General features: G+C 42.5%; 6 protein-coding genes across 11 annotated transcripts; 2 read left to right on the top strand and 4 right to left on the bottom strand.

Annotated features, from left to right (window-relative positions):
- Positions 1–308: 308 nt before the first annotated feature.
- Positions 309–20,209, top strand: LOC139373318 (histone-lysine N-methyltransferase SETDB1-B-like). Of its 2 annotated transcripts, none has more exons than XM_071113705.1 (20): positions 309–689; positions 1,429–1,683; positions 7,374–7,537; positions 7,650–7,708; positions 7,804–8,308; positions 8,458–8,637; positions 8,906–9,107; positions 9,509–9,582; positions 9,917–10,107; positions 10,304–10,421; positions 10,572–10,731; positions 13,371–13,584; positions 14,018–14,370; positions 14,838–14,954; positions 15,169–15,338; positions 18,039–18,167; positions 18,381–18,635; positions 18,886–19,055; positions 19,713–19,801; positions 19,985–20,209. In XM_071113705.1, exons 2-20 carry the CDS (start codon positions 1,499–1,501, stop codon positions 20,097–20,099), a joined length of 3,450 nt encoding a protein of 1,149 aa, XP_070969806.1. In that variant the 5' UTR covers positions 309–689; positions 1,429–1,498; the 3' UTR covers positions 20,100–20,209. The 2 variants fall into 2 exon arrangements, with proteins under 2 accessions (XP_070969806.1, XP_070969807.1); XM_071113706.1 differs by having other exon boundaries at positions 311–342.
- A 356-nt stretch (positions 20,210–20,565) lies between these two features.
- Positions 20,566–33,218, top strand: LOC139373319 (dual specificity protein kinase CLK2-like). Of its 4 annotated transcripts, XM_071113707.1 has the most exons (14): positions 20,566–20,718; positions 22,129–22,794; positions 23,729–23,928; positions 24,153–24,441; positions 25,273–25,363; positions 26,471–26,537; positions 27,280–27,396; positions 28,024–28,190; positions 28,743–28,837; positions 29,329–29,458; positions 30,737–30,819; positions 31,316–31,395; positions 31,685–31,775; positions 31,971–33,218. In XM_071113707.1, exons 2-14 carry the CDS (start codon positions 22,621–22,623, stop codon positions 32,157–32,159), a joined length of 1,773 nt encoding a protein of 590 aa, XP_070969808.1. In that variant the 5' UTR covers positions 20,566–20,718; positions 22,129–22,620; the 3' UTR covers positions 32,160–33,218. The 4 variants fall into 4 exon arrangements, with proteins under 4 accessions (XP_070969808.1, XP_070969809.1, XP_070969811.1 ...); XM_071113708.1 differs by lacking the exon at positions 22,129–22,794 and having other exon boundaries at positions 20,588–20,718; XM_071113711.1 differs by lacking the exon at positions 25,273–25,363 and having other exon boundaries at positions 20,615–20,718; positions 22,118–22,794.
- Positions 33,219–37,686: 4,468 nt separating this feature from the next.
- On the bottom strand, positions 37,687–44,879 carry LOC139373320 (dnaJ homolog subfamily C member 8-like). The gene is made up of 9 exons (XM_071113712.1): positions 44,778–44,879; positions 43,494–43,595; positions 42,980–43,036; positions 42,144–42,210; positions 41,955–42,049; positions 41,645–41,716; positions 41,456–41,547; positions 39,896–39,971; positions 37,687–39,440 (listed from the first exon to the last, which is right to left on the bottom strand). Exons 1-9 carry the CDS (start codon positions 44,862–44,864, stop codon positions 39,315–39,317), a joined length of 774 nt encoding a protein of 257 aa, XP_070969813.1. The 5' UTR covers positions 44,865–44,879; the 3' UTR covers positions 37,687–39,314.
- Positions 44,880–49,470: 4,591 nt separating this feature from the next.
- LOC139373321 (heterogeneous nuclear ribonucleoprotein R-like) lies at positions 49,471–68,362 on the bottom strand. Of its 2 annotated transcripts, none has more exons than XM_071113713.1 (11): positions 68,212–68,362; positions 67,347–67,512; positions 67,106–67,224; positions 66,852–66,959; positions 52,541–52,654; positions 52,147–52,323; positions 51,743–51,878; positions 51,429–51,634; positions 51,160–51,309; positions 50,942–51,063; positions 49,471–50,832 (listed from the first exon to the last, which is right to left on the bottom strand). In XM_071113713.1, exons 2-11 carry the CDS (start codon positions 67,507–67,509, stop codon positions 50,229–50,231), a joined length of 1,899 nt encoding a protein of 632 aa, XP_070969814.1. In that variant the 5' UTR covers positions 67,510–67,512; positions 68,212–68,362; the 3' UTR covers positions 49,471–50,228. The 2 variants fall into 2 exon arrangements, with proteins under 2 accessions (XP_070969814.1, XP_070969815.1); XM_071113714.1 differs by having other exon boundaries at positions 67,347–67,539; positions 68,212–68,349.
- A 462-nt stretch (positions 68,363–68,824) lies between these two features.
- LOC139373322 (ATP synthase inhibitory factor subunit 1a) lies at positions 68,825–70,352 on the bottom strand. Its single transcript, XM_071113715.1, has 3 exons — positions 70,173–70,352; positions 69,537–69,649; positions 68,825–69,089 (listed from the first exon to the last, which is right to left on the bottom strand). Exons 1-3 carry the CDS (start codon positions 70,242–70,244, stop codon positions 68,948–68,950), a joined length of 327 nt encoding a protein of 108 aa, XP_070969816.1. The 5' UTR covers positions 70,245–70,352; the 3' UTR covers positions 68,825–68,947.
- A 30,448-nt stretch (positions 70,353–100,800) lies between these two features.
- LOC139372568 (adhesion G protein-coupled receptor B1-like) lies at positions 100,801–121,798 on the bottom strand. Its single transcript, XM_071112311.1, has 29 exons — positions 121,081–121,798; positions 120,039–120,188; positions 119,818–119,916; positions 119,436–119,606; positions 118,997–119,161; positions 117,002–117,166; positions 116,678–116,842; positions 116,424–116,525; positions 116,170–116,276; positions 115,704–115,898; positions 115,453–115,521; positions 113,506–113,614; positions 112,474–112,617; positions 112,163–112,232; positions 111,765–111,867; positions 111,368–111,411; positions 108,490–108,616; positions 104,932–105,035; positions 104,712–104,814; positions 104,412–104,562; positions 104,078–104,147; positions 103,885–103,951; positions 103,414–103,671; positions 103,196–103,294; positions 103,036–103,072; positions 102,071–102,735; positions 101,710–101,817; positions 101,336–101,386; positions 100,801–100,998 (listed from the first exon to the last, which is right to left on the bottom strand). Exons 1-29 carry the CDS (start codon positions 121,796–121,798, stop codon positions 100,801–100,803), a joined length of 4,614 nt encoding a protein of 1,537 aa, XP_070968412.1.
- Between the last annotated feature and the right edge of the window lie 22,381 nt (positions 121,799–144,179).

The following is a 144,179-nucleotide window of genomic DNA, read 5'->3' on the forward strand; positions in this document are numbered from 1 at the left end:
GTGTGTGAACGAATGTGTGCTTGAGCATTTAGGCCTATATTATTTTATTTCCTTTGTCGTTATTTGAATTAGTTAATTCTACTCATTTAAATCTTTTGATTATTAATATCTTAATGATTTTATATTTTTATAAATAGATTCGGCTCTTCTGATATGCGAGCCATCTCTTATCACTATTAACTCGATACATTTAAGCAAATATATTACATTAGATCTTTGCTCTAGCATTGCATTCTACACTCTGTCTGCAGTGCACATGTATATCCATCGTAGGAGACCACACCGGGGATAACGTTACCACCCACTGCCCAGTTTGCAAGCGTCTTCCAATTCATCATGGCGGTGGGTGTAGTAATAGTTAGTTAGCCTGCACACCCTGGTGCTTTTACTTCGACCAAAGAGTATGCATGGGAAATTGGACAAAGCTAACGTTATATACTACCTGCGTTTAAAACACAAAGGTCTAAGAACTGCAGCATGTTGAAAAAAATTGGGTAAAACGGAACACTGTGACATACCCTCCCCCTTGCCTTGGTTGCTAAAATTAACGTTAATTTAGCTAGCTGACTGGCTAAAGCTAACGTTCACTTGGCTAGCTGACTGGCTAAAGCTAACGTTCATTTAGCTGGCTGACTGGGCTAACGTCGTCCGCGGAAGTGGACAGTGAATGTTTTTGCGGGAAGCTTCAGGTGAGAAAATACATGTTTTTTTGCAACACAATTTGGTTAACCGAAGAAATTGAGTTATTCAGCCATAGTTAGCTAGATATGTAGCTAGCTAGCTATACTAGTTTATAGTTACCATTAAGACATTTGGATTAGCTAGCATAGTACTCGTAATACTAACGCTAGCTAAATATCGAATTGGGTTTAATTTAGCTAATTCTAGCTAGCGTTACTAACTGTCGCATTAGATCCGCCAACTTCAATCTGATTAATCAGGCAAGATACGTTAGCGTTTATCTGATTAATCAGGCTGTAATACACACTTCGCGTTAATTGGTATACAAATAATAGATTATTTCAGAGCCTGCTTAATCAGACTACGCTAACGTTAGCTCGCTAACGTTACCTCATAACATTCACTTTCTCTAACGTTACCTCAACATTCAATTTCTTCGACGTCGTTGTGCAGTATGGACCTTTTCATTACAGTAAAATAAGAATTAGTTTGTTAAAAGCTTACACTTAATACCTCTTTGAACTAATGAAAGGCGTTGTGGTGTTTTATCAACAACCGTGTAACAGTTCACGTGCCAATTGTGTTGATTTGTTGGGCGATTGACGATTTGTTGTTAAGTCAAATGGCTCAATGTCTACATTACAACGCCAATTTTAATATCTAAACAAATAATGAAAACATTTAACTGCAGGCCATGCTATGAGCTCTTAGAAAAGCGGAAGGAAATTGTCAATGTTTTGTCAACAGGACCAGAACACAGACCTACTGTTGAAAACCTGAGGGCACCCATTAGATAGGTGTCACAGTCTCCCAAGTGATGGAGAGTGGGGATGATGAGATGGAGATGACCGTGGGGGAGCTTCAGGGCTGGATACAGGAGGAGGTGGAGAATCAAGACTTGGTGAAACTCAGGAGGACCCAGCTGGCCCAGATGCAGAATCTAGTGCAGCGGAAGGAGAAGCAGGCCCTCTGCACCCGCACCCTTTTCAACACTGCCTGCGAGTGAGTGTTTTTCAGCCTGTTGGCTTAAGTGTTTTAGCCTGGTCCCAGATCTGCTGTCATGTCGACTTCTTGTCAGTTTCTCATGCCATATAGAATTGTTTGGCTTGACCGTGAGAAGTGGCATTGGTAAGAGCACAAACAGATCTGGGATCAGCCTATAAGTTTTGTTTTGTTGGTCTGCAATGCTTGCATCTTATTTTTTATTGCAGCTTATTGGATGACTGTCATTCATATTCCATTAACCCAGCTCAATGTAACATTGAAAGGTTTAGGCTACTACATGATACTCTAGTTTTCCCTATACCCATCATGAGGTTACTACAACCTAGCCTACGAATGAAAGTTTATAACGTAGGTGCACAGGTCAGAGAGAGAGACAAATTGGAGTAATAAAGGTGACAGACAGTGACATTCAATACCGCTATGCACACTCTTTCGTACATCTAGCTGATCTAGGGTGTAATCATTAGACAAAACAGCTGCAAACGAGAGTTTCTATTGGATTTAAAAAAAAAAATATCTGCAGATTGAATACTAGGGGTGTGCCGAGTACTCGGACAAAACAAGTATTGTAACGGTGTTGTAATTATCTGTGATAGGAATAATTCATTCACTCGCATTCAGTCACTCGCCTTCTCCAAACATCATGTATGAATCAGAATCCGTAGCTGGTCGTTGTTGTTCAATATACCTATTTTCTGTCTACTTTGCTGGGGCGATATGGTTGATTTTGTCTGTCTACTTGGCATCGTTTAGTAGGCCTACTTTGTCTGTTTGTGTATAATTATTCCGTTGCTAACGACGTCTGTCGTCATGCTGTGATCCAAGCCCATGCTTCCTTGCTATTATTTATTTTCGCCCAGGCATGTTTACAGAGCGACAGATCAAAATTACAAATGTAGATATTTTATTTTTATTGTACAAATGTTGTGGCATAAGGGTCAGAAGAGAAGTTTTGCTCCTCTCGAAAGTTACATGAGGAAGAGGCGCCACTACAGTCTCTGGTTCGAATCCAGGATGTATCACATCCGGCTGTGATTGGGAGTCCCATAGGGTGGCGCACAATTGGCCCAGTGTCGTCCACGTTTGACCGGGGTAGGCCGCCATTGTAAATAAGAATTTGTTCTTAACTGAATTGCCTAGTTAATTAAAGGTTATATATATATATATATATATATTAAGGTACTTGGTTCCACTTTCTTAAAGCATTGAACAAACAAGAACAGGTTCTCACCAGTTCTCACAGTCTATGGGTCTAAGGGGAGTGATAAGATCTTTAGAGCCTCAACAGATGGAACAAGAATTCAGCCTGGCTGGGTCTTTAGGAGCCAGTAATAAATCACTCCTTTGTGTGGTGTGTGAGGAGGGTACTGGACAGTTGTGGAAAATTACCAGTGCCATAGTACTATAAAACCAAAAGCTTACCTTGACTCAGTTTGTGTTGGATAGCCTTAGCCAGCTAGCCAACATAAATATCATTCCTCTCTGTTTGAGTAGGCTAAATTAGCTAGCTGCATTAGCTAGTAAGTGAAAGAAAATAATAAATAAATGATTTTGTTATCCTGTTAAACTATTGGCTAGTCAACTACTCACCACATTTTATGCACTGCAGTGCTAGCTAGCTGTAGCTTATGCTTTCAGTACAAGGTTCATTCTCTGATCCTTTGATTTGGTTGACAACATATCAGTTCGTGCTGCAAGAGCTCTAATAGGTTGGAGGACGTCCTTCGGAAGTCCTTAGGAGGCTCATGGAAGAACCATGGACTTCTCTTGAAAAAAAAGGAGGATGGAAAATAGTTGTCCTGCAGCTGTTAAGGCCCAATTTCGTGGTTTCCAATTGGTAGTTTACAGTCTAGTCCCATCGCTGCAACTCCCATACAGACTCGGGAGAGGCGACGGTCGAGAGCCGTGCGTCCTCTGAAACACAACCCAGCCAAGCTGCACTGCTTCTTGACGCAATGCCCGCTAGACCCGGAAGCCAACCGCACCAATGTGTCAGAGGAAACACTGCAGAGCATTTCAGTGTGTATTGCGCCCGGCCCGCCACAGGAGTCGCTAGTGCGCGATGGCACAAGAACATCCCTGCTGGCCAAACCCTGCTCTAACCTGGACGATGCTGGGCCAATTGTGCGCCACCCCATGGGTCTCCCGGTCGCGGCCGGCTGCGACATAGCCTGGACTCGAACCAATATCTCTAGTGCCTTAGACCACTGTGCCACTCGGGAGATAAGTGTTTGTTACTGTAATTTCATAATTCCAATATGTTTTCTTTAATTGAATTCACTTAGTCTATTTTATGAGAATTTGTAAGATTCTTATTTGCATAAAATAGACAGAGACCAGTCTTATCAAAAATAGATAATAGTATTTATTCTCGGAGCGCGCTGCCATGTAACCACGAACAACAGTTTATATACAAAATATGACGTCATAGGTTATAAAATATTCTTTCTCCCAACAGTTCAGAAGTTAATTTGAGATAAACCTTCTGAAGTTTTCATTCATCACCATTCAGCAGACAGTTCCAGCTAATGGAAAACCTAAGGAAACACACTGCCTTATCTAAACATCCCAGAGCTAAGTTGAGTCGGTTCAGCCATAGGTTAATGACCCTTTCTGCCTACTTAAAAACCCCCACTTCCAATCTTCTCCAACCTGGCTGGAATGGTATTTATTTAATTTAATTACCCCCTTTTTCAGGCTCCACAATCCCTCACTTATGAATTCATATTGTTAATCAGATATAATAAAACAGAGTATAAGTTTACTTAGTTACAGTTCTATTTAAAATGGGGATATTGTTTAGTCATTATTCCTAACAGTGTTTCAATCAGTTATTTGATGACGTGAATATATTTAGTATAGTTTTATCTAAAAAGGATACCTTTTTAATATTTCACTTTTCATTTTTCAGAAATTCACTGAGTAGGATGATCCTCCCTTTACTCCTCTGAGGAGCCTCCACTGTAGCATATACATGTGAGACTGTTGTCTGCAGCAGTGCTATTGGACTCGTGGCTGTGGATTTGTTGTGCACTGATTTGACTGTTGACATTCCAAAGGCTGCAGTTCCGAATTCTTCGGAAGCCTCTTCCCGGTAGCTAAAGATCCTAAGCTTCTGTGCATGTGTAGGATTCTCTACTTTATGCACAGTCTCTGCTCTACTCGTTCGGCTGCCCAGAGAACAGGCTACTCTGACAATAAAAAAATAAAAAAAAGATCAAATCTGAATCAATGTCTGCAAGATCACATAATGATCGATTCTACACAGAACCGACTATAATAGCATAGTATAACGTTACTGTAAGACAAAAACAACCTCACTTCCCTCATGCGGACAACTCAACAGCACTAAGCACTAGGCAAAATATGTGCTTTGATTGAAACAACACAGGTATGCTACAGTTTGTTAACCTTTCTAGCGCAGGGGAACCCCTCGACAACATTCTACTGAAAAGGCAGCGCCCGAAATACAAAAATATGTTTTAGAAATATGTAACTTTCACACATTAACAAGTCCAATACAGCAAATGAAAGATAAACATCTTGTTAATCTACCCATCATGTCCGATTTAAAAAAAAAAAACAGCGAAAGCACCACATATGATTGTTAGGTCATAGACAAGTCGAAAAAACACAGCCATTTTTCCAGCCAAAGATAGGAGTCACATGTAATACATGTATGTTTTGTTCGATAATGTGCATATTTATATCCAGAAATCTCAGTTTACATTGGCGCCTTACGTGCAGTAATGTTTTGATTCCAAAACATCCGGTGATTTTTGCAGAAACACTCATAATAAACATTGATAAAAGATACAAGTGTTATTCACAGAATTAAAGAGACTTCTCCTTAATGCAACAGCTGTGTCAGATTTTAAAAAAACTTTACGGAAAAAGCATAATCTGAGAACGGCGCTCAGAACCCAAAACAGCCATTTTGGACTCAACAAAGTTAGAAACAACACCATAAATATTCACTTACCTTTGATGATCTTCATCAGAAGGCACTCCCAGGAGTCCCAGGTCGACAATAAATGACCGATTTGTTCCATAAAGTCCGTCATTTATGTCCAAATAGCCACTTGTTGTTAGCGTGTTCAGCCCAGTAATCCATCTTCATGAGACAAAAACTCAAAGTTCCGTTACATCGTTTGACATGTTTCTAAAGGACTGTATGGAATCAATCTTTAGGATGTTTTTAACATAAAACATCAATAATGTTCCAACCGGAGAATTCCTTTGTCTTCAGAAAAGCACTGGAACGAGAGGTAACTCTGTCGGGAGCGCGCGTCATGAGACCAAGGCACTCTGCCAGACCACTGGCTCAGAGGTCTCATGAACCCCTCCTTTACAGTAGAATCTTCATTCAAGTTTCTAAAGACGGTTGACATCTAGTGGAAGCCGTAGGAAGTGCAACTTTATCCATATCTCAATGTGTATTTGGTAGGCCAAGCTTTGAAAAACTTCAAACCTCAGATGTCCCACTTCCTGTTTGAATTTTTCTCAGGTTTTTGCCTGCCGTATGAGTTCTGTTATACTCACACACATCATACAAACAGTTTTAGAAACTTCAGAGTGTTTTCTATCCAATACTAATAATAATATGCATCTATTAGCATCTAGGACAGAGTAGGAGGCAGTTCACTCTGGGCACGCTATTCCTCCACAAATGAAAATGCTGACCCCTACCCCAAAAAGGCTACAGCCCTCTGCTCTAAAATTAGCTCACTGTACATAATAATTCTAAACAATACTGTACTTCAAAACAACACTACTTAACTCAGGAAGATCTAAGTGTATATTTCCATGAAACTGATTTGAGATCAAATGGTTGACATGTGTCGTGGAAATTTCCTGTATTACCAAATCATGAGGGCAAACCACACACAGGTCAAACGTCCATCTTTAATTATATGAGCTTCACCATAGCCTTGTGACTCTCAGATCAATTCAGTGTCTATAAATGAATTCTCTGAGAGTGCTTACAAAAGTCCTTAGTATCATTTATAGCCAAGACACACCCATCAAAACTCACAACGAATAACAGGTCTTAGGAACATTATACAAAGAACATTTTACCAGAAAAAAGAGTATCCCATAATTTATAGCATTAGCTATAAATTATCGTTCAGTTTGGTCTCCTAAACCGAAGCTCTTATCTTGTTCTTGGTACCACTTAGAACCAAACATTACCTCATCCAATGGCATATATCAATTACACCCCCTCCTGGACAAGCTTACAGAGAGACGTGACTGGCACACAGCCATTGTGGAGCCAACCTAACTGGTTCCCCATTAATCACACCATCCCTTCACATGGTTTAGGAATAGTTAGACACATTCACAGATAAGACTAACCTGACCTCTCCCCTCTCTGGGCCCAAGTAACTTTACCCACATAAGCATGCTTATAAAAAATTAATAAAACATCTTATTTATAAATATTACCTAAAGGATTCTGATTCTGCCGCGACACATGCAGATGCTGCGTGGATGTTTCACCAGTAAAACTTTAAGAATTATAATTCATGATTGAGTGAGAAATGTGAAGGCAGGGTGACCATAAAAATATGTGCGAAGAGGTAAAGAAACGTGCGGCAGAATGTGGGGAAGAAGCTTCCAGGGAGGGTGGGAACAGGGCTGTTACCTTCGGGACCGCAACCTCTGCCTTGACTGTTTCTCCACAGGTCTGTGGTGGAGTGTGAGACCGTTATGAAGGCGCTGTACAGCAAACTGGGCATGGAGTACAGAGACACAGACTCTGAAGATGAAGGAGTGGGCCAGCAAAGCATCATTGAGATCGATGATGGGGACGCTGACAGAAACGACAACACCATGGCCACAGACGGAGGTAAGGGATTGAGGGAGATGTTGTTTCAATGGGAACAGAGGGGATGGGATGTGATCCTCAATCTCAATACGTTATGCTTTATTGTTTAATCTCCGTTCTATCGTTTTCTCAGTTGCTGCTTCCGATTCGTCTCCTGGAGAAGTCCCAGCTACAGACAGTGACACAGAAAATGTGAGAACTTAGCCAGATAGGATGTAAATGCACACACTTCTACGTGTGTGGTCTCGGCCATGCTCCTGACATGCTTTTCTCTCATTCTTCCTTAGTACAATGACATGGCAGATGACATGGAGAGCATGCCATCCTCTCCAGCTGTGACCACCCCTTTTGTGACTGTAACTGTTGCCCCAAATGAAGCATCAAACTCTAATGATACCCCAGCAACTCCCCTTGCTGAGTCTGAGTCTGAACCACCAAGTCCACAAGAAGACAGCGGCGATGAGTATACTCCATCAAAATCAAAAAAGATCTCAACAAAACGTCCAGAGTCCAGCAAACGTGGACGGCCAAGAAAAGGTGGAAAAGGTGAAAGGAAGAGAAGAGAATCTGTCCGAACCAAGCATCAACTTGTGTCTTACAGGGAAGACTCACCTCCTGCCCCAACAAATCCTTCTGTGCCATCGAAATCACAAAAGCCCAGAGCAGGTGACTGCTCTGCGTCGACAAAACAGCAGAACTCAAGCAAAAGTGGCACAGCTTCCCCACCAAAATTACAGGAGGCCAGCAAAAGTGGTTCCACTGTCCCATTAAAACAACAAGAGGCCAGAAAAGGTGACTTCTGCTTTGCATTTTGGACTTCAAATGTCTGACCTTGTTTTGTATTATTGGTCTTCTCTAAATTGCTTTCAACTTGATGTCAGTGATATATCTTTAATGACAATCTTTAGTTCTCATGGTGGTCTTCTCGCTCTCTCTGACAGAAACGTCCACTCCATTTGTGGTGACCAGCGTGTCGCAAGCTCCGACACATGCACCAAACCCTGCCACTCAGCCACCTCCCGGCCTCACAGAGGAGGAGATTAAGACTGATATGAAGGTCCTGGCTAGGAGGAGGACCAAGACCTGGCACTCAGGAAGGATTACAGAAATCAAACCATCAGGTAAGAACACACACAACCATTGATTTATTTATATTCTCATTGTATTTGTTTGTAATGGTATAGATATGTCCATTCGTCTATGCTTGATGTATTGTAATGTATGCACAGAGCTGCAAACAAAATGTCCCCATGGGGACAATAATCTTTTCTTATCTCAAGTCACTTTGACATATCTAGTCATAAATCTGCTTTTATATCAGTTCATGTCCTTTACAGAATTCTTTGTTTTCTCCATGTTCTCTATATCTCAACCATTGACGCTCCACAGAGAATGGAAGCAGGTATAAGGTGGACTTTAGCGAGAAAGGGAGAAGCATGCTGTCAGGACACCACATAGCCTTTGACCAGACTGCTTCACTGGAGAGGCTGTACGTGGGTGTGCGCGTGGTGGCCAAGTTCAAGGACGCTGAGCAGTCCTGGTTCTACTCTGGCATTCTGGCTGAGCTCCCCAACCGAAAGAACCGCATGAGGTATGAGAGTGTGCGTGAGTGGCGTTCATTACATTTTCATGCAAATAATTGCCGGTCTCACAGTAATTGAGCATTAATTAACATAAACACGTTTAGCATCTCATGGCTTACATCATAACCTACAAGCCACTGATGTGGACCTTTGGAACATAAATCCATTTAATATAGCCTACACCCCTCAAACGCAACTCTGGACCTCGAAGCCAGTTCCTCTGCATTTTTTAAATTGTTCCCCTCTAATCAGGGACAGTGTACATTTATCAGGTAGGACAGCCGGCGTAGCAGCCATATGTGATAGTATTATGTGTGATTGGTTGGATGATGTTATATGTAAACATCATGCTGAATGTGATCCATCAATGTCTTAGTAAAGCTCTGTGGCGCTCCTTCTTGTGTTTCAGGTTCCTGGTCTTTTTTGATGACGGCACACCTTCCTATGTCGGTTTGCCGGATCTTCACATTGTTTGCAGACCACGTAAGAACAGCCTCAGACTTAAATAAAAAAATTAAAAAGTCTCTCTAATACTCAATACTTCTTGGCTCAATCTTGTTTGATCCTCCTACCAAATGTAGGATGTTTTATTCAGATCCAGCTGTAGTTGGGTGATTCCACCTGTGCAACAAGATATACCAAAGTAATTTGAGTTATCCATTTTTCAATTCATTGGCTTGTACGGAGCAGCAAAACTCATACGCGGGTTGTTGTCATGCTACAAGTTTAATCTGCAATGCAGGTGTTGGTGAGATTCTTGCAGATACCACACAGACTCACTCAAGCTAAGCCTCCTGTCTCTCTCTATCGACTGCAGTGCCGGAGGTGTGGGAGGACATAGAGGATGAGGCCAACAGGGAGTTCATCAAGGATTACATCAAGGTGTATCCCAACCCGCCTATGGCCCAGTACAGACCAGGCCAGCCCATCAACGTGGAGTTTGAGGGGATCCAGAGGAGGACAGAAGTAGAGCAGATTGACTGCAGCTTGTTGTGCGTCGTCTTCAAGGTGAGAAGCTACAACTACTTAGTCCGTAACCATGAATTAAATTGATAGTGATTGACTGCAAGTCAATCACTATCTGTGGTATTCTGGTTATGCTTACCTAACTGAAGTCTAATTATTCACTGACACACATAATGCCAAGCCTTTTTCCCCTGTATGTCTCACTGTGTGGTAAAGTGTGTCTGTGTGGTGTTCTCAGGATGACGAACATAAGGAATGGGTGTACCGAGGCTCTTTGCGTCTGGAGCATATGGCCAACATGAAGAAACGTGTTGAGGAGGCAAAGGATAAACCAACAGTGACACGGCCCAACAGTGGTAAGTGTCTGTCTTATCTCCTTTTTACTCTGTGCCCTGTTGATAAATAATGAACACATCTACAGCCTTGTGTTTGTCTGAATGAACATCTACATCAGCCATCTGGACAATGTGTTTAGTTAGCGAGCACACTCTTTGTCCATCACCCAGGGGGAGCAGTTTCGACTACTACTACAATCCACCAGACTAGCACGGCTGCTGCCAACAAACCTCACGTCAACCCCTCGTCAACAGTAATACCAGCGCAGGTCACTTCCAACAATGTCAGCCAGGGCCAGCCAGCTGCTGGTAAACAGTCAGCATCCGTAGGGTGAGTAGAATTTGTCTTGTGTTTATACTGTTTCTGTACTTTTTTCAAAAGGTGCGTCTTGCACGAATTTCTTGAATATGTATTTCCTGCATACATTATTTTTCAATTTTATTAGTGTGGAAGGTAGCCTAGCGGTTAGAGCAGGGGTGGGCAATTCCAGTCCTCGAGGGCCTGATTGCTGTCACAGTTTTACCCCAGCTAACACACCTGACTCCAATAATCACCTAATCATGATCTTCAGTTTAGAATGCAATTTGATTAATCAGCTGTGTTCACTAGGGATGGAGGAAAAAGTGTGCCACCAATTAGGTTCCCGAGGAATCGAGTTGCCCACCCCTGGGTTAGAGTGTTGGGCCAGTAACCCATGTGGCGGAAGAATCAGAATTAGTTGTGTAACAGATCATTAAGATGTCTTATCTGCATAATATGCATAGGTGATATACTTGTTATTAGAATGTATCCCTTCGGACTCAGTTGAACTTCTTCCCTCAGCTGGGGCTTGTCACAAGAATTTTCAATCCCAATGATGATAACTAAACAATTATTTAAGCTTTGACCAATCCCTGAGATTTGTAAGACCCTGGGTTTAATAATAATTAGGCAAAGACTCAGCTTCTGCAAAAGGTTCGTAAGCTTTATTGAGAGAACGTTCTAAAGTCAACCAAAATTTGAGCAGTCTTTATAACCCCGTCTACACACACACACACACACACACACACTTTTTTCACTTTAATACCAGCCTTGGCAGTTTCTCGCCGTTCTCTCCTCCCTAGGTTAGAGAGGCCTTGAAAGGGCCCTCCTGTTGTCAGCTTTTTCAGAGTTATCATGTGTAGTCTACCTGCCTCTGTTTTCTCAACCATACATTTCTCCCTCTTAACTTGTCCCTCACATACATTATTGGAATATAGTCTTATTATTCTAATACATTTCACATAGTCTTATACGTTTCTGGGTGGAATTCTTTAGTCATTACTTTAAACATATAAATTCCCTTATCAGGCTCAAGTCACCTGGGGCCCAGAGAGGGGAGAGGTCAGGCGTGTCTTTCACATGTCCCTGGTGCTATGCAATATATCAGAAAGGGAAGAGGACAGGAGGGAACGTTGTCTTCATATGTGAATGTGTCTATCTATTCTTAAACCATGTGAAGGGATGGTGTGATTAATGGGGAACCAATTACTTGTCTCCACAATGTTTGTGCGCCAGTCACTCCCTCCTTTGGCATTGGGGGATGTGTGTGGTAGTGTCTGGAACCATTGTAAGTCATCTCTGATGTTGCACTTATCCTGGGATAGTGTATGACCTAGAGGCTTACTCCCCTCAGTGAGCTTGTCCAGGAGTGGGGGCAAGAAGAGGTTTTACTTGAGATGGGAGTATCTGGAGTTGACAATTGATTTATGCCATTGGATGAGTTGGTGTTTATGTGCTATGAAGTACCAGGAACGAGATTGGAACCTCGTCTTATGAACCAAAATGAATGGTAATTTATAGCGAATGCTATCTGGCTACGGGATACTCCTTTCTCATTTAAAAAGTCTTACCTTGTGACCCGTTCAAAACATCTGTGGTTTGCTATGTCGAATAATTGATATGTTTTAAAGATACTGATTAAATAATTCTACCCTGAAACGTAACCATTAGGGAGTATATTTTATGTAGCATGTATAAGGAATTATTAAAGTATTAAACATAAGTCCAATTAGGTTGGACTGGGAGAGAGAGATGTGTGTGTGCCTAAGAAAATACCAAAAAAACAATTCAACTGTTTGAACCGACCTGGCTAGAACTCTGAGAAACTTATGAGGACAGGGAGTACTCAAGGTCTCCCTAATCTCGGGGGAATGGAACTGTCGGCTGGGCAGTGATACACAGTGGTGAAAACTATAAAGAGAAACTCACCTACTGTTTGGGTGGAAGTATGTGCGTAGGATACCTACTGTTTGGGTGGAAGTATGTGCGTAGGATACCTACTGTTTGTGTGGAAGTATGTGCGTAGGATACCTACTGTTTGTGTGGAAGTATGTGCGTAGGATACCTACTGTTTGTGTGGAAGTATGAGCGTAGGATACCTACTGTTTGTGTGGAAGTATGTGTGCAGCTATAAAATGGATGTCTTTGTATAATGGACTTTAGAACGTTCTCTGAATAAACTGCTATCTTTTTTTACTTTTTACTTGTACCTTTATTTAACTAGGCAAGTCAGTTAAGAACAAATTCTTATTTTCAATGACAGCCTAGGAACAGTGGGTTAACTGCCTGTTCAGGGGCAGAACGACAGATTGGTACCTTGTCAGCTCGGGGATTTGAACATGAAACCTTTTGGTTACTAGTCCAATGCTCTAGCCACTAGGCTACCCTGCCGCCCCAAAGGCGGCATTTTTTGCATATGCTGAGTCTTTGACTAATTTTTATTAAACCCATGGTCTTCCAGATCTCGGGGATTGGTCAGAGCTATTGATTGTCAGTTATTATCATTGGGATTGAAGATTCTCGTGACACACCATGACACACACACCGTGACACAGGTCCAATATAAGTACCCCTTATTTAACCTTTGGATCCTTGTTTCAGGCTTTCAACCTTTCCTCCCTCGTTCATTCTCCCTCAAACCTATGTCATCTTCTCCCTGGTCATGTCAGGAGGCCCTTTGGCCAGGATCGTACGACTGACAAGGAGTCGTCTGTCATCACAGCTAAAGGTTCGGTCACCTTCACTCCCCACCGTTGCTGCCCCGCCTGCCTGAACTGCATCCGGTCAAAGGTTGAGGCCAAGCACCGTGGACGCAACCCGCTGCTCATCCCCCTGCTCTGCGAGTTCCGCCGCATGAAGGGCCGCCACCGGGTCAATAACAAGGTGGGTGTAGGGTGAAGTTTGCCCTAGATGCTGATCATGGGTTAGTTGGGCATTTTCCCCTCTAATGGTTCAGGTTAGGATTGGGGGAGGTGAAGCTGATCCTAAGGGAAACTTCACCCCTGGTCAGTAACAAGGTGAGCACCTAGCTAACTGGACTGTCTGGAACATCATACTTCATGATACAGAACTCTGCCATTACCTATAGTGATTACTCAGCTCCAGGGGTGTTAGGTCATGCCTAATGCTGTGCTCTTCTTAACTGGAGAATTTGGAGCAGAGCAATTGCTACATTTCCATAGTAACATGAAAAATAATGTATAGTTTTGTTGTCATCCAAGATTCATACCTGTAGTTATTCAAAACTCTGGTATAGTTGTGCTCTTTTTTGGGGTTTTCTCACCTCCTTCCTCCTCCGGCCCTCTGTCTCTCTCAGACGTATTTCCACATATTTTACCGGTCGCCGTGTGGCCTCAGCCTGAGCAACATGACTGCTGTGCAGGACTACCTTCAACAGACACGCTGTGACTTCCTCTTCCTGGACATGTTCTGCCTAGACCCCTTTGTGTCTGTGACCACCACTCACCAGCCCCGGCCCTACAAGATCAACATCCCAGACCTGACGCTGGGCAGAGAGAACCAGCCGCTGTCCTGCATCAACGAGCTCAACAGCATCCGGCCACTCTCGGTGATCTACAACAAGCAGCGTGTCGCAGCCAGTGGGGTCTCCATCAACACCAGTTCAGACTTTCTGATGGGCTGCGACTGCACCGACGGCTGCAGGGACAGGTGTGTGTCACAGGGGTTAAAGTTCTCCATCACTGCAACTTATTTCCTTAACCTTTTTTTAAAGACTGGACAAGCAGTGTTTAATACATGTACAAAATATCCCTCTTTCCCTAAAAGCATGATGGTCATTATTTTTTGTGTTTACATGAAAAGGGAGGTTAACTTGACCCCTCAGACAATCGGCTTTAACACCTAGTGTGTCATCATGGTGCCATGTTTTTGATACTCCTTGATATCTGTAATGCAAAGTATGTACCAAGAGTTAAAGGTAGTAGCCAATGAAGAGGGGTGTAAATTCCCTAATGTGGCACATCTAAAAAATAAAAAAATAAAAAAACATGTCAAATTACAGCTCGTCTATATCCATTCACCCAATGGCGATGTCTTAATCGGATTATATTTAGGGGTATTTGGGGTATGTAGAGGTTGTTTTGACATTTATGGACATGTGTATTGTGTTGATGTAGGTCGGCATGCTCCTGTCACCAGCTGACCATCCAGGCCACAGCCCTGTTGCCAGCGGGCCCTGAGGACGTCAACGCTGGCTACACACACAAGAGGCTGGAGAAACGCCTCTCCACAGGGTGAGGCTGTTAATAGACAGATGGAAATGATCCATCAATCGCAATATCCATTTGACTGTTGGTCTCAGTTTTCTCCTTCCTCTCATGCTCTTTCTCTGCATTTGTTTTTGTGACATGCTTTGAGAGCAATGTCTGAAAAGCCCTTATTATTATTATTATTATTATTATTATTATTGTTATTATTTCTATATCAACCACCTCCCTCTGTCTGCAGTATATATGAGTGCAATGCACTGTGCCGCTGTGACCCACGGGTGTGCTCTAACCGGGTGGTGCAGCATGGCCTTCAGCTGCGGCTACAGCTCTTCATGACCGTGGGGAAGAGCTGGGGAATCCGCTGCCTGGATGACATTGCCAAGGGCACCTTCATCTGCACCTACACTGGTGAGTGAGCTAGTAATCTAACCTAATTTAACCCAACACAGACAGACTGCTGTTAAGTATGACTTCTGTTGATTACATACTAGAGCTGACCCCTGTTAGTCGACCAAGATTTCTTCAGTCGAGCAGTAGCAAAAATGCGCTTTCTCCCTCATTGGATAGCGGTCGCTGTCCACGGTTCTGAAACATATCAGTGCGCTGTTGAATTGGTGCCTTTTCCTTTACTATGTTGCTATGTGCATAATTGTCACGAGAATTTTCAATCACAATGATTGATAATAACTAACAATCAATAAACTTTGACTAATCCCCGAGGTTCGTAAGACCCTGGGTTTAATAATAATTTGGCAAAGACAAAGAGCTTATGCAAAAGGTTAGTACGGTTTATTCACGAGAACGTTCTGAAGTCCATAATACAAAGACATCCATTTTATAACTTGCTCCCTCCCCACTTATACCTCCACACAAACAGTAGATATCCTACGCACATACATACACGCGAACAGTAGGTGAGTTGTATCCTTCCCCAGAGTTCTCACCACTGTGTATCACTACCCAGCCAACAGCTCCATTTCCCCCGAGATTAGAGGAACCTTGAGAAGGACTCCCTGTCCTATCATAAGTTTCTCAGAGTTCTAGCCAGGTCGGGTCAAACACAGTTGAATTGTTCTCGGTATTTTATTAGGCACACACACTTCTCTCCCTCACAGGTCTCTTCTGAACCTTGTTGGACTTACGTTTAATACTTTAATTATTCATTATACATGTTACATAAACTAATAATTACTAATTATTTGTTTCAGGGTGGGGTTCTGTAATCATTACCTTTAAGCATATAATTCCCTTATCAATAATAGCAAAGTTAACCAGCATATTGGTGTTGAGAACAATGCCGTGGCGACAGCAGCAGAATGAGGAGATGAAAAAACAGCCCTTGCCTTAATTGTCTCAAGTGAGGAGAGGAAACCAACTTAATTAGGTCTATAGTCAATTAGGTCTGTAATCAATAGCCTAACTGTTAAATGTGCCTGGCTTTATAAATCATCAATATGACTACAGAAATAAATCCTGCTTCTGTTGCCTGTTTTTGTTTAATAGACTACTGATTCTGTGAGCACCAAGCCTCATGCAACAACATGTCAAGTAAACAATTTCACAAATTGATAAATGTTTTTAATCTTTGTTTTGCTGTAATAGACTTGACACTTTTTTGTGTTAGCACAGCCTCTCTGGTATTATTTTTAATTGATTTAGTGTTTACACCAAATATTTATAATAATAGCGCTCCTTTTTGATGATCTCCTTCCTTATGCTATTATTATTATAATAGTAATAATGTAATTAACATTAGTAGGCTTAGTATTGCAACCTTGAATAACCACCATCGAGCTGTAGGCCTAAAAGCACATCCTGTTTAGAAAACAAAAACAGTAACTGATTCGATAAATTGAACGAAGTGCTGCGCATAAGGGATATATGAATGGCCTACAAGTAGCCTATCAACTTTCAGTGAATGATTTTGTTTATATGTTTTGTGCGTATAAATTGTATATTGCCAAATGCATCAGTAAAAAGTATTGAGCCTATTTAATGCAACCCTTGCTGTTAATAGATGGCAAAGCAGCAGCATACAACTGACCTAAACGTTTGGAAATTATGAGTTAACTTTCTCATCCGTAGCCTTAAAATGCATCTCAAGTGCAATTGCACTGTTTAGCTGACTCTGAAGGCTTGAGGGCATTTAGGACATACTGCAGATCACTAAAATATCCTCATGATTATGATCACACTTCATCAATTCAAATATTATGGCGACACTAAAGGAAATATGGGAACCAAGCTCGAGTTATCAGTGTGGCCTAATCACCTGGACATGTTGAAATTCTGTATCTTCACGCCAAGAATAAAAACCTCCAGGTTTCCTTCATAACTGTCAATTTATTGGGGAAAAGAGAATTACTGGGGGCAGTTTGGGGGGGGGGGACAATCCCGTCCGAATCGTTATCTAGAATAAGGGACATTCTAGTAATGCTAGTCCCGTGCGAGTAGGTCTTTGGTCACGTGCATGCAATGCATACAAGGGTTGAGGGGGAATAGGTCATGTTTTTCCTAATCAAATTAGGGATTTTTGAACTTTTCAGTCACATGTTTAATTATCAGACAGTGCGATAAACACTTTGATGTTCTGTGGTGGTCGCTACAGCAGGGAGGAGAGAGACCACGGGTGCTAACTGTCTATTTTCTTACACAGTGCAGCAAGTCTGAGCCAGGCGGCACAATCAAATCAATTGCGGTCGGACTCCCTCTAGTAATTTGTGTGTCTTAATTATTTCATCAAACAGTTCGCCTAAAGCGTCAGACAAGCTCAGTGCATATAGTTGATTTGATTCAAACACATAGGCTGTCTATATGGAAAAAAACATGTTTATACATTTCTACCAATCAATTGGTCAAAAGAACAGACACCTCTTGGTCGACCAAGATTTGTTTTTGTCGGGGACAGCCCTATTACATACACTATTAGTCTTATTCTGCAATGCAATATATATATATATATATATATATATATATATATATATATATAATTTTAGTGCTCAATACAAGCCCTCTAGTAGTGCTGCCCTCTTCTCTCCTTCTACTCATTCTTCCTGTTATATTCCACACAATGCTCACAACTTTTTCCTTTGCCATCTCTCCCATTAGGGATAATCATGAACAAGAAGAGTTTGAGCACAGAGGGCAACATGTATATGGTCAACCTGAACCACATAGAGGGAGCTGAGAGCAAGGAGGGTTACGAGAGTGAGGCCCGCTGCTCCGACAATGAGTCAGGTACAGATATGCAGAGCCTCACCTGCAGCCATAGCATCAGATCTACCCTATCTGTGTATTATGTTTATATGAATGTGAAAAAGATACACTGGGTTTCCATGTCGATTCATGAACTGTAAATACACATACCCAGTGGGGACACAGAGATCACGGAGTGCAAAGAGAAACAGAACTGATCATCTCTGTAATGTTGCGGCCTCTGTTCTCCATCAGGTTCAGAAGAGCCCATAGAAGAAGACAACAGTGAACATGATGATGACTGTGATGAAGAGGGAAACCACGACAAAGAGCCGCTACGTATGAAGAACTTATATGATGAAGAACCCAGTGACTATGAGGACAGTTATGAGGACAAGGATTATGATGTCAGTGAAGATGATGGCGGCTCTGATGATGACTTCAGGCACAACGTCTCCTCTATGGAGAGGAGCTACGTCACCCGCAGGCATGCCAAAATACTACAGGAGGGTAAGAGGAAACAGTATATACAGAACAAACATGGAGGGAAACTAAAAAGTTTACTGAGGTTCAGTAGAGAATTCATTCTTATTTGGTTTGATAAATGTTGGTTTCTCAAAATACTGTAGGAAGGTAGAGGAAAGTAAAGCACAGACAAAAATCTAGACAGAAACATCTATGAATTCTCCACTATTTTGGGATTTTTAAAAATGTTAATTTTTTTGGTTCCCAGACTAATCAAATGACACTTATTTCATAGACCCAGCGAAGAAATCGGGCTCTGCCGCCAAATCTTCTGACCAGCAGGATGGTACAGCAGAGGGAAATGACAAGGAGGCCTCAAATGCCACTAGGCATTTCTTTGATGGGGAGGAGTCATGCTACGTCATCGACGCAAAGCTGGAGGGGAATGTGGGTCGTTACCTCAATGTGAGTCATGAGGAATATTCAGAGGGTATCGTGTGTTGGATAGTATGCCCTGACTATTTTACCTATATCCATACTTCTCAGAGATCTGCCAACTATACATCTGATAAGGGAATTTATATGTTTAAAGTAATGACTAAAGAAGTCCACCCTGAAATGTAATTATTAGACTAAAATCCAATAAGGTTTGGTTGAGACAAGTTAAGCGTGAGAATTGTGTGACTGAGAAAACATAGGACAATTGAACTATACATGACCTGACCTGGTTGAAACTCTGAAAAACTTATGACAGGAAAGAGGCCCTGTCAAGGTCACTCTAATCTAGGGAGGAAGGGAACGGCATGGAACTGCCAGCTTGGTAGAATAGTGATAAACGAGGAATGTGGACGTGGGGAAAGATACAGCCCACCTACTGTTTGTGCGCGTGTAAGTAGGTGGGGGTGGGAGTTATAAAGTTATTGTCTTTGCATTTTTGACTTTAGAACGTTCTCTGAATAAAGCTTACAAACCTTTTGCAGAAGCTCAGTCTTTGCCTAATTATTATTATTAAACCCAGGGTCTTACAAACCTCTGGGATTGGTCTAAGCTTAAATAGTTGTTTAGTTATTATTGGGATTGAAAATTCGTGACAACATCTGATCCTTTTTTTTCTCTCTACAGCATAGCTGCCAACCAAACCTGTTTGCGCAGAATGTTTTTGTGGACACACATGACCTTCGATTCCCCTGGGTGGCCTTCTTTGCCAGCAAGTTAGTGACCTTCTGTTATGATATTATCTATTGCTTGGTCTTTTGAGAATCCAAGCCAGGATTAATATGGGTTCTGCTCATGCCTTTGGCTCTATAATAAATGCCCATGCCCAGGTGGACTAAAGCATGTGTATTATAACATACACTTCAGTATATTCATCATATTGTCTTTTTATTTTTCAGGCGCATTAGAGCTGGTACAGAGCTGGCTTGGGATTATAAATGCGAGCTTGGTGTGAAAAGGTCGTCAAGAGTCCTGAATTGTCGCTGTGATCCAGAGTGCAGGGAAAAGTTATGAAAGCCCATACTATTACTTCCAGCTTCACCGCTGCAGTAAATGTACGAATATACTGTAATAGGTAGTCTTAACCTTTTTTCAATAAAAAAATGAACGTTTTTGTATTTTAATCATGCACTGAGTTTTTTTTGTTCATATTACAATTCTTAAATTGTGATTTAATAAATTAATTCAAGTATTTAAATGTACTTTATAGCATTCCTAATTTATTCTGCAAATGTGTGCTGCCAGAATATATTAGTAAACTATATTCACAAATGTTGAAGTTATTTCTGAAGAACTTACGGTATTAAACATTAGTAAAGGCACTAGCTCGCACCTGAAGAAGGGTCTGGCCGGAAAAAAACAGTAGCTCTGTGGTCTGGCTGCGGCTGGAAGAGTGTTTTAATTAGGGGGTGTTTACTTGTGGGGAGCAGTGCTCGTAGCTTCGAACTATCCTGTTCTCGCGAGCTTACATTGTTTCTCTAAAGCGGAACAATGTAAACTCGCGATATCAGGATGGTTTGTACGAGGTTAGAGCCCTAGCTAGCTGAACCAATAGTGAGAAGTGAAAACTAGGAATTGAAGCGCAAACACGGATTTCCTGTGGGATAAACGCACAGGCCTGGCTGATATAACGGTAAAATAATATGGAAATACACGTGTGCACTACATTGTATTCCGGTTTCAGTGATATGTTGATCCACGCGAGTCCAATTATAGTCAGCTAGCATCAAAGCTAACGAACGCGAGTAGCTAGGTAACGCTAGGTAAAATGGCGGTCAAATTAACTAGCTAGCCAATGTTATGCTAGCATTAGGGAGCTAGCTAGCCAACCGATCTAAATAACTATTAGCAAACGTTAGGTAAATATCAGAAATAGTTAACCAAACATTTATTTGAACAAAATGACAATTTATACAATTCTTCACGAAAGCAATTCGTGTGCCTGCATTTCTGCGAAAATGGCGTCGGCTAGCTAGTAACAACCTACGTTAAGCCAGCCAATTCGACAGAATGTCGTAGCTAGTAGTGTGCTAGCTAGTCTGAGTCAACAAATTGCCATTTATCAAGCTACTTAGTTTACTAGTTGTCGAACTACACATTTTTGGTAATCCCATGTCTTTACCTATCACACTTAGCTAAACTGGCACAGTGATTAACTCACGACATTACTTAGTTAACATTTAGCCAGGTGACATCAACTAACTAGGTACAGCACAGTACCTAGTTAGTTACAGTTGGTTGGTTTATTAGATAACGTTATAAGGCCACCCCCAACTTAATAACAGTGCCTTCAACTATTCACACTCCTTGACCTTTTCCACATTTTGTTGTTACACAGCCTGAATTTAAAGTTCCATTTAAATTTTTACCCAATCATGTCAAAGTGGAATTATGAAATTTGTACTAATTAATTAAAAATGAAAAGCTTAAATGTCTTGTTTGAACAAGTTACATCAGTTGCATGGCCTCACCTCTGTGAAATAAGTGTTTATTAGTGGTGTAAAAATATTTTAAAGTACTTAAGTCGTTTTTTTGGTTCTGTACTTTATATTTTTGACCACATTCCTAAAGAAAATAATGTACTTCTTACACCATACCTTTTTCCCTCACAACCAAAAGTATTTTGAATACTTAGTAGGACAGGAAATTGGTACAATTCACACAACTTATCAAGACCACATCCCTACTGCCACTTATCTGGCGGACTCACTAAACACAGGCTTCGTATGTAAATGATGTTGGAGTGTGCCCCTGGTTACCCGTAAAAAGGAAAATGGTGCAGTCTGGTTTGCTTAATATAAGGAATTTTAAATGATTTATACTTTTACTTTTGATACTTAAGTATATTTTAGCAGTTGCATTTACTTTTGATACTTAAGTACATTTAAAACCAAATAGTTTTAGACTTTTACTCCGGTAGTATTTTACTGGGTGACTCACTTTTACCTGAGTAATTTTCTACTAAGGTGTACTATTTGTGTACTTTTTCCACAACTGGTGTTTACCATGATTAAATGAGTACCTAATTTTAGTGTGTACTCAGCCCCCTCCTGTACTCCCTGTTGACCCATGACTCCGTGGCCACGGCACGCCTCCAACTCAGTTATCAAGTTTGCAGACGACACAACAGTGGTAGAACCTGATTACCAACAATGACAAGACAGCCTACAGGGATGAGGAGAAGGCCCTGGCAGAGTGGTGCCAGGAAAATAACTTCTCCCTCAACGTCAACAAAAGCTGATCGTGGACTTCAGGAGACAGAAGAGGGAGTACGCCCCTATCCACATCAACAGGACCGCAATGGAGAAGTTGAAAAGCTTCAAGTTCCTCAGCGTACACGTCACTGACAATCTGAAATGCACCCACACAGACAATGTGGTGAAGAAGGCACAACAGCGCCTCTTCAACCTCAGGAGGCTGAAGACATTCAGAAGAAATACTACTGCACTGTTGGAGCTAGGGACACAAGCATTTTACAGATGCACAATTGATAGCATCCTATCAGGCTGTATCACTGCCTGCTACAGCAACTGAAATGCCTTCAACCACAGGGCTCTCCAGAGGGTGGTGCGGTCTGCTCAACGCATCACTGGGGGCACACTGCCTGTCCTCCAGGACACCTACAGCACCCGATGTCACAGGAAGGCCAAAAAGATCAAGGTCATCAACCACCCAGCCACGACCTGTTCACCCCTCTATCATCCACAAGGTGAGGTCAGTACAGGTGCATCAAAGCTGGGACCGAGAGACTGAAAAACAGCTTCTATCTCAAGGGCATCAGACTGTTAAATAGCCATCACTAGCCGGCTACCACCCAGTTACTCAACCCTGCACCTTAGAGGCTGCTGCACTGTCTACATAGACATGGAATCACAGGTCACCTTAATAATGGAACACTAGTCACTTTAATGTTTACATACTGTTTTACTCAATTCATATGTATATATGGATTATACTGTATTTTAGTCAATGCCACTCCAACATTGCTTGTCCCAATATTTATATATTTCTTAATTCCATTTAACTTTTAGATTTGTGTGTATTGTTGTGAATTGTTTGATACTACTGCACTGTTGGAGCTAGGGACAAAAGCATTTTGCTACGCCTGCAATAACATCTGCTAAATATGTGTATGTGACCAATCAGATTTGATTTGATCTCTGTACCCCACACATACAATGTTGTTTAAGGTCCCTCAGTCAAGCAAATGAAACACAGATTCAACCACAAAGACAAGGGAGATTTTCCAATGCTTCACAAAGAAGGGCACCTGTTGCTAGATGGGTAAAAATAAAAAAGCAGACATTGAGTATCCCTTTGAGCATGGTGAAGTTATTAATTACACTTTGGATGGTGTATCAATACACCCAGTCACTACAAAGATACAGGCGTCCTTCCTAACTCCGTTTCTGGAAAGGAAAGAAACCGCTCAGTGATTTCCCATAAGGCCAATGGTGACTTTAAAACAGTTCCAGAGTTTAATGGTTTGATGGGAGAGCTGAGGATGGATCCTCACCTGGTTTTCTTTGACTATTTTTCTTCCTTTCCCCCACCATGCAGCTGTTCTGTATCCCTTCCTTACTGAGTGCAATCCAACCCCTCACCAACGGCAATGAAATACCAAGTAACATGTCTTGTCATAGATGCCACACTCAAGGCGGTACCCGTCCTCAGAAAGGGCCAGCCGGAGCAGCTATCAAGACCGGGACAGAGACAGAGGACGCAAGCAGAGGCACCGCAGATCGCCCTCTTTTTCCTCTAGCAGTGACCGGGAGAGGGATCGGGACAGAGACAGAAGGGGACGGGGAAACCGACAGGAGGGAAGCTACGCTCGCTCCAGGAGGTCTGTTTGTATGGCTGTGTTATATTTGTGTACTTGCAAACAAAATAATTGGTATGTAAGCTTTTGTACCTTATGATAGTTTATCTGGTAGAAATGTTTGTTAAACTCTCAATAGGTTCATGTACCAATATCAAAGGGCACTGATGGCATTCATTGAATAACGTGTAGCCTGAGTTGGTGGTCACCACTGCTTTAACCCATGGTGTTGGGCGCCTCTTTTGCAGCTACGATAATCGCTCGGCAGACCGCAGGCCATACGACCGGCGCTACTGTGAGGGCTACCGCCGCCTGGACCAGAGCCACGAACGAGACCGCGGAAACAGGGAAAGGGAACATGGAGGTGCACCAGCAGCAGCCGACGGCGGTTACTACGCACGTGACTTCTCACCGAGCATGTGCGACTACCGGAGGGGGCGCGAGAGGGAACGGGAGGAGTCGTACCGAAGGAAGGGCAGCAGGCGTAAGCACAAACGAAGGCGGCGTAGAACCAGGTCCTATAGCCCATCCTCCTCGGTGAGTACAGCCCGGCCCGAGCTTGTCCTTTAACCCTCCCGCTCCTTTCTATCTTTCTCTTCTCCTCGTCTTTCTGTCTCTCTACTTCTCTATTACCTTCTCTTGTCCACAGCTCCTGGACTTGGTAAGTAGTACAATATTTTGTTTTGTTTTTGTCAGCAGGATTTGAGTAGCTTAGTTAAATCCAGATTTACCTTCTACAGTCTTCTCATAAAATGAGTTGTGTAGTGAGACATTGACTGTTTTTGGACCCACGTGGATAAAGCATCATCCACATTCTCGCCTTCTGCGTTAAGTAGACATAAATGAGAGAGAGGACCATAGGCTGGCATGTATCTATGTATCACTGATGATTTTAATCTTGAACTATCTTTTGCTTGATTGCCTTACCATCCTCTCATTTTATTTGTTTTCTTGGGAAGTACTCTGTTTCGTTTTAAGTGGGCAATATCATAGTTGATGTAGATATTTTTGGTATTTTCTGAATTGGCTTTTTGTTGGATGAATGGATGGATATGCAGGTTGCTTCCTTATTTGTAATAGCACGGGTTAAAAGGTAGAGGGGGAGAGAAGCAGAGGACAAAATGTGATCTTTGACTTGTTCCCTTGCACTATATCCCTATCGTTATATATTTCCTCACGTGGTGTCATACGAATCGCCCTATGACCACCACACCCACCTACAACCACTACGTCAACTACAACATCACCCTCCTCCTCCCTCCTCTACCTGTGCCGCCTTCCATCGCCGTGGCTACGGCTGCCCCCGAAAACCCCCTGTCCCCTGTCGGTCGTGTCGTGACCTGCTAATGCTGTGGGGGCTGCAAACAGCGGAGTGACAGCCGGACGCGGGCACTGAGTGTGAGGGACGACGAGGAAGGGCACCTGATCTGTCGGAGTGGGGACGTCCTGCAAGAGAGATGTACTCACTGCCACTACTCTATCGTAACCCTTCTCCATATGAGTATTTAAAACCATAGAGCATTCACTGACAGGGGAGTGCCTGATGATGATGCCATGGTAGAATGCTGTTCGCTCTAGCTCAAAAAGCGTGTGTGGATAGCACACCAAAAAAATGTTGAGGATATCGGTTTTAGATAAATACTGCTCGTTGTGTTGAGGCTATCTAGCTGTGGTTTTATATCAGAGATAGAGTTTTCCCCTAACACAACATTTCCTCAACTTCTTAAGTGTCTCTTGCGTTTTAGTTTAAAGTCCAGGTCTAAAACAAATATTTTTTTTGTAATACATTAAGTGGGAAAAGCAATTAGGAACGTTTGTTTTGAATAGTTTTGCAACCCCTCATATCTAGCCCTTTCCTTCAAAACTAACATGAGGCCTACCTAGTTAACATCCATAGGGCCTTGTCTGCGGTGTTGCATTTTTGACCTTTGACAGTGTTGCATCTTTTTAATGCTACACTTTATAGAAGTCTTTGTAGTGGTAAATTAAGAGCATGATTTGTATGCTTAAAAAAGCACAGTTATTATGATCCATGATCTCATAACACCCACCCACTTAACATATAGTCTTACCATTTTCCAGCTCGTATCCCTGGCATGACTTGTATGTTCTTCCAGTTTGAAACCAAATTTATTTGCTTAGCCTGCACATTTACACTTATTTCAGAAGTTTTGCTTGAGTGGGTTTTTCAATTACATAGGTTAACCAGTAACCCCCCCCCCCCCCCCGACACCCTTGCTCTAAATTAGGCACACCACCAAAACATCTGTAGGAATATACTTTTGGTTTTCTTTCCTATAGGCTGCTGGGGGGCACTCAAACATTTTCCCATAATTTGTTCTGGTAGTGTGTGGACCCCGATTATCATAGGTTATCTAGGACCGTGTAAAAGTAAACATTCTTTTTGGCATCCCATTTGTCCACAACCTGAAAAGGGGGATGGGTGCTAGTATTGAAATGCCTGTCACTTTTTTTTGCCTTGATGTCCCTGCTCCGGTCCACATGTCTAATTCTTCTCTTCCCTTCTTTCCCACTCTCTTTCCCTGTCTCTCTGTCTGTCTTCCAGATGAGATTGTCAGCACTCTGGGGGAAGGCACCTTTGGGAGGGTGATGCAATGTATTGACCATCGTCGGTATGTATGAAAACTGCTCTGACTGTTAGCTGGTGGCCCTTTTTTAAAGCCTCCGTAGTCCTATTTTTGTTCTTTGTGTTCCCTCTACCTGCACTAGGTGTTTACTATTTACAAATAGTAGTTCTAGAGTTAGAGCCCTCCTCTTTCGGGTGATCCTGTTATTCTATCATGTCGTGGCCGCTTGCTATGGGTGTATTAGCGCCTGCACTTAGGCTCACTATAGACGTCTGTGTGCTTCTCTATGGGTCCTGAGTTTAGGGGGCTGGGCAATGATACCCCATGCAAATTTGTTCCGTGCTAATGTCCCTGCCTCTGCCCCCTGAAGCACAATACAAGTTTGAACTTGAACGCGATAAAGCCTAACTTCTTTTTGGTAACATAACATGTTGCATAATCAACATGCAAGGACAAGGGAATAGAATGTACTCATCACAATACAGTTTGCTTGTATGAAATAAGGTGGAATTTCATGGCTCAACAAGTTTGGACAAATGTATCATGTTAAAGAGGCTGAAAAATATTTTTTCAAAAGCTATCCTTCGGGTATCCATCTTATTTTAGCTACCAAACCTGTGACACCAGGTTCCCAAGCAACAGCACTAACTCGGGTTATGTAGATGGACCTAATTTAGGGAATCACAGCTTTGCACCGCAAGGTATTCCCTCGTGTGTTTTGTGTCTATATTCATCATGTGGTGTGGTTAGTTATGTCTTTGTCATTCATACTGTATTTGTCTTACAGGGGAGGGGCCGCTGTTGCTCTGAAGATCATAAAAAATGTGGAGAAATACAAGGAAGCAGCTCGTCTGGAGATCAATGTGCTGGAGAGAATCAATGAGAAAGATCCGGAAAACAAACAGTGAGTAGCCTACTACTGACTCAGACCACTACGGTGTATTGTTCATTACCAGGGATTTTTCTCCAATTTAAATACTTTCTCCAAACAGTGTAATTACATTCATTTTCAGGAATGGACTTAAATGACTAAAATCGGGTATGAAGTATGTAGAAAAGATAATGGACCATTATATTTTGAAATAATATAATCTTTGAGAACTCACAGTCACCAAAATAAAAGCTAGACAATCAAGAAGACTTGAAAATTCCAATTTAGAGGTATTGATTTTATTAGGTTTAACACGTTGAGCTTTAAAACGACACCATTTTTCTCTCAGCTCCATGGCCAACTGTGTAGAATTGCAGGAAATGAGCTTTTAAACTGCAAAAATATCTCTCGGCTCCATGGAGAAATCTGTAGATATGCATAAAGTTGGCTTAATAAATGCAAACCTTTCTCTACATCACTGAGATGGGGTGGCCTCAGAAATTCAGCCTTGCTTACCACGCCCATTGCCACACCCACCACCTAAGCCCCCCTTTTGATCCTGAAGAAAACCCCTAATTACACAGGACCCTGTGTCATTTTGTTTTTATTGACTTATGTTTACATTGTTAGTTATGTAACCCCTCTCATCTTTCCTCCCAGCCTGTGTGTGCAGATGTATGACTGGTTCGACTACCACGGCCACATGTGTATCTCCTTCGAGCTGCTGGCCCTCAGCACCTTCGACTTCCTCAAGGAGAACAACTACCTGCCCTATTCCATCGCCCAGGTCCGACACATGGCCTACCAGCTCTGCCTGTCCGTCAAGTGTAAGTATATATTTATTTGCATATAAAAAAAATATTGCCTTTATTTAACCGGGTAAGTAATTGAGAACACATTTTCTTTCACAATAATGGCCCGACATAAGTGCAGAAACTAGCAGTCAACTAGTCAATTGTCACTCCACAGCCTAGCTGTCAAGTGTAAGTGCACACCGATATTACGCTACTATCTTGTATTTATTGCCTTTGTTCAACCAGATGAGTTATCAAGAGCACATTCTATTTAACAATTTCAACATGACCTACCAACTGGTCATAAGTCTCACTCTAACAACCAATGCCCTACATAGACCCCTATCACTACCGTGACACAAGCCTTCATTCATTCCTTTTTGTTGATTTAGCCATCCCCCTCTTTACTCACCTAGAGAGGTAGGAATTGGACTATAATGCCACCATTGTTTGCAATAAGAAGTCTTTAGCCACATGAGGGCATCGTTGGTTCAAACACACCTATCAGAAGAGTGTTCTTTTCGTTGACCACCATCGAATGTGAATGGCTGTTGGGATTTTAATTGTTTTTTTTTTTCCTCACAGTTCTTCATGATACCAAGTTGACGCACACAGACCTGAAGCCAGAAAACATCCTGTTTGTCAATTCCGACTTCACTATGACCTATAATGTAGAGAAGGTGAGACGAGGAGTCGGGCCTCAGGATAATAGGCTTTCTGCAGAGCCTGTTTTGCTTTCAGAGGCTACATCCCAAATGGTACCACCATATTCCCTAATAGTGCACTACTTTTAACCAGGGCCTGTTCAAATGTAGTGCTCTATATAGGGGAAAGGATGCCATTTGGGACACAGGCTGAGTGTCATCGCAAATGCTTTGGCAGTCAGCTATTGCCTGAAGTGCAAATAACAATTAGACCTAAATGTACCAAAACAAATGGGAATCATTTTCAGTTTGGATACAGGTATGGTTTAATGTCAGGAGCATGAAAATAGATAATGTCAATGTTACTAGATATCAGGACTAATCAAGGTATCATTCATTGGCCAATTGTCTAAAAGTTTAGCTTTATGTGTTTCATGAGGTTTGAAAAAAAAGTTGCATTCTGCCTTTTATTTTTAACAAAACTATAAGGTTCTAAGCCATGTCCTTTTTCACCTTCCTCCCTACAGAAGCGCGACGAGCGGACAGTGAAGAGCACGGACGTACGGGTGGTGGACTTTGGTAGCGCCACATTTGACCATGAGCACCACAGCACCATCGTCTCCACACGGCACTACCGCGCCCCGGAAGTCATACTAGGTGAGTGACGTTCCAGAGTTAGCCCTATCTTCCTTCAGGTCAGTTAGCTGAACAATTGGATGAGGACTATTCTAAACTAAGGGTGGTGTAGCCACTACATTGACAATGGACTGCTATAGTGTTATGATTATTATGAATAATGACTAAATGATGTATACATTTAACGTAGAATTATAACTAACAGAATTCTACCCTGTCTTTCTATAATGATAAATAATGTTTGTTCATTAGGAAGGGGTTATGTAGCATAGACCTAGGAAGAAAGGAATGTATGTGTGTGTCGAAAGAGAACAGAGAGGAGCATTAACCTATGTTTGAACCGACCTGGCTGTAACTCTGGGGAGATTAGATAAGACAGGGAGAGCCCCTCCAGAGCTCTTGTATCTGGGGGAGACTGGAACTGTTAGCTTAGTGGTAATAAACTGTGGTGAGACTTCATGAGAATTTCCAAAGGTTGGTGTGTATGCATGTGTGTAGGTAGGGTAAGAGAAAGTTATAAAAGGAATGTCTTTGTAAATGAACAGCAGCGCTCTCGTAAATAAACCTTACTGACTATTGTAAACTGGCCTCTATATATTCTATTTCAATAAGAACCTTACAAATTCTTAGTAATAGACAGTGTTTTAAGTGAAGCTCAGTTTATGAACATTAAAAACAAAATTCACATGACGTATAGTCTGTCTGGTTGGGCTATTCTAAAACAGAGGGGGTGTTCCTTAGCAGTGGCATTAACTGCCATAATCTGCCAGTTCGGTTCCAGTCAGGTAGACACTGAACAGCAACCCACAGTCAGACATTAAGCACAGTTGACTGGCTTTGTACTCACTTTGCAGTACATGAGACAATTAGTCGAGTGTGCTTGCTCAGAGTTGAGCTGAGTTGATTGTCTTTTCACATACTTTCAAAGCTTAATGTGTAAGCTTACCCATGGTCTGTTATGTGGCCTGTATGAGTCCTTGTTCTATTTAAAGAAGCTAAATCTTCACCCTCTTGATCTATGATGCTAGTTGTGAAGTCACAACCAATTTTAAGGCAGAAAGCTGCTGCTGCCGAAACTTTGGTTGTTGCTTTTGATAAGTCGAAGCACTGGAGCAAGCGTGTGAGGCTAGGGTCTTACATTGAGCTTTTTCATTGTTTTATTAGTTTCCACCAGCCTACACAGCACCAATTCAGATGGAGTATCCCAATTGACAATACTTTTAGTCCAGTATTAGGCTTAATCTGTGTCCGGGAAACCACCCCCAAAAACATTTACCCATTCTGTGTTTTGTCCTGTAGAGCTGGGCTGGAGCCAGCCGTGTGATGTGTGGAGCATCGGTTGCATCCTGTTCGAGTACTACCTGGGCTTCACCTTGTTCCAGGTAAAGCCCCACTTCCCTTCCCTTCCCAATCCCATACTGTCTGTGGCGACAGCTGCCTTCCAAGATTACTCTCCGTGTCTGGTCGATTCGGGTTGTCAGGAAGGACTGAACAAAGCCCAGAATGGCTTTCGCACACACATAAGCAAACACACACACACTGAGCCAGAGAGCGCAGCAGAGAGACACAGCTGCTAATCCAATTGGGACCAACCCTTGGTTGACGTTGTTCTCCGTGTTCCGAGTTCTGCCTGGCTATGCTAACGCCATAGGTGATGGCGCTCTCATACTATTCCACTCATTCTATTCAAAGCTCTCAGCATTTATGGCCAAATTTTACTCTGTGCTATCAGTCAAATTGTTGCAAGATAGATAATGGTGTGTGTTGGCATCGGTCTCGTTGCTGATATCCACAATCTACATTTATGGCCATTTATACACTGAAAGAGATGCAATTAAGATTTACCTTTGCTGTCTTGTTTGTTCATCCCTCCCTCAGACTCATGATAACAGGGAGCATCTGGCCATGATGGAGAGAATACTGGGGCCGGTGCCCTCCAGGATGATACGCAAGACAAGGTCAGAGCTCACACATACACACACGACCAGGTGCATCTGTGTAGTTGCAGGTCAAAGTCATCCATCACACACACCCATAGTGTTGCTTTGTCTAGTTGTTGACGCAGAGCATCAAAGTGAAGTTGTAGGTTTATGCCACATCAAAGGGCCTGTTGGGGATCTTTGTCTGTGGGTATTGAACCCTATGGCAACTCTTCCATGCTGCTGCCCCTGCGCACACACTGTTTTTATCTATATATGCCGCTCTTCCTCAATCTTTGCAATAATTTCTCTCTCCCCTTTAACTCAGGAAGCAGAAATATTTTTACCGTGGCCGTCTGGACTGGGACGAGAGCTCGTCAGCTGGGAGATACGTGAGGGAGAACTGCAAACCCTTACGGGTAAGAGAGCAGCTCCTTGTGTAGCACCCCACTACTTATCTTCCTTCCCATTCACCCCCCCCCCATGTCGGATTAACCAGGGATTTCTGATATCAACCTCTATTTAGACATTATTGAAATGAACCCTAACCCCAAATATAGTATTCACATTTTCCTGATTTTCATTATGTTGATCACATCTCTGTATGTTCTCAGAGGTACCTGTTGTCGGAAGCCGAGGAGCACCATCGGTTGTTTGACCTGATTGAGAGCATGCTGGAATACGAGCCCGCTAAGCGCCTGGCCCTGGCAGACTCCCTCAGACACCCTTTCTTCGAATCGGGGACAGCAGGCGATGCAGTGGGGGGGAAGAGCTGGGAGGGCAACCGCGACATCAGCCGGTGACCCGGGACCTCCACAGACTCTTAACGATAGAGCGATTTTTCAGGTGGAGCAGACCGATACGACCACTTCAGGCGGTACGGACAAATTTGATGGACCTTATCAGTCTGTCTGAAATCCCTTGGCCATTCATCACAGCATGGACCCATTTCCTCCTGCTTACTGTACTGCCCCCACCCATCTCCACAGTTAGGAGAGAGGCTCATGCTGGCAGCTAGAAAACCAGAAGGACTTCAGAAAAAGACAGCCCTCCTTTTAGTCCTCTCGGCTTCTGCTCCAACAGAAGGCATATGACCAAGAGGGGAGTTTTTAGCCCAACCTTAGATTACCCAGCTCCAGTCTTCCGCATGTAAAGGAAAGGACCGGCCTCGTGTAGTGGAACACTAGTGAGAGCAAGAGAAGCCTTGCTCTGAAAGCCAATATCGTGACCTCTTCATTTGAGGTGAAACGCTTGGAGAAGAGGGGCACTGTCTTGTATTTATTTGGAAACTCTTGCCACAGCTATCAATCTTGGCTAATGTTAGCCAATCGACTGGCACGTTTCGTCAATGAGTGATTGCCACTCCACATTTATTGCTTATATAGGCCTCTCCTATTGATATAATATATCTACTGTATCTCTGTTACGTTATGCAATGCTTCTGAGGAGAGGGATTGATGCCATATTAATGTAATAATAGTATTCACAACTGGACATGTTTTCTCGGCTGGTCCTCATCTAGTCTGGGGAAATGACACACTCACAAATCAGACCCCATACAACAAACTGCAAACTGCCTTTTACATGTGTGATAGTATCAGGCCTGTGGTCTGAGATGAAGCACACACAGGGTCATAATAGTAACGTATGGAATCCCAATGCCACAGGCACACAGCAGCACACGGTTTACAGTATTTATTATGAGACGCTACCGCTGTTCATCTCCTCCCTGTACATTTATTTTTTTGTATAAGATTTAAATGTATAAAACTATGTATGATTGTCGAATTAAAGTTAAGTCCTCCTTTGCCAAGGCTTGTAGCGCCGTTGGTTGAGTTATGGGGAGGCGTTTTTCTCCTAAATACTCGACTGTGTCTATGAACCCTGATTTATTTAATGACTGTAGTGTGTTTTGGCCAATGATATAGAAGGCTGTCAGGAAACCCTTGACTGACCCTTGCCTATTGCTCTATTTAGTAGTGTTGTACCATCAACTCTGCTGCTGCCTAAATAGTCTAGATGAGTAGTGTTAGGACATGGGCTCTGAAATTATCTTCTCACCCCTATTAGAGGAGAAGGACCAATGTTCCCCTCCGATGCGTTTTGAGAAGGAGTAGAAAGGGGTTTGCAAGAAAATATTGAGATTCACCCATGGCCACTCCGTAAAGTCTGCCGTGTCACCCACAGCAAGGGCCAAGGACAGGAGGATCAGCTGTGGCAGCCATGCAGGAGTACCTACCGCCATGGGTATTCATCCATCTTTCAGTAACTCCCTGGCCTGCTTTCCCTCGCTCCCTCATCTGCTACCATGAAAACTAGAGCACAGCCTATACAGAATCTGTAGATGTGTGCCAGTAAACTAAGGTTAAGTTCACTGGGTGAACTGAACAATTAACCTTTAATAAACGTCTAGCTATAGAAACAAAAAAATAACCCAGAAAATACGTTTCATTGGATTTTGTACAAACAGTTTATTTCCATCGGTCAAAATGTATAGACATGATCATGGGTGGTGGGGATTGAGTGACTTTTGTGCTATTTGGGTACAAAGTAGTGGATGGCTGATGGCTCAAGGTTGCACCAATGAGTCACTGTCAGCTTCAAATGGCAGCTATGCTAAAGAAAAGCGGATATCCCCTTGCTGACATTGAAAACAAACGTGATTCATGCCTCAATACGGTCTTCCTCCAGACTGGCTTCTCTCTGCCCCCTCTCACTCTTTACTTATGGTCAGAACTAACAGAAATATCACCTGGCAACACAGGCCTATAACTATACCTACACTGACAGTTCATTAAACTAACCAAATTCAAATAATGGGCATGGGTCATTCCATGTCATTGAAAACTACATGACATGATACTTGTTTCTTTCCTACACTAGTTTGTTTGCATCCCTGTAATGAGATTAGTGCTTATGTCTTCAGCTAATTTGCCTGAGAAGCAGGGAGGGTTGTCTGAAATCCCAATAAGAGGAGACAAGGCACTTTACCGGACAAATGCGCAGAAGTCCATCAACCGGAGTACCTCAAAGCAATACTGTTTTGCCACTGAGGAATGTGGATTACCTGACTTCTTTGGTTACAACAAATCGACTATTTACAGGTATGTGCCAAAAAATGATAATGTGGGTCACACTTGAAATGGCCTTGCATTGATTTTTGTTATGTCTTTATTATTAGTATGGTTGGCTGTATTGTAAATAATGTAGTTTACATTGTCATGATAATGCCACTTTTCTAAGACCGTTCAGATCAACTTGCAATCAGAGACAGTGCATGTATTAAGTTGTGTAGTTTCCCTCCTTTGTACTACCATTGTGCAGAAAACATCTTCCCAACCTAATTATTTGTATCTTTGCCGTTGACAGGTTTGAAAAAACAGGCCATTAGTTGAGTTCCTCCAGCTCTGAGTGAGAGATACTAAAACTCTACTGCAGCGCAGACACACAACTAGAGAAGGATTTTAAGTCCCTGGGTGATCCCATCAAGCAGTTCAGCAATTGTGTCAGGGACAGGGACAAAACCAGACAACAAAATACACACGAAAAAGTGCATGGGGGACCGATGGAAGAGCATAGTGGTGAGCATGGGCTCAACGGAAGAGTGTAGTTGTAGTCCGGAGGCACAGCAGTCAGAAGGAAGACTGTCTCTTGCAGAGAGCTGTACTAGACTCTTGGCTCAGAGCATACCAGCCTGACATTCAAAGAGAAAGGTCGAGGTGGTTGGCCATTGTTTTTAGTTGATATCAAATAATTAAAGGCCAGTTTCCCAGACAGAAATTATGCCTAATCCTAGACTAGAAAGCACTTTCAATGGAGATTATTAATTGAACAGGCTTTTTAGTCCAGGCCTAAGCTAAATCTTGTCTGGGAAACTCCCTTAGAGCTTATTTAGATAAGTATCAGCATTTAAGTACAGTGCATTTGGAAAGTATTCAGACCCCTTTACTTTTATCCGCATTTTGTTACGTCACAGCCTTATTCTAAAATGGATTGAATACATTTTTTCCCTCATCAATTACACACAATAGCTCATAATGTATTACTGCAAATGTATAAAAAAAACATACCTTTTGCTATGAGATTTGAAATTGAGCTCGGGTGCATCCTGTTTCCATTGATCATCCTTGATATTTCTACAAATTCAATTGATTGAACATGATTTGGAAAAGCACACATCTGTCTATATAAGGTCCCACATTTGACACTGCATGTCTGAGCAAAAACCAATCCGAGGTCTAAGGAATTGTCTGTAGAGCTCCAAGGCACACATCTGTGGAAGGGTACCAAAACATTTCTGCAGCATTGAAGGTCCCCAAGAACACAGTAGCCTCCGTCATTGTTAAATTGAAGAAGAGCTGGCCGCTCGTCCAAACTGAGCGATCGGGAGAAGGGTCTTGGTCAGGTAGGTGACCAGGAACCTGATGGTCACTCTGACAAGAGCTCCTCTGTGGAGATGGGAGAAACTTCCAGAAGGACAACCATCTCTGCAGCACTCCACCAATCAGGCCTTTATGGTAGAGTGGCCAAACGGAAGCCACTCCTCAGTACAAGGCACATAACAGCCTGCCAAAAGGCATCTAAAGGACTCAGACCATGAGAAACAAGGTTCTCTGGTCTGATGAAACCAAGATTGAACTCTGGCTAAATGCCAAGTGTCACGTCTGGAGGAAACCTGGCACCATTGCTACGGTGAAGCATGCATCATCATGCTGTGGGGATGTTTTTCAGGGACTGGGAGACTAGTCAGGATCGAGGGAAACATGAACGGAGCAAAGTACAGAGGTCCTTGTTGAAAACCTGTTCCAAAGCTCTTAGGACCTCAGAATTGGGCGAAGGTTCAACTTCCAACAGGACAACAACCCTAAGCACACAGCCAAGACAATGCAGGAGTGTCTTTGAATGTCCTTGTATGGCCCAGCCAGAGCCCAGACTTGAACCCGATCGAACATCTCTGGAGAGAGCTGAAAATAGCTGTGCAGCGATGCTCCCCATCCAACCTGGCAGAGCTTGAGAGGAATGGGAGAAACTCCCCAAATACAGGTGTGCCAAGCTTGTAGCGTCATACCCAAGAAGACTCGATGCTGTAATAGCTGCCCAAAGGTGCTTCAACAAAGTGCTGAGTAAATGGTGTGTGAACGTAAATATCACATTTACATAAGTATTCTAAAAACCTGTTTTTGCTTTATTTTGTGTATATTGATCAGGGGGAACGTAATACATTTTAGAATAAGACTAACGTAACAACGTGGGAAAAGTCAAGGGGTCTGAATACTTTCCGAATGCACTGCGTATCTGCTTGGGAGACTCTCACAATGCCACTGAAGCATCTCTAATGTTTCTGTATTGTGTTACTGTAGGAAACAGAAAGATTGTAGAGGTCCGTCAGGAGCCAGCACTTCCTCCCTAAGGTAATTCTGTGTCCTAACGTCACGTGTGACTGGTCATAATGACAGATGTAAGGCACTCGTTCAGTGGACACATATACCCATTTCATTTTGATGGACTAAAGGAGTTTGTGGATGAAACTTGGGAATCACAAGAGACATGAGTGTCAGTTCGATTAGAATGTATCTTCTTTACAAAGTGCTTACATGGCTACCATTGGCCAGGATTTTAGTATTAAAACTTACAAGAGACGGATCATTTAACCTTTTTTTTTATCCCCATGTAGAGTAAGACCAATGCCAAGAGCAACCAGAAAGCTGCGAAGAATGATTAGTTGTTGGTGCCTTCAAGGGGCTCAGTCTGAATGGGACAGGAGGCGCCCAGAGCTCTATGGCCTCTAGCGGGGACCAGTGTAAAGTAATGTGAGACAAAAGACAACTTGTATCTCCTGGCCTCTACTTCTTGGCTTTGTTCATGTGCGTGAAAGCCGGGCCGAAGCTACATATCTAGCACTTTAATCTGGTCCACCAGCAGGCTCTATGTTGACCTATATTTATGTGGTAACAAAAAATGACTGGGAATGAGGTTACCCTTGTGAGAAGTTGAAGACACTGAACTCTAGGAAAAACAACACTTGTGATGAGAAATGATAATGAAGCCAAAGTTGTAAAGGTAGACTCAGCGGTATGACAGATGCAGAAAGTAAACAGCATAGTGGGTCAATTCCCGCAACAACTAAGCGCGAAGCTCAACTCTGATGTTTTGGTCCAGTACCTACCACACTCTAATGGCATGAAGCAAAGCTGTGCGAGCTCATCTTGCATCTCCCTCATCTCAATATCTGCTGCTCGTGGCAATGTCATTTTTGCTGAGTCTACCTTTTAAGTTTGTTTAAAGATGAAGGGGTAAGTGCATTGGCATGCGCCTGTTATCGAGGTCTACTTTTTATTTTAATAATTTTGACAGTAACCCCCCAAAAAGAACTCCGACCTTGTGGGGGCTCAGAGAAACTGTTACGCCAGTGGGTAAGTGAATGTGAAGATGCATTTCAATTGCTTGATCTTTTCTTTGCCCCTGTAGCCGTGGAGATCACTGTCATTTAGTGCTGGTAGTCTGTTCTGTCTGTATTGTCATTCGCGCACTTGTTTTTATTTAACCTTTTTAACTAGGCAAGTCAGTTAAGAAAAATTCTTATTTACAATGGTGGCCTACCCCGGACCAATTTGCGCCGCTCTATGGGGCTCCCAATTATGGCCGGATGTGATACAGCCTGGATTAGAACCAGGGACTGTAGTGACGCCTCTTGCACAGATGCTGTGCCACTCGGGAGCCCAACCATTGTTAATGTTCTGCTTTAGACTAGAACATCCTCGATAGGTTTGTCATTGAACTGATTTACAACTTACGCACTTTAAGAAAATGTACTTTGTGTCAATTTGTCTGTCTGCCAAATGGAATTGATTGTCTTTAATGTTGCATGAGCATAAACTGGCAAATCTCTTAGGTAATCTGAGTGATCAAGTTATACATTTCCAATTTAAGAATATATTGGACATAGTGTAACAATTAGAGTTAAACTGACAGACTAGGCCCTGGCTTTCTGTGGTACTGTAGATTGAGTGCAACACTGCTGCAATTAAACACTTGATATGAAAACAGAATGGATGCACAATGCTACGGAAGAATACTGTTCTTATGACAAAGATGATGGCTTGAGGGTCACGAGCAATGGTAAATTGGGGTAACTAATTCCAATATAGGAATAGTAGTGGACTTTCTGGCTGTCCCAAATGACACCCTATTTAGTTTGTCTATTGCCCAGGATCCATATGGTTCTGGTCAAAAGTAGTGCTCTACATATGGAATAGGATGCCTTCTCTGTGTAGTGGAATCGACATTCTGATGAAGGCAAAGCAAGAGGGATACTTGCGGGACGTTGTCGCTACCTCGCTCGCCAACCAAAGTGCATGAATAGAGGAGTAAACTGAAGGGAGAATATTTGTGCACTCTCAGAAATAATAAAGAAGTATTTCTGAAATCTACTTCCATTGTCCTCCAAGAGCGGCTGGACCCCTTGTTTCACAGTAAGAGAAGAATTCCTTCATATGTTATAGGATCCTGTACCTATTTCCGAACACATACCAGGCAGTCGTTACCTGAGGATGTAATTGTTCTTACCTGAACCTAGACTGCGTTGTTACAAACAAGCTTTTATTTAAAGGTATATAAAAAAATACAGGCAAACTAAGGTGGTTACAGAAATGGAAGATTTCCTGTCATCTTTCCTACTTTAATTGAGGCCAGTCAGTGATGCTCTCATGGAGGTTGCACGTCACAATTATATACATTAAAAAACAAGCACAAAAGTACATTTCTCAGGACGGTGGATGCACTGTCAAGAGTAAGAATAATGGGTCAAGTCTCGATTCTCCACCCTTCTTCCGAAGTGTGCACTTCCAGACTTCCTCGCATGGATTTTTACAATGGTGGAAACTCTTCGGCCAATGCTTTTAAACATGATGTGGAGTGTGTGTTGGGTAGTATCCTTAACCATCACACCTCAACAGACATCACTCTCTCTGCTCCATCTTGACTTTAGGAGGCTTCAAGAACGACCGGGGTTTCTTCTCTTTTTTAGCTTTGCCTTTGCCTGCCTGGAAACTCCTCCAACTATCCACTCGGCCATCCCTTGTTTCCTTGTGACAAAAAATGTAAGGTATAGTCAGCGATGCATGAAGAAAACAGCAATATCGGGCCGACTTCTACAACAACTGACTTTACCCTGCTGCTGGTGGTGGTAACGCCATATCCCTGAATCTCAGTTTAAACAACTGAAGAGCCAGCAGCTACTTTTCTTAACTAGGCAAGTCAGTTAAGAACAAATTCTTATTTTACAATGATGGCCTACCCCAGCCAAAACCTCCCCTAACCCGGACGACGCTAGGTCAATTGTGCGCCGCCCTATGGGACTCCCGATCACGGCCGGTTATGATACAGCCCGTGATCAAACCAGGGTCTGATGCAGTGCCTTAGACCGCTGCGCCACAGGTACTCCGTCCCTCCTCATCCCAGCTTCTTTTGTGAGATGTTAATCGTTTACTGCTTAATGTCATTTTCACTCAAATGTAATTACAACCTTTTTTCAACATACCTCAAAGTTCTTCTGCCATTCCCTCTCTCGCTTAGCTTTCTCTGCCGTCTCAATCTCTTCCTCTCTTGCCCTTTTCCTGAGGAGAAAAATGACACGAAACATTGAATGGTATTCCCTCCTTATGGCCACCAAAAGAAGACCAAAGACATGAGGGCCATGTATTCCTATAATTCATGTATTAAGCAATTACACTGAGCGTTCTGTGCTGATGTGTTCTGTATTTCACCAACGATATACAGTGGGGCAAAAAAAAGTATTTAGTCAGCCACCAATTGTGCAAGTTCTCCCACTTAAGATGAGATGCCTGTAATTTATCATAGGTACACTTCAACAGACAAAATGATAAAAGAAAATCCAGAAAATCATGGTGGAAAATAAGTATTTGGTCAATAACAAAAGTTTCTCAATACTTTGTTATATACCTTTTGTTGGCAATGACAAAGGTCAAACATTTTCTGTAAGTCTTCACAAGGTTTTCACACACTGTTGCTGGTATTTTGGCCCATTCCTCTATGCAGATCTCTAGAGCAGTGATGTTTGCTGGGCAATGCAGACTTTCAACTCCCTCCAAAGATGTCCTATGGGGTTGAGATCTGGAGACTGGCTAGGCAACTCCAGGACCTTAATGCTTCTTACGAAGCCACTCCTTCGTTGCCAGGGCGGTGTGTTTGGAATCATTGTCATGCTGAAAGACCCAGCCACGTTTCATCGTCAATGCCCTTGCTGATGGAAGGAGGTTTTCACTCAAAATCTCACGATACATGGCCCCATTCATTCTTTCCTTTACACGGATCAGTCGTCCTGGTCCCTTAGCAGAAAAACAGCCCCAAAGCATGATGTTTCCACCCCCCATGCTTCACAGTAGGTATGGTGTTCTTTGGATGCAACTCAGCATTCTTTGTCCTCCAAACACGACGAGTTGAGTTTTTACCAAAAAGTTCTATTTTGGTTTCATCTGACCATATGACATTGTCCCAATCTTCTTCTGGATCATTCAAATGCTCTCTAGCAAACTTCAGACGGGCCTGGACATGTACTGGCTTAGGGGGACACGTCTGGCACTGCAGGATTTGAGTCCCTGGCGGCGCAGTGTGTTACTGATGGTAGGCTTTGTTACTTTGGTCCCAACTCTCTGCAGGTCATTCACTAGGAGTTTGGAGTGTGACTGTTTGAGGTTGTGGACAGGTGTCTTTTATACTAATAACAAGTTCAAACAGGTGCCATTAATACAGGTAACGAGTGGAGGACAGAGGAGCCTCTTAAAGAAGAAGTTACAGGTCTGTGAGAGCCAGAAATCTTGCTTGTTTGTAGGTGACCAAATACTTATTTTCCACCATAATTTGCAAATAAATACATTTAAAATCCTACAATGTGATTTTCTGGAATTATTTTTCTCATCGTCTGTCATAGTTGAAGTGTACCTATGATGAAAATTACAGGCCTCTCATCTTTTTAAGTGGGAGAACTTGCACAATTGGTGGCTGACTAAATACTTCCCCCTCCACTGTACCTCCAAACGCTTCATGTACAATATTCAGTTAATTGAAATGGCACTGTTACCGTTCATGCATGTCCTTGGCTTCCCTCTCCTTCCTCTTGATTTCAAGCTCTGCAAACAACTTCATAGTCTGCTTGTACACCGCCTGTCTGAACTGAGAGAAAAGTGGTTTCCTTAGTAAAATAACAATAAGCCCAATATCAAAACAGCCTTACATCTGTTACAAGTTCAATTTTACCACTTGTCAATACCATTTCTGGGTCATCCTCCTCCACGAATTGAGGCTTCCCATCCTTCTTCAGCTGTTTCTTCTTCTCTTTCATCTGTTGCAATAAAAGATGCCACAGCACAACATTTTTACTGCAATACATGAACTTCAACTGTAATAGTAGCATCACTATTAATACAGTTGTACAGTAAATATACGTCCCAAATTGCACCCTATTCCCTTTATAGTGCTGGCAGTGGTCAAAAGTAGTACAATATAAAGGGAATAGGGTGCCATTTGGGAAGCTCCCAAATGAGACGTATGAACAGAGGGACCAGCGGTCAGTTACTTACATTATGCTCAACATATTCCCTTCCTGCTTGGATTACATCAACTGCCCTCTTCTTCTGTTCTGGTTCCAGCAGGTTTTTGTATGCCTTGTCCACAGCTAGAAATACAGTGGTATTGGGGGTTGATAAGAACTCTTTGAATGTATTAGGCTAACTGATGTAGACATATTGTGCCTGCAATCATATTTCTACCTTCAAAGGCTAGTTGTGCTCTGTCTGGATCATCCTGGTTCTTGTCTGGATGGACCAAGATGGACAACTGAAATGGAAAGAGTAGATATTACTGCACTGTCGGAGCTAGAAACAAGCATTTCGCTACACCCGCAATAACATCTGCTAAACACGTATGTGACCAATATCATTACATTTACTTTGAGACAAAGGTTAATTCATTTGTGTGTTTCAGGACAAACACTTTTGGATTCTTATCCACTGCCATCCACCTCTAAAAAAACTATAATCGGCAGCTATATCGATAATCTGTGACCTTTGCCTCCCTAAAAACGATATCGGACCCAAAACTCCCATATCGGTCAGTCTTTACTTCGGACATCCCGAGCTAACAAGGTACAAATCTGTTGTTCTGCCCCAGGCAGTTAACCCACTGTTCCTAGGCCGTCATTGAAAATAAGAATTTGTTCTTAACTGACTTGCCTAGTTAAATAAAGGTAAAATAAAAAAATTGCACGCACGAGGGGAAAAAGCAATGTTTTTGCAATATCTATCGCAAACGGACGTGGTTGTTTCACCACTAAGGTTTACAGTTAAGATGGGCAATCTAAACTATGAAATAGACAGTATGTAAATCAACCAGTACAAATAAATAAAAGCAGCAGTGATGGTAGTGAGTGTCAGAGTGCATGTATGGAATGGGTGTAAAGAGTCCAAGCAAATAGTCTCTTAATAGGGTGCAGGTGGACACCTAGGGTAGGCTGTTCAACAGTGGTATGGCCTGGAAGCTGTCAAGGAATCTGTTGGTCCAAGATGGGATACTCCGGTACCTTCTGTCAGAGATGTAGCATACCTACCGCTCTGAATCTCTTCTTCAACTCCTCATCTGTTGCCTCTGGATCGATTTGTAACACCTGCAATTGAAATTAGGCATTTCACTAGAAGCAAAGTTGACACTGCATAGCCTAAGCAACACAGATGAGGCTGTCAGTAAAATACCAATTTACATCAAGCGATCCAAACCTCTTGACAAAGTCGCTGGTGTTGGACAAAGAATGTTACACCACGCCTTTCCCTTTGAGAAACACACTCTTGCACTTTACCATATTGCCCAGACAATGGTCACACAACGTTAACGCCATTTAACTTTGACACCATTCCAGCACATTCAGCAAGTATATCAAACGGGTTGAATACTGCAACGATGCGTCGGTCAGCACAACACCTAAGCCATTATGCCAAGAGGCCTGAACCTCTTGATGAAGTGGCTGGTGTTGTACTAAGGACCCTTCAATGCAGTTCTACATATCAATCTTGTCACAATAATAATAGATCAACTACAGTTGCATGTGACAGGAACTAGCCACTTACCTCAAAGGGGTTTAAATTGAAGTAGGACGACCCAGGTCTGAGCAGCCTGTCTATTTGCTGCTTCGAGGTTAGCACAGAGTCTCTTTTCTCTATCTGCTTTACCTGTTGGACAAAGTAATGTCATATTAGTTAAGGTCACAGAAGTTCACTCATGATCATTTACATAATCTTGATCCTTCTCACTGGCCAGCTGGCGTAGCATTATACCGCAGGCCTCATGAGTCCGCTTGGGGAAGGTTGGATAGATGGAACTGAGCATGTTTACATTCATTCCAGAGCACTAGCCAGCAGATCCAACCTGCTTTCTTACAGCTGCACTAGGGTCTGACAGGCTTCCTGTGTAGATTAATGCTGTGTTTACATGGTATGAGGTAGACGGCAAACTGGATGTCATTGTTTTCAATGCGAGCACAACGGTAAATGCCATCTGCCACTATGGTAGATGGGACTTGCCGCCAGAGTTAAAATATTTTGCCATCCCCCATAATGTTGTTTTTCTTCCAGATGTTGATTTGCAACGCTGGCTTGCTTTGCCCTCAGTCTTTCTTGTCCCACTATGCAGACTGGTATGACAGCTTTTGCATACCTTGTCTAAACCCAGCATAAAACACCACGTACCGAGATTAACACCTCAATCACACCGACAGCGTCATTGCGTTTTGGTACACCAGAAGAACATTAATTTCTAATGTAATGCTGCATTTGCCTTGCAGCATTGCGTTGCAGAGGCAGTACGTTCTACATTTTCCAATACATATTTTTCCCTGGCTCTGCAGTGCCTTCTACACAGGAATCCTGTAAGACCCAAGTACAGCTGTAAACAAGCGGGTCGGATCTTCTGGCTAGCTAGAGCAAGTATTGTAATAAAGCCTTCTGACGAATACACTGGGGGCGTATCCATAAGTGAAATACCGAAACTGATACTTGAAAGACTACAGATCAAATACAACCATTCACCACGTTAAAAAAGCAAACACAATTTCTCTACACATACAAAACAAAATAGCAGTTTACCAAACTTTATGCGTATTAGGATCACTGAGAATTGTTCTGGCGAATCAACACCACAGCTGTTAGTGTTAGCAATTGCTAGCTAGCACATATACACACACCGTGTTATGCGAGCAAACGTAAGCTAGCTCGCGTCAGCTACTGAGCTAGCTAACGTTAGCCTCTCGAGCTTTTTAACCAGCAGGTGCTTAAAGGCCTCTTACAAATCCAGAGCATTAATGGTCGGAATTATTCAACACCTTAAATAGCATATATTTCCTAAATGTATCATACCTCTGTATAGAAATGATTGAACAAATCATCCGGACCACTCTGGGCAGAGGGCTCTCCTCCAGCAGCCGCCATCTCGGCTTCATTCATCTGACGTCACAATATCCACTATCACGTGACTGAATGCAGTTTTTTGCGCGCATGTGCACATACCTACTCATTTAAGGGTTTTTCTTTATTTTTAACTATTTTCTACATTCTCTTCATTATGATTCTACATCAATGGCCCACCACACCTCCAGTCTATTTGACTAAGGAGTGATGGGAGTGCTGCAACAGATGACCTGGCCTCCACAATCACCCGACCTCAACCCAACTGAGATGGTTTGGGATAAATTGGACCGCAGAGTGAAGGGATAGCAGCCAACAAGTGCTCAGCATATGTCGGAACCCCTTCAAGACTGGTAGAAAAGCATTCCAGGTGAAGCTGGTTGAAATAATGCCAAGAGTGTGCAAAACTGTCATCAAGGTAAAGGGTGGCTACTTTGAAGAATCTCAAATATAAAATATATTTTGATTTGTTTAACACTTTTTGGGTTCCTACATGATTCCATGTGTTACTTCATAGTTGTGATGTCTTCACTATTATTCTACAATGTAGAAAATAGTAAAAATAAATAAAAACCCTTAAATGAGTAAGTGTGTCCAAACTTTTAACTGGTACTGTATATAAACATAGGGGCCTTCAATAAACATTACGGGCCGTTTCCCAGACATATTAAACCTAGTCCTGGACTAAAAAAGGTTTTAATATGGAATCGCCATTGAGAAAGCTTTTTAGTTCTGGACTAACCTTAATCTGTGCACGGGAAACCAGACCTACATGTCAATAAAATATATAATACATAAAGATTTGTGATCGCTAATAGTACAGGTCAGGTTTCATGTTCCAAACCATTCAATAAACTGCATAAAACATAGCTAGTTGATGTAAAAGCCTCACTGTAAAATGGGAAATACTTTGGATTTTTTTTTTTTTAAGGCAAGGAATATATATTTTGGTGCTGAAAAACTATTTGGGTGTTCAAAAATATACCACATTTCCCACGATGACCATTTTCTACCGATGCACAGAAAAAGCAGTTTCCTATCGGATATATCTAAGTATCTGCCCGTGCATGGAAAGGGAGCTCTCGTCAGTTTCGGAGCCCGTGAATCTTCCTCCACGCTACACTCCATGAACAACATCGTCGAGGTTGGTGAATCCTGTACAGGGCAGTCAGTCAACAGCTGCATGATCACCTACTGAAGCCTTGGTGAAACAGCTACTGCATGTCCACAGTGCACTGCAGCAGAGGCGGCAGCGGTTGACATAAAAAGTACTATCTCAATCATTGTTGCAAGTTATATTCATTTTTCTTCAATATTAATTATGCTGATGTGTATCATCTACTACTGATACTGTATGGAGAAATATCTTATAAAGCCCCATACAAATTATGAAACCTATTGGTCAGTCACCTGGTTTTGATTCATCTTGATGATTGTTTGGCCACAACCAGAGCAAAGGTGACACTGGGCCACTCATGAAGTGTCCAGAACATGGCATCACAGCAAGCGCCATGGACAGATGGGTCCCAAAACTACATTCCAACTTCGGATCACGCCATATCCGATAGTGTCCTCAATTGATGAGGTCGGTGTATGCTCATGAGAAACCAGTTGGTAAATGTAGATTTAAGAGAAATGACACAACCTCAACCCCTATTGTAATGTAATGCTAGGTAAGTGATTCACATTTTAGTCATTGGGCAGATGCTCTTATACAGAGCAACTTACGAGTTGCGAGTGCATACATTTTTTTGTACTGGTCCCCCATGGGAATCGAACGCAAGCACCATGCTCTACCAACTAAGCCACACAGGCCCCGTGTTATTAAGGAGTACATGTTCAATCGAAAAGGGCACTGTCACTTTTTTGCAAAGTCGTATCCCACCTTTCACATACATCAACACCAGTCTTTAAATCCCGAAGTATAACAAGAGTCAATTTACTTCAAAAATAAAATAGGTCTGCCTAAATGGTCAAAGCAAAACATGGTCCAACTTTCCTCTCATATTTAATTTGTCTGCTAGGGTCCAGCAGCCTGTGTCCAGCAGGCTGTCTTCAGGGTGACAGGTGGAGGAGCGACAGTGGGTGGTGACAGTGCCAGCCCCGGGCGGCTCTCTTGGCCTACTCCAGAGTCTCTAGGCGCTGGATGGCCTCCCTCACCCGTGCAGCCAGGCTCTCCTTAAGGTCCAGGCCTTGATGTAGCTGCTTAGACAGGGAGTCTGCCTCTAACCACTTCTGCATAGGTATGTGGACACATCAAAATCAACAGAATAATCAGTGCAACTGTCCAAAAGAAAATATGTAAAATAAAGATTTTATATTGAAGAAATTAAATATTATTTTCACCTTCCATTCTATGACATTAGAGACAAGAGGTATGGGGACAGGAAGATCAACGTAGTAGAGTAGCCATGGAGTCTTTTCATCAGCCTGGGCTCGCAAATATGCCAAGAGTTCATCAGGGGAGGTGTCTTTGTCCACTGTGGCCCAGGCTGAAAGTTTGGGGGAAATAACAGAGGTCTCCTTAGGGGGAGAGCTGTAAAAGGGCCACAGAGAAAGCCATCTCAACCAATATCAGACATTCCTGTGAAACAAAGCACAAGTTCAGCAACACCTCAATAGAATCTTTAAAAAATATATATGGAATGCTAGGTTATCAATGGAATCCTACTAGAATATTATAGGCAAATATCAGTGAATGATTGACATCACATCTCAGAGCATCTTCAATGGATTTACTTATAAAATAATGTAATATAAATTAAGGGCTCTGATTTCAAATGTTATAGATGAATAATACACAACAGAATAGAATTGGAACAAATGACACCTTACCCATAAGTCTACTCCATTTGTATAAGCCCAACCTAACTGGTCCACAGGTAGGACAGGGTGAGGGCTAGCTTGAGGGCAGCTCCCCTACACTCTGGTGACAGAAGCAACATATAACACACAACTCTTATTAAATAGCATCATTTGAATATACCTTTGATTAGACATTAATACAATGCTAAATTGTTGGCAACATTAATCACATTTGCTTGTGAGATAAGGCACATCTGTGAAACAAATACTGCCCAATTTCCAGGCACCATCTTGTTCTATCGCTTGCCCAGCCATCGACTAAATTGTAATCTTGAAATACATTGGTATCAGTGTTATCAATTACCACAGTAGGAACAGGTATCCATCATACAGAAGGTCAATGTCAGAGTTTCTAATTGCCGAATAAAACATATGCTTAGTCAGAGGGGAAAAAAAGAAAAAGGAATTCTAGTCCCTTCACTTTCCTCGAGAAAGTTGATTTGAGATTAAGAAAGGAAATCCTTTTTCAAAAGAATGTGGCATGGGGACAGTTCAAGCAATTATCACAATGGGGTGTAGCTAAGGCTGTGTCCCAAATGGCACTCTATTCCCTATGTAGTGCACTGCTATTGACCAGGGCCCTATTGGCTGTTTAAAAGTAGTGAATTGGGTGCCATTTTAGACAGAGCCTAAGTGACAGGTGTTCATTTGGTTTGGAGGTTTAGACCCATGTCCTTCATAAAAAGCCTAGAATCTGACTGTCTGCTTTTGTCCATTTCATTCCATGAATTAATAGGTCTAATCTGCTTCAGAGTAATGTGGTCAAATGGCTTTAATACTACTGTGACCTACCACACCTTGGCCAATCAGGATGACTAGGCTAACTCCCAAGTAAGGGGGACGATAATTACCTTCTCCAGATTTGAAGTTGTCTAGAGTTCCAATAACAATGCAATTATATAGAAGCTTCATTACCCTAGTTTGAGGATGCAAGGGTTGTCATTGAGACCCACAAAAATAATACATTTAAAATGTAGAACCTACATCATTCACAGTAGTATATTCTCAGCAACAATAACAAGCGTGGCATGACTTTAGCTGGAAATTGCCCCCCTTTGATTTTAGCCGCAGTTGTAGGCGAGGAGAAACAGTACTCTAAACTAGCTCACCCGGGCCTTTTGTAAGGAACACAGTTCAGGGTGAGTACGTTCCTCATTCAAGCGATGCAGCTCTCGCTTCACCACCTGGGTAAGTTTGAATAAAAGGACAAAACAAATGACAAATAATAGTCATGGGACCAAAGGCATTTGCTATTAGCATGTTGCTATGGAAAGACAGCAGGGCTTGAAGGGTCATTGCTACAGCAGCAGCAGCAGCACAAACATTACTTCTGATAAATTGTGGGTTTTTTTACTGTGTAAATTGGGCCTCATGGTGTTTGAGAGGTGAGTTGCAACTGACCCAATGCCTTCAGGGAAGGAGAGTGCATTTAATTTATTAGTTGTTCTGGTCTTGATGTTGAGTCCAATGTACAAGATCGAGGTAAAAAAAAAAATCTGCATCGGTATACAAATGTACAACTATAATGTTAATTTCATCTGTATATCTTTTAACCTTCATCAGATCATAAGAGGGTGGGATATCCTGGAAAAGAAAGTTCTTTTTTTTTCTTCAGTCATTCAAACATTTGTGCTCTCTGTCATCCATTATTTTGGTATGACAATTTCATTGTCTCTTGATTTATTCTTGGAGCAAAAAAGCAGACAAAATCTTGTTTCAACTGTGAAATTTGAAGTAGACTGAATGACACCATTGAATTTGAAGTTACCTGACAACTGAATGATGCTCAACTGAGTTTTATTGAAATGGAACAAAGGTAAAAGTTATAAATACAAACATCACGAGAACAAACTGCTATGGCTTTTAAGGTAAGCCAAACCAAATTCTAACGGGCAAGTTTAAAGAAAACATAGGAAGGTATATAATAATATCAGTTTTAAAAAACACAATTGATCTACCTCTAGAAATGCTAGACATACACTTTCAACATTACAAAACGTTTACATTCTCTCCTTCCTGTGGATTTTCTCCATCACGGCAAAAAAATGTATATGAAGCTCTAGCCATAAGCAACTATTTACAAGCAAGTCCCTATGCTACTGTTAGAAAACAGAAATAAGGGGAACACAGGTAGGGGAGGGAGGGGCTTGGACACAAACTTTCCTGCAAGGCAATATCATGATTTTAACAGCCTCTCAGACTTTTGAAAATGAATGTCCACATTTAAAATGCTCATTGTTGGCTTTAAAAGAAACAAAATGTTGGAAGGTAAAAGTGATGGGGGGGCGTATGTCTTAAAACGCACATGTAACCGTAAGAAATGATTCAGCAAAATGGTTACATTCACATCTTCAGGCCAAAAATACTATTCCAGCCAATCATGTTGTGCCAATTCTGGGGGTCTGTCCATTTTTTCTCTCAGTGAAATATTTTTTCCCCGTGAGGGATAAAAAAAAAAGAAGAAAAAAAGTGTTGCCAAACTCCTTACGTTTTTTTTGTGTCTTAATTTTATTTTGCCAAATAACGATTTTGACGCGTCTACTTCCACTGCTGCCCATAAGAATCCTGTGAAAACTCCAGGGTGTCATTACTGTAACCATAGTTACCGGAATAGTCGGCCCCTTGCTGCAGGGGCTGCTGGGCGATGGGCTGAGACCCCCAGTTCTGCTGGTTGGTCTGCCGGCGTTTGGAGTCAGGCTGGTTGAAGACGTCCGCCTTCCTCTTCCCTCCCACATTGCCCCCGCGATTCCCCCTGGCTCCTCGGGTACCGCGGCCCCTCTGTGGCTGGAAGGGTCCCCCCCGGCCCCCTCTGCCACCCCTGGGCCCGCCGATTGGTGGCCCCCTCTGGGCATAGCCCCCTCGGCTTCGTGTGGGTGGTGCTCCGCGGGCCCTGGGTGGGGGTGGACCTCCCCTGCTTGGCCGGCTGCCACGGCCCCTCATGCTGTACACGTCGTCGTAACCGTAGTAGGGGTCCTCGTAACCCCCACGGTAGTCGTGATAGTCATAATAGTCATCGTAGTAGTCCTCGTAGCTGTAGTAGTCTGGGGGGGGGTAGGCGGCATAGCCCCCACGACCACCACGGCCCCTGCCCCTACCTGGTGGAGGCATGCGTGGCGGTGGGTAGTAGTAATAGTCATCATACCTGCAGAATACAGGAACACCACATCAGCTTCAATGCAATCCCATGATGGGAGATCTACTCAACTAGATAACAGAAATCAGTCAAGCACAGTCTCTCTCCGTGGCCTCACCCTGGGTTTCTGGTGGTCTGGCGATGAGCCTGCCGCTCTTTCCTCTTCTTGTCTGGGGGCTTGGCTAGGACTATCTCAATCTCCTCTCCCCCAAGCTCCTTCCCATTCATTTCTGCCATTGCCTGAGAAAAGCAGCAAAAATGTTAACACATACGAAGCAAGGTTAAAAAAAAAAAAACTACAAAAACAGGAGTATGTTTTTACAGAGAGTAACCCACCTTCACAGCTGCATCCCTGTCCTCAAAGTGGACAAAGGCATAGTCTTTGAGCTTCTTCACCCGCTCCAACTTTCCAAACGCAGAGAAGGTCTTCTCCAGTAGCTCTTCTGTGACCGGGGTGGCCAGCTTCCTGACAAACAGGACTTTCACCTGATGACACAAACATTACAATTCACTCCATATTGATCTGTTTATGCAGAAAGAGTTTATTGTAAGATAAGAAAAATGAAAGTGAGTGGGATTGTGAGAGCAAGCGAGCCAGGACTCACCTTAGCCATGACATCCGGATCGGGCTCAGCGACCGGATCGGCCCACTCAACAGTGACCGGGTTCCCCCAAACCTTCACCTTGCCGCTCATGAGGCGGCGGCGGGCCTGGGCTGCAGACTTGTGGTCCTCGTACTCGAGGAAACAGAAGCCACGATTCTTCTTCTTGTCGTCAGGCTGGTGGTAGAGAATCACTTCCTGAAGCCCCTCTGGAAGGAAGAACGAGAGACCTGCGTCACATGACTGATATCTGACTAATGATAAACCACAGAACATAGAACGTAAACCTAAATTGGGGTGTCTACACTTTCACTGACCTGTGACTTTGCCAAAGTCCTCCAATATGCTCTCTCTGGTCTTGTTCTTTGGGATTGATCCAACAAACAGGCGGTTGTTTGCTACAGATATGCACACTCCAAGGTACTTCCCAGACCGGATTTCATAGTTATCACACTGAAAACAAGAAGAGGAAAGATTGCTTTGCAGGGTTGATATGGAAGCTGGAGAAGGTCCTATGACTGGTCCAAAATGAAATGTATCACATCTTGCGCTGGTTTCCCCAGACACAGATTAAGCCTAGCCCTAGACCACAAAAAAACACATTCAATGGAGATTCTCTATTGAAGGTGATTTTTAGTCCAGGTCTAGGCTTCATCTGTGTCCGGGAAACCAGACCCTTGGTTCTGTGAAGATGAAGACTTGACTGAGTGCAGGGACTTACAAGTTTCACAGCCTCAGCTGCAGCATCCTTGCCGCAGAAGGTGATGAAGGCGTAGCCCCGGTTCTGACCCGACAGAGGGTCCATCATTAGCCTCAGGTCCCAGATAGGGCCCGCCTTTTCAAACAGTGGCACCAGCTCGTCTTCATACAGATCTCTGGGGATCTTTCCCACAAACACCTGAACTCAGAAAAGAGACTAGATCAGTGAGGGTTCCACAATGTGATCAGATGAGCTCCTTTGATACTTTAGCAGGGGAAGACTGCTGTAGTGTTGCTGTAAACGTCTCTGTTGACATCCTTGGGGCCACAGTCTTTCAAATGCCTCTTCTCTACATCCGTCAAAGGCTTTGCCACGATGACCCTTTCAAATAATGTTACTTCTCCGGCAGCTTTACCTCAGTTCCAATCCCAGGCTGTGCTCCTTGGAACACTTCCTCTGGTGGAGGCCCGCCGTATTTCCTCTGTCCCGTAGTTACGTCCAGGGTGTATCCTGTCCGCTCCAGCAGAGCCTGGGGAACACGTAGACGTCAGCATAACCACTACACCACATGATTGGGCACACACACACACACACAAAGCCCCCAAAAATCCCACGACGGAAACTTCCCACTGGGCACAAACTGGTTAAAGCAACATTGTTTCAAAGTAATTTTTCAACAGTGATGAGGAAAATCCACGTTTGAGCGCGAAACTTCAAAACCACCGAATTGTCACCATGGCTACCAATTTTCAACATAGATAAGCCTTGTATAAAGTGTTGAATCTGCATCTTTCAAACATGTCAGATCTTTAACGTTATATCCACTATAAGAAAGAACAAAACAATATGCTGGGAAGCACCTCATATGGGAAAGTTGGTCTCTACAGATATCCCTTTGGGTCTCCCATGAAGGGTGTTAACCAAGCCCATCCATATTTGGCTTTGATATTTGTCACCGACTATCAATGTGCTATCGTGAGACTGATTGACAGATCTTGCAAAACGGTGAAATATGCAGTTCCCTTCATTTCAGCTTGTGACAAAACCAGAAAATGTAGAGAATCATCTAAACCGCTCTGAAATATATATTCAATAACCAAAACTATTGTACTATCAGCTGGTGTACAAAACCGAAAGTAAGACACGCAAAAACGAAATAGCGCTTAGAAACGATCTACTGCTCCATTTCAATGAGAATGACAGATCTTTAACTCACATGGGTCAGGTCAATGTTCCATTTATTCATTACTGCCATCAAAGTCATTCCAAAAGAGTAGCTTTAACAGAGCAAATGAAATGGAACCATACTTTATAAGTCATATCATCAAATTATACTATTTAGGGGTATATAGCATTTGCGAAGTCCTCAAAAGTTCAATTCAATCCAGAGTTCAACTAAAAAATAAAAGACGCTACGTCCAAAAGTTTGGGGTCACTTAGAAATGTCCTTGTTTTACATTAAATTAGTTGCAAAATGAATAGGAAATAGTCAAGACATTGACAAGGTTATAAATAATGATTTTTAATTGAAATAATTGTGTACTTCAAACTTTGCTTTCGTCAAAGAATCCTCCATTTGCAGCAATTAGACTTGCAGGCCTTTGGCATTCTAGTTGTCAATTTGAGGTCATCTGAAGAGATATCACCCCATGCTTCCTGAAGCACTTCCCACGTGTTGGATTGGCTTGATGGGCACTGCTTAGGTACCATACGGTCAAGTTGCTCCCAAACCATTCAATAGGGTTGAGATCCGGTGACTGTGCTGGCCACTCCGTTATAGACAGAATACCAGTCGACTGCTTTATCCCTAAATAGGTCCTGCACTTTGGGTCATTGTCCTGTTGTAGGAGGAAATTGGCTCCAATTAAGCACAGTCCCCAGGGTATGGCTTGGCTTTGCAAAATGGAGTGGTTTCCTTTTTCTATGATCCTTGTACCCTGTACAAATCTCCCACTTTTCCACCACCAAAGCACCCCCAAACCCTCACATTGTCAGGCATGGTGGAGGCAGATGGCGTCAAGCACTTCTCCAGCATCTTCATTTTTCTGCGTCTCACAAATGTTCTTCTTTGTGATCCAAACACCTCACACAGATTTGTCTGTCCATAACACTTTTCCCCCAGTGTTATTTTTCCCATCTTAATCTTTATTGGCCAGTCTGAGATAAGGCCTTTTCTTTGCAACTCTGTCTAGAAAGCCAGCATCCCGGAGTCGCCTCTTCATCGTTGACGTTGAGACTGGTGTTTTGCGGGTACTATTTAATGAAGCTAACAGTTAGGGACTTGTGAAGCGTCTGTTTCTCAAACTAGACACTAATGTACTTGTTCTATTACTCAGTTGTGCACTGGGGCCTCCCACTCCTCTTTCTATTCTGGTTAGAGACAGTTTTCGCTGTTCTGTGAAGGCAGTAGTACGATTATCTAATGATCAATTTGCCTTTTAAAATTATAAACTTGGATTAGCTAACAACGTGCCATTGGAAAACAGGATTGATGGTTGCTGATAATGGGCCTCTGCACACCTATGTAGATATTCCATAAAAAAATATGCCATTTCCAGCTATCAGTCATTTACAACAGTAACATGACGTTATTTTAAAAATTTACATTTTTTTTTTTTGCATCTCTTTCAAAGACAAGAACATTTCTATGTGACCCCAAACTTTTGAATGGTAGTGTATAGGCCTAGGGTTCCAATCTTAGGCTGATTTCAAATGTAATCTTTAAGTTAATAACTAATATATTGTAGTCACCTCTCTATCGCAACAACAAATCTAAGTTAAAGAAAAGGAATAAATCAAACTTTAAAATGCACTTTAAAGTCTAACTTTATTTAGTTCCATTCTTTAACTTAGATTTTGTTTAGAAGGAGACGTGTACATTTTTATGACAAATGAATTAAAGCCAGACAGTCAATCTTCTTCAAATGTTGATATTTGGTTGAGTTGACAACCAAACACTAACTTCTGCAATACAGTAAATAGCCTATTAACTCAAGAAGTGAAATTCCATGTTGGATTCATGCCATTTGATTAGCAGTCTTAGGGGTAGAAGCTGTTAAGAAGCCTTTTGGACCTAGACTTGGCGCTACGGTACCGCTTTCCGTGTGGTAAGCAGTAGGGTTGCAAAGGGTCGGAAGTAGTTTTTGCTACCATGTGGGTTTTAGCTTGCTTGAGCCTGCTAACTGAGGAGTGTTAATTCACATTTCTATACATGTTTCATTTTAAAATAAAGGAGTGGTTTAATCTAACTGCTTAACTATTTATCTGTACATAGAATTGTAGTTTTTTTTATTTTCAGGAAAATTCCACAGGCACTATCTGATGTTTGGAGACATTTCTTTGCAGCTGATGTAGAAGGAAAAGCTGTGTACATTTGCAAATACTGTGCCAAATCATATGTGAAGAACGCAACAAAGATGTAGAATCATCTGGCCAAGTGCATAATGTTCCCTCAGCGCTCAACAAGAAACTTTGACAAAAGTCTCTCTACTTCCATTCGAGGTGAAAATTATGAATCAGGCACCTTATCGAAAGCAGCAGCTCATGGTCCTCCTGGAATCAGACGTTTTTTTTTTACTCAATGGAGGAACGTAGTCAGAGAAATGCTGATGAATGTCTTGCTCGAGCTGTGAATGCAACTGGTTAATCTCTGATGCTCACAAGCAATGTGTATTGGAAGTGATTTCTGAATGTTCTTCGCCCAGCATACACCCCTCCAACCAGCCATGCCTTTTCTACTCATTTGCTGGATGCCGAGTTCAACAGAGTTCAAGTAAAGGTCAAGCAAATCATAGAGAAAGCAGACTCTCTCTGATGGGTGGTTGAATGTTTGTGGGCAAGGAATAATTAACTACATCTTCTCCACTCAACAAGGCACAACAGACACACCGGTCTCTACATTGCAGATGGGCTGAAGGCAGTCAATGACCTTGGACCACAGAAGGTATTTGCACTGGTGACAGACAATGCTACAAACATGAAGGCTGCTTGGTCTAAAGTGGAGGGGTCCTACCCTCACATCACACCCATTGGCTGTGCTGCTCATGTATTGAATCTGCTCAAGGACATCATGGAACTGAAAACAATGGATACACTCTACAAGAGCGCCAAGGAAATTATTAGGTATGTGAAGGGTCATCAAGATATAGCAGCAATCTACCTCACCAAGCAAAGTGAGACGAATAAGAGCACCACCCTGAAGCTGCCCAGCAACACCTATTGGGGTGGTGTTGTCATCATGTTTGACAGTCTCCTGGAGGGGAAGGAGTCTTTCCAAGAAATGGCCATATCACAGTCTGCCGATATGGACAGCCCCATCAAGACGATCCTCCTGGATGGTGTATTTTGGGAGAGTGGTAGGCTGCCTGAAACTCCAGAAACCTATAGCAGTAGCCATTGCACGGATTGAGGGAGACAATGCCATCCTGTCTGATGTTCAGACTCTGCTTGCAGATTTAAGAGAAGAAATCCGTACTGCCCTGCCCACTTCACTGTTGTTCCAAGCAGAGGAAACTGCAGTTCTGATATACATCAAAAAGCATTAAGACTTCTGCCTGAAGCCCATACACGCCTCAGCGTACACGTTGGACCAAATATTCTGACAAGAGCATCCTGTCTGGTATAGAGATCAACAAGGCCTATGGTGTCATAACTACCATGTCTCACCACCTTGGCCTGGATGAGGGCAAGGTTCTTGGCAGTCTGGCGAAGTACACCTCCAAGCAAGGGATTTGGGATGGAGATGCAATATGGCAGTCATGCCAACATATCCTTCCTGTTTGGCCCTGTCCGGGGGTATCATCGGATGGGGCCACAGTGTCTCCTGACCCCCGTCTCAGCCTCCAGTATTTATGCTGCAGTAGTTTATGTCTCGGGGGGCTAGGGTCAGTCTGTTATATCTGGAGTACTTCTCCTGTCTTATCCGGTGTCCTTTGTGAATTTAAGTATGCTCTAATTCTGTCTTTCTTGCTCTCTCTCTCTCAGAGTACCTGAGCCGTAGGACCATGCCTCAGGACTACCTGGCATGATGACTCCTTGCGGTCCCCAGTCCACCTGGCCGTGCTGCTGCTCCAGTTTCAACTGTTCTTCTATGGAATCCTGACCTGTTCACCGGACGTGCTACCTGTTCCAGACCTGCGGTTTTCAACTCTCTAGAGACAACAGGAGTGGTAGAGATATTCTTAATGATCGGCTATGAAAAACCAACTGACATTTACTCCCGAGGTGCTGATTTGCTGCACCCTCGACAACTACTGTGATTATTATTATTTGACCATGCCAGTCATTTATGAACATTTGAACATCTTGGCCATGTTCTGTTATAATCTCCACCCGGCACAGCCAGAAGAGGACTGGCCATCCCTCATAGCCTGGTTCCTCTCTAGGTTTTGGCCTTTCTAGGGAGTTTTTCCTAGCCACCGTGCTTCTACACCTGCATTGCTTGCTGTTTGGGGTTTTAAGCTGGGTTTATGTACAGCACTTTGAGATATCAGCTGACGTACGAAGGGCTATATAAATAGATTTGATATCTCATCAGACACCTGGTGGAAGGGACTTTGTAAATCTGAGGCTCTTTCCCCCGTTGCCTCCATCATCCTCCAAATCCCACCAACATCAGCCGCCTCAGAGAGCAATTAGTCCTTGTTTGGAAGCACACACACACCAAAGCAGGCAACAGGCTGACCAATACAAAGGTTAACAAAAATGTGGCTTTTTGAGCCTGACAAGCCATCCTCAACAAGGTTAGAAAGTGATCGTGAAGATGAGGCCTCAGTGTGATGTTCAAGAGGTGGACATTGAGGACGTCCAGGTTGAAGACATGGAAGCCTGAAAGGAAGGTAACAAAAGATTTAGTTTCTAGACTATAATTTTACAATTTTCTGAGATGCGATGGATCATTGGGGATAATTTAATATTCCCTTTTGTTCAGTGAAATCATCCCATGTGAAGAGTCAACTCATTTAATTAAAGTTCAATTTGTAACTAAATGTTTTTTCTTCTAGTGGAAGGATTTAATAATTTGCAATTTTGTCTACTTATGATAAGGTAAAAGGTTTGTTTGTCTCCATATGATACGGTAAATATATCCAATGCAAAAAACATCAACATTTATAAATGGTATTCATTCCCATATATTCCAGTTAAATCCCATATTTTCCCACAGAAAGTTTCCACCTCTGAATATTTCCCAAAATGTGCAACCCTATGCAGCAGGGAGAACAGCCTATGACTAGGGTGGCTGGAGTCTGACAATTTTTAGGGCCTTCCTCTGACACCGCCTGGTATAGAGGTCCTGGATGGCAGTGATACTGGGCCGTACGCACTACCCTCTATAGCGCCTTGCGGTCGAAGGCCAAGCAGTTGCCATGCGGTAATGGAACCAGTCAGGAATCTCGATGGTGCAGCTGTAGAACCTTGAGGATCCGAGGACCCATGCCAAATCTTTTCAGTCTCCCGAGGGGGAATAGGCGTTGTCATGCCCTCTTCACGGCTGTCTTGGTGGGTTTGGACCATGATAGTTTGTTGGTGATGTGGACACCAAGGAACTTAAAGATATCAACCTGCTCCACTTACAGCCCTGTTGATGAGAATGGGTGCGTGCTCGGCCCTCCTTTTCCTGTAGTCCACGATCAGCTTCTTTGTCTTGCTCACATTGAGGGAGAGGTTGTTGTCCTGGCACCACACTTACAGGTCTCCTCCATATAGGCAGTCTCATCGTTGTCGGTGATCAGGCCTAACACTGTGTGTCGTCAGTAAACTTAATGGTGTTGGAGTCGTGCTTAGCCACACAGTCATGGGTGAACAGGGAGTACAGGAGGGGACTAAACACCCACCCTTGATGCTGTTCCCGTGTTAAGGATCAGCGTGGCAGATGGGATCCAGGATCCAGTTATAGAAGGAGATGTTTAGTCTCCGGGTCCTTAGCTTAGTGATGCGCTTTGAGAGTACTATGGTGTTGAACGCTGAGCTATTGTCAATGAATAGCATTCTCACATTGGTGTTCCTTTTGTCCAGGTGGGAAAGGGCAGTGTTGAGAGCAATCAAGATTGCGTCGTCAGTGGATCGGTTGAGGAAGTATGTAAATTGGAGTGGGTCTAGGGTTTCTGGGATGATGGTGTTGATGTGAGCCATGACCTGACTTTCAAAGCCCCCAAGGCGCATATTGAAGACGTTAGAACTGTTCACATCTACTTTCTAAGCCAACAAGATGAGTAACGAACAGCAAAAGCACTAGCCTATGTCACTCTACTATACCTGATAATACAAAAGTTTACCTATTCTATTGGTCAGCTTGTCATTCTGTGCGAGAAATACATATTCCAAAACAGACTGGGACAGTTGTTGAACGACAGATTTCAAATTCATACAACCAGTGTATATAAAAAACACTTTTAAAAGCAACGAGGCTGATGCAACAGATCCGAACATTTAGCCTAAAAGGATTGATAAACTACTAGGCTATTTCTTCACAATATGAGCGCAGCAATGCACACATAGCAATAGGCTACAGTGGTTCCTCCTTTAAAAGTTGCGAACTTACGCAGCAGGACTTAAGAGGTAATATGTGGTTTAGTTCAGTACCCTGCATCACCACTTCATTGCTCCAGACCAGCGCAAGGAGGAGTTAGTCTTCAGTATTACTTACTGTTGTTACACTAAGGTTCTTATTCTTTTATTAGGATTATTTTGCTCTTACTGTAGTACTGTAGCCCACCCCCGACCGGTCATGTTGTACAGTGCCTGAGTGGCGCAATGGTCTAAGGCAGTGCATGCTGTGTTGCTACAGATGCTGGTTCAATACCCCTGCCGCCTTCGACTGGGAGACCCATGAGATGACTGTAGGTTTTTGGTTTTTCTCCCTCTAAAAACAGAAATATTTCTAAATAACAAACTGGATTTATTTACAAATGAGTAACAAATGTCTCACCCCATGTTCAAGAATGGCACTTTTCCTAACTCAATTTACAATATTTGAAAATAAAACATTTATTTAGAAAGCCTGTTGGATATTCTCACAGATATATTATTAACTCTGTTAGTAGCAGGACAATATAAAATCAGAATAAAAAAGAAACGTCCTCTCACTGTCAACTGCGTTTATTTTCAGCAAACTTAACATGTGTAAATATTTGTATGACCATAACAAGATTCAACAACAGACATAAACTGAACAAGTTCCACAGACATGTGACTAACAGAAATTGAATAATGGGTCCATGAACAAAGTGGGGGGGGGGCAGCCAGTATCTGGTGTGGCCACCAGCTACATTAAGTACTGCAGTGCATGTCCTCATGGACTGCATCAGATTTGCCAGTTCTTGCTCTGAGATGTTACCCCACTCTTCCACCAAGGCACCTGCAAGTTCCCGGACATTTCTGGGGGGAATGGCCCTAGCCCTCACCCTCTGATCCAACAGGTCCCAGACGTGCTCAATGGGATTGAGATCCGGGCTCTTCGCTGGCCATGGCAGAACACTGGCATTCCTGTCTTGCAGGAAATCACACACAGAACGAGCAGTATGGTTGGTGGCATTGTCATGCTGGTGGGTCATGTCAGGATGAGCCTGCAGGAAGGGTACCAGATGAGGGAGGATGTCTTCCCTGTAACACACAGCATTGAGATTGCCTGCAATGACAACAAGCTCAGTCCGATGATGCTGTGACACACCGCCCCAGACCATGACAGACCCTCCACTTCCAAATCAATCCCGCTCCAGAGGACAGGCCTTGGTGTAACGCTCATTCCTTCAACGATAAACGTGAATCCAACCCTCACCCCTGGTGAGACAAAAACTCAACGTGTCAGTGAAGAGCACTTTTTGCCAGTCCTGTCTGATCCTGCGACGGTGGGTTTGTACCCATAGGCGACGGTGATGTCTGGTGAGGACCTGCCTTACAACAGGCGTACAAGCCCTCAGTCCAGCCTCGCTCAGCCTATTGGGGACAATCTGAGCATTGGAGGGATTGTGCGTTCCTGGTGTAACTCAGGGAGTTATTGTTGCCATCCTGTACTTGTCCCGCAGGTGTGATGTTTGGATGTACTGATCCTGTGCAGGTGTTGTTACACGTGGTCTGCCACGTCGAGGACAATCAGCTGTCCTTCCTGTCTACCTGTTGTGCTGTCTTGGGCATCTCACAGTACGGACATTGCAATGTATTGCCCTGGCCACATCTGCAGTCCTCATGCCTCCTTGCAGCATGCCTAAGGCACATTCATGCAAATGAGCAGGGACCCTGGGCATCTTTCTTTTGGTGTTTTCCAGAGTCAGTAGAAAGGCCTCTTTAGTGTCCTACGTTTTCATAACTGTGATCTTAATTGCCTACTGTCTGTAAGCTGTTAGTGTCTTAACGACCGTTCCACAGGTGCATATTCATTAATTGTTTATGGTTCATTGAACAAGCATGGGAAACAGTGTTTAAACCCTTTACAATGAAGATCTGTGAAGTTATTTGGGTCCTGAAAAAGGAACGTTTCTTTTTTTGCTGAGTTTATATTATCAGATGTTCCATTAGCAATAAACATTATCAACTGTAGCCCAACTGATGTGGCATAGTGGCTATGCTGAAGCATGGGGTTTGTCAATCTGCATTTACCCCATTGGACCACATCCCAGGGATTTTTCTGCATAGATAAATGTTGTGTAAACTTAAACGACTAAAACCAGATAAAGTACGTAGAAAATATGAAGGACTTATATACGTACACTTTTATAAATGGTGTGGACACCCCTTCAAATGAGTGGATTTGGTTACTTCAGCCACACCTGTTGCTGACAGATGTATAAAAATTGAGCACAGCCATACAATCTCCATCGACAAACTATTTGGCAGTAGAATGGCCTTACTGAAGAGCTCAGTGACTTTCAACATGGCACAGTCATAGCATGCCACCTTTCCAACAAGTGTTTTAATAATATTTCTGCCCAGCTAGAGCTTCCACAATCAACTTTAAGTGCCGTTATTGTGAAGTGGAAACATAGGAGAAACAACGACTCAGCCGCAAAGTGGTTGGCCACACAAGCTAGCTCCCAACTCACTATGTTTTATGACCGGATGAAGATCCGTTTCAGATCGAAGCGTAGTCAAAGAGGTGCATTGGGAGCTTAACCTATCTGTTCTTTACTAGCCCAGTACCTATGTTAAGGATGTGCATATGATCACAACCTTTTCTATAGGCTGCGTAAAAATTGTCTGTCCTCAGTTACACTCACTACCGAGTTCCAAACTGACTCTGGAAAAAACATTGGCACAAGAACTGTTCATCTGGAGCTTCACGAATGGGTTTCCATGGCCGAGCAGCCGCACACAAGCCTAAGATCACCATGCACAATCCCACGTGTAGGCTGGAGTGATGTAAAGCTCGCCGCCATTGGAGCAGTGGAAATGCGTTCTCTGGAGTGATTAGTCACGCTTCAACATCTGGCAATCTGACGGACGAATCTGGGTTTGGCGGATGCCAGGAAAAACTACCTGCCCAAATGCATAGTGCCAACTGTAAAGTTAGGTGGAGGAAGAATAATGGTCTGAGGCTGTTTTTCATGGTTCGGGCTAGGCCCCTTAGTTTCAGTGAAGGGAAATCTTAAGGCTACTGCATACAATGACATTCTAGACGATTCTATGCTTTCAACTTTGTGTTAACAGTTTGGGAGAGGCAAAGGGGAGGACCAACTCCATATTAATGCCCATGATTTTGGAATAAGATGTTCGACGAGTAGGCGTCCATATACTTTTGGTCATGTTGTGTATTAAGATCATGTTTGAGAAATAATAAATCACCCAAATAAGAACTACAGTCAGGGAGAATCAAAGATTTTAAAAAATATGGCATTCAGGAGTATTTGGCATGGCACAGGTCCCCATTTATTTTGTTATGTGAGTCACTCAGATAGGGAAAGGGGATATCTAGTCAGTTGCCCAACTGAATGCATTCAACTGAAATGTTTCTTCCACATTTTACCCAACCCCTCGAAATCAGAGAGGTGCGGAGGGCTGCCTTAATCAACGTTATCAGTGTCCATATGTAGAATTGCAGGAAATTATCTTTAAAATGTCAACTTTTTCGCTTAGCCAAATGTGGCAAAATGTGTTAAATTGTGAGAAATTAGCTCTAAAACAGCTCAATTGTATCACTGTGATCAACAGGAGGGCCTCAAATTATAATTATTTACAATTGTTATTCAAAGATAAATATTTTGGGGTTTCTATTACAAAGTATGTCATTGCCCTTTTAAGACACCATTGCCCCCTTTGGGCGCAGCAGATCTCTAAACCATGCTTTAAACTCCGGTTGTAACTGCAATTTTCTTTACAATGGCACGCGCAATTGTATGAGTAAAGAAATTAACGTGGTAGCAATGGAAAGCCGGGATCCCCTCTTTCTTAACAAAGGCCAAAGTGGCTTTCAAAAGTGCTCTTCCCCCTCCCAATTGCTGTTTAAAAAAAACATTTGTGCATCGTCTGCTTGTAGGAATTAGAGGTCGACCGACTATGATTTTTCAACGCCGATACCGATTATTGGAGGACCAAAAAAGCTGTTACCGATTAAATTGGCCGATTGATTTTAAATGTATTTGTAATAATGACAATTACAACAATACTGACTGAACACTTATTTTAACTTAATATAGTACGTCAATAAAATCAATTTAGCCTCAAATAAATAATGAAACATGTTCAATTTGGTTTAAATAATGCAAAAACAAAGTGTTGGAGAAGTAAAAGTGCAATGTGTGTTATGTAAGAAAGCTAACATTTCAGTTCCTTGCTCAGAACATGAGAACATATGAAAGCTGGTGGTTCCTTTTAACATGAGTCTTCAATATTCCCAGGAAAGAAGTTTTAGGTTGTAATTATTATAGGAATTATAGGACTATTTCCCTCTACACCATTTGTATTTCATTAACCTTTGACTGTTGGATGTTCTTATAGGCACTTTAGTATTGCCAGTGTAACAGTATAGCTTCTGTCCCTCTCCTCGCTCCTCCCTGGGCTCAAACCAGCAACACAACGACAACAGCCACCATCGAAGCAGCGTTACCCATGCAGAGCAAGGGGAACAACTACTAGAAGGCTCAGAGCAAATAACATTTGAAACGCTATTAACGCGCGCTAACTAGCTAGCCATATCACTTCGGTTACACCAGCCTCATCTCGGGAGTTGATAGGCTTGAAGTCATAAACAGCGCAATGCTTGACGCACAACGAAGAGTTGCTGTCAAAACGCACAAAAGTGCTGTTTGAATGAATGTTTACACGCCTGCTTCTGCCTACCACCGCTCAATCAGATACTTGTATGCTCAGTCAGATTATATGCAACGCAGGACACGCTAGATAATATCTAGTAATATCATCAACCATGTGTAGTTAACTAGTGATTCTGATTGTTTTTTATAAGATAAGTTTAATGCTAGCTAGCGACTTACCTTGGCTTACTGCATTCGCGTAACAGGCAGTCTCCTTGTGGAGTGCAATGAGAGAGAGGCAGGTCATTATTGCGTTGGGACTAGTTAACTGTTACGTTGCAAGATTGGTTCCCCCGAGCTGACAAGGTGAAAATCTGTCGTTCTGCCCCTGAACGAGGCAGTTAACTTTTTATGGCTGGGGAGGCAGTGTTGAGTAGCTTGGACGAATAAGGTGCCTAAAGTAAACGGCCTGCTCCTCAGTCTCAGTTTCTAATATATGCATTTTATTAGTAGTATTGGATAGAAGATACTAAAATTTCTAAAACTGCTTGAATATTGTCTGTGAGTATAACAGAACACATATGGCAGGCAAATTCCTGAGTTGAAATCAAAACAGGAAGTCAGAAATCTGAGCTTTGTATGTATTCACCAGAGACCCCAATGAAATCCCCTTGAGATATGAATGATGTTGCACTGCCTAAGGGTTCCACTAGATGTCAACCATCAATATAAATTATAATGAGGCTTCTATGATGTTGTGGGAATGAATGATAGCAGAATCAGTCAGGTGTCTGGCAGTCAGCCATTTTCTGATCATGTTTATTCCTCGTGGTAGTCACTTGCGTTCCATTGCTCACGAAGACAAGGAGGAGTACTCCGGTTGGAACTTTATTGAAGCTATATGTTAAAAACATCCTAATGATTGATTCTGTACTTAGTTTGAAATGATTCTTTGACCGGTAATATAACTTTTTGAAGTTTTTGTCCGATATAACGCTGACCAGAATTAGCGTTTGGATATGTATACCAAACGCGCTAACAAAAGAAGGTATTTGGACATAAATAACGGACATTTTCGAACAAAACAAACATTTATTGTGGACCTGGGATTCCTGGAGTGCTTTCTGATGTAGATCAAAGGTAAGGGAATATTTATCATGTAATTTCTTGTTTATGTTGACGCCATCTTTGCGATTGTGGTGTTTTTACTTCTGAGCACCGTCTCAGATTGCACGGGTTTCTTTTTCCGTAATTTTTTTAAAAAATCTGACAGCGGTTGCATTAAGGAGAGGTATATCTACAATTCCATGTGTATTATCATCTACATTTATGATGAGTATTTATGTTGAATGATGTGGCTATGCAAAATCACTGGATGTTTTTGGAACTAGTGAATCTAACGCGCCAATGTAAACTCAGATTTTCTGATATAAATATGAACTTTATCAAACAAAACATGCATGTATTGTGTAACATGAAGTCCTATGAGTGTCATCTGATGAAGATTATCAAAGGTTAGTGATTAATTTCCTCCATTTGTGCTTTCTCTCTCTTACTTTGGCTGGTAAAATTGGCTGTGTATTTTAGTGAATTGTTGGTGACCTAACAATCGTTTGTGGTGCTTTCCCCGTAAATCCTATTTGAAATCGGACACTGTGGTGGGATTAACAAGACTACCTTGAAAACTATATAAAATACATGTATGTTTGAGGAATTTTAATTATGAGATTTCTGTTCTTTTGAATATGGCGCCCTGTATTTTCACTGGATGTTGTTATATCGCTCCCGGTAACGGGATCTCAGCCATAAGAAGTTAACCCACCGTTCCTAGGCCGTCATTGAAAATGAGAATGTGTTCTTAACTGACTTGCCTAGTTAAATAAAAGGTATAAAAATATATTTTAAAAATGTAATGTATTTTTAAATCGGCGCCCAAAAATACCGATTTCCGTGGGCCTCAAGAGAAATATTTCTCCTGTATTGAACACACAACAAGCAGACTAGGTAAATAGGTAAACTATTCTACTACAAGGTTCTCAGATTTTGCTTTAATAACATTACATGGCAAAAATGGTAGAACAGAGCTGGGTTTCACAAACGCATTGTCGCACTAAGGCCATCTTTCATCCATCCGTTTTGGGAAACCCAGCCCTGAAAAGTTACACCATGAGTGATAAAGTATAGGCTTTGAATTGCTTTGCCACGGTGGTGCGCATTATAAAACAATTGAATTCCCTTTATCTGAACATCAGCAAACAATCATGCATGTCAGTTCAATACAGAGTGTAACAGAGAGAAAAAAAAAATGAAAATACATTTAGGGTTTTTCTCTCTCTGTAGAACAGACATGCTTCTGTTGGCCTATTAGGCTAAGTCATTGCCAAACCAGCCCACCTGGAGATTTTTATTGTGGGTGGGTCAAAAATGATCTCTCCAGAATCCATATGATGGAAATCCGTCGCAGTGACATAATTTTAACCCCTGCACACACAGAACAGGTTATATCTAAGCAACTGACTCAACGTTCAAAAATATAAATGTTACCTTGATCTTGGACTCATCAGGCCCCTTGGTGGATTCTTGTACTTTATTTCCTTGCTTTTCCCTCTGTCTGTAAGTCTTCATGACTCCACAAAGGAAAGCACTTTTGTTCTGGAAAGCAAACCACAGCACAGTATTGAAGTTATGAGCAGAGGAAGATGTATAGACCCATCCATGCCAACTTCTTAAGACTAATGACTCATCATCCAAACTGACTTGAATTCATACTTTTTCATTCCGCTTCCTCTGTTACTCACCTGCACATGGGACAGGTCACTTTCTTTGAACTGCAACAGTACAGACAGCGCTCCCTCTTCATTGAACTCCCGCAGAGCATCGATGGCCCTCTCGTCCAGGTCAGCATATGCCACCAACCCTGGTGGTAACAAGATCCCTACCATTACAACCTGGCCTATCTTCACTTCATGGAACCTCGAGCAAAATCACACTTCTTTGGAAAATGGATTAGACTCAGCTATTGTTTGACAGATTCCCCACCGGTTGAGAATACGTTGTCGAGACTCTCTGCCACTTTCTGCGGCAGTCCGGCATCGATTAGTGTCTGGTAGTTCTCCGTGTGCTCGCATTCGGCAGTGACTTCCATAGGCTCCTCTTCCTCCCTCACCTGGGCAGAACTACCATTCACCTCGTCGGCAGCCATTCTCTTGAGAGAAAATAGACAAGACAAAAACTGGATTTCAGTTAGAATGTTCCACATTAGAACATATTCGTTTCAGCTGCCTTTACAGATCAAGACACTAGCAACTTGTATGGAACAAACTTGTGTAACATACATGGTTTACATTTGGTCCTGCTGCAATAGTAACTTATATTATTCTAAATAGTTCAGCTAGCTAGTTCACATTGGCAAAGATATAAATCCATTAGAAAAGTAGAACTATTAATTTTAATGCATGCAACCACGAGGTCTGAAAGCTGAAATAACTGGGGACAAGTGAACAGTAAGTTTACATTGCAGGCACGATAGCTAGCGAACGCCAACAGCCAGTAAACAAAAACAGTGATTAAACTAGCTAGCTGGTTCAGCGAGTTTTTTTTTTGGCTAGCACCGTCCCGCCCCCTTCCAATAGCTAGCTAGTTATTAGCTACATAGCTAGACAAATGCGACTGAATTCACATTTTGGAATATTTACAAACACAAAAATAAACGTTTAGAATTAGAAATACAAACATAAAAAACAAACATAAAACCCTGTATCAAAGTTCATAAACTTAGCCGAGCAAATAGCTAACGTTAGCTAGCAGGGTTGGCTAAAGGCCTTGTTAGCTTGTTGGACACCTTTCAGAATTCAAACAAATCACCCGCCAAGAGGTGAAACACGAATAATTCGCAAACGCTTACCTATCTTCTCCAGGAAAATAACAGTATCGAAAAACTATATTTTGCAACAATTAACCAAAATAGTTATCCAATATGAATAGTATGGTTGAATCTACCCACGAGACTGTCCAGTCGCTCGCAAAACGCCAGCACCACTCTGCGACGCAGAACTACGCATCAACCTAACTATGGTCTCTTACAATCGTAACCAATCGAAGTGGTTAGTCAGATTTTGACATGATTTTCAACCAATAAGAAGTCCCAAATTCATAATGAGAACATATTCGGATTTCGACCCTGCACAATGTTGTGATTGAATTACAGCATTAACATACTGAACAGAATGAGTGAAAACAAATTCTGTACCGATTTCGTTATGAGAGCTTGGCGATAGACATCAGATTTATTTGAAATGCATGAGGAAGAGATGTGATTGTAGTAATCAATGTTAGAACTGGTTTTGATTTGATTGGTCCTCCTGTCACAGCTGAATGTGTGCAGTTTAAAACTCAAGACTTTCAAAAATATGGCACCCCTGAAATGAAATACTCAACTGTCATAATAAATGTGCCCGATTTCAAGATAAACATTCTACAGTGGTATTGAAAGTAATCACAAAAAAAACTCTCCCAGTTGGAAAACAACTAGTGTTTTATTATTGTTTTGAATGTAACTATTATACAATTGCCTACAAACACAAAATCAGGCAAATGGGTGATATTTGGCCTAATGTAAGCAGTGTGAATGAAGACTGAGCTTAGTCATCATGTTTCAGTTTCTTGATTTTGCCCTTGTGACGGTCAATCTCACGCTGCAAACGCTCAATTTCTTTCTTGCTGTGGTCAATCTCCTCTTCATGGTGCTTCCGTAGGGCAGACAACTGCTCCTTCTCCTTCTGACTGAGGAGCAAGAGGGAGAGAAATGTTGATCTCTCTAATGAGGCAAAAATTTTACCAGGGGTGTATTCATTACGCCCTTTATTGCAATTTTTTTTGCAACAAACAATTTACTCAAAACGGGAACAGTTTTGGGTAGGCCCCTCCCAGTTTCGGGGAGGGGTAGGCCCCTCCCAGTTTCAAATTTGGGTAGGCCCCTCCCAGTTTCGATACTTTTGATTCATAAATGGTAAACGTTTCCATTGCAAGACGACATGAATACACCCCTGGGTTGCGTTCATGTGGGCTTAACATGAGGAATATGCGAGAAAGGGATTCTTCTTTACTATGATCAGACTTTATCCACTGAAGTCAAAAGCTATGTATACCTTCCTCCAAAATGGATAGACTGGTTCATAAACATAGTAGTAATATGTCTGGTCATCCAGGTTACAAAAATAATCCACTTACCGAAAATAACGCTCCTCCTCTGCAGCTTGCTTCTTTCCAAAGGCACCACCTGCCTCCCTCACCGAGCCTCCTCCACCGCCTCCCTTTCCTGCTCCTTTGCCCAGCTCACCCAGCTAGAGAGAGGGAGAGATATATCAAATCACAGCTCGGGTCTCCCACGGGAAAAAACAAACATGTCACTCACTATCTGAGGTAAGGTCTAATACCTGACCATATCACACACCGGAATATATATTATGGAAAGAGAGCATTGGGTTAAATGTAACAACATAGCATTTATTAGACATCATCCATGGTTGGACTACGCCTTCATGGTGGTCCTACCGTACTAGACATTCCAAATCCCCTTTATTATTTCCTGACAAAACATATACAACACTGCCACCTATTGAGTTACTTGCTACAGTTCAAGATAACTGTCTTGGCTGGTCTACAAGTTAACCAAAATAATTAAACGGAAACATGATCAAAAGTTTGTAATATAAAATGGATCAATAGAAGACAAACAGTACAAGGATTCTTTCGAGGAAATCGCTATCAGTCTTGTTAGGCTACTTACTAGCTATGGGAGCGGCAACTAAGTTAACCAGCAAGCTATACAAAACAACACCACTGTCAGTGCGTCATCACATTTACCTGGTCGGATGTCATCCTGAATTGGGTGGCAAAGAAGCCCCGAAAATTGGATCTTAATAGTAGCCTCGCCATTACAATGTCTCAACTACGCAGATTAACAGCCCTGCTGCAGCAGAACGTACTTCGCTGTGTACTTTCACATGCGGAAATGTGCAATTTCACTGTGTGGGAGTGGCTGGGAAAACGATTTGCTGTCATCTAGCGACAGTGTGGGGAATCTTTGTTTTAATCTTTTATTTTTTATTAAACAGTAACATGCTAAACATAAACAGAACAGCCAAAGGAATTCCACTAATAAATAAGAGAACAAAAAACAAATCCACATTATATCAATTCAAATACAGACGCGTAGCGAATATTTTTTTTTGACATTTTCAAATAAAATCAACGTTTGTTTGTCACGTGCGCCGAATACAACAGGCGAAGTAGACCTTACAGTGAAATGGTTACTTACAGGCATAGGCGGAAATCCCAGGGGGGATGGGGGGGACACGATCCCCCCCCATCCTGGGAAAAATATGATTTGTCCCCCCCAATATATCACTGTAAACATAACTATGTAATTTCAATAATATGAATAATACACAACGAAAGCACTTGTGCTGATTATAGACACTTAATAGCATGTTTTTAAATTTCAAAAGATTGAGACCCCCGCCCTTTGTCTCACAATGGTTTGATCCACTGCCAGTTCCATGTGTGGCAGGTAACAGAGGGTTCGTATCTACTTTCTGAAAGGCACTCAATGCACGTAACTGACATGAGGTAAATCCAGTCAATCGCTCCATAGCAATGTTTTTTAAATTTATGTTGGCAGGGTTTACACACACACTGGCTGCATTTGCAGAGCTAGCGGGCAAACATTAACTATTAATCTAGCTAGTACCTATTCCATTTATGTGGCGTCGTCAAAGATGGAATCTTTGCTATCGTCAGTTTATTTCAAGATCAGCATGCAGCTGTAGTGCTTCAAAGTCCCTGTGATAAGGTTAGCGATAAACTGAACTCCCAACTGAACAGAACTACACTCTGTTCTACCATTGTCTTAAATATCTTTAATGGTCTAGTTGCAAAAACTAAATTGTCGCTATGGGACTTTGAAGCACGTTTGCTGATTTTGGAGTAAACTGACAATAGCAAAGATTATAGCAAACACCACAGAAATTGAATTGGTGCTCGCTAGCTTTGCAAATGGAATTGGTGCTCGCTAGCTTTGCAAATTCAGCTATTGTTGCAAGCCAGCCAATATGAAACAAACTATATTAAAATTACAAAAGGTGGCAGCATATGTTGTGTAAATGGTGAACTCATGATCTCATACAGCTGTCAACTCTTGTCACTGCAATCCGTTTCACATTTGCTAGCTACCTTTTAGATCGAAGCCCATATAGAATGATAGAAGATATGATAGAAGCCCATCTCCTACTGTAAATAACCTACACACTGTGCGTGTGTGTGTTTGTGCAGCTAGCCAGCCTGCCAGGTAGAACATTTTCAGAAAAAGGTAAAAAGACGAGTATTTTTCAGTACACCAAAATGCAAAGCAAGAACCCTAGTAGCCTAAGACTAGTTGATAAAATGTTAATTAGAAAGAAGTGAAATGCTAATGGAAACGTTTCACAATGATGTCATTAGGCAGATCAGGCAACAGAGGGCACACAGACAGCAGAGCTGGGGACAGGTGGGCAGGGACTGACTGGCAGGGACAGGTGGGCAGGGACAGGGAGTCTCAGGTAAGTTTGAGTCTTTGTTTGGCAACATTATGAAAGGTTCTACATTTTTTTGACTTGTAAAATAGGGACATAATTGGAAAATGCCATGGATACCCCCACTCTCAACTTAAACTGGTGACTGAACTAAGATTTGTTTAAGGCAAGGGTATTGCTGTTGTGATTAATTGTGTAGTTCTGGGTACTGGTAGTTAGGAGTATGGCAAACACCTTATTTATTTTCTAGGAGACAGACTGTGAAGGTGGTGAAAGGGAAAGAGACAAGGAGAGTGACTTCAGAGGACAGTGTCATAGCCACGGCAGGACCAGGTGTCAACCTTGTTGCCAGCAGCACCAGTATAGGGGACAGTGGCACGGCCACGGCAGGACCAGGTGTCAATCTTGTTGCCAGCAGCACCAGTATAGGGGACAGTGGCACGGCCACGGCAGGACCAGGTGTCAACCTTGTTGCCAGCAGCACCAGTATAGGGGACAGTGTCACAGCCACGGCAGGACCAGGTGTCAACCTTGTTGCCAGCAGCACCAGTATAGGGGACAGTGGCACGGCCACGACAGGACCAGGTGTCAACCTTGTTGCCAGCAGCACCAGTATAGGGGACAGTGGCACGGCCACGGCAGGACCAGGTGTCAACCTTGTTGCCAGCAGCACCAGTATAGGGGACAGTGTCACAGCCACGGCAGGACCAGGTGTCAACCTTGTTGCCAGCAGCACCAGTATAGGGGACAGTGGCACGGCCACGACAGGACCAGGTGTCAACCTTGTTGCCAGCAGCACCAGTATAGGGGACAGTGGCACGGCCACGACAGGACCAGGTGTCAACCTTGTTGCCAGCAGCACCAGTATAGGGGACAGTGTCACAACCACGGCAGGACCAGGTGTCAACCTTGTTGCCAGCTGCACCAGTATAGAGGACAGTGACACAGCATTGTCCAGTTACCTCAGTGATGGCACAAAACCATTGAAACCCTCAAACATATGTTCGGTTCTTTTGTTCAGTAGTGTGTATAACAGTGGTTCTCAACCTTTTTTGAGTACTAGAACCCCTGCATATTTTGAGGAAAGGCAGGCAAGGTTGAGTGGTGTGGCAGGCAAGAAAAGGCAGGCAAGGTTGAGTGGTGGTTGAGGAAAGGCAGGCAAGGTTGAGTGGTGGTTGAGTGAGATTGAGTGGTTCTCAGGGACCTCCACCCCCTCTATATTATATGTAAAGTTAGTGGAATCCTTGTTCTGCTGAATACGTTCATTACACTTTTTTTATTTCATGGACCCCTTGCCATTACACCAGGGACCCCTAGGGGTCCACCTACCCTGTTTGAGAACCCCTGGTGTATAGTATGATATTTGTTATTTTGTTTAGTAGTTTTTAGTACATGACAGTACACTTACTAATTATTGATTGAATTTAATTTAAAATTGCATACTTTGTGTGACATATTTGTCCATAGCTGTTGTTTGAAGAGTTGAGACACTGACTGAACAATAACCAAGTATTTCTGAAGGATATTTTGGTTGATTTGTTTGGGTTTTTCATTGAAGTAGTTATCTTGCTTTTAGAACTGTACTTACTCTGAGCGTTTTGTTCTTGTAAAGATGTTGTAATAGACTCAAACCAGTGGCACATATTTAATGACTATATAAATGAATCAGAAAAAGTTAAATAAAAAGGTCTGTTCAGTGCGTAGACCAACTTTGTGATGGTTCTCAATGGAGATTCTTTGAGATGAGATCGCACCATGTTCATTGTATTTATGAAAACTGCACCCATACAGTGTACGGCCATTACCACCTACTGGCTGTGCTTGGTATTGCTGGTTGTAAATACAAATACCTGCATATATACTGGACTGACGAGGAACACTGCTATAACTATTATTATTAGTAGTATTATAATGATTTAAACATTTTAACAAGTTGGGACAACCCTTCAGTTAACTACTGTACCTATCAATTATCCAGTAGTAGTGATTATGGTTCCTCAATATACATTTAACATATTACAACGTAGGCTATGTGTTACAGCACTACTTTTGGTGTCCCCCTCAGGAATTGCTCTTGAGAAAATGTAATGTAATTTTCCCCTCCAAAGTTGATATCAGATTTTCGCCCCTGCTTACAGGCTCTAAACAATAGTGCAAAAAAAGTGTTAGGTGAACAATAGATAAATAAAGAAAGAAAAGAAAGAAAATAAATAAAACAACAGTAAAAAGACAGTGAAAAATAACAGTAGCGAGGCTATAAAAGTAGCGAGGCTACATACAGACACCGGTTAGTCAGGCTCATTGAGGTAGTATGTACATGTAGATATGTTTAGAGTGACTATGTATATATGATGAACAGAGAGTAACAGTAGCGTAAAAGAGGGGGTTGGCGGGTGGCACACAATGCAGATAGCCCGGTTAGCAAATGTGCGGGAGCACTGGTTGTTCGGCCCAATTGAGGTAGCATGTACATGAATGTATAGTTAAAGTTGTGTTGTTGTGCGTTAATAACATTTAGACTACGTTACCCAGCAGGCTATGCGGGTGGGCAGGTGGTTGAATAATGCCTTGCATGGCTAAACAAGGAGTTTTTTAGCTGAAGTATATGTTCATTAAAAGTAGTTAAACCTAGTTTGTATACAAGGAACAAACATAACAAAAGTGACTGTGTATATATGATAAACGGAGAGTAGCAGCAGCGTAAAGAGGGGTTGGGGGTAGCCATTTGATTACCTGTTCAGGAGTCTTATGGCTTGGGGGTAAAAAATGTTGAGAAGCCAGCCAGACATTTTGTTTTGTATATGTTTTAATGACTCTAAATAGTTTCCAAAATAGATTTAAAAAAATTAAGAAAAGGGTATTTTTCTTCAAATTTTGATTTGTGTATGAAATTGTTCCTCATATGAGCAAACATCAGCATAAAAAAGTACCACAGTGTGAGTCATAATACCCATAAAACCTAACGGTCAAACAGGGAAATGGTTGCAATCGTTTTTCACATAGGGGATTTTAGAAACTCAAAAACTCAAACCCCCCCCCCCAAAAAAAAATGAAATGCTAATGTGGCTATCATAAAGAAATACAAACTGCCATGATCTGGATGAGGGTGCCAAATTGAGGCAAATGTAGCTAAATGTAGTTATTCATAAATTAGCTAAATTTCTTTAAATGGACAATTCTGTGAACTGTCTTGTGAAAGTTTTCAATTGTGGCAGGTGGTTAGAGCGTTGGACTAATAACCGGAAGGTTGCAAGATCGAATCCCCAAGCTGACAAAATAAAAATCTGTCGTTCTGCCCCTGAACAAGGCAGTTATTAACCCACTGTTCCTAGGCTGTCATTGAAAATGAGAATTTGTTCTTAACTGACTTGCCTAGTTAAATAAAGGTAAAATTTTAAAAAATGACAAAATACCTGTTAGCAAAGGTGTCAGCTAGAGATGACTTGCAGGGGTTTGTAGTTTTGCATGTCTACTTTCATGCTAATTAGCATTTTTGAATCTGAGAGTAAATAGAGACTAATATATTGATTAAAAGTCACCTTGTCAGAGAGATTTACATGGTTATCAAAACATCACACAAAACACAGCCCTTATTTAAAGGGTTTCTAAAATCCCCTATGGGAAAAATGAATGGTGTAAAAATGGTTGGAACCATTTCCCTGTTTGACTGCTAGGTTTTATGGGTATTATGACACCTCTACTGTAGAGCCCTCTATATGCCACTTCTTATGCTCTGATTCTGAGAATAAGTAAGACTTCCATTCTATCGGTCACAGTGTTTTCAGCACTGCAATGTAATCAATGTCTGTCTTGCATTAATCATATTATTGCCCTGTCTTGTTTTGCTCACTTTGTACAAAATAATAAAATGCAGTACTGCAGGATATTTCTTAACATAGCTCTTTATTAGCTAGCTATAACTGGCATGTTCACGTATTGCCAACCAGGACCAAACTGCCTGTGACCTAACCCTTTGGGTGGTCTTAACCAATCATAGCACAGTATGATATGGCGGTAAAATGCATCCAATTACAATTCAGTATGTTTACACATATGAATATTACATGCCCATGTAACAGTGAACATTAGGCTGTGTGTAGGGTTCCTAAAACTTTCAAGCATGAGTCTTTGTGCTTGACTGTATACAAATAAGGTTTGAAAGTATTGTTTACATGTGCTTTCTTATTGTCCCCAGGGTTCATGCCAGGATTTTTTTTGAGACCTGATATTGAAGAACATTCAACACGAGGCCTATGTTTTTCATCTGCACTGGCTTGGGAGAAAAAAACAGACATTTCAGTGTGAGTCCTATTTGTTTGATTTTCTCTCTACTAAATGCGAAGGAATTACATGTATGTATTTTGTATGTTTTATTACACTGGGCTGAACTACACTGTAATCTATTTTGTAACCAGATAATTTCTAAAGCTGTAATATGTATTTTCAAAATACAAATTGTTTTTGGTACATATTTGTATCTTTATTTTTTTAAATTATAACTGGTTTGGCATGTATTTGTTTTGTGAGGGCTGTTTACCAGGTTTATTTGCCATTAAGTAGTATGCTTTCTTTTGAGTTTAACCTATAGTTGTTGGCGCTCTTCAAAAGGTTAAGATTACATTCCTGCTTAAATTCAAACATTTTATTTTTTGATGGGCTTTTTCTAAAATAGTGATTTATTTCTCTTTCATTTCTAACTCAGATGTACAGTAACTTTTGACGAGTATGAGATTGTCATTCCCCTAATGTACACCTTAAATGCATCTCAAATTATATTAGGGTTAGGCTTTTCCCATCCTCTATGTCTACATTTGTAATGGCAATTTTTATTTTTTTTCATTTACTTATTTAATACATTTCGGGTCTTGAACATGTGCTCTGTTCATTCTCCATATTCTGTCGCTAAGTGTATTTTCTGTTGGTGTAATTAAACATGATAGAAGATCAGAGAATGATCCATATTATTGTCATGTTTAACCCAGTAAATTGTTTAGGGTATTTTTGGAAATAAAATAAATGTAATAAATTCTTTAATAGATTTTCTTACTTTGAGAAAAAAAGGACTAGTCTCTTGTAGTTGGGAACAGTAATCTCCAGGTGTACTGGAAATGATTTGTAGAGCTGACATCAAGTCAGTGATTCTCTCGTTAACACAGGTGTGAGTGTTGACGAGGTCAAGGCTGGAGATCACTCTATCATGCTGATTGAGTTCGAATAACAGAGTGGAAGCTTCAAAAGGAGGGTGGTGTTTGTAATCATTCTTCTTCCTCTGTCAACCATGGTTATCTGCAAGGGAACACATGCCGTCATCATTGCTTTGCACAAAAAGGGCTTCACTAGCAAAGATATTGCTGCCAGTAAGATTGCACCTTAATCAATCATTTATCGGATCATCAAGAACTTCAAGGAGAGCGGTTCAACAAACAATGCCTTTTCCAGCATGATGGAGCACCTTGCCATAAGGCAAAAGTGATAACTAAGAGGCTCGGGGAACAAAACATTGATATTTTGGGTCCATGGCCAGGAAACTCCCCAGACCTTAATCCCATTGAGAACTTGTGGTCAATCCTCAAGAGGCGGGTGGACAAACAAAAACCCACAAATTCTGACCAACTCCAAGCATTGATTATGCAAGAATGGGCTGCCATCAGTCAGGATGTGGCCCAGAAGTTAATTGACAGCATGCCAGGGCGGATTGCAGAGGTCTTGAAAAAGAAGGGTCAAAATATTGCAAGTATTGACTCTTAGCATCAACTTCATGTAATTCATGTCAATAAAAGTCTTTGACACTTATGAAATGCTTATAATTATACTTCAGTATTCCATAGTAACATCTGACAAAAATATATAAAGACACTGATGCACCAGACTTTGTGAAAATTAATATTTGAGTCATTCTCAAAACCTTTGGCCACGACTGTACTCTACCTTGGCAAATAAAGGTGCAGTTCAGGGATGATTGTCTTTGAGATAATTTTTCAGTCATATCCAAAACCAGGAGTATCAACTTCGTCTTTGAATGCTGCTGTGTCTGCATGTATGTATTACAATTATACACTTCCAACAGTGTTTACCAATCTTGGTCCTGGTACATCAATGGTTACACATTGTAACCGATAGACTAGAAACAGGATTTAGCTAGTTAAAGACTGATTTGTAATTCATTCATACAGAAATAGAATTTCAAAAACAGTACACTACACTTCCTGTGCATCATGTAAATATTCTAAAACCGGTTCATCTCAATATCTAATGCCCTCCATCTGCATTGATCTGATAAACAGGATAGGTATAGTATTTCATCTAATGAGAGACTTAATTTCAACCAGAAGAGAACGTGAAACGCTTTATTGAAAGAAGTTCATTTTACAAGTGTTATAAATACATGCATTATAAATATTGTAATTGTAATATTATAAATACAAGTTTAATCTGTACTACAATGCACATCTTTTGTGCATTATAAAAACAGGTGGTGAGAGAGGTGTAAAAGACAGAACGTGGAGGAGGTAAGAACATAGGAGCAGGGAAGGCAGCATATGACTAATGATCCATAGTGCAACCTAAATATTCTCTCTGTTCATCACAATTACATAATAGTGTGTCTAGTCGGCCCGAAGGTTATTTTAAAAGCGGGTGAGGTGGCGATGATGGGACTGGGGGTTGGCATCCTCTCTCACATTAAAACATATCTGCAGATGAGAGACAGATGGAGAGAGAGAGAGCATGTTTAAGCCTTGTGTTTTTATTCTAACATTGTCAGTCATCATAATAATCAGGAGGTGAAATGCAAAACTGACCTTGGATTATTATCTCTGGGACTACTGCATCTTGATCTGTATTTCAATGTAAAGCATCTCTTTAATAATACTTCCTGTTGACCTGACCAAGTGCCCTCTATGTAGCCAGTTCAGATGCGGTAGGGGTTCACCGACACAGCTGATATAACCTAGTCCTAGAGGATTTAGGGAGAAGAAGAGAGAGGGATGAAGTGAAGGAGAGAGACTGTTATTGAAAATAAGGTAGTTAAAGTGACAGTGTTCTACAGGAATCTGTGTGTGTGGCCTCACATGGTGTCTACACCACACTAACGGTGAATGTACACTAGATAGCTGTAAATTGCCGTGTGCCGCAAAGGCCACCCATTGTGACTTGCTTGTGGGCGTGCTGGCAGCATATAGCAGCATGTTCGATCGTGTGTCAAGAATTCAGTATAGCAAGTTTGTATGAAGGTCTGGTTATTAAATGGGTACATAGTTCAATAGTAATATCCTCTAAAACTCTCTGGTGACAAACAAACTTTTCTTCCCTGTTTCCAATTGTCCACAAGGCTGGGTGAACCTATTCAAGTAAGTAAATAAATTTTTCAAAAATGTAAAAAGAACGGTATATTATTAGCTAACTAGCTACAGTGCAGGCTAACTCAAATGAGCTGCTAAATGAGCTAGGACTGTGTTTTTTCTGGTCTACATCTGTGTAATGTGATCAATCAGTTTATTTGTTTTAGGCCTAAGGACAATGAAATGTACTGATATTTATGCATAGTTGCATATTTTCTTGAGCTTGGGTCCCAGGAAAACACAGAATTTCTATTTTGGGTCCCAGGCTGAAAAAGTTTAAGAACCCCTGCCTTACAGAATCATCCTATTGTATTAATCCCCAACATGATACCATTCTAAATAGCTTAACAACTCTATTACACTATACAAAATACAAAATAAATACATATTAAACACAGGGTAGATGACTCTTCAAACACAAATTGTGCTGAGACCACATTTTTTAAGTCGATACTGGCAAATGCATTTTTTTTTATTGTAAAGAAGGATAAATTAGAGTATATGAGTAATTTCAATATTTTAATGATAAACTTAAATTATTCATACAAATTAAATGTATTAAAACATTATGCATTTTTGTGGAACATTTAGAATAATAATGCATTTTCATAATTTTCATCATCATATTTGATAATAATAATATGATGTAGCCTATATGTAATTGTATAGCCTATGAATAAAGTAAAATTAATTTAATTTAGACCTATCAGCTCAACATTCTCAACACTACACTCTAATGGACATTTTGTAGAATGAAAACAGAAAGACCGTAGCCTCAACAATGTCAATGACTGTTGTATTGTTTGTCACCAGAATAAAATACAGCAAAATATACTTATTTAGTCATCATATACCTGTATAGTTAAAAATATAGCTAGAAATTATGTTTAATGTTGGTGAGGTAATATATTTCTAGCAAGCTAGCTGATAGTAGATTTGAGGAAAATTAAATTGAACATTCCATCCTATTTAGAAAATGGAATCAGGTTAACAAAACATGTATTTCATAATCCCCCAAAATATATTTTCTGCATTAAAATGGCCTAGAGGAGTGTCCCAGTTTGACAGTAACAGGGTGTCCCAGTTTGACTGTAGGTGATTGGCATACTGGACCACTGTCAAAATGTCACTATTCTAAAAACATGAGAGTAGTAAGAAAACCATTTACAGTCATTTTGATTTACAATTACATCCCATTACAAAATATGTTGTAATGAGACTCTGAATATCCTTTCTTAGTTTTTTTTATAACCTTCACATTATTTACCTTAGAACCCTATGTCATTTTACTATGTTATTTTACCATTATGCCTCTAGAGGACACATATCATTACATGGGATGCCACGCCTAAAATGATGACGCCATACCCATTTTTGTTATCATCACGTACTTTCTCACTAACTATTTCATTCTCGCTGGCACCAAAATATACAAAAGTTTTGATAGAGGACAGAATGCGGTCGGACCATCAAATAATTGGCATATACATTACTCTTACAGAACTTCCACGTGGGCGAGGATATTGGAAATTTAATCAAAGCCGATAACATGATAACTTGTTTTTAATTTATAACTGACTTTTCCCGACATAACATAGGTACAGCAGATCCCCTTGTTGTATGGGACCCTTTTAAATGTGCCTTTTAGAGCCCATGTAATTCAGTACTCATCTATAAAACAAAAGCAATTCAAAAGAGTCCATATCAACAAAGGAAATAGAAGGACTAACAGTACAGATAGAACAGTACAAAACTGACACATTGAGGTACAGAATAAGTGTGAGGAAAAACAAAAAGAAATGGAGGATCTTATTCAAGAAAGATCAAGTCTAATACAGTGCATTTGGAAAGTATTCAGACCCCTTGACTTTTTCCACATTTTGTTACGTTACAGCCTCATTCTAAAATGGATTAAATACATAAGTATTATTTACGTGAGTATTCAGACCCTTTGCTATGAGACTTGAAATTTAACTCAGGTTTGAATACTTTCTATGAGACTCGAAATGTAGCTGTTTCCATTGATCATCCTTGATGTTTCTACAACTTGATTGGAAACACAATTGTGTCGAGCTTTACGGACAATTCCTTCAACCTCATGGCTTGGTTTTTGCTCTGACATTTTTTATTTTTTTTATTTTACCTTTATTTAAGTCAGTTAAGTCAGTTAAGAACAAATTCTTATTTTCAATGACGGCCTAGGAACAGTGGGTTAACTGCCTGTTCAGGGGCAGAACGACAGATTTGTACCTTGTTAGTCCAGCGCTCTAACCACTAGGCTACCCTGCCGCCCCCCTCCCACAGTTGACATGCATTGTCAACTGTGGGACTGTCACGTTCTGACCCTAGTTCTTGTGTTATTTGTTTGTTTTAGTTGGTCAGGACGTGAGTTGGGTGGGCATTCTATGTTTTGTGTTTCTAGGTTGGTTTTCTGTGTTCGGCCTAGTATGGTTCTCAATCAGAGGCAGGTGTCGTTAGTTGTCTCTGATTGAGAATCATACTTAGCCTGGGCTTCACTGTTGTTTTGTGGGTGATTGTTTCCGTGTCTGTGTTTGTTCGCCACACGGTAATGTTTCGGTTTTGTTCACGTTTATTGTTTTGTATTCATTGAGTGTTCAGTTTATATTTTAAATAAACAACCATGGACACTTACCACTCCTCATCTTGGTTCGATCCTTGCTACACCTCCTCTTCAGACGAAGAGGAGGAAAACCTTTACAGGGACCTTATATAGACAGGTGTGGGTCTTTCCAAATCATGTCCAATCAATTGAATTTACCACAGGTTGACTCCAATAAAGTTGTAGGAACATCTCAAGGATGATCAATAGAAACAGGATGCAGCCGAGCTCAATTTCAAGTCTTTTTATTTATTTGATTGATTTCCCCTTTATTTAACCAGGTAGGCCAGTTGAGAACAAGTTCTCATTTACAACTGCGACCTGGCCAAGATAAAGCAAAGCAGTGCGACAAAAACAACAACACAGAGTTACACATAAACAAACGTACAGTCAATAACACAATAGAAACATCTATGTACAGTGTGTGCAAATGTAGAAGAGTAGGGAGGTAAGGCAATAAATAGGCCATAGAGGCGAAATAACTACAATTTAGCATTAACAATGGAGTGATAGATGTGCAGATGATGATGTGCAAGTAGAGATACTGGGGTGCAAAAGAGAAGAGGATAAGTAACAATATGGAGATGATGGGTGTGGTATTTACAGATGGGCTGTATACAGGTACAGTGATCGGTAAGCTGCTCTGACAGCTGATGCTTAAAGTTAGAGAGAGAGATAAGTCTCCAACTTCAGTGATTTTTGTAATTCGTTCCAGTCATTGGCAGCAGAGAACTGGAAGGAAAGGTGGCCAAAGGAGGTGTTGGCTTTGGGGGTGACCAGTGAAATATACCTTCTGGAGCGCGTGCTAAGGGTGGGTGTTGCTATCGTGATCAGTGAGCTGAAATAAGGCAGGGCTTTACCTAGCAAAGACTTATAGATGACCTGGAGCCAGTGGGTTTGGCGACGAATATGCAGTGAGAGCCAGCCAACGACAGCATACAGGTCAGAGTGGTGGGTAGTATATGGGGCTTTGGTGACAAAATGGATGGCACTGTGATAGACTAAATCCAGTTTGCTGAGTAGAGTGTTGGATGCTATTTTGTAAATTGCCGAAGTCAAGGATTGGTAGGATAGTCAGTTTTACGAGGGTATGTTTGGCAGGATGTGTGAAGGAGGCTTTGCGAAATAGGAAGCCAAATCTAGATTTCATTTTGGATTGGAGATGCTTAATGTGAGTCTGGAAGGAGAGTTTACAGTCTAACCAGACACCTAGGTATTTGTAGATGTCCACATATTCTAAGTCAGAACCGTCCAGAGTAGTGATGCTAGTTGGGCGGGAGGGTGCGGGCAGCAATCAGTTGAAGAGCATGCGCTTAGTTTTACTAGCATTTAAAAGCAGTTGGAGGCCACGGAAGGAGTGTTGTATGTCATTGAAGCTCGTTTGAAGGTTTGTTGGCACAGTGTCCAAAGAAGGACCAGATGTATACACAATGGTGTCATCTGCGTAGAGGTGGATCAGAGAATCACCAGCAGCAAGAGCGACATCATTGATATATACAGAGAAAAGAGTCGGCCCAAGAATTGAACCCTGTGGCACCCCCATAGAGACTGCCAGAGGTCTGGACAACAGGCCCTCTGATTTGACACACTGAACTCTATCTGAGTAGTTGGTGAACAAGGCGAGATAGTCATTTGAGAAGCCAAGGCTATTGAGTCTGCCGATAAGAATATGGTGATTGACAGAGTCGAAAGCCTTGGCCAGGTCGATGAAGATGGCTGCACAGTACTGTCTTTTATAGATGGCGGTTATGATATCGTTTTGGACGTTGAGCGTGGCTCAGGTGCACCCATGACCAGCTCGGTAACCAGACTGCATAGTGGAGAAGGTACGGTGGGATTCGAAATGGTCGGTGATCTGTTTCTTAACTTGGCTTTCAATGATTTTAGAAAGGCACGGCAGGATGGATATAGGTCTATAACAGTTTTGGGTCTAGGGTGTCTCCCCCTTTGAAGAGGGGGATGACCGTGGTAGCTTTCCAATCTTTGGGGATTTCAGATGATACAAAAGAGAGCTGCATAGGCTAGTAATAGGGGTTGCAAAAATTTTGGCAGATCATTTTAGAAAGAGAGGGTCCAGATTGTCTATCTCAGATGATTTGTAGGGATCCAGATTTTGCAGCTTTTTCAGAACATTAGCTGTCTGGATTTGGGTGAAGGAGAAGGGGGGGTATTTCAGTTTGAACTTAATTTTAATTTGCAATTCCTCCAAACTTATTTGTCATTAGGGGGTGTTGTGTGTAGATTGATGAAGAAAAAAATATATTTAATCCGTTTGACAGTAAGGCTGTAACATAACAAAATGTGGAAAAAGTCAAGGGATCTGAATACTTTCCGAGAGCACTGTATGTCATCACACAGGCAGACTGCCACAGTGAAGGAGGTTTACATGGTTCATCAAGTATAATATTATGAGTGTAGCTTACTTCTCTGTGCTCTGGAGAGATCTCAGGTAGTTGGTCAGAAGGCTCTGGAGGTCCTTGGACAGTGTTGTCTCTGTAGCACCTGGAGAGCGATGGAAAGAGAGAGAGCTCTCACCCCTGACCCCCCTCTGGCCCAGGGCTTCCTGCCTAGTATCATGCAATGTAAAGGAAAACAATATCATGACTTACTGACAGAGTGCGCCCTGTTTCTGCTGGTAGCAATCCTCAAACTGGATTCAGAGAAATGTCCTGCCTTGTAGTATGGTTGCCTCCATCTCCACCAGGCTCCAATAAATCAGATGACAAACCTGCAGAGATGAACAAGAAAATTCTACCTGTATTTAGGATTCATGTATTGGTATGCCTATGTCACGTTTATGTCTTCTTGTTTTGGATGGTGTTGGCAGATTGCATCCAATTTAAGGTGCATACACCACCACCTACTGTACTGGAGTGTGAGGCCATTCACGGCCTACCTACTTTAAATTCTTTGTGATACAGTACTGAAAAATTGGGTAAAAAAAAAAGACCCTGCCAGCAATTAGCCCTCTCAACAAAAAAAAATGAAATAAAAACACCACTCTATTCCACTATTTATCCTATCTAATCCTACTCCAGACCAACGGTCTGGGAGGACAGAACACTACCACTCAACACCTCCTGCAACTGTTCTGCAGTAAAACTTTGTATTTCTCTGCCGCTGCCACCACAACCTCTATTTTCTGTGACTTTCCATCCATTTCGATCCAATTGACAACCACAGCTATGAATTCCAAGAAACCTACCTTACTGAAGCACATATTCTTTCCATCACTCTCTATTAAGATCATCAAGGACATCAACCACCCGAGCCACGGCCTGTTCACCCCGCTATCATCCAGAAGGCCAGGTCAGTACAGGTGCATCAAAGCTGGGGCCGAGAGACTGAAAAACAGCTTCTATCTCAGGGCTACCAGACTATTAAATATCCTTCACTTGCCGGCTACCACCAGTTACTCAACCCTGAACCATAGAGGCTGCTGCCCTGTATACATAGACATGGAATCACAGGCCACTTTAATAATGGAACTCTAGTCACTTTAATAATGTTTACATACTGCTTTACTCATCTCATATGTATATACTGTATTCTATTCTACTGTATTTTAGTCATTTATGCCACTCCGACATTGCTCTTCCCAATATTTATATATTTCTTAATTAAATTTTTTTACTTTTAGATTTGTGTGTATTGTTGTGAATTGTTAGATACTACTGCACTGTTGGAGCTAGGGACACAAGCATTTTGCTACACTCGCAATAACATCTTCTAAATATGTGTATGTGACCAATACAACTTGATTTGATTAGTCTCTGCCTACTCAAAGGAATCCTCTCTTCCCATCTTCCTCTACCACCACCGTGTACCCATATTCCTCTACCACTCTCTTCACTGCTTCAACATATGACACTTTCTCTACTACTCTGACCCTAGCAACCTCAACCTGCTTTTCACTCACCGGACAACTCCTCATTATCATATAGGATGCTTAATAAGTGACAACAAACAGCAAATATATTAAGATAACTTTATCTTGTAACTCAACTATATGAAAGCAGATCTATTAAATGGAACAATCTTCCCATGTACTGTATCTTACAAGCAGAATAAACCTCTTCAGAATGGCACGGCTCCCAAAGTTTTTACATTTATTCTCGGTAATACCACTTACCGCACCGAAGACATTTTTTAATAACGGACTTTATATGGGCAAATAAAACTCAAAGAATACAAAGGAAAGTTTTACATCTTCCTAAGTCTGAGGGTGGTTAGAACCTTCCAGACTTGGAATTGTATCAGCTTGCCACCTAGGGCTCTTACTTGCGACATATAAGTTAAATGCACTAAAGTGGAACAATGGGTACATATTGAAGATGTACATGCTCATCCCCAGAATTTTTTCACGTGTCTATTTTCAAAGAATAAAGCTAAGAACATGAACAACTTCATAGCATTGGAGGTTCCTCAGAGGAAGAAGGGGAGACATTAAAATGTATCCTTTTTAGATAAAACTATACCAAATATATTAAAACACACTGTTTTACAGCTAGCTATCACTGCGGTGCATAACATGTGGTGAGTAGTTGACTCAAAGAGAGAGAAAAACAATAGTTGAGCAGTTTTGAACAAATTCATTTATTCCTAATTAGAGAGAGAGAGCGCTAGCTAGCTATATTTGGTTGTATTTAAAAAAAAACTCACTTCAAACTTTATTTGTCACATGCGCCAAATACAAAAAGTGTAGACTTTACCGTGAAATGCTTACTTACAAGCCCTTAACCAACAGTGCAGTTCAAGAAGAGTTCAAATATTTACCAAGTAGAATAAAATTAAAAGTAAAAATAAAAAGTAACACAATAAGAATAACAATAACGAGGCTATATACAGAGGGTACCGATACCAAGTCAGCGTGCGGGGGTACAGGTTAGTTGAGTGTCGGTGGGGGTGAATGTCGGTGGGGGTGAAGTGACTATGCATAGATAATCACTTAGCTAGTGAACGCAGCTAGCTAGTTTAGCGTACTCAAACACCCAGCTCAAACAGATAGGGATGCTATGCTAGCTAGCTTACTATGGCTATCCAACACTGGAAATCTTCCAAGTCGAGGTAAGCTTTTGATTTTATTAATTTATTGCCACTCGGGCCGGTCCACCGGTGTAACTGCTAAACTGCTTTCTGACTGTACACTGTACTGCATGATTGTAGCTAGCGGGTTCACTAACGCGTTAGTTCTAGTAGCTATGCTTACTATGACATGACAATGATGTATGCTGTGTGTAGCGGTCATGTTATGAACGTTTGACATGAAAGATTTTTTCGCCTGGTCACAGACAATTGATGTGTTGTGCACTGAAGTCCACAAGCGAAGGGAAAAGGTGAGAGGAGGAGAGCGCATAGATAGTTGCAAGAAGGAATTATATATACAGTATATACAACGAGCAAAGTGATCATGCTGTTTTATGTGGCTGCTATGAAAATGAACTGCGTTTGTGTGTGATCAGGGGTGTATTCATCCCGCCGATTCTGTTGAGAAACGTTTCTTGAATAGAATTAAACGGAACGAAACGGGGATAAAAAAATATATACATTTGTCCAATAGAAATTAATATTTCCAACTGTTGGACTAATGATTACTCCCTAAGTCAGCTAGATGCAGGCAAGAGTGTGCAAGGCGGTACTGAAAGTGTCACTGTCTGTCACCTTGATTACTCAAAATTCTCTACGTTATAAACTTTAATTTCATAGGCTAGGTTTTAGCAACCTCATGATGGGTACAGGGAAAAGTAGCCTAAACATATCAATGTTAAATTGAGCTCGGTGAATGGAATATGAATGACAGTCATCCAATATACTGTAATAGAAATAAGGCCAAAAAAAATGTGCATCCTCCCTCATCGTAAACGGCATCGACCACCACATAGGTAAGAACACTATAACAATATGGAAGAAAATGAAACGTATTCTACAAGAACCAATATCACTCCCTAAAAGCAGATATGGAACAATCCCTGGATAGCTTTTCACAATTCACCGATAAATTGGTCCACATGGAAAACAAAAGACATAGAAACTGCAAATGACTTGATAATAGGAAATACATGTATTTCCATGACAGAATTAAAATGCAAATTTGGACTGAACAATGTAGATATTTACAAATACCTGCAACCTAAAGTTTCATATTAAGAAATGTTGATTTCAAATAGCGCAATCTTGAGGGAATCCTATTTGAGTCAGAAAATTATATTAATATGATTGGTAAGATATACAAAACCTTGCAGAGAGCCTATCCAATTGACAATCTCTTAGAAAAAAATCAAAACTATTGGAACCAAGAATTAAAAATAACGGATATTGGCACAAGATCGAGGAAATATTGGAACATAACTAACAAAATTACAGTTAACAAAAATGTGCGCTTAATTCAGTATAAACTAATGTATAGAATGAATTACACAAGGCACAATTCATAAATTCTACAGCACAACAGCAGTGTAATGTCTTAAGTGTTGTCACGTCCTGACCTTAGAAAGCCTTTTATTCTATATTTTGGTTAGGTCGGGGTTTGACTAGGGTGGGTACTCTAGTTTTTATATTTCTATGTTGGCCTGGTATGGTCCCCAGTCTATCGTTGTCTCTGATTGGGGATCATATTTAGGCAGCCTTTTCCCACTGTTTTTTTTGTGGGATCTTGTTTTTGGTTAGTTGCCTGTGAGCACGCCATTTGCTGCACGTTTCGTTTGCTGTTTATTGTTTTTGTGAGTTTCATCCGAATAAACATGTGGAACTCTACGTACGCTGCGCCTTGGTCCGATTCTTACAACAATGATCGTGACAAGTGTAAAACTAACAATGGCTCAATAATCCATGCCTTCTCGGAATGCCATAAAGTCCAAAGGTTATGGGTGGAGTTAGAAAGTTGGCTGTCAGAAGTATTACAATGTAAATGTGTGAGGACAGACGCTGGGAGACCAGAAGCAAGTACAGGGAGTGAATATGTAATAGATAATGGACATGAAACAAAACGAGAGCAGCGTCTGGACAAGTGGAACAAACTAACATTAATGCAGACACGGGGAAGAAACTGAGGAAGTGACAGATGTAGGGGAGGCAATCAATATAGTAAAAGAGTCCAGGTGAGTCCCATGAAGCACTGATGCGCGTAACGATGGTGACAGGTGTGCCTCATCTTGATAAAAAAAACACACTTAACTGGAAATCAACCGATCCTCCCATCGTTCACACAATGGAAAGGTCAAATGCTTTATTTTCTAAACATGTAAAGTGCATGGGTGGCAGAGAGAAAAAAAGGTGGTACAGTTAAAAGCCATGCGGCAGAGAGTGATGGCTGCGCTGGAAATGGGGGCGTGAACAGGAATGTTTTTGTGCGTCTGTATGTTGTCGTTTTGCATGATGTTTTGTATTGTTCAAAAATATAAATGTTTTTTTGCCGATGTCAAGCATAACCATACCTTGATTCAGCCACCACCATGCTTGAGAATAAGAAGGCAGTTATTCAGTATTGTGTTGTTTTGGATGTGCTCCAAACATAAGGCTTTGCATTCAGGACAAAAAGTGTATTCCTTTGCTGTGTTTTTCCCCCAGTATTACTTCAGTGCCTTGTTGCATACAAGAGGAATGTTTTGTAATATTTTCTCCTTTATATTTGCATTCTTCTTTTCACTCTGTCCTGTAGGTCATTATTGTGGAGTCATTACAATGTATCCATCCTCAGTTTTCTCCCGTCACAGCCATTGAACTAGCTGTTTTAAAATCACCAATGACCTCAAGATTAACATCCCTGTTAATTTTCATTCCTGTCCTGTAGCTCAGTTCAGAAGAAAGACTGTATCTTTGACATGTTTGGGTGGTTTAATACATAATCCACAGCATAATTATCAACTTGACCATGCTTAAAGAGATATTCAATGTCTGATTTGATATTTTTACCCATTTACCAATCACTGCCGTTCTTTATGAGGCTTTCGAAATGCTCCCTGGTCTTTGTAGTTGAATCTGTGCGTGAAATTCAGTTCTTGACTGAGGGACCTTACAGATGTTGTATGTATGGGGGACAGAGGAAGGGTTAGTCAATTAAAAAATCATGTCAACCTTTATGATTTCACATAGAGTGAGTCCATGTAACTATTATGTGATTTGTTAAGCCAAATTACATTCCTGAACTAATTTAGGGTTGCCTAAACAAAGCGACTGAATACTTATGCAATGACTATATTTTAGTTGTGTATTTTTTTACAGAGTATTTTGTGTAGATTGTTGGCAAAAAAAGTACAATTAAATCCATTTTAATCCCACTTTGTAACAGAATAAAATGTGAAGAAATCCAACAGTTCTAAATATTCTTGCAAAGCTCTGTTTACAGTAGTAGTCAGAACTTAGGTTGGAGTCTCCACACATTTATTGTTAACTAACTATAGTTTCTGGAAGTCGGTTAGGACATCTACTTTGTGCATGACACAAGTAACTTTTGTGTTGTTTACAGACATATTATTTCACTTATAATTCACTGTATCACAATTCCAGTGGGTGAGAAGTTTACATACACTAAGTTGACTGTGCCATTAAGCTTGGAAAATTCCAGAAAATTATGTCATGGCTTTAGAAGCTTCTGATAGGCTAATTGACATCATTTGAGTCAATTGGAGGTGTACCTGTGGATGTATTTCAAGGCCTACCTTCACACTTAGTGCCTTTTTGCTTGACATCATGGGAAAATCAAAAGAAATCAGCCAAGACCTCAGAAAAAAAATTATAGACCACCACAAGTCTGGTTCATCCTTGGGAGCAATTTCCATATTCCTGAAAGTACCATGTTCATCTGTACAAACAATAGTACACAAGTATAAACACCATGGGACCATGGAGCTGTCATACCGCTCAGGAAGGAGACACGTTTTGTCTCCTAGAGATGAACGTACTTTGGTGCAAAAAGTGCAAATCAATCCCAGAACAACGGCAAAGGACCTTGTGAAGATGCTGGAGGAAACAGTGGGGTAAAAAAGTATTTAGTCAGCCACCAATTGTGCAAGTTCTCCCACTTAAAAAGATGAGGCCTGTAATTTTATTCATAGGTACACTTCAACTATGACAGACAAAATGAGAAGAAAAAAAATCCAGAAAATCACATTGTAGGATTTTTAATGAATGTATTTGCAAATTATGGTGGAAAATAAGTATTTGGTCAATAACAAAAGTTTATCTCAATACTTTGTTATATACCCTTTGTTGGCAATGACAGAGGTCAAACGTTTTCTGTAAGTCTTCACAAGGTTTTCACACACTGTTGCTGGTATTTTGGCCCATTCCTCCATGCAGATCTCCTCTAGAGCAGTGATGTTTTGGGGCTGTTGCTGGGCAACACAGACTTTCAACTCCCTCCAAAGATGTTCTATGGGGTTGAGATCTGGAGACTGGCTAGGCCACTCCAGGACCTTGAAATGCTTCTTACGAAGCCACTCCTTTGTTGCCCGGGTGGTGTGTTTGGGATCATTGTCATGCTGAAAGACCCAGCCACGTATCATCTTCAATGCCCTTGCTGATGGAAGGAGGTTTTCACTCAAAATCTCACGATACATGGCCCCATTCATTCTTTCCTTTACACGGATCAGTCGCCCTGGTCCCTTTGTAGAAAAACAGCCCCAAAGCATGATGTTTCCACCCCCATGCTTCACAGTAGGTATGGTGTTCCTTGGATGCAACTGAGCATTCTTTGTCCTCCAAACACGACGAGTTGAGTTTTTACCAAAAAGTTATATTTTGGTTTCATCTGACCATGTGACATTCTCCCAATCTTCTTCTGGATCATCCAAATGCTCTCTAGCAAACTTCAGACGGGCCTGGACATGTACTGGCTTAAGCAGGGGGACACGTCTGCCATTGCAGGATTTTAGTCCCTGGCGGCGTAGTGTTTTACTGATGGTAGGCTTTGTTACTTTGGTCCCAGCTCTCTGCAGGTCATTCACTAGGTCCACCCGTGTGGTTCTGGGATTTTTGCTCACCATTCTTGTGATCATTTTGACCCCACGGGGTGAGATCTTGCGTGGAGCCCCAGATCGAGGGAGATTATCAGTGGTCTTGTATGTCTTCCATTTCCTAATAATTGCTCCCACAGTTGATTTCTTCAAACCAAGCTGCTTACCTATTGCAGATTCAGTCTTCCCAGCCTGGTGCAGGTCTACAATTTTGTTTCTGGTGTCCTTTGACAGCTCTTTGGTCTTGGCCATAGTGGAGTTTGGAGTGTGACTGTTTGAGGTTGTGGACAGGTGTCTTTTATACTGATAACGAGTGGAGGACAGAGGAGCCTCTTAAAGAAGAAGTTACAGGTCTGTGAGAGCCAGAAATCTTGCTTGTTTGTAGGTGACCAAATACTTATTTTCCACCATAATTTGCAAATAAATTCATTAAAAATCCTACAATGTGATTTTCTGGATGTTTTTTCTAATTTTGTCTGTCATAGTTGAAGTGTACCTATGATGAAAATTACAGGCCTCTCTCATCTTTTTAAGTGGGAGAACTTGCACAATTGGTGGCTGACTAAATACTTTTTTGCCCCACTGTATATCCACAGTAAAACAAGTCCTATATCGACATAACCTGAAAGGAAGAAGCCACTGCTCCAAAACCGCCATAATAAAGCCAAACTACGGTTTGCAAAGATTGTACTTTTTGGAGAAATGTCCTCTGGTCTGATGAAACAAAAATAGAACTGTTTGGCCATAATGACCATCGTTATGTTTGGAGGAAAAAGGGGAGGCTTACAAGCTGAAGAACACCATCCCAACCGTGAAGCATGGGGGTGGCAGCATCATGTTATGGGGGTGCTTTGCTGCAGGAGGGACAGTGCACTTCACAAAAAGATGGCATCATGAGGTAGGAAAATTATGTGGATATATTGAAGCAACATATCAAGACATCAGTCAGGAATTGAAAGCTTGGTCGCAAATGGGTCTTCCAAATGGACAATGACCCCAAGCATACTTCCAAAGTTGTGGCAAAATGGCTTAAGGACAACAAAGTCAGGGTATTGGAGTGGCCATCACAAAGCCCTGACCTCAATCTTATAGGAAATTTGTGGGCAGAACTAAAAAAGCGTGTGTGAGCAAGGAGCCTACAAACCTGACTCAGTTACACCAGCTCTGTCAGGAGGAATGGGCCAAAATTCCCCCAACTTATTGTAGGGAGCTTGTGGAAGGCTACCCGAAACGTTTGACCCAAGTTAAACTATTTAAATGCAATGCTACCAAATACTAATTGAGTGTATGTCAACTTCTGACCCACTGGGAATGCGATGAAAGAAATGAAAGCTGAAATAAATAATTCTCTCTACTATTATTCTGACATTTCACATTCTTAAAATAAAGTGGTGATCCTAACTGACCTAAGACAGGGTATTTTTACTAGGATTAAACGTCAGGAATTGTAAAGAACTGAGTTGAAATTTGTTTGGCTAAGGTGTATGTAAACTTCCAACTTCAACTGTACTTTCCCGAAATGGACGAAAAAAACAACTGGATTCATTACCCCTTTCATGCCCTGCCTCCAGTACACTTACCAATATCTGAACGAGAGCCTCATCGAAATTGCAACAAGCGGTTCTGTGAAAATTGAATTGAATCAGAAGCCACTGCCAGATTTCTGGATAGGGCTGCACTCAGAGTTTCTTGCCTTGGCAAATTACGCTGTTAAGACACTGATGCCCTTTGCAACCACGTACCTATGTGAGAGTGGATTCTTGGCCCTCACTAGCATGAAAACTAAATACAGTCACAGACTGTGTGTGGAAAATGATTTAAGACTGAGACTCTCTCTAATACAATCCAACATCGCAGAGTTATGTGCATCCTTTCAAGCACACCCTTCTCGTTAACCTGTGGTAAGTTATTCACAATTGTTGATGAACAAATACGTTTTATATGTAAGATGGCTAAATACATAATTATTGATTATTATTATTATTTGTGCATTAGTCCTTTAAGAGCTCTTTGGCACTTCACCCAAGCCGGGTTGTGACAAAAACTCACACTCATTCTTATGTTTAATAAATGTATCGTATAGTGTGTGTGTGGCAGGCTTACAATGATGGCAAAAAACAACATTTGAGAGTGCGCTGACCCTGGTGCTAGAGGGGGTACGCAGCTGGAGGTTGAATGTTTGAAGGGGTACGGGACTAGAAAACGTTTGGGAACCACTGACCTAGACTAACCTGTACCCCTGGACATTGACTCGGTACCAATAACCTTTGTATATAACCTTTATTGGGTTACTATTTTTCCTTTAGTTTATTTACTTTTTAAAAACGTTGCATTGTTGGTTAAGGGCTCGTAAGTAAGCATTTCACGGTAACCTGTTCTATTCGGCGCATGTGAAAAATAACGATTTGATTTGAATATTGAATGTACCTTGTATGGTTTTCTATTCCCATCAGGCCTCTTAGTACCCCATTAGTGCCGTAGCCAGTCATTAGCCACCCGCTCCCAATCAAGGGTCCCCATGAGGTTGACTAAGACCGGGCCTGGAGGCGAGGAGAGTGACCATACCCCCCCAGGGAACTACGCTCAAAAAGACTGTTGGCATTTAGATATGACGCACAAACACAGCTGTAATCCACTTCAGTTGACATTTGTCATTCATGGATAGTAGGTAGGTATCTCGTGGGAGGCGATTTTTCAATTGCGCAATTATGGTATGTTTTTTACAATGAGAAAGGGAGAAAATGATAATTACCGTGGCGGTATAGGATGTGTAAGTGCTCCTTTCAGAGCAGTGAACATGCAATGCCCCCCCCCCCTCCCCCTCCACGCCCCTGCACCCTCCCCAGCCCCTTCCCCCGACAACCTGATTCAATAAGCGGTGTGATTGCTTTCAAATGCACATTGATATTCAGCAGTAATGCCACCATCGGCAAGAGCGCATTTGAGTCTGGCCCCTTTGAATGTGTCACACTGTCTGTGTGCCAGATAAGAGAATCCTCACTGCACCAGAAAGCGTTGTTTGTTTTCCAGAGACGGAAATGATGGCCCACACAACCAAGCCAATTAAATGATGAACATTGCTGTTGAATGTCAGAGGTTTTCCCTGGCTGATTAACTTGTACGTTGCTGTGACTACTACTGTATTAACATGGCCTGTAGCCAAAGTAGCAGCACATCCTTCTCACTGGGCGGAACGTAGAACTAAACTGTGATTGCACTCATGCACATATTAAAAAGCACTCATGCACATATTAATTCAGGGCTCACTGGACAGGATGATGATGATGATGATGACACGATGATGGACATGATGAAATAGAAAATGGATGACTCTATGCTCCATGATTTGTTCCATTCTCTACTCTGTTACAATAGGCATAGCCAACAGGACACCACTTTTTTTTTAATGTTGAATTGAACAATCAAGCAATTGTGATTTGGATAGACCACATGCAGCCATGCTCAACAATCTGAACAAAACGAGTCAAATCAGTATTTCTGCAACCTACTTATACTTATGTAAATGTGATATTTCTTTATTTGTATTTGTATACATTAATGTGTAAAAACCTGTTTTATTATGGGGTATTGTGTGAAGATTGATGGGGGGGGGGGGGACAATTTCATCCATTTTAGAATAAGGCTGTAATGTAACAAAATGTGGAAAAAGTCAAAGGGTCTGAAATCTTTCCGAAAGCACTGTATGCCTCCAACGTGCACCGAAAAATGCTCTAATTCAGGGTAACGCGAGGTTAATAAATGTTGCTTTCCATTTTTGAATTCTTCTCTCAAGTCTACAGAGTCCGTCAATAATGGGTCTCCCTTTACTGTAGCACCCCTGTCAGCTCCATAACATCTTTATCCGCTGTTCATAATGTTGATGACTGGCTATGTCAGATGTTAAAATATCTTATGTAGCTGTTACAAAGGTCTTATGAATGCATACATAGGGGGCCTACAGTAAAGTGCTACCCCTTATTGCTTTTCTTATCTTTTCATTCTCCTCTCCATTCTCCTCAAAAGTCTACAGAATGCCTGTCCAGGTGGAAGTGATTATGGGAGACAATATAAAGCACCAGAAGGAGCCATACGCAATACTGACTAGAGCCATCTTCAGATGACATTGCTGTTTTACACTTGACAATCTCATGACATTATTAGTGCTGACAATCATTCGGCAGGAACATGATTGCCTGCAGCAAGAACCAGCGGTGTCTCCTTTCCTCCACTCTTCGCTAAAAGCCTCCTGGAGCCATCACCATAGCCGTCTCTGGCTGCATCACAAATGGTACCCTATTCCCTATATAGTGCACTACTTTTGACCAGGGCCCATAGTGTTCTGGTCAAAAGTAGTGTACTATAAAGGAAACAGGGTGCCATTTTGGACACCATCTGCAGTTTCCATGGTAACAGCCTTCAATTAAGTGACAGCCCTTCGGATCCCGTTGTTATTGCCAGTGAGGTGCTAATTGATACTGGATTGCACAAGAATAGAGGGAAGGAAGGAACAGCGGAGTGGCGTCTGAGGGCTTTAGGATGTTATTAGCAGTGGGGCATTGATGGTGATGTCAAGCACGATGTTGCATCTGGATCTCATTGTTGATGTTGCTGTTGTGGTCTCAGGAACAGGAGACAACACCTGGTCCTGTGTGACTCAATTGGTACAGTAGGAGCATGGTGCTAGGAATGCCTGAGTCGTTGGTTCAGTTCCTGATTGCTGTCCTTATACCAAAACCAATTGCTCATATTCATGGCTGAATACCTATTACTTTAAGAGGGTCACAATATCAGAAGAACCTGTTTGAAATGGCAAATGGCCTCAGTGATGCATCATGTCACTGATGTGAGTCACTGATGTGATCTTCCTGTCTGGGTTGCCCCCTTGGGTTGTGCCGTGGCGGAGATCTATTTATTTATTTATTATAATTTTTTATTTTAACCCTTTTTCTCCCCAATTTCGTGGTATCCAATTGTTGAGACGAAGGCTGAATGTCATGCGTCCTCCGATACACAACCCAACCAGCCGTACTGCTTCTTAACACAGCGCGCATCCAACCCGGAAGCCAGCCACACCAATGTGTTGGAGGCTACACCGTGCACCTGGCAACCTTGGCTAGCGCGCACTGCGCCCGGCCCGCCACAGGAGTCGCTGGTGCGCGATGAGACAAGGAGATCCCTACCGGCCAATCCCTCCCTAACCCGGACGACGCTAGGCCAATTGTGCGTCGCCCCACGGACCGGGAGGGTCGCGGCCGGTTACAACAGAGCCTGGGCGCGAACCCAGGGACTCTGATGGCACAGCTGGCGCTGCAGTACAGCGCCCTTAACCACTGCGCCACCCGGGAGGCAGTGGTGGAGATCTTTGTGGGCTATACTCGGTCTTGTCTCAGGATGGTAAGTTGGTGGTTGAAGATATCCCTCTAGTGGTGTGGGGGCTGTGCTTTGGCAAAGTGGGTGGGGTTATATCCTTCCTGTTTGGCCCTGTCCGGGGGTATCATCGGATGGTGCCACAGTGTCTCCTGACCCCTCCTGTCTCAGCCTCTAGTATTTATGCTGCAGTAGTTTATGTGTCGGGGGGCTAGGGTCAGTTTGTTATATCTGGAGTACTTCTCCTGTCTTATCCGGTGTCCTGTGTGAATTTAAGTATGCTCTCTCTAATTCTCTCTTTCTTTCTCTCTCTCGGAGGACCTGAGCCGTAGGACCATGCCTCAGGACTACCTGGCATGATGACTCCTTGCTGTGCTGCTGCTCCAGTTTCAACTGTTCTGCCTGCGGCTATGGAATCCTGCCCTGTTCACCGGACGTGCTACCTGTCCCAGACCTATTATTTGACCATGCTGGTCATTTATGAACATTTGAACATCTTGTCCATGTTCTGTTATAATCTCCACCCGGCACAGCCAGAAGAGGACTGGCCACTCCTCATAGCCTGGTTCCTCTCTAGGTTTCTTCCTAGGTTCTGTCCTTTCTAGGTTTTTCCTAGCCAACGTGCTTCAACACCTGCATTGCTTGCTATTTGGGGTTTTAGGCTGGGTTTCTGTACAGCACTTTGAGATATCAGCTGGTGTACGAAGGGCTATATAAATACATTTGATTTGATTTGATGTGTTGGAGCCGGACATTCCTTGACAAGTAGTTGATCACCAACAATCTCATTATCTCCAGACGGATTATTTGTCATGTCTTTAACTTGGCCAATGGAACAGGGCTCTAAAGCAGAGAGCTAGCAACCAAGCCAGCTCAGCTTGCTCTCCAGATGACCTCGTAAAAATGAGCGGTGCTCAACAGACGGATAATGCAAATCTATTCGTTCTCATGCCTTAGAGCAGAATTAGATGTGTTCAATTAAAATTCATGAACTCAGAATTCATGAATTTAGATATCAAAGAGGAGGCAACAGAAAGTGGCTGTACTGTAGATAGATAAAGCTGGAAAGTACATTTGGGTTGTATTTAGGAAAAAGGTCAATATCCTATTTTATCTTCTCCCACATAATACTGTAGATTTCTATCTGTGTTGATGTTCATATTTCTGGAATGGGTCACATCAACTTGGCACAAAGCTTATACGTCTCTTATGAAAATAGAGCTGTGGAGCGGCGCACTTTTATCATCTTGCAGATTGCCTTTTTACATGGGACTTAGTTCTATATTTAGAGACCCAATTGATGCCTGTGGCTGTAGTTTGACAGGATTATAAAAGCTATGCGACAAACTAAACCAGCATCCATTTAATTTAGTTCCCTCTCGTGCTTATTGCACTATTGTCCTATTTCTATGATATTACTTGATCTGGTGCTTGGAATAGTTACAATGAAGCTCTAATTCAGCTTGAAACACCATCACAGAACATGGTGGATGATGGTCTGTGATATAAGCAGTAGATGACCAAACGGTGTGTTGTGGTTAACGAAAAGAAAACTTCCTTAACCTTCCAAATATCATGTACAAATGAGCTATAGAGTTGAACTATTTGGCAGTAGGGTTTAGAGCTGGGCCGTTTATCATTCTTTTGATCGTTATCATGATAATTCAGTCAATATACAGAATTATAATATGGATTCTTGTCCATATCGACATGCTCTAGTAGAGGTGAGTGAATATACAGGCTAAGGGTTGTGGGGTGCCAGATCCAGCTAAATAATTGAATTTATTCAGGTAAATAAGACCATGCCAGTGCCAACATAATTTCAGGTACCAACAAGGACAGCTCACATGTAGTAATATAGATATGTTTTTATTTTATTCCAAAAAATCACATTCATCTTGTGCTCTCAAAACTATACATTTACAACAAGAGGGGGGCACTATGGCTAGGAAGGAAATAGGGGACAGGAAAGATTTTTGGCACATACTGTAGTGCAATATTGACAAGATTATCAAAAACACACTATTACAGAAGACATGAGGTTCAGTTACTCCACACAGTGAGGTATGGAGTCAAAACAGTTATCCTGAAGCACTGTTTTTAGATATATTCTTATAGGCTATTATTAATTCTATATAACATTTGCTTTTTAGAATTAGAATAATCTACTAATCACAGACCTCCAAATAATTTGTAGTCTTGCGCTTCCACTCGGAACACAAGCAAACCTCTATTGAATTCATGTGTTTCATTACTAACACAGATTTGTTAGACAACAAAGTATCTATATGCTCTGTAAATATGAGGAACATGTTATAAAAGAGTATTGAAACATCTTAAGAAAAACCGGCCTCATAATTCTGATATCAGTCCAGCTTGAGCATCAAGCGCCCATCATATTGCACTAGTTTCACACTGATGGTTTTAAAACACAAGGATGTTGTGTCGGAGTCCTTTGTAGCTGGCACTGCGGAAGTGAAGTCATGTCGTTGGCAAGTGCCTCACAGCTTATAGTCCTGGGATCTAGAGCTCTTTCTGCAAGGCTGTGTGTGTCGCAGGAAGGAAAAGAGGTCCAATAGCGGGGGCTCTTGTTTATTGGGAACTGGAGGTGGGAATCTAATGGTCTTTGTCCAACACTTCCTAATGATGCTGCTCAGCAGTTCCCAGAATACACTGCTCTTCCTGTAACAGAGCTTGATGTTCTTCCAGGTGTCTGTCATGTGCTGCGGAGGCAGAACACAGGCATAACCAGGGTTCCCACCAACACGCTGACTGTCTGAATGCTATGCAGTCTTTTTGAAAACTGAGATCGATGCTAAAACAATAAAACAAAATACAGGTAATAATAATAATAATAATATAATAACATGATAATAATAATGTTTTGCTCTGTAAGCATGATCAAGCCTTGTCTCCAGTATAGGCATCATAGTCTCAAGAAGAGAGTTCTCATGGAAGAGTCTTTGAAGCTCTTTAGATGCACTTCCTGGCAAAGCAAGAAAATAATAGCTACAACACAGCAATTAAAGGGTGTGTCCAAAAACCACAGCGTTGAGTTCAGACACCAAGTCTGATGGGAGTCCAGTTGTCTCTTCTTGCCTTGTCCTAGCTAACTTGGAAGATGCCTTGGCCGCAAACACAAAAGTACAAATGTTCGGTTTGGTTAGAGCTCAGGGGTAGAGTGAAACCCACTGTTTTAAAACGAGTCGAAGTGGCCTGTTGACCGCATGTTAACCATGTCGACCACACCTCTCTTGAACCCAGTCGGAAGATTAAAGGAAACCTCTGTGGTCAGACCACAAACAGAACCAGAACCAATCCTTGGAACCATTCGTCACTATCTGATACTAACCACCAGTCAATATCAAACTGCTTCTCTAGTGTTGCTCATTATCATGTCCTTGCTGGAAAACAAATCTTGACAACACAATAGCCTCCCTCCTTTCATCTCTCTCCATCTTTCTCCTGTCGAGGGTTTGTAGACATGTATTCTGGGTTCAGCACTCTCTCAGCTCTCTCTTCCCCCACCTCTCTTCGCTTGTTCGTTCTTGGCTTCCTCTCCTCTCTCCATGTGGATCCATTGGCTCTTCTTCTCCCCAAACCAATAGAATAGGTGACCGAGTTTGAACTATAAGGAGGCTCTCAGACCTCCGTCTGCAGGTCGATGATGTCCTGGCTGACCATTGAGATGGTGGCTCCAGCCTTCTCCCACTCCACCTGCTGCATATGCAGGGGCGACACGGCCAGGGGCTCTAGGTCTTTCCGCACCCAGGCAGGCGGTGAATGTTGCGTCCTCTGGACCCCATCCCAGGGTCTCTCCACCTGTTGCTGCTGCTTGTCCTGATGAGGTGAAAAGTGGAAGGCCATGAGTATTTGTATCACCACATTAGATTCGGTATGTTCAATGCAATAAAGCTGGACCTATATTTTTTTGAAAATTGTGAATCTGGATGATGGTCATTCATTGTAGTATTCCTTGTTTAATCCACCAACTGTCAATCGACTAGCCATTAACTAACTACCTTTAAGGTAACTTAAAAATCCCAATATAATTGTGTAATGTGCATTAACTGTTCCTCTTATACTGGGGGTGCATTGCAATGCAGAGTATGCCCCATTTAAAATGCCTAAAAAGGTGTATTCAGAAAGTTAGACCAGTATGGGTAATAGGACTCACGCTGTGGTTTGTTTTGTCACTTCCTCCAGAGGACACACTCCATCTCACAGACTGTAAGGAAGAAGACAAAAATGCATAGTTTAAGTAATTATCTTAAAAGACTGTTAATGCAATTAACAGCTGAGGTCAAAGGGGTTTGCTGAGGTCAAGTTTTCTTCAAGAACAATACTCTTATGTAAATAAAGACTCAGCATTTCTGCATGACAAATCTGATTAAAGATGTTCCACAGCTTGGAATGGTCTCTCTCTCTTTTGGTTAACATTGTCTAGCCTAGCGACTACCCATTTATTTTCTACTGTATTTATCTTCAATAAAATAACTGTATGTGAATCTTTACGTACACTGTAAAATAGATTTCTATATGATTATTTACCTTGCTGTCTGAAGCAGGGGACTCTCTGTCTTGTTTCTCAGCGTGATGTAATTTCCTGTTGAGGTCCTGGAACATGTTCTGGTGACGTTTCCTTGTGTGCATGATCTTCTACGGGACACATGGGAAAAGGAATAGTAGGTCAGCAAATGGCACAAAATGACTCAATTTTAGACAAATTGAATTTAGCTACTGATGAATTCTATCTAGATTATTGGTTAATATACAAACATGCACTTGAGTTTGCTTAAATGTAGCTCTTTGACATTATTACATGTTTATTACAAGTTTATAGATGTGCTGTTAACATGATAAAACAGTATTTGTTATATAATAACTTTTGTTGGTTACAAAAGATACATACCTCGAAATCTAATTCAGCATAACGGGACTTCTGTCTTTCCAGGGAGCTCATGGACAGTGTGGAGATGGTCTCGCTCTTGGACATCATGGAGTTCATAGAGTCGAAGGTGTCTCCCAGGCTGCTGTGGGTGATGTGAGACTCGCTGGACATGTTGTGGATGTTCTGGATGGGAGAGTCCCTCTCCGAGTAGGACACGCTGACACGGTCGGACGGTAGCGTCTTGAGTCCGAAGGCAGCCTGGGGCTCAGCGAAGGGCCCACTGAGATGAACCAGCCTGGTCTGTGGAAGCTGCTCCACGCTGATGTTGTACTTTGACGGGTCCTCTTTGGCCTTGCGAAGGGTGGAGGTGGTGTTGGGCAGGAGCAAGTAGCCGCTACCGTCGGGGCAGCTCCCCTCCGCCTGGCCGCACACCAGGTCGGCATCCAGCTGCTGGAAGAGCTCACCGTCGCACACATAAATGGGTTTCCCACAGGAGGACGGGTCCATGCCGCCATGCAGCCAACTCTTCTCCCTCTTCAGAGTGAGGGTGTGGCTGGAGTACTCGGGCACGGCCTGCATGTGGGCCTTGGTGGTGTGGGAGGGCAGGGTGTGGAAGTTGGAGCTCATGGGGAGGGGCAGCTGAGGTGGGAGGGGCATCTTCTCCTCACAGGAGGAGTTCATACCACCTAGATTAGAGAGGAGGGAAGGGGTGGGGGAAAATAGGTAAGATAGTGCACGTACAGTACAATCATGCTGGGCATTTCTGTTGATTCCCATTGATTGAAAGGATGGTCAAAGGTAAATAATAGATTCAGAAATAATCAAAGGTTGTGCTGAAATGTTTTCTTTAAGTAGCAACACGCCTCTAAAATATCTTCATTCTAAATGGACAAATAAAGGCCCTATGCCCTTCAGGAATGAACGGGCATTTTAGTAAGTGAATGGAAAAATGGTTAGGGGGGGGTAATGAAAGGAAAGACACTCACCAGGTCTGTTGGATTCAGCATCCTTCTCGAAATCAGACTGCAAAAAAATACAAAGAGAAGGTTTTCTTAGTATTTATTAAACACTTTTACATTGAAAACACACGATTCAATCGTTCATAATGATTTCATTCAAGACATAAGCATAACCAAAGACACTCACCATGAGCTGGGTGTGGTGGCTATTTTGGATGGAACTGCCAGAATCTCCATTGCCATCGTCCTTACGGTCAACAACTCTGCATTTCACTGCCTCTTGGACCTATTAGAACGGTGGCAAAATGACCAAACAGTCAGCTACATTCTGATGTACTCTTTCAGAACACCCCTCAATACAAACCAAAACATAGGAAAAAGAATACTTGAAAACGTTGTGCTTGCCTCTCTACGCAGGATGCAGTGCACCATGACGATTATGAACCCTTCCAGGGAGTCAAAGACAGCGAAGAGGATCTGGAAGAGAGCGGAGCGGCGGTCGGTCATGGCCAGGACAGCGGACATCCAGGTGAGGGCCAGCAGGGGCAGAATCACACAGGAGCTCCACAGGGACGCTCCCGCCCGCTCCTTCAGTTTGACATCGGTGATGCCGTCCTTGGACACCAGTTTGTTGAAGACCAGGATGCCAATTACCATGTTCACCTGTTCAAAAGAAGTTAAAGACACAATGAGTGAGACAATTGTAGTGAGCAATGGGTTTAACTGTGGTTAACAGTATGTTTAACAATGGGTAGCCATTGGTTTAACTACTATATGTCATAAGAGAATGCATGGTAAAAGCATTCATTCATAAGTATTTGAAGGTTTTAAAATATATATATATATATTTTTTTTTTGATATACAGGGATATATACCAGAACAACAGCAGCAGCGGGCCCAACGAACGAGTAGAGGAGTCCACCCTCCAGAGAGAGCCAGCAGCTACAGGGAACAGACAGAACAAGAGCCATTATTACATGAGCTAGGGTAAGGGAGTTAGAGAGAGAGAGAGAGGTAGAAGAAAGAGAGAGAGGTGAGGAGGAAGAGACAGATTGAGGTTCAACGTACTAGTTGACGGTGCCATATCCCTTAGCCTTGGTAAATCCAACAGACACAGCCACCACCAGAGCAGGGAGTCCTATAAGAGAGAGGGGGAGAGAAGGAACAGAGTTAGGGTTGAACGAGAAGACAACATGTCAGACAGGGAGGAAAACAGTCCAAAGATGGTTGGAATTAGGTGAAGTCTGGAAAAGGAACGACAGACACATTGACCCACTCATACACATATAGTTACTTTATCTACTCTTTGAATGGGGATGCCCTTTATAGCAATGATATTTCTCTGGACAGAAATACAGACACAGTGACAGACAGACAGAAAGCCATTTATTAGGGCACGTACCCCAGCCTAAGCAGAGGAAACGCTTGCGGATGATGCGGTTGCGCAGACGGCCCGTGACAGCCATGTAGGACTGCCACGCTTCCGTCAGCACCCAGCAGAAAGATGAGAGGAAGAAGAAGTGAAGGAGGGCAGCCACCACACCACACACCACCTGAAGGAAGGAGGGAAAGAGAGAAAGAGAGTGAGAGAAGAACGGTGTCAGTGGTGCGGCTAATCCCCAAGGCCTCAAAGCAGGAAGTCAGTCTAAGCAATAGAAAAGAAGACAAAGAAGAGAGGGGATTGGTTAGATTGTTGCCCTACCTTGTTGCGAGCCTGGGTTTGTCCAACCAGAATGAGGGCATTGGAGCAGATAATGGAGAGGCAGAAGTTGATGAGGATCACTGAGCGCTCCGAGCGGATATACCTGGAGGACGAAATGGAGAGAGTGAGGACGGAGGGAAGACAAAGAGTGTTGCTCACACAAAAACATATGATATTACTGAAATGTGCAATAGTGGTTTTGCTTCCAGGGGGCACTTACTTCCAGACGGAGACATAGATAATGATGAGGAGCAGAAGGGTGAGAGAGGAGACCCCACAGCCCACGATGAGTGTCACAGAGGGAAGAAGATTCTTATCCATGTTCTGTAGAGGAGACAAGACAACACAACGCATTCCCTTAGTACGGTGCACACCAGCAAACACACCCACTTGAAAAAGGCTAACACCAGAAAATGAACAATGACACACACACACACACACACACACACACACACACACACACACACACACACACACACACACACACACACACACACACTATCAGTGAGCCTTGTGGGCAGGCTCTCTGCTGCGCTATCTGGAACAGCAGACGGCTCCCTGTAGGCAGACAACTGAATGGCACAATTAGGCCACTGCTAAGCGAAGGTGACCCCAAGGTGAACGTGCCAGAAAGATGAAGTGGCGAGCCAGAAACTCGGCCGAGGTCACTGCGTTTCCCCATTGAGCTTTTGAACCAGCAAATGAGGCGAGAAGGATACAGAACATATATCTCCCGCTACTAAGCAGAGGGTGAGAGAGAGAGAAATATCCTGGGTATTTCAGCATGGTGGCTTGCTGTTATTTTCTCCTGCCATTGTGGTGCGACAGTGGTGCTATAGCTGCAGTAGTAACCTTCTACGTATCTCCACCCATCCTTACAAGCTGATATCTGCATAGATTTATATGCGGTTGTGTCTTTCTATGAGGGGATTTTTACTGTGTCTGTGTGTGTGCCTTGTATCTTCTCACCCCTCCCTGCAGTGGACAGGTGGGCTGTTATCTCGTGCATTCATCTGACACCCCCTGCCCTCCCACGTCTCTGACAGGAGCTTAGAGCACTGCTAGAGCCATCGGAGGTGCCCACTTTTGTCAGACAGCCCTGGCACACTGAACTCCCGGCGGCGGGCACACGGGAGGATGTCGCACCCCTGTTAGCCCTGTTGCTGACTCACCTGTGGGGCCCACGAGGGCACCAATACTGATGAGAGGGAGCCAGTGGCCCCCACCCGCACCCACCAGTTAACTGGCTGGGGCTTATTGCCTCGCCTACCGTCCCCCTGCTTTGATATCTTTTGTGGGGGTTGAGTTAATTGAACACCTTAGATTAATCTGCATCACCGGGGTGCAAATGAGACGCGGACCAATCATGTCCAGGCACCCAAGGTGGAAGCCTTCTTCATAAGCGAAGAGTCTAACTGGGCATTTTGATAGGGGTTAGGAATTGTGGCCCTTATAAAGCGAGCTAAATGCTAAGGAAGACAATAAATTGGCTATCTGGGATCCTTGGGACGTCACTTTGTAGTTGAAAGGTAAAATGGTTACGGCTTTGGCCTTGCAGGTAGTGTCTGAGAGGCTAAAATGGGGATGAATGCGGTGCCTGGGAAGGCTGTCTCTGTCGCTATCTGCTCTCTGTGTGGACCTACCTCATATCCTTGCACAGCTGGCAAACACCGCCTAAGGCAGCCAAATACTAAATTAGCACAGCAAATTTGTTTCGAAATCTATCCAACTACATCAGAGGCTTCCAAACCAGATGGCAGACAGCGAAGGGGTGCGCTGAACTGCCTTTTGCTTCTACCTCTTGCTAATGCCAGGGAGAAAAATAACAGTGGCAGCAGTATGCTAGCTTCACTATATCCCTCCCTATCTATCTGTCTATATGGGTTGATGCAGCCTTTCGACATGGGCTACTGAATGAAACTGTAATTCAACCCGTCTTGAGTTTGCCCTTGACGGAATCCCAATGTTCCCATGTTCTCCTAAACCTAGAATCAGGACAACAAAAAATGTCTTTATGGTGCCTATTAAGTGCGCATTTTCATTTGTGATAAGGCTTGATTACCCAGTGCGCACAGCTCTAATCGGGGTCCATTGGTCAAGGTTATCTTCACTGACTAACTAGGTGGGCCACTCCTGCCTCTTTGACCATGTGTCCAAGACACGTTCTCATTTGGTGCAGGGTCCAGGAAGCAGACCTTATCAAATGAGAGCTGAAACACTGCAGTGTCTGGCTGTTCTCTCCCATACAGCTGGCAGGCGGAGGGACAGTATTGAAAATATCTATAGTACACATCAAAGGATGGTGGGGCGGGTGGAACCATCAATGCACAACCAGAGGTGTGCCTCTCATTGGCCAGCATCTTTGCCATTTTTCAGAGAGACTTGATGCAGCCCGTGGGGGACAAAATGATTGGCGTAGCTGGCCGCTGACTATGGGGGTGGGTAGGGGTGGCTGGTTTTTGATGTTGTCTCACAAACACAGGGGGCGCTGTAGCTGCCTTTCTCTTTTCCAGACTGACAACAGAGACAACTCAAATGATGACAACAGGTCTAGAGACAAACAAAGCCCCAGATTGCATCTCTTATGTTTAGATTGGCAGCATCTTCCACTGGGTACAGCAGAATCATGCAGTCCAAGCATACTTACTGGCTGTGCTTTTGTATAGGCTTGGACATGCTTCTGCTGGGCCCACCACAGTTTAGTATGTGATATTTGCAGTGGAATGGAAGATAATCGTATGCGCAATTAAAGCGATCTGAGAGACACATGCGTTTCTCTGAATTTTAATAGCAAGTCCCATCTGTTGATTGTCACAGTGGTTTTGTTCATTGCAGCAAACTCAGCACCAGCACTGCACAAATGGGTAAACCATTATCTCTGACCTGGGGGTTTGTACAGGGGGAGGGGATGGGGTTTGTTCTTCCTCAATATCCCAGTTACCAAAAAATCACACAGATGAGCTTGCACCGCAGAAGTCGTTACCAGGGCAACTAGAGAGTGAACGCTATGGAGGCACAATCTAAACGGGGTAAATTATACATTGCCTTTGCGCAATGGAGCTCTATACATATTGATAAAATGAATACACTAATCAAAGTATATGTTTCACCAAGTCAGTGCATGCCGTGAAAACTATGGAATGCAACTCCCTATGCATTTGAATACCCCAAATGAATGAATTAAGAAACTTGATCAAATGGAAACACATTTCTGATACATGTAGAACACATTCGGATATGATGAATAAGCTTAAGTGCCTGAATACCAAACACATTGTTCAGGTGATGCCTGTAACGTCCGCTATTCACACTATTTGTAGGCTACAATGAAAACATTTAGCATTATGTTTTTCAACTTGAATTTGTCTATTTCATTCAATTGTTAATAATTACACAGAATTGCCTCCGATTATTAACGCAGACACGGCCATATGTAATTTCCACATATTTGATTAAGAAATTGTATTGAAAACCATCTTTAAAATGTAACGACTAGGCCTATTATCACAAGTATTCGACAGTTATGTTGATACATACTGAATGTCATTTCTATCGGATATCAGCATGTTGCAACAGTTACCTGATCATTAAAATCACCAGGCTATCAAAACTATGGTCAATGGCACCTACCTGCACGGAGACAAAGACGAGGACGCTGGCAGCGCGAAACCCAGTCATTCGAAAAACAACGCCTATGTTTACATTTCATTCTATCATCACACACACAAAACGAACATTAACATTAAAGAAACACACGGTAAATAGGCGCATCACTTACCATATCAGGGTTTAGACGCGCTAAAATGGCGAAGGTGGAGAGCCTGTCACACACGCATTTGGTTCTGAATGAATCAACAGCGACCGCTCTGCAGCTACGCGCAGACCAAGATCCAAGCAGCGAAGAACTGCACAGGGCAAGAGTGAAAGAGAACAGCGGGTTATGTATGAGTGAGGAATTTTTTTTCGGAGAAATGATTCAAATTATCCTCTATATCCCAAACAGTTGTCACTGTAGAATATAATAAGACCACATAAAATATGCCCAGAACATTTGTAGTAGCAAATCACAGGTCTTTCAGTTTTGCATGGTAATTTGAAATGTACATTTGACATTTTAGTCATTCAGCAGAAGTAGTGAGTGCATACATTTTTCATACTGGTCCCCCGTGGGAATCGAACCCGCAACCCCGGCGTTGCAAGTGCTATGCTCTACCATGAGAATGTATATTTTTAATACGTGATTAATATGATATGTGATATGTGTGTGAGTTTGATCCAAATCTAAGTTCTTATTACACTGTAATGATATAAGAATAACCCTGTTGTTTTCACAAGACAAACTGTTTCCTTATAATGAGTGACTATGTCTCATTCTGTAATTGTAGTTCTAACACCTGAAATGGTGGCTCTGCTGTGGGATGAACACTATTGTCGCTAATGCTATACCAAAAACATAAAAAAGGATCTGTCTAATTTATATTCTTTGATTATCTTTCACAAGCAGTAGTATATATGAAATGGTGGACACTGGAGGACCCCAACAAGCCTAAAGTCAATATACTGAAAGAGGAAATTGTAAAAGAGAATTTCTTCCAGCAGACTTTCTCAAAAGTATGAGTAAAATAAGAAATATGAGTGTATTTCTGTGGATGAGAATGGATTTCATTTGTGCCCTTCTGCTAAACCATGCATGGCCTTATGGTTTGGGCATGGGAATCACTTCACCACATGACCTCTATATGACTGCCATGGGGTCTTCTCTAAACCTTTTGAATATCTACGGTGTATGATGTTAACTCTCAGGTAAGATGGTCACTATGGATTTTCATCCAAGAATATCCAGTTTTAGGCATTGAGACAAAGGGCAAAGTCTTGTCATCAATGACCACTAAAAGACATTGTAATCAGCAATCTCCAGACAGCAACAACCCCTTTTCCTCATCATGGAAGAATGAGGGACGATACACAAGCGCGTCACATATTCTGTGACAAAATCCTTATGTCACATGGGGGTAAAGTTATTAGGCCGCACTGTGCAGCAGAAGATCTTGCCACCTCACAGTGTTTCACATGTTGTGAGTGTCAGGGGGAGAAAATGGAGCGAAAAGCTGTGGTGGAAATAGAACACCACTACCAGCCAGCCCTCCTAGCCAGCCCTCCTATCCAGACATAAGCCATCACACTGTCAGGTATAGCAGGGAGGTGGAAACGGCAGTAGTCCCTAGTAGGTAGTCAACAGGAAAGTCATCTGGGAGAGGAGGCATTGCTCTGTATCCAATTCAGTTAATTACCTGCTTGCCTGTGAGATTTCTCAGGTCGCTCAGATGGGTTAGAAGTTGTAAGGTGAAGTAGAGGGTAGACTAGGAGGCATTGTTCCTCGGAAAGGTTTGTTTAACTGTAAATATCTGACTGTGTAGCTTCGAATGGGGATCAGACAGAGTAGGTTAGCTTGGAATGAGTCTTATGTCTAATATCGAACGCTAACAGCATCTCACTGAGAGGTGGACACTGACTCTAGACTAGCCTAGCTTAGCGCTAGGCCTCAATCTGTGTGTCTATAGCATAGCATAGACAGTTGGGCGTGGATTGACATGGCATCTCCCCCTTGAGCCTGCCTCAAAACCAAACAAGTGCTGCTCCACAGAGTAAACATTGACCCAAACTCTGATCCAGGGCTTCTCCCTCTCTCCCTCTCTACCATTCCCCCCTCTCCTCCATCTAGTCATTAATCACATCCGCTGTCCAAAATTAATCTAATTTAGCTGGAGGCACGTACTGAAAGTGTATGAGCTAATTACATTTTCTCCTCTTCCTCTTTTTCTTCTTCTCTCTTTCGACTTAGGCTGCTTTTCTCAGGTGGGAAGGGATTCGGATGTGGATAGGGCCTCAGTTGAATGCATTGCAGTGTTTATCTGTGATCCACAAGTGTACAAATCTAAATGTAAATGTACGGCTGGCTGCCTCCAAAATAGTCCCTATGGAGCTATGGTCAAAATTAGTGTGCTCTATAGGGAATAGAGTGCTATTTAGGATGCATGCACCCTAAGCCCCACGGTGAGAGATCCAGAGCTGGGGGTAAAACAGAATGCCAGGTTGTGTTCGTAATGCATTAAAATGCATCTAAACATTTTGTTGTAAACGTCCATGTTTCACTTCCTTTTAACCTCTGTTAACCTTTAAAAGGACAACTATGACAACGGGAGAGATGGGAGAAGAAGAGTTGCCATTGTCTTTGGATGATTAGAATGAAACTTTACTACTTCAATGTTGCCTCTGTGTTGTGTCCCTCTCTAGTTAGTGCGGTATGAATGGATCCTGATGACCTGTTGATCAGTGAAAGGTGTCACAGGGGGCTCTGAGGATGAGAGAGGCTGCTACCAAAAAAGCCCAGAGAGATGGGTCATGTCAACATGGTCTTTTGATGCTCTGTCCCTGCTAGTAGAGACGATTGACATTACAAGAGATGCAACACTACTGCATCACAGTGACTTATATAGCTAAAGGGTGAATGGTCACATAAAATGACAGAAGCAGGAGTGAATGGATCTTTGAGCTGGCGGGAATAATCAACTATCCCCAAATGGCTTGACAAAATGATGAAAATATGGACATTTATGAATGGAAATACACAAACGGGAACATTAGTCACCACTTACGTTTCACTCTCATCCCAGGAGATGCAAGTTTCATTTATGGTGTCCTGCGAAAAGAGAAAAGGCGGGGTAAGGATCTAAGAAAAAGGAAATGCGTATGGTGCACAATTGAAGCACAGTTGGAGTCCTCCATCCACCACCATATGTGTGAGATGCAACAGCATGGTGCTAACCACCATCAAACGTTTTTTTTTTCACGCTAACTTTCACGCCACTCCTCATTACCATAATGGCGCAGGTGTATTTATGCAACTTAATGTATAACTCTGAAGTTTGTGGTTTAAAGAGCAACACGATTTCAAAAGTAATTGTGGCACTGCAAGTGTACATGAAATGTCAAATGTCGGATGCTTGTTAAAAACGTGTAGTTCTGAAGAGCTATTATCCAGAGGAAACTTACATTATGTTGGTGGGGGAACTCGATTTCCACTGGGGGGGACAGCAGGCCTGGGGTGGGCTTGACCATAACTGTGACTACCTTGGAGTCGAGGACGGTGCTGTTACTGAAGGGATAAGAGACAGGATATTTGGTCAAATAAAGCACAGTTTTGTAAAAGTACTGTAGGTTTAATTCCGGTAGTTGATTCAATGGCAATCAATGGCTGGCTACTTCAGGGGAATTCTAAAATGATTAGCATATTGTTGTTTTTCACCGTGAGTAACCACATGTCTGTAAGTCACTGAGTCCTAGCCCCATTTAGGTTTCAACTGAGGACAGTCTACCTTCATCAAGGTACTGTATATCTAGAAGGCACTGTAAAAGTGAGCAGTATCAGTCATTCAGTAAGGAAGGGCTACCTTTGGAAGGACAAGATAGAGCTGAGGTTTCTGTAGAGAATGATCCCGGTCACAAATGCAGTGGTGCCCTCTGTAACAGACAAAACCCACAATTATTATCATTATTCCACTGTTTCATTAGGAGAGAAGAAAATGAACAGACAAGAGCTTTTGAGACTTTTTGTGTTGGTAGAACTGTTTGTTTTACTGTCTTCTATCTGTTTCCTTAAACAAATAATACATGCATGTCATTTATATATGCAGACTAGCTGTGTATGCATCAGTGGTTGTGAATGTACACTCTTTAACTACAGTATGTATGGCATTCTCACCAGACTGGTCGATGGACAGAGCATCACGGGAAACAGTGATCTTCTCCTCTGAGGTCCTGACCCAGTCCATCATGCCTCTCCATCCTCTCACTGGGAAGATGAAGTCGGTGGTCATGGTTGTGGGGCGCTTATGGATGCTCAACACTGGAGAGGAGAAAAAGAGACATAAGATGTTGTGTTAAAGAGTGTTCCTGGAATACATGTTGTGTATACGATACATTGACTCCGTTAGGGTCTGGTAAGTGAAGAATCAATTCATTGACGCCTGAACAAGCGGAGGACAGCTATGGCTTCATGCGTCATGTCTTTATCTGTCTGGAGGAGTTGCTGCTGAATCCTGTGTGAACTGCGATTGTGAATGTCACCTTTGCTATAGCCAAGACGACATGGCAAGAAATTGCTGACGCAATGAGAAAAATAAGCGTGAGTTCTACAGTTTGGACAGTGTGTCTTTTCTGAGAGTTTATGTAAAACCCAATCTGCTCCTAGCTTCTTCCCACGTAATTGGTAACTTACAGGATGGGGTTAAGCTTTGCATCTTTGCATCCAGCTTAACATTACTTGTACCCCTGCACATCGACTCGGTGCTTCCTGTATATAGCCATGTTATTTTTATCTGTATTTTTATTCGTTATTCACTGTGTATTTATTCTTTGTGTCACTATTTCTATATATAATTTTTTTTAAATCTTTAAATCTGCATTGTTGGAAAAGGACCCGTAATTAAGCATTTCACTGTTACTCTACACTTGTTTTCTACTTTTTACTATCTTCGAAGCATGTGAATTGTTTTTGTTGATTTATTTTTATTTGTACATATTTCGATGATCTGGTTCTGTTCTATCCTGAAGATGGATAGCTACTAATGGGCCTGCCAAAATGTCATAGATGCATTTTCCCCACTAATCTAGAACGTCTCTTGTGACATGATTAAGATTGATGCACTCTGTTGCCGGATAAAGGTAAAGACAAATCATCATTATCTTGGGGGTAAGAGCAGAGAACAGCTGGCCGGGAAAATTTGTGGCTCACCTAAATTCTCGGTGACTTCATAAATGTCTTGGAAGTCCTTCATCTGCATACCGATCATGTCCACAAAGTCCTCGACAAGCTGCAAGAACTCCTTGATGTTAGTGCCCATCTAGAGGAGAGACCGGAGGAGGGAGGGAGAGAGAGAGAGAGAGAGAGAAGGAATAAGGGAGGAGGGGAGATGGTAAATTAATATAAAAGAAATCCTAAACATCCAGGGATTGTTTGAAGTCGGTTGAATTAACGTCATTACAACCCATTTACAACCAGAACTGATTGATATCTGGTTGAAATTGCGTCATTAATACAATGCCAGTTTTGCCGGCTGGGAGACTATTCATTGTTCATAGAGGGTATTAGCATTGCTTATCTAAGCTGTGCATATAGAGAAACAATTCATGTATAGGCCCTTATACCGCACTGTATATGTAATGCCTTTCATACTTTGTTTCATTCTTTTACAATACTAATGTCCCTGAGCAGTGAAAAGCACTATCATCCACAGTGGAGCCTCCTAACTTCCGGAGGGCCATACATGGGCATCAGGCAGCAGGCTGCTGTGGAAGGGAGGGAGGGCTCTTACGTCTCTCTGACGCAGAACAATTGCGATGTGGGCGAAAGGTGTGTGTACGTCTGTGTGATACATATTGCACAATGTACAGTGTCTGTGCACGTGTCCCTTCTTGACAACGACCACGGTCTGTGGGTTGGTATGGAGATGCACAGATTGGAGAGTGGGCGTTGAGAATCTCCCTGCCTGCCTCGTTCTTTCTCTCTGCCCCGAGCGTCAACTCTCTCCTAACTGAAACACTGCTAGTTCATAGTAAGTTCATCTTCAATTTGACACGCACATTTTTGTTCCCTGAAATGTGGGCCTTTTGATTAGTGACTTGAGATATCCACACTAATATATGTATTACCTTTCTCTAGCCATGTAGATAACAACCTGAGTAATCCTATCCACGAGGCTGGGGGCCACAGTTAACTTGAACAGGGTTTTCATCTTTCAAGTATCAAAATCAACATATTGCAAAATGTTACGACAAATATGAGATAAAAACGCCAAGAGGATTCATTCAAATTCATGAGAGGCACGTCTGATCCAGAGCATAAGATGCCAAAAACAAGTTCGATGGATTTCTACTTATCCCTTATTCGTAATGGTTCATGTGAGACACACATGAGTTAAATAGTATGGTAGTGTGCTATCCTTGTTTATAGGAAACATGCCCGTAACACTATCTTCAGTATAGGATGGTGTGAGGGAAGTCAAGGGGTTGTGGATTGATATGACTCATGTTCTATTCCTTTTTAATCAATATTCAGAAATGTCTCTGAGTGTCCTGTTCTTTCTATGGTGTCTACTCTTTAGTAGGGAACTGAATGCTTTATTTGGGGTGATAATAAGGTATCACCAGTTACCACCCCCCCCCCCCCCATTCGCTCTCACACTTACAACAACAACACAGAGCAACATTTCCCCCCCATTCTCTCTCACACTTACAACGATAACACAGACCAAACCCACCCCCCCCAATCGCTCTCACACTTACAACAACAACAACACAGACCACCCCCCCCCCCATTCACTCTCACACTTACAACAACAACATAGACCAAACTTCCCCCCCATTCGCTCTCACACTTACAACAACAGTGACAACAACACAGACCAAACTCCCCACCCCCCCATTCGCTCTCACACTTACAACAACAACAACATAGACCACCCCCCCCCCATTCGCTCTCACACTTACAACAACAGTGACAACAACACAGACCAAACTTTCTCCTCCACTCCATCCCTCACACAGTTGCAAAAACCTGACAAAGGAAGAAAAACGTTCTCCTCCACTCTTTTTCTCAGTTACACAGTCATACAAGCATCCACTCACACCTATTAATATGTTGCATTGCATAAATACACTGCTGTCAGAACTTGACACTCACCAGCTGTGCCTCCTCCCATTTGTCATGATGTTCCTCCTTCAGTAAGTTGCTGATTGTCTGGGCATAGTTCTGTAGAGAAGGAGATATGAGCGATAGGTGTTAGACTTGATAAAGCCCAAATCATACTTTGCTGGAGGAGTGTGAGGGCATACACATGGCAAAAATGAATAGCTTACCCTGTGTGAGTGACAATACACATTACAATTTTGTTTTCAATGCTTAATTCAAAAGCAACAGTATTTCAGGCTGACCTCCACATCAGCATTGCTCAGGCTGTATCCGACTCCCTTGTAGATCTCAGTGGTGTTCCTGAGTACATCCATGATGGACAACAGGTCTCCGCTGTACTTGGTCCCCTCATCAGAGGTGGCCCTCAGTCGGGAGATCACCTCAGAAATCCCATCAGCCATCAGGCCCTTCTGAGCCTTATCAACACCATGCTGGGCCTATGGGAAGGGAGGGTAAGTAAAGAGGTCACACTAGGTCATTGAAACTCTAGTTGGTGTACTGATACACTGTAGCTTGAGTACACCGCTGGGAAATCATAGGCTGTGGAGATGTGTTTTTGAACTATCATCATATTTGTAGTTAAGGGCAACGTCTTCAGAGTTGCGAGGTTTGACTACTAATTGTGTGATCCAGCAACAGATGATCATAACTAGCAGGTTTGTTGGAGGATACATCTCAAGACACTCCTTTCTGGCGTAGTCAACTTACCAACAAGGAAATGTCCTGGTAGTTCTTGGAGATGCACTTGATGTGGGTCGGGTTCTCCCAATAAGCAAGGCCTACAGCGCCAAGGGTGCATCGGCGCAAGATCATGCCTGTGTGTACAACGGAGTACTGGAGGTCAGCATGATCTTACACAGGGAGGATTACACTACTTAAACATGTGAAGTACATGTATATTGAAGTGAAGTAAATGTATGTATTATAAAAAATAATGTGCTCCATGTGTTAATGTACTGTACCGGTGGAGTCTGTAGGGCAGGTCACGGCCGCCATATCTCCTGCTGGGGTTCTCTTCCACACAACATCACCATCGGTCTCCTCCTGACAGATCTCATGGGGTTCTGAAAAGAAGAGAGGGAGACTTGGTTACACATTTTAGTGCATTGAATCAAAGTATTTATTGGTTTTCTCTGGTCAAGTTGTATTTGAATAGTATTGTTTTGTGTTGAACCACTGAATTGTATGTCAGCCATGTTTGTTTTGACTCACTGACCTGGGCATCTTTTCTCGTTGCAGCGTCTCAGCTCTCCTCTCTCTCCAGGGCAAGTCTCTCCACTGAAGTAAGGTCCTTCGCACATCCTCTGTCTCTGCTGGCTTCCTCCCCCACAGGTCTTACTGCAGCTTCCCCATGAGCTCCACGACAACCAGCGTCCATCAACTAGAGAGAGACAAAACACAATGTTACCCCTTGACCCTGAACAGACTGACCAATAGGCAGTGGCCTTTCACCCATAGACTATCCCTGGAACTGGTTACTTGAAGAGTTATTGTGACAAAAGAGGTTTCCGTTTCAAACTTGGTGTTGCAAGCTATCTACCTGGGCAATCTTTCAGGAAGCAGTTATTGGTCTCACGCCAGTCACCACGGCACTCCGAACCTCCGTAGGACGGCCCGTTGCATTCACGTGTCCTCTGCTTGGTGCCATTGGAGCAAGAGGTGGAGCAGGTGGTCCAACCAGACCATTCGTTCCAGGCACCGTCCACTAGAGGGAACCAGAGAGGGAGGTGGAGAATTAGGACACCATCAAACCTCGGGCCATTATAGTAATCATCATGGCACAAAGATGCTATTAACATTTGAACATGTCCTACTTTGAGACTGAGTAGCAGTGAAGGCCCAAACTCTGTTCTGTTTTGTCCTTCATGCACCACTGCAGATGTCTCTAACTCTAAAAGGCTCCCATGCCAATTTTCTTCCTCAAACGACGCACAAAACCACCAGTTGTTCGAGCCTGATCAAGTGTAGTGTATTTTAAGGGAGAAAAATGACTGCTTGCTCAATGCAGGTCAACATAGGCCTAATACAATGTATCATATGGGAAGAAAGATGATGGGCCTATTTTTCTAATGGATATGTCCCAAATGGCACCCTATTCCCTAAATAGTGCACTACATTTGACCAAAGCCCTATAGCTATCCTATGGGCCCTGGTCAAAAGTAATGCACTATATAGGGAACAGGTGCCATTCAGGACGCAGTCAATGTTTCCCAACACAGGATGGCAGGCCTAATTCAGGAGTCTCTGGAGGACATCGGATTCCATCGCTCACAGAGTTCCACCTCGTTAAGTTAGCCCTTCAGCCTACACGGGTGAGCAGGAACCTTTTTTTCTTTTGTTCTAATGGGAATGGATGGGGGACTTGATTCAGTGCAACACTTTCCTTTTAATTCTGCTCTAAGCACTGTCCTCCTTGTCTAATCTTGGGTATGCAAGGAGGAAAATTGGCCTGATGAAAATACATGACAGGCAGTTTGAAAAAATAAATAAAAGTAATATTTAAATATTTACTATTTTCCAAAGGGCAAGAAAATTTGTCAGAAATTGAATAAATCATTATTAATGGATAAAGAGACAAAAAAGGTTAATGACATTTTAGATTTCCTGGCTATTCCCAAATATTTCTTTTGGAAGCCAAAGTAAGTGTTTTCTTATTGGGTCGAATAGACTATTAAAGATGATTTGTCCTCAAAACCACTTCAATTTCAGGTGAAATATATATTCGCTTTAGAAATGAGATTTTCCCAAAGTTATGACAGTCATTTACAGCGGCCATCTTTTGGTGGAGCATATTGCCATCTGCTGTCCACAGTGTAAAACTACATGGCCAGGCACATTCAATTAACCAACTCAGCTGTTTTGAGGAGCGGCAGAACATCAGTTATTTGCTAAGGGAAAAATGGAATTGCAAATGAAAAGCCATTGTTATAATATCTACAAAAACATCTAAGTACCAGACGGACTAAATATTTATGTACGTAGGTGAGAGAGAGAAGAGGACTAACCCACCTCACTGTCAGTGGGCGGTGTGTATGTATCAACAGAGAGAGAACTGAAGCTCCGACATGTTGGTGTGTGTGTGTGTGAGTGAAGAGTGTATTACTCACTGCCTGTACCGCCCATGACTAAGCCCTGCAGGCATTTGTTCTGCAGATACAGTACGTCAGTTGTGATGACAAACTAATATTTGACTCCCCAGATAACCACTAATAGTCAGAATAGGTAGGATGGGTAGAAAGGAAGGAGGGAAGAGAGAAGCCTTGAAAGTGAAAGTATCTTAGTCAGCCAGAGTTCTTCCCACATGGGTCAGTGAGGGTGTTTAAGGCTACCCCATTGCCAAAGATATTCTCATTAAGATGAGTAAGTAAGTGGTCCTGTGTGGCTGAGTTGGTAAGAGCATGGCACTAGGGTTGTGAGATCAATTCCCGCTAGGGTCACGTATACTTAAATGTATGCACTCACTTTTGTAAGTTGCTTTGGATAAAAGAGTCTGCTAAATGGCACACATCATAATTAAGTAAGCAATAAGGCTAACCTGGGCAGACTGCGATGTTGCAGAACTTGGTCTGTTTGATGGGTCCCTTGCAGGGTTCTCCTCCGTTCTGGGGCTGCTTGCAGATGCGGGTGCGGTCACGGTAACCACGGCCGCAGGTGGAAGAGCACAGGCTCCATGGGGACCACTCGTCCCAAGCTCCATCAACTGAAAACAAGACAAAAAATTCAGCCCATGTCACCAAATATACATTTTTACATTTTTGGTTCATTTGCCCGCAAAATAAATATGAATTCATTGTAAGTAACTGAGTTGTAGTGTCTTTGGGTGTTGACTGTTCAGGGAGGGGACAATTTCATGAGCTATCCACTAGGTGGAGGTTGTGATCTTTACCATAGTTGCCAACCTATCTAGAGGAACACACACACACACCCTAAACACCACCCTAAACACGGCCCCCGGTAAATGAGCTACTACTTACCGGGGCAGACCATGGTGTTGTTGCAGGGCCGGTTCTCGCGGAGGGGGCCGGTGCATTGGGTGCTGTAGGAGGAGGTAACACAGAAACGGGAGCGGGCCTGCCAGCCCTCTCCACAGCTCACTGAACACACACTCCAGGGGGACCACTCATCTGCAACCGCAGCAGCATCCACTACAAAGGTCAGGGGTCAAAGAGTCAGCGCTGAAGGTCCGGCGGTCGTAACACTTGTAATATGGTAGACATCGAAGCTATACATCGAACACTGCAAATGGTCTACCGGTATCTTCAATTTGACAATATTATACGGGTTATTATGCTATTGTTAACACCTCTCCAACTACTCCTAAAGCTGGATTTTTCCCCCCTAGAATGTATGTCTCACCTGTTTGAGGGGCCACAACTCCAGTGATAGGAACATCAGTGTTGTCTCTTTTCAGGCCGACGATGGAAGCCAGGGCTTGGCTACGGCTGTGCACTTGACCTGTGGAGGTAAAGGATGGTTAGTGAGCTGAACAAACAGATCAACACAAAGACAGACAGTAGGTTGGGCAATACAGGCTGACAAGAAAACAGACGGACAGCTAGGTTGACAGGTAGACTCACCAATGCAGGGCTGAGGGTTGCAGGCCCGCCCCTCTTCGACCACGCCTTCACACACACTATCCTCTGGCTGACAGGCTCGGCTGCGCACCTGGACTCCACCCCCGCACTCCATACTGCACTCAGACCAGCGGCCCCACCCACTCCAGCCCTCTGCGGGAGAGAAGAGAAGAGGCACATTGCACACATGATACATGACACACAAGTCCAGAGACATAATTACTGAGGATGACACTGGTACATACATGTGGAGACAATAGTCTGAAGGACCTGAACTCATTCTACTGCGCAGAAACTGACATATCAAAATTGCTACAGTTCAGTAAGAATGCAAATAGATTTTTCAGGTAAAGTTTTCTTAAGGATTTCGATGTAAAAAACGGAAACGGGTAATTAGTGTGCATGTCAGGGAGCTGAGAAATGCACAAGGACAGCTCTTTGTGAGAACCCATACCAGATTAATTTTTTTAATTTGAAATGATTGTTTGCTTTCCAGCACCGTGGAAAGCATGGTGTGCAAGGCTGGAGCGTTGCTACGGTTACTGCAAGTGCTTGGCTTCGATTTCCTGTGCAAGCTAACTGTGGGGGCTTTGTGTGTATCTCTCGCGTCCCTCAATCCCTCAGCAAAGAGCCAATAAACATGTCCGCCATCCAAGAAAACAAAAAGGCGAGCCAACACATGTGCATTGGGAGCTATCTGACCATTTAGCCCTTAAGGAGCCCCACAGTCTCTTACTAAACACCCTTCATTTACGCCTTATGATACTGGGGCAGCAAAAAGCACATCTTCATCAGAACTCCACATTCTCTATATCAGCAAAGGGGGTGGGGGGGGGGGGGGGGGCATCTCAACCACATGGAGAGTGAGGTAGGGTTGATGAGTTGGAATCAGCTTGAGGAGATTGTGCTTCCAAGGGAACATGTCTCCAATCAGCCAGACAGAGATCTAGTCTAGACTCTACACTCTTAACAAAAACAAACATGTGGAGTCATGGACATTGAGCATAACACAATAAGCAGATTAAATGGTGGTAACTCTACTCACTTATGATCTCGGCGTCGCGTACAATTTCACGTCCAGTGTCTCGGGGGGTTGGGATGCACTTCTCCAGGTAGACGCCTCCACGGTAGCAGCCGCCGGGCTTCCTGACGGGGGTCTCCCAGCACTGGCAGGGGGTGTTCATGATGCCGCAGGGGTTGAGATGGGTGCTGGTGGACAAACAATTCTCCAGCCACTGGCACAGCTTCTGACAGGCTGGCATACTGGGGTTCCTCTTGCCCACCACCAGGAACTCGGCCTTGAACTCGCCGCTGCTCTCTCCCTCCACAATCTCCAGGCCGTGTCTTGGCGCCACCTTGCGGAGCTGCAGGAACTGCTTGCTGGACTCCAGGTAGGTTACAGAAGTTGAAGCGTCACACAATCTGACGACTTCATCAAAGCTCTCCATACCAAGGTAGGTGCGAGAGGTCTCGATGAAGGAGTCGAACTGGAAGGTCTTGACCTGGCGGGGCAGGCAGGAGTCGGTGGGCTTGGTGATCTTCATGTAGACGGTGTAGCGGCGAGGGTCTGGGTTCTGCAGGGTCCAGGAGCACGGCGTGGAGGGCAGGTTGGCGGTCGAAGAGAACAGCCCGAAGAAGCGGCTCTGCTCCAGGGAGGCGCAGGTATCAGAGGCTGGGCCGGAAGGGACGCTGGAAGTCAAACCGAGGAAAAGAAGGGCCAAAAGGGCCACAAAGGGCCCGGACTGGGGAGGTGACCACGTCATTGTGTGGTCGCTTTGAGAGGGTGTTTCGAGGAGACACAAATCGATTTCACTCTTTTCTCTCTCCTCTATTTATGCAATTTGTTGTGATGTGACTTCGGTTGCTTGGTCCTTGTTGGTTTAGTCTCTGAGGAATTAGATGGGGCTCAAAGGCTTCAGTGGGACAGACAGACAGTCATGTGTCAAAGCTGTGTCTGTTGGATAAAGGGGAGACAAAAAAATGAAACATGACAGGTCACTAAGCGTAACAATTCTCTGATCAGCACCTACCAATACGAACCTCGGTCCAATGGTAAATTCAGGAATTTTTCAGAACTAACTAATATTTGATATTCATATGATGATTATACGCATTGCAACCTGCACATGCTGTCATTGTTAATACATATTTGGTCTTCATTTACTTAATTTGACATTCCTGTATAAATAAAGGTGAAATGTTTATTTTTTTTATCCCCACTTGAGTACTGAGCCTGTGATTAGCATTACTGTGCATTTCTGTGCAGCATCAGATCTCTCCAATGAACAAATGAACTGAGGGTCCAGAGTATAATAACAGTGTGTGGACCTGTAATTACATACAGTCCTTCGCAGCGGGCTAGCCTCTGCTCTCTCTCTCTCTCAATCTCTCTCTCTCTCTCTCACTGTTTCCTCCCACACACGGGAATGTGCCACTAAACGCTAACCAGTGTGCGTCAGGCTGACGTCTGTGCCAGCGCGTTGCCATTGGGAACCGCAGACAACGCTTGGAGTCACTTATACTCTCCACATAATAATTCACACTTCCTGTTGCTGCAATGTTATTTTCCTTCTGTAGCAAACTGGCTCCAATTAAGATCCTACATCTGTATCTGTCAAGTCATGTATATGAATACCCTATCTGGCCCTGCAGCAAAGAGCACACAAGATCAATGTCCATGTGCTGGACTCTTCATGTGGCACCTTATACTTGATGAGTTTGCACAATGTCTAGGTGTTATGGCTACTTGGGTTTGGGGCGTTTTGGGGGCTAAGGAGGGAATAAGGAGAGAAGAAGACTGTTGCTCAGCAACGACTTTCTCATGCATGCAGGGCAAGGATATTCATCCTGCCAAGTGTCACTGTGGCAGCCCAGTCTTCTTGTGGTAGTGATTAACGCCCAAAGAAGCCCTGAAACCTGATTAATCCACCAAATGATACTAAGTAATTCATGAATATTCACATTTTATAAGTAAGTCTCTAAGGGGGCTCAAAGTCTTGGCTACGTTATTGGGTGTGTTGAGGAACAAAAGGTATAACCAGGTGCAGAATGATATACCAGAAAACATGAAATGCTCGCAAAACTTCCGCAAGGCCTCCTCCTTCTCTTGTTTTCTCACTAGGGGTGCACCTGCATCTTTTAAAGCTAGACCCTATCATTCCTTTCCCCCTCCATCTCGCTCTGCAAAAGGCTCCTTCCTATACCCTCCCTCTGAGGTAGACCTATGCTTTGTGTGGGAGTATGTCTCTCGCTCTCTCTCCTCCCTCGGCCTCCCAGATACCAGCCGGAAGCTCCTTGAATGGGCTTCTAGTGAGGCGAAAACTGAGGAGAGAAAGGAAAAATGTCTGGCTGTCACATTTACAGCCTCTCTCTCTCTCTCTCTCTCTTTATAGTCTCTCTCTTACTCCACTCCTCTTGCTCTATCTTGCTGTTGACAACAACATTGCTGCAAATACAGGCAGCCTAGGCGTAAGCAGTTGGTAGTTATGGAAACAGCTGTTATACATTTTTGGTGCATATTGTTGTAAAATTGAGAAGAGAGGAAAAGGCTAAATTACCATCAGGTGCTCTCTGTTTGTGCTGTGATGCACAGCTTTCAAGTGCCACTTTTCATCAAAGAGATGATGATGTGCTTTGCATAACACCATGTATCCAACAGCACTAACAGCCCAGTGAAAAACACTCCTGTTTCTCTCTGTGGATGTGCACTTAGGACTGTGTACAACATATGGAAGTTGTACAATGATTCAAGACTTCACAGGGGATCTACAGAGATAGAAGAAGTGCTTTAAGGCAGAAGGGCCATTTGTTTGCATGACTAATGGAGCGCTGTGAGAAAGTAAGGGTGTGTGTGCAGGTCTGTGTGTGTGTGTGTGTGTGTGTGTGTGTGTGGGGGGGGGGGGGGGGGGGGTGTTAGGAGTTCTAGTGCTGCCATAGAAACCATTACCCTTTGTATGTGGTTGTTTTGAAGGCAATCATAGATCAGTTGACAGTGTATTTGACTACTCTAAACAAGTTCCAGCCAGAGCATATTGCCACAGAGACAATACATTGTTATTTGCTCTACTCTGCACTGCATGTAATCTGTATATGAACTGTTTTAACACGGGGACATCTCTGTGTTTCTTCTGAAACGATAACATGCAGCAAATGAAGGACACAGCTGCCGCAGGTGGCCAACAAGTCCCCAAATCCTCTGTCACTTTGTATATTTTTGTGCAGAGGTTGAAGAAGGGAAAGATAAGAGAAAGCAATCTGAAGAAAGAAAAAGGCCGCTGACGAGGAAAATCAACACAGCCCAAGACTACATGAGCTCTTAGACCCACTTGTGATGGGTGTGAGAGAAAGGCTCTCTCCCACACTACATGTCACTCAGCTTTTGGCATCCTTTAAATATGCCTGTTTCCATCCAAGTGTACCCCCTCTGTGTCTTTCTATGAGAGCTGACTTGTTTGTTAGCACTTTAACACATGTATCCTAATTATTCACATTATAAAGCATTACTGCCTCTAAAAGTCCCCCTTTGTTTTGGAGAGAGTCAAATCAGTTTCTGTGGCAAACGTGTGTGTGTTTGTGTGTGTGTGTTTTCCAAATGCACTTTTGGAGGTGAATGCTGTACAATGCCAGCTGACAGCCAGTTAGCAAATGAAAATCTTGATTTGAAAACAAGTCATCCATGTGTCTTCAGTTCCAAAGCGTTACATGAACGCCTTCGTCATGCCAAAACAACATGCACTGATATCATGCATTAAGAAGGTCATCAAAGCCAGTAGACACTGTTTGATGATTATGAAGTGTTTTTCTAGTTTCATAGTCGTTGAATAAACAAAAACGGAAATGGTCACCATGAAATCATTGCTATACAGTATGTGCTATTCTTTATTCAAGCAATAGCAAATGCTGCATTATCAAATGATAGGTTCTCATCAGACATTATTAACTCAAATCAAATTCAGAGATTCATCAGAGTTCAGCAGGGTATGACCATGACAGTTGGAAATATTGAACCGTTAAAAGGAACCATATCGCTGAACACTGAGAAACTTTGGTAGAGCAACCTGTTGATGAATATATCACCACTCCCACGGCAGAAATGTTTGTCTAACATTCATGATAAACATGATACAACTTCATGCTGTCATCAAAATCACTTCCAATTGACAAGCTCATTGCACACGGTTTCTTATGACTTCTGTCTGTGTCCGTGTCTGTAAAGTAACTTTATATGAAATGAAATGTAGTGCGCAGGGACATTGAGAAATATTGCCCGGCTGTGTGAAAACTTACAATGGAGTCATCAAGTTGATACAATATCTCCAAGGGTAAAGTCATTGCATGACATCATTGATATGTGGAAGATCTTTTGGGATCATGTAATGCAACATATACCGTTCAGGTCCGTGCTGCCTAAATGGATCAGGACGGCTATTCACAAGGTGGAATGATAGTTCCTTGGCTCCTAGAAAAATAGCTTAAAGGACATGGAGCAATACTTGTAAGACCGGCTGAAATGATTTGCATTTCCACGCTTGTTTCACATGCATACAGCTCCTCATGTTGTGTCGTGTTGTTGTAGGCTAATCATGAATCCAATGTGCAGGTTGCTGCAATAATGTGTTCTGAAGTCACAATATTGCACCAATAAGACGATCGCAGACAAACGGAAAGACTTTGACAGAGCTTTAGACTGAACTGGACATTCCGTGTTCAGCACCATGGACAGCGATCGAGTCAGAAGGTTATTGTTCAGCACCATTTACAACCGACTGAGTCTCAATGCGCCCGGCGCTGCACTGACGAAACTGATGCATTCCAGTACCTCAACTCTCCCGAAGTCTAGCAGGTTTTCACATATGCAGAGACAACTTCCTCACATAAGCTTTCATGTAAACACATCAAGACAAAAATAAAAATGTACTTGGAATACCAACTATTTCACCAAGCACTATTGACCAAGCACAATATTAAACGGTCAAAGCAACAAAACACGATAAAATGAATCAACCAATAGAATAGGCTACTACCGTACCTTAAGAACGTTCTATTAGTGCACACTCTCCATTCAAAGGTCCACAATTACTCGAGCTGGATTCAGGAAGCAACTTTCGAAGTCTTCATGTTGTCATCGAAGAATGTTCGGGCCAAAACGTTCAGCAAGGGGCGACAGCAGAAACTGTAAATGGCAAGTCCAGACCCGACTGTGTCGGATCGATCCCAAGTTCTAGAGCAGTGTCCACTTCCACAAGCAAATGTCAAATTAAACGACTCTGACCAAACTCCAAAGAGTGTACTACCAACTTTTCTCTGTTGCTATATCCAGATAAACTGACTATAGCCACATTTCGAATTGATTGTATATTGGAGCTCCAAAAAGTCCTGAAAGCAGAATATGTGTTCTTGTCTTTCCTTTACGAGCTCCAATATATTGTTGGTACTTTTACTCCCGGCTTCGTAGTCCTGCTTGTGGTTCTTGCACTGCAAGTGGGTTTCAGTCTCAGTGTGCCTTGTGGCCTCTTCTCAGTAGTATTTATCCTACCCCGCCCCCCCCCCTGCTCTGAGTCGGAATCTCTGCGTGGATAACACATGGAAGTGAATGAGCCAGCGTGAAGGTGGGGGGAGCGCGGGGGAGAAGTATGTATGTGTGCGTATGAGTGTGTAGAGGGAGGGCGGAAGGGACAGGAAAGGGAGGGCGATAGAGAAGTGGAGGGAGAGAGAAAGACGATGTGAGCAGTAAACTACGCAGAGATGGACGCATGAGCATGGGCACCGAAAAGGGGAGCTGTTGTCTACATAGTTTACAGTAGATATATAGACTGCCATGGGAACTAATGCTATGAGCGCCTCAAGTGAACATAATATTATGTCACGCACCATATCTGCAAAATTATGAAGAAGCCTATAGGGCATAAGATGGGATAACTAAAATCATTACCTTGATGATTAAAAAATCATTATCATTTGGGTAAAGTATATGGTTATGGGCTACAGGTGCAAGCGAATAAATCTTATATTGACAGAGCAGCTGTTAGGTGTTTGGCAATCGATGTTTAGTGGGCTGAGTTGAATAAAAGCTTTAGTTAGGGGATAACGGCTGCAGTGAAAATAAAACCTTTGCATGCATGACCCTTGGCTTGCCCAACCCCAGTTCAACATTATGTGTACTCAAATAGCAAGTGCATGACTTTCCAACGATTCTGAATTGACGCAACATAATCTGAAACACGTGACACGCCAATCAAAAGTTGTTGTAGGGGCTAGACTGAAGCACTTTCGGAAGGAATGAAAACCTGTTGCTGCAGCAGCCAACACACTCCACCGCCTCTGCGGAGTAGGTCGCTCTGCATGGGCTTTCCGAACGCGCGCGTTCCTCCCAGTGCTGCAGGGAGGAAGAGCACCGATAGGGGCGTCAAGTTCGTGGATTTCTTGGCTCTAACTGCGCTACAGGCAGGCCCATATACAACTGTTTAGGGAGGCGGTTGCGCATGATTTGGATGAAAAAAACTCGGACTACATGACTCAACATTATATAAACAACAAGCAACACGAGTTGTAGCTCGTAACTGATCCTCCCCGTTTCTTAATGACAACATCATGAGGTCCATAAAAGGACAGACACATGGCTGGATGCTCATATGGGAGAAGTAAATGGTCATAGAAGATTGGGGGGCTTCAAGCCCACGTGCACTATGTAATTCATAATGTGATAGAGTATGTGACATGGGTGGCATCCCACATAACTGGCGAAAGAGACAAACATACAGTAATGACTAGTAGACCTTACTCACTAGTGGCGGTGGCGACCACACTCACTACAACCGACTGTGACAAAGGGGAGTTGAGTCAAGGCATCTGAACGCTGCTGCGCTGACATCCTTCATGAGGCCTGAAATGCCACTTAAGGTAATTTAAGTGGCCTGCAGGCAACGACATAGAGGTATGCTGTTACAGGGAGAATCATGCTTGTGCATGCATGTAGCCTGGTCATTAGATTAAACTCTGATACTTGTATAAGAACACATTTATTACTATTTTACTATGCACTAACAACATGTGTGAACGTTTAAGCAGTATGGAGGAGCTATCTTGTTACTTATCTGCCACTGAGGTACATTAATTTACAGATCATGTGGGGATACCAAGAGTGCATCCCAAATGGCACACTATTCCCTATATTATAGCGCACTACTTTTGACCAGGGCCCAGACTTGACTTCATATCTCCATGTGTCCCAGTGGGCTCTGGTCAAAAGTACAGCATTATATAGGGAATAGTGTGCCATTTGGGATAAAGACATTGAGTTACATAAATGTACAGAACTTCTGAAGATACCAAGTGAACTCTACTAATTGTGTAATCAGATCAGTTATTAGACACTCAGCAGTGGAGAGTGGGGTTCACCTGCTGTTCAGGAAAACCCCCAATGTGAGACAGTGATGGCAGGCCAAATGGCACCCTATTCCTTATACAGTGCACTACTTTTGACAAGGCTCTGATCAAAAGTAGTACACTATCTATTGAATAGGGTTCCATTTGGGCCAAAAGTCGCTGATGATAGGCCAACAGGACAGACAGAGGAAAACTGTGGAGAGCTCTAACACTGTTAATTAGGATCTGAGAAGGCAGAGGAGTACATGCCAGACAGCAGCAAATAAACAAACCATCCAACTTGCATACTGGCATGATCTAGAAAAACCTTCTGTGACCTGTGTATTTGCATGGGCATTTACAACTCATAAGTGCTTGTATGAGTTTTTAGTAGTAATATTCCTATACATTTTTAAGGGTGAAAGGGGGACACATTGGACTAACCTAATCTATAACTCTGATCTCTCTATTTGAACTACCCCATATGCTGTATGCCCTAACATCATTTAAGATGAATGTAGCCTACTGATACCGGTATGTACACAAATGCCCATAAGGGTGGGAGGAAAAGATGTGAGGAATCACCACCATTGCATCCACTGCTTTCTCTGCACAAGCCATCTTACATGGCCCAGGCCAGCCCTTCACTTTGCTATTTCAGAAGCTGCTTGAAGCATTTGCACCCAGTAGCAGAGTCAGCGTCATGCCCAAACAGAGGCAACCCCTGCATCATTGACAATAGAAAGCTACACATACCATGCACTACTTATCTCCCTCACTAGCTTTAAGCACCAACTGTCAGAGCAGCTCACAGATTACTGTACCTGTACATAGCCCACCTATAATTTAGCCCAAACAACTACCTCTTTCCCTACTGTATTTATTTTATTTATTTATTTTGCTCCTTTGCACCCCATTATTTTTATTTCTACTTCGCACATTCTTCCACTGCAAATCTACCATTCCAGTGTTTTACTTGCTATATTGTATTTACTTTGCCACCATGGCCTTTTTTTGCCTTTACCTCCCTTATCTCACCTCATTTGCTCACATCGTATATAGACTTGTTTATACTGTATTAGTGACTGTATGTTTGTTTTACTCCATGTGTAACTCTGTGTCGTTGTATGTGTCGAACTGCTTTGCTTTATCTTGGCCAGGTCGCAATTGTAAATGAGAACTTGTTCTCAAATTGCCTACCTGGTTAAATAAAGGTGATATAAAAATAAAAATAAATAAAAACAATGTGCTAATACTATATAGAAAGAGCATACTGCTTGTATACATGTTAATATTTACAAGAATCTGGGTCTGTGGGTAACTACGGTTACTACAATATACTAGTACAGTACAGTACAAGTACTACTACTAACTAGTGCTTCATCTACTACTGTTACTGCTGCTACTACTACTGTTACTACTTCCGCTACTGCTACGACTACTGCTACGACTACTGCTATGACTACTGCTACTGCTATGACTACTACTGCTTCTGCTACTGCTACTGCTACTGCTACTACGGTTACTACTACTACCGCTACTGCTACTGCTATGACTACTGCTGCTACTGCTACTGCTACTACTGCTACTGCTACTACAACTGTTACTACTACTACTACTACAGCTACGACTACTACTGCTACTGCTACTACTACAGCTACGACTACTACTGCTACTGCTACTGCTACTACTAGGACTGCTACGAGTACTACTGCTACTACTACTGCTACTGCTACTACTGATACTTCTACTACTGCTACTACTGTTACTTCTACTACTGCTACTGCTATGACTACTGCTGCTACTGCTACTGCTACTACAACTGTTACTACTACTACTACTACAGCTACGACTACTACTGCTACTACTACAGATACGACTACTACTGCTACTGCTACTGCTACTGCTAGGACTGCTACGAGTACTACTGCTACTACTACTGTTACTGCTGCTACTACTGTTACTTCTACTACTGCTACGACTACTGCTACTGCTATGACTACTGCTGCTACTGCTACTGCTACTACTGCTACTGCTACTGCTACTACAACTGTTACTACTACTACTACAGCTACGACTACTACTGCTACTGCTGCTACTGCTACTGCTACTGCTACTACTAGGACTGCTACGAGTACTACTGCTACTACTACTGTTACTGCTACCACTATGACTACTACAGCTACTGCTACTGTTACTGCTACTACTGATCTTCTACTACTGCTACTACTACTGCTACGACTACTGATATGACTACTACTGCCACTACTACAACTACTGCTACTACTGTTACTTCTACTACTACTGTTACGACTACTGCTTCTGCTATGACTACTACTGCTACTGCTACTACTATAGCTACGACTACTACTACTATAGCTACGACTACTACTGCTACTACCGCTACTGCTACTACAACTGTTACTGCTACTGTTACAGCTACTGCTACTACTAGTTCTGCTATGAGTACTACTGCTACTACTTCTACTACTACTACTACTGCTACGACTACCACTGCTATGCTATGACTACTACTGGTACTACTACTGTTACTGCTACTTCTACTACTACTACCGCTACCATTACTGTTACAGCTACTGCTACGAGTACTACTGCTACTACTACTGTTACTGCTACTACTGATACTTCTACTACTGCTACTGCTACGACTACTGCTACTGCTATGACTACTACTGCTACTACTACTGTTACTGCTACTACTACTACTACAGCTACGACTACCACTGCTACTGTTACTGTTACTACTAGTACTGCTATGACTACTACTGCTACTACTACTACTGTTTATTTTTTTTTACCCCCTTTTCTCTCCAATTTCGTTGTGTCCAATTGTTGTAGTAGCTACAACTCCCGTACGGGCTCGGGAGAGACGAAGGTTGAAAGTCATGCGTCCTCCGATACACACTGCGCCCGGCCCACCGCAGTGCGCGATGAGACAAGGACATCCCTACCGACCAAGCCCTCCCTAACCCGGACGACGCTAGGCCAATTGTGCGTCGCCCCATGAACCTCCCGGTCGCGGCCGGTTACGACAGAGCCTGGGCTCGAACCCAGAGTCTCTGATGGCACAGCGCCCTTAACCACTGCGCCACCCGGGAGGCCGCTACTGTTAATGCTACTACTGCTACTTCTACTATTGCTACTACTGCTACTTCTTCTATTGCTACTATTACTGTTACTACTACTACTGCTACTGTTACTACTACTGCTACTACTACTGTTACTGCTGTTACTGTTACTACTACTGCTACTACTACTGTTAATACTGCTACGACTTCTACTGCTACTGCTACTGTTATTACTACTGCTGCTGCTACTGTTACTACTACTACTACTACTACTACTACTACTACTACTACTGCTACTGTTACTACGACTGCTGCTGCTGCTACTACTACTACTGCTACTACTTTTACTACTACTGCTACTACTGCTGCTGCTGCTGCTACTACTACCACTGTTACTGCTACTACTTTTACTACTACTGCTACTACTGCTGCTGCAACTACTACTACTACTACTACTACTACTACTACTACTACTACTACTACTACCTTTATCATCAGCATGAGCAACATTATTCATCATGATACCATCCTGTATGCATCCCACTGCAGGCTTGTCTCTGAAGCTAAGCAAGGTCGGTCCTGGTTGGTCCGTGGATCATGTGAGACCAGATGCTGCTGGAAGTGTTGTTGGAGGTCCAGTAGGGGGTACTCCTCCATCTGGTCTAAGGAGATCCCAATGCCCCAGGGCAGTGAAAGGGACATTGCCCTGCATAGTGTGCCATCTTTCAGATGGGTGTCCTATCTCTCTGTGGTCACTGAAGATCCCATGGCACTTATTGTAAGAGTAGGGTTGTTAACCCTGGTATCCATATTATCATGGCCACCTAATCATCCCGAGTTTCCAATTGGCTCATTCATCACCTCTCCCCCCCGTAACTATTCCCCATGCAGGTCGTTGCTGTAAAAAAGAACATGTTCTCAGTCGTCTTACCTGGTAAAATAGGGGCCAATATATAAATAAATTAACATGCGTCTCCATGGGTAAATTTTTGAAACTTAGTGTTGTTTGCAATGTATGTCTAAATTAACTCTGTCAGTCACAGTACTTGTCACAATCTTCTAGGTGTGCAACGCTTGCTTTTATACTGTATCTCTCAGCAGCAGGCTTAATCTCTGTCTTGCCTCCTGCAATGGAGGCTACAACAAGTGCAACTGTAAGGTTCTGTATTTCTTTTTCTTAGTAAACCTTGTGTTCTGTTTCTTTGTGTTCTTGAACATAGCCCTGTCTTTCATTTTTGTTTGTTGATTTCGCCTGTGTTAGTTACTCACCTGGTCTCATCAGCTCCTTATTTAGTTCAGTTCATTCTGTTTGTGCCTTTGTGAGGTATTGTTAGTTTTGACTCTACTAAGCCTTTGCCTAGCTCGTTTGTGAGAACCATTTATAGCCTTCAGTCCTAGTTTTGAGTCGCCTGCCTTTTTGCCAACCTGTGTATAACCATTGCCTGCCCGTGACCACGATTTCTGCTTTCCGCCGAAGATGAAATAAACACCTGCCGCGCTCTGCACGTGAATCTACACCTTTTTCTCCCTGAGTATTCATTACAGCAACATCTGCAATGGAGGCTACAACCAGTGTATCATATGCAATGGAGGCTGCAACAAGTGTATAATATGCAAGTGTAAACTCCCTGTTGTTTGGTATGAGAAAGTGTGTGAGAAACACACACGAGGTCAGAGTAAAGGCTGGTTTCAGTGTTGTATTAATGGGCACCTCTACTTCTCTGCCCAATGTGTATGGCACCTATTCCCCAAGTAAAAACCACAAGAGGAGATATCCCAGAAACAGGTCAATACACTGTCAGGACCACAGACAAAAAATTAGCATGACCTGCTGGTGACCCCGCAACATCCCCTAGAGTGGACTGAAATGTGCCTAAATGCTACACAACAGTTCCGATTGTTAAACCATTCCTAGCAGCGCTGAAATGTATGAATATATAATTGCTTGTGAAAGAATAAAGGGGGAGCAGCAGAGGGAAAAACGGAGGATTTTCAGAATGGATTCAAGTGGGATATAATGCGATTTCCCATGAGAAATGTGATTTGCTTACATTGTGGCAGGAGTCCATACAACAGTCTTGATATCCCAATAATCATAGGGATTAAGCTTGGCTTAATTAGTTGTTGTATGAATTAAATATCAATATCAAGTGCAGAAAACAATAGGGTGGGGGTAGAACTGCCTACCTGTCTGTGTGTCTGTGCCATTGTCAAATATTTGCAATTGCCATGGCGTTATTTGCAAACCCAGACAGCAAAATTATTATGGCCTGAATCCACACCACTTATACAAGGTTACACATACCATTTGGCGATTTACAGCGATTACAGCATCACATCTTCTTGGGTCTGACACTACAAGCTTGGCACACTTGTATTTGGGGAGTTTCTACCTTTCTTCTCTGCAGATCCTCTCAAGCTGTCAGGTTGGATGGGGAGCGTCGCTGCACAGCGGTTTTCAAGTCTCTCCTGTGATGTTTGATCTGGTTCAAATCTGGGCTCTGGCTGGGCCACTCAAGGACATTCGGAGACTTGTCCCAAAGCCACTCCCGTGTTGTCTTGACTGTGTGCCAAGTGTCCTGTTTGGAAGGTGAACCTTTCGCCCCAGTCGGAGGTCCTGAGCTCTCTGAAGCAGGTTTTCATCAAGGATCATCTTCCCCTCAATCCTGACTGGTTTACCAGTCCTTGCCACTGAAAAACATCCCCACAGCATGATGCTGCTTCATCGTAGTGATGGTGCCTATCACATTTCAGGAGAAGACCCAGATGCAGACATGTCGAAGTAACAAAAGTTTATTACTAGAACAGGGGGCAGGAAAAACGACAGGTCAAGAGCAGGCAGAGGTCAGTAATCCAGATCAGAGCCCAAAAGGTACAGAATGGCAGGCAGTCTCAGTGTCAGGGCAGGCAGAGGTCAATAATCCAGGGTGGTGTGACAAGGTAAAGAATGGCAGGCAGGCTCAGTGTCAGGGCAGGCAGAGGTCAATAATCCAGGGTGGTGTGACAAGGTAAAGAATGGCAGGCAGGCTCAGTGTCAGGGCAGGCAGAGGTCAATAATCCAGGGTGGTGTAACAAGGTAAAGAATGGCAGGCAGGCTCAGTGCCAGGGCAGGCAGAGGTCAATAATCCAGGGTGGTGTGACAAGGTAAAGAATGGCAAGCAGGCTCAGTGTCAGGGCAGGCAGAGGTCAATAATCCAGGGTGGTGTGACAAGGTAAAGAATGGCAGGCAGGCTCAGTGTCAGGGCAGGCAGAATGGTCAAAACTGGGAAAACTAGAAAACAGGAACAAGAAAAAGACAAGAACAAGGGGTGAAACAGGTCAGGGTCTGACAGGGCCAGGTTTCTTCCAGACATGACGCTTGGCATTCAGGACAAGAGTTAAGTCTTGGTTCCATCAGACCAGAGAAACTCGTTTCTCATGGTCTGAGAATCCTTTAGGTGCCTTCCGGCAAACTCCAAGCAGGCTTTCATTAGCATTTTACTGCGAAGTGGCTTCCTTCTGGCCACTCTACCATAAAGGCCTGATTGGTAGAGTGCTGCAGAGATGGTTGTCCTTCTGGAAAGTTCTCCCATCTCCACAGAGGAACTCTGGAGCTCTGTCAGAGTGACCATTGGGTTCTTGGTCACCTCCCTGACCAAGACCCTTCTCCCCCGATTGCTCAGTTTGGCCAGGCGACCAGCTCTAGGAAGAGTCTTGGTGGTAACAAACTTCTTCCATTTAAGAATGATGGAGGCCCCTGTGTTCTTGGGGACCTTCCATGGGGACCTTAAATCCTGTCTCGGACCTGTACAGACAATTCCTTCGACCTCATTGCTTGGTTTTTGCTCTGACATGTACTGTCAACTGTAGGACCTCATATAGACAGGTGTGTGCTTTTCCAAATCATGTCCAATCAATTGAATTTACCACAGGTGGACTCCAATCAAGTTGTAGAAACATCTCAAGGATGCTCAATGGAAACAGGATGCACCTGAGCTCATAGCAAAGGGTCTGAACACGTAAATAAGGTATCTGTTCTTGTCGATTGATGAGGACATTTTCTGATTTAATCCAATTTATAATAAAGTTGTAACATAACAAAATGTGGAAAAAGGGAAGGGTCTCAATACTTTCATTAGTGCTCATATCTCACATTTGAAGCATTTCTTGACCCACACAGGAAGAAGAGGATAACAGGTGGTTTTAGATGACAAAATATTAGAGACCAGTTATAAAACAAACAGAAAAGGAAGGTGTTTCTGACTCTGAGGCTCGATTCAAATCAGATCTGCTTTAGCCAACATCCTTATAGCGGTAATTTTGTAGGTATCTGAGGCATTATACCTAAAGTGGACATTGCCATTGGCTGTACGGTGTCACTTTAAGAGAAATCCCATGCGGCCTTGTATACACTTTTGAACACTGGAATGTGAGATGTAATATACACCTGGGTTAGGATGATAGAAATCTTCATTATTTGGTTGAATGATTTTTCTATTTGAGTGTCATTATTCCTATATAGCCTACGCTTTCTTGTTCTGAACTTCTAACACGAGTGGGGCGGGTGTGTCTTCGTGACAATGATCACAAGAGCATCTGCTCACCGATTTGACGGCTCAAACGCAGTTCCATCTCCGACACCACCGAAACATCCGCTATGCAGGTATCTGCTATCCCCGGTTAAAGTTTAGTCTGATTGAATCTAGCCCAAGGTCTCAATTTCCTATAGACTTTAATGGCCTCTCATTCCGTGTCTGGTTTCCTCTGAAGGCCTTTAATAGTTAAAATACCCCCTTTACTGTAGAGCCATACCCTTACTTTCCTGTACACACAGAACAATCCTCTTTAACCATTATGGGGACCAGTGTCCATCTTTCTCCCACACGATGATGATGGGGTGCCCCATGACCTGTCTATGTAACAGGGGTGGGTTTATTCCTGGATATCCTTAGTGGGGACAGAGTGGCCTGGTCTACCTACTTAAAGATAAGGCCTTCGCAGAAGGACAGGAAGTGAAGGAAAGAAGGTAAGGTCACTGCAAGGAGCACTGTCATTCAGAAGAACGTTTACTCTCTTTGTTGTAAGATAAGAACAAAACCTTAAATACCTAAACTAAGCCAATATATTGATTGATTGCAGACTGTAAAAAAATGGAAGTTTTTAAAATACTTATTATAGTTTTGTACAGAGTGTAATAGAATACAGTTCAAGAGAGAATACAATACATGTGCCTGTCATTCTCAATTACATAATACACCTACTACAAACCACCAGTGTGTGCACAAGCAGACACAGTATTTAGTATTTATTAGGATCCCCATTAGCTGTTGCCAAGGCAGCCGCTACTCTTCCTGGAGTTCAAACAGAAACAGTCTCACTGCTTTTTCCTCACCCAGACGCCATCTCTCACCTCCTCTCATCCCCAGACATCTCTGATACTTTCTCTCCATATACCTTGCCTTCACTCCTCATCTGTGTTGTTCTCCCTCTTGTGAAGATGGCCAAGTGAGTGACAGCCAAGGGCTGGGCAGTGCTGGAGTCTCATGGTGTGTGTTTCAATTGGCTACCTATTCCCTACATAGTACACTTCTTTTGACCAGAGCCCTATGGGCCCTGAGCAGAATGTGTGAACTATAATGGGAAAATTTGGGACACAGACAATGGCTTGGATCAATGACCCCATTGGTGTTCATCTAGAAGTCATGGTAAACTCTGGCCCATTGTCCAAGGGCTCAAGCAACGATTGGTTCCACTGAATGTCAACGTTGGTTAGATAATGCCTGTGAATTGGGATCAATATAACATGTAGCATTGGGCATTTGGGCTGAAAGACGTTTGAAAAGACAACAGGTGATCGATTGTAGGAAATTGACTTTGGCTAATGCAATATCCAGCAGGGTCTACAAACTCCATACCATGTCTACAGCATAATAGGCCGTAGCAGCATGGTTTACTTCATAACCATATAATAACCACATGGGCCAGCTCAATTAATGACTTTTACAGGTGGTAAGACACCTAGTGTGGCAATGCAGTCTGTCAAAATCACTTTCCAATTGATAACCTATAGGGCCTCAGTACTGAGCTGAGTCGATGTGGACACAACAGGGTGCTTGTGTTTGTGTTGGTATCAGTGATGATCAACAGGACGTTGCTGCCACGGACCCTGCCAACAAAGCAAACCCTGTTTAAATCAGCAAGACACCAGTCTGTTGTTCGTCTCTGGATCAACTATAACAACAACAGTACCAGAGAGGCATTATAATTTGGATGGACGGTATACTGAGGAACCCTTGTTTTGTAGGTAGGGAGGTAAACTGATGATGTCATAACACCTTTAGAGAGACATAGACCTAATATGATATGAATCACTAGGCCTTCATGATTATGCAGTGATGAGTTGGAAAGGAAGGCCAATTCATAACAGGGGCCAGATAGTGAGGTAAGGCTAAGTTCAGGAATTAGTAGTGCTGACTACGTAAAGATGCTGCACTATCTAATAGCAATTCATTGGTGCCCACACTGAAGCAATGGGTTTGCAATAACATTTTGTATTTTTAGCTAGCCAGCTAAAATTGTTTACAGTTAGTTAACAAACCCTCCTACACTCGTTTAGCTACAGTAGCGCTGCCGTGTCAATAACAGGTACCAAAGGTGACAAAGGTGTCTCCAGTTGTGTTTACATTTACCTGACCCATCTTTCATATATTTACTTTCCATGCCATATGAATTAAAATTGAAATAACTCTGAAATAGATGAGTCAATGAGACAACAGTGCCCTGTATGTATCTCAAATTGAGATACGGCATCGAACACAGAGATGTCAAAACATCCATTGCCGTGGTATTTATTGATGTCACCATCTAACGTGGTTAACAATGGTAAACTACTGTACGAGCTGGGTGGTTTTGTGCTCATTGATCAGCATTTGTATTGTCTAGCTATGACTCCCTTTAACTTCAATCATAGGCGGCGTCTCGGATTTGTCCTCTCACAATACTTCTCCTGTGAACAAACAAATGCAGTCATTCATTTTGTTCAAGTTCTCTGCATAATATTGATGTATCAGGGACCAATTGTAGAACAATCAGTGTACAAACACAAGTGCTCACAACATGTTCACTACATGACCAAAAGTATGTGGACACCTGCTCGTCGAACATTCCAAAATCATGGGTGTTAATATGCTGCCATTTTGGGAAGGCTTTCCACTAGATGTTGGAACATTGCTGCAGGGATTTGCTTCCATTCAGCCACAAGAGCATTAGTGAGGTTGCGCAGTCTGCGTTCCAATTAATCTCAAACCAAAGGTGTTTCGATGGGGTTGAGGTCAGGGCTCTCTGCAGGCTGGTCAAGTTCTTCCACACCGATCTCTACAAAAAATTTCTGTATGGACCTCGCTTTGTGCACGAGGGCATGGTCATGCTGAAACAGGAAAGGGCCTTCCCCAAAATGTTGCCACAATGTTGGAAGCACAGAATCGTCCAGAATGTCATTGTACATAGCATTAAGATTTTTCTTCACTGGAACTAAGAGGCCTAGCCCGAACAATGAAAAACAGCCCCAGACCACCATTTCTCCTCCAACAAACTTTATTGTTGCCACTACGCATTGGGGTAGGTAGCGTTCTCCTAGCATTCGCCAAACGACATTTGTCTGTCGGACTGCCAGATGGAGAAGTTTCCACTGCTCCAGAGACCAATGGCAGCCAGCTTTACACCACTCCAGCCGACGCTTGGCATTGCACATAGTGATCTTACATAGCCATTTCATGAAGCTCCCGACGAACAGTTCTTGTACCGACGTTGCTTCCAAAGGCAGTTTGGAACTCGGTAGTGAGTTTTGCAACTGAGGCGTACCATTCTGTGAGCTTGTGTGGCCTACCACTCCACGGCTGAGTTGACGTTTCCACTTCACATTAACAGCACTTACAGTTGACCGGGGCAGCTCTAGCAGGGCAGAAATTTGACAAACTGACTTGTTGGAAAGGTGGCATTCTATGATGGTGCCACGTTGAAAGTCACTGAGCTCATCAGTAAGGCCATTCTACTGAAAATGTTTCTCTATGGAGATTGCATGGCTGTGAGCTCAATTTTATACACCTGTCAGCAACGGGTGTGGCTGAAATATCAGAATCCACTAATTTGAAGGGGTGTCCACACACTTTTGTATATATAGTGTACTTCAACTCACTGCCTACAATGGAACAAAGGACTTATCACAGTCTGCAGAAACTGTGCATTTCCCTCTGAAGCTTTGTCTCTCCTGTCAGATCTATGAATGTAACCTAACATGCGGGTTGGTTTGCAGGTCAATATCTGTGCACAAGGTTGCTTTTTCAACCGGTGCAGTGGTTCATATCTTTTCTCATTTTTTATGTCTCTATCTTTCTATCTCTTTCCATCTATATCTCATGTTAGGCTAGTGTACGTAGGTGGCTAGCTGATGAGTCATTGGTTGCACACCTCATCGATGGCTGCCCATATTTGGGCTGGCAGGAAGTCCATTTTTGCCAGAGTTTTGCTGTGGAGACTACTGGGGCTCTTTCACTTCTCTTCCTCACAATTTTTCATTTGAAACCACAGCTCTTTTTCAAGGGTGACTCTTGTTTATTAGTACACGTACTTCTTATTTCCAGTCGTCTCAAGGACCTTCTTTGATCAGTTCTGCAAGGGGCTCACTGTGATGTCATGAGAGAAACATTGATGGGAGGATATGCTCGGATACAGTACTTGTATTGTACTTGTGTACGCTTTATTACAAAAGCATTTCTAAAGTTGACCAAGTACACAGTGTTTGAGGTTGATAAAGAATGCTGTGGTTACGGAAGTTAGGAGATTGTTTCTTTGACTCAACAACCTTTACTCAAAAAGTACCTTTTCACAACTTTATAGCCCCCCAAAAAATCTCTCTCCCATTTACAAACATGGAGAGAGGGGCTTCGTGAAAACAGTGCGATTTGATCTTGTAGAAAGTATTTCACACGCACAAGCAGACACTTCTCTGGGTCAGACACTTCTCTGGATCAGACACTTCTCTGGGTCAGACACTTCTCTGGGTCAGACATTTCTCTGGGTCAGACACTTCTCTGGGTCAGACATTTCTCTGGGTCAGACACTTCTCTGGATCAGACACTTCTCTGGGTCAGAAACTTCTCGTGGTCAGACACTTCTCTGGGTCGGACACTTCTCTGGGTCAGACACCTCTCTGGGTCAGACACTTCTCTGGGTCAAAAACTTCTCTGGGTCAGACACTTCTCTGGGTCAAAAACTTCTCTGGGTCAGACACTTCTCTGGATCAGACACTTCTCTGGGTCAGACACTTCTCTGGATCAGACACTTCTCTGGGTCAGACACTTCTCTGGGTCAGCAGACCTGTGAGGAAAGGATTGTTTTGCTCTCCTTTTGGATCACAAACTCAGTGGGCAATAAATACATTCAAATGAAAAATCTGTTGTGCTCAACTAGAGATGCATCTTGGTCTTTGTATGCTTAAATCATAAGGAGGCCAGAGAGAAACAGTTATATGGATGGTGCATAGCTGGCGGATAAGAAGCAGGCTAAAAACAGCTCATGTTTATTTGTATATAAAAATATCAATATCAGGCTATACTGTATGACGTGCAACAACCAAACGAAATGAGGAGAGCCTTCATAATCTGGCATATACGTAACCAATCTAATGATAGGTTCACTCTATTATCTCAGCAGGGAGAACATCCCAAGGACAATGTAATATGTCATTCATGTTTCCTCTTTAATAATATTAGATTAATCACTATCCAATGTGCCAAGAGATCTAATTAAGACATGTAACGTTATGAGTCAATGTGCGCTGAATTCACTCAGAGGACATGATGGTACTATTAGATGTGGTACTACTCACATAAAGATGCTGATCAGCATGTGTGTGCGTGTGTGAACGCTCATGTATAGACTAGACATGCACAGACCTATCTTAATTGGATCACTCTGCTGTCACAGAGAACTTTCCAGATTTTTATCAGAGGCACTTGACACAATGGGTTTTGTCCCAAATGGCACCTTATTCCCTATTAAGTGCAATCAATTTGACCAGAGCCCTATACAATTAATAAGGTGCTGTTTGGGACGCAGACAAATGCATATTATACAAACTCTCCTGTATAATTTTTGTGTGATTCATTAGACGTCCCAATCATCAGAATACATCACATCTCACTGTGAAGGAGTCAGAGTAGAATTCAAACTGCTTTTTGACTGGCTGTGACTGGCTCTGAAAGGAAATAACACTATTATACACTCTGTCAGGGTGGCTACAGCAACATGAACCAATCTGACATAGGTTGCCTCCCAAATGGTACCCTATTTCCAATATAGTGCACTACTTTTGACCAGGGCCCATGGGGCTCTATATAGGGAATCGGGAGCCATTTCTGATGCCGACATGTACTTTTTAAATGTAGGAAGCAATGAATTAGAAGAATAACAGTGGATTGACAGTAATGGAAGTTGAAAACATTAGACTTGGCAAGCAAGCACTACTTTTCCATTCATAAACAACATTGACAAGTGACACTCGCATTTCTTTTCAGTCATCTGAGTGATATCCCAATTTTATATAGATACATCTTTCAAGGCAGCCTGAAGTACTAATGTGTTCCATCAACTGATAATGTATTCCAAATACACCATGTCATCATATCTTTCAGGAATGTGACTTGACTAATTATGCTACAGAGGCGTTGTCATGTTTGTTTGTGGAGACGGACCAAAGCGCAGCGCGATATGGTTTCCACATAATTTATTATAAAGTGAAACAAACGATAAACAATAGAACAACGACCCGTGACTAAAGAAGTGCTTACGTGCACTAACTCAAAACAATATCCCATAAAACACAGGCGAGGAAAATGCTACTTAAATATTTTTTTTTTTTTTTTTTTTTTTTACCTTTATTTAGCCAGGCAAGTCAGTTAAGAACAAATTCTTATTTTCAATGACGGCCTGGGAACAGTGGGTTAACTGCCTGTTCAGGGGCAGAACGACAGATTTGTACCTTGTCAGCTCGGGGGTTTGAACTCGCAACCTTCCGGTTACTAGTCCAACGCTCTAACCACTAGGCTACCCTGCTGATCCCCAATTAGTGACAACGATAGCCAGCTGCCTCTAATTGGGAATCATACTAAACACCAACATAGAAAAACTAAACTAGAACCCCACATAGAAAAGAATAACTAGAAAACCCCCCAGTCACGCCCTGACCTACTATACCATAGAAAAACAAAGTCTCTCTATGGTCAGGGCATGACAGGCTGTCACGTCCTGACCTTAGTTCCTTTTTTATGTCTCTATTTTAGTTTGGTCAGGGCGTGAGTTGGGGTGGGCATTCTATGTGTTGTTCTATGTTTTTGTATTGCTGTGTTTGGCCTGATATGGTTCCCAATCAGGCAGCTGTTTATCGTTGTCTCTGATTGAGAACCATACTTAGGCAGCCTGTTTTCCCACCAATGGTTGTGGGTAGTTGTTTCCTGTTTTGTGACCTAATAGGACTGTTTTGTTTTTGTGGTTTCGCCTTTGTTATGTTTGTGGTCAGTTTAATAAATATGACATGAACACTTACCACGCTGCGCATTGGTCCGATCCTTCATACTCCTCGTCAGAAGAGGAGGAAAACAGTAACACAGGCGTTAAAGTTATAGGTAGGTAATCCAACCACATGGCAATTTCTCCATTGGTCATTGAAGTGAAAGCAGGAACTGTGGCAAAATAAATTATGTAACAGGTGTACACTAAAATAAGTGAGGAAAGTAACACCGTGAAAGAAAAGTTTCAACGTGTTTGCCAAAATTGTGGATCTGTGTGAAACGGCACATTGAGGAAGATTGTAAAAAAACTGTAGGATTCTATAAAAGCAACACATTTCCCTCATGTACTGAAGTGACTCAATCTGTGAATGAAAATAACCCCAGAATATCTATTTCTATGGGTCTGTAAAGGTCAGGTAATAACATTGGAAATCAGAAATAGGAGCAAAACAACATTGCCTCCCAAACTACCAAATGTGTAAAAAGATAAGAGGACTTCTTATTAAGTTAAGAATATTATTATTATTAAACCGTTTTTAATTAATAATTACATCTTAATAATTAGAAAATGATATTATTATTATTACGGTAGTAGTGCAATGACCTTGTGCTGCCTACCTCTTAATAATCATAATTGGCATAGCATTCTGACACAGTTGGACCCTAATGATTGACACCATAATGTAGAGGGAAAATAGTAAACAAACTCTTGACCAATAAATTAAAATGATAGTGTTAGGTGTTGGACTATCTGCTTTAGTTTTGGAGATGATCAATCACTGTCGATGGAGGAGCTGGTTTTTACATATTGTGTATATTTATTTATTCTGAGCACATTTCCGTTTGTTGGAAATGTCAGTTTTAGATTTTCAAAATACTTTAATGTTTGCTAGCTGGACAGGCAAACCTCGCTGAGTACTAAACTGTAAATCAATCAAAACTTGTGTACTATCCATTCTACTATCTCTGCTGATCACGTCTGCCAATCACGTTATCTGTATCTAAGGCACAGTGGTGGAATAAGTACCCAAATGTCATACTTGAGTACAAGTAAAGATACCTTAAGAGAAAATGACTCAAGTAAAAGTATTTTTTTATTTTACCCCCTTTTCTCCCCAATTGGTAGTAGTTAGTCTTGTCGCTGC

The sequence above is a fragment of the Oncorhynchus clarkii genome, chromosome 18 (assembly GCF_045791955.1).
Source record: "Oncorhynchus clarkii lewisi isolate Uvic-CL-2024 chromosome 18, UVic_Ocla_1.0, whole genome shotgun sequence".
Classification (NCBI taxonomy): Eukaryota; Metazoa; Chordata; class Actinopteri; order Salmoniformes; family Salmonidae; genus Oncorhynchus; species Oncorhynchus clarkii.

Excerpts from the sequence above, each read along its gene's own strand:
- LOC139372568 (XM_071112311.1), bottom strand. The coding sequence starts at position 121,798 with ATGACGTGGTCACCTCCCCAGTCCGGGCCCTTTGTGGCCCTTTTGGCC. Across the intron at positions 116,843-117,001 it reads CTTCCTGAAAGATTGCCCAG|TTGATGGACGCTGGTTGTCG; the intron begins GTAGATAGCTTG and ends GTCTCTCTCTAG. Across the intron at positions 108,617-111,367 it reads TCCTGGGATGAGAGTGAAAC|TTCTTCGCTGCTTGGATCTT; the intron begins GTAAGTGGTGAC and ends TGCCCTGTGCAG.
- LOC139373319 (XM_071113707.1), top strand. The coding sequence starts at position 22,621 with ATGCCTTCAACCACAGGGCTCTCCAGAGGGTGGTGCGGTCTGCTCAAC. Across the intron at positions 22,795-23,728 it reads ACCCCTCTATCATCCACAAG|ATGCCACACTCAAGGCGGTA; the intron begins GTGAGGTCAGTA and ends GTCTTGTCATAG. Across the intron at positions 27,397-28,023 it reads AAAGATCCGGAAAACAAACA|CCTGTGTGTGCAGATGTATG; the intron begins GTGAGTAGCCTA and ends CTTTCCTCCCAG.
- LOC139373321 (XM_071113713.1), bottom strand. The coding sequence starts at position 67,509 with ATGGCTGCCGACGAGGTGAATGGTAGTTCTGCCCAGGTGAGGGAGGAA. Across the intron at positions 51,310-51,428 it reads ATCCGGATGTCATGGCTAAG|GTGAAAGTCCTGTTTGTCAG; the intron begins GTGAGTCCTGGC and ends TTGTGTCATCAG. Across the intron at positions 50,833-50,941 it reads CAGACCACCAGAAACCCAGG|GTATGATGACTATTACTACT; the intron begins GTGAGGCCACGG and ends TGTATTCTGCAG.
- LOC139373320 (XM_071113712.1), bottom strand. The coding sequence starts at position 44,864 with ATGAATGAAGCCGAGATGGCGGCTGCTGGAGGAGAGCCCTCTGCCCAG. Across the intron at positions 42,211-42,979 it reads TGAAGAAGAGATTCAGAGCG|TTGTCCATCTTGGTCCATCC; the intron begins GTAGGTATGCTA and ends TTTCCATTTCAG. Across the intron at positions 39,972-41,455 it reads GCCAAGGACATGCATGAACG|GAAAAGGGCAAGAGAGGAAG; the intron begins GTAACAGTGCCA and ends TTTTCTCCTCAG.
- LOC139373322 (XM_071113715.1), bottom strand. The coding sequence starts at position 70,244 with ATGGCGAGGCTACTATTAAGATCCAATTTTCGGGGCTTCTTTGCCACC. Across the intron at positions 69,650-70,172 it reads TCAGGATGACATCCGACCAG|CTGGGTGAGCTGGGCAAAGG; the intron begins GTAAATGTGATG and ends CCCTCTCTCTAG. Across the intron at positions 69,090-69,536 it reads GAGGAGGAGCGTTATTTTCG|TCAGAAGGAGAAGGAGCAGT; the intron begins GTAAGTGGATTA and ends CTTGCTCCTCAG.
- LOC139373318 (XM_071113705.1), top strand. The coding sequence starts at position 1,499 with ATGGAGAGTGGGGATGATGAGATGGAGATGACCGTGGGGGAGCTTCAG. Across the intron at positions 1,684-7,373 it reads CTTTTCAACACTGCCTGCGA|GTCTGTGGTGGAGTGTGAGA; the intron begins GTGAGTGTTTTT and ends GTTTCTCCACAG. Across the intron at positions 14,955-15,168 it reads GAGAAACGCCTCTCCACAGG|TATATATGAGTGCAATGCAC; the intron begins GTGAGGCTGTTA and ends CTCTGTCTGCAG.